The sequence below is a fragment of the Mustela lutreola genome, chromosome 11 (assembly GCF_030435805.1).
Source record: "Mustela lutreola isolate mMusLut2 chromosome 11, mMusLut2.pri, whole genome shotgun sequence".
Taxonomy (NCBI): domain Eukaryota; kingdom Metazoa; phylum Chordata; class Mammalia; order Carnivora; family Mustelidae; genus Mustela; species Mustela lutreola.
The window spans coordinates 60,842,957-60,982,295 of record NC_081300.1 but is presented as its reverse complement, the minus strand read 5'-3'; the positions used below and the strand labels follow the sequence as shown (position 1 = coordinate 60,982,295).

Sequence of the window (139,339 nt, the reverse complement as noted above, 5' to 3'; positions counted from 1 at the left end):
CTCTGATTTATTTTGCTTAGCATTATACTCTCTAGCCCCATTTTTATGACCTATTAATATTCCATTGTATATACATACCACATCTTCTTTATTCATTCATCCGTGAAGGGACACTTAGTCTGTTTCCATAATTTGGCTATTGTGATTCACACTGCAATAAACATTGGGCTGCATGCATTCCTTTGAATTAATATTTTTGGGTTCTTTGAGTAAATACCCAGTAGTATGATTGCTAGATCATAGGGTAGTTCTATTTTTAACTTCTTGAGGAACTCCCATACTGTTTTCCAGAGTGGTTGCACCTGTTTGCATTCCCACCAAGAATGCAAGAGGGTTCACCTTTCTCCATATCCTCACCAACACCTAATGTTTCTTGTATTATTGATGATTTTTTTAAAAAGCTATAACTTATTTGGGATCTTACCAAAGCTGTTTTGGAAGCTATACATTAAGTTGAATAAATATTAACATTTTTGTTAGAATCATTAATTGCATTTGGTACAAACTTAGACAGCAGATATAGTTTATGATGGTAAAATATGGAGTCATGGTGAGTGAATTCTCATCTACATCCCCTGAGCTTCATATCTATACATTGTTGTTGCTGGCAATTTGAGAAAATCAAAGTACATTGTGTGGCTTTGGAAGCTGTGTACAGCTTTCGGCTATGTTCCCTAGGTGACGTAAGCCTGTTAAATATCATGTTAGATATATTTCTAAATGTATTTCTAAATATATTTCTAAATATCCCAGCACCATTTATCTTTTTAAAAGAAACTGAGTACGGCTGACACATAATGTTACATTAGTTTCAAGTTTACAACATAGTGATTCAAGAACTCTATAAGTTAGGCTATGTTCGCCACAAGTGTAGCTACCACCCATCACCATACAATACTATTACAGTATCATTCACTGTATTTTCTGTGTTGCACATTTTACTCCTCTGACTTATTCATTCAGTAACTGAAAGCCTGTATCTCCCATCTCCTTTCACCTGTTTTGCCCATCCCTCGATCCTGCTCTGCTCTAGCAACCATCCGTTTGTTCTCTGTATATATAGATCGGATTCTGCTGTTTATTCATTTGTTTTTTAGATTATGCATATAAGTGAAATCAAATAGTATTTGTCTTTCTCTCTCTGGCATGCAGTTAGCATAAAACCTTCTAGGTTCATCCATGTTGTCACAAATGACAAGATCTCATTCTTTTTTATGGCTGAGTAATATTTTATTTACATATATATGTACATATATATAAAATATATATACACACACAGGTAGTAGAATATATATATAATAGAAATGCAATCTAACATTATCTTTTTTTTAAAGATTTAATTTGTTTATTTGACAGACAGAGATCACAAGTAGGCAGAGAGAGAGCAGGGTGAGCAGGCTCCCTGCCAAGCAGAGAGCCCAATCTGGGGCCCGATCCCAGCACCCTGGGATCATGAGCCGAACTGAAGGCAGAGGCTTTAACCCACTGAGCCACCCAAGTGCCCCTCTAACATTTTCTTTATCCCTTCATTTATAAATGGGCACTTGGGCTGCTTCCATAACTTGGCTATTATAAGTAATACTGCAGTAAACACAGAGGCACAAGTATCTTCTCAACAAAACAAGAAATGACAAGCATTGGTGACAATGTAGGAAAAAAAGAACCCTCATGTTGGTGGGTATGTAAGTAAATCAGTACAGCCACTGTGGAAAATAGGAAGTTTGTTCCTCAAAAATATAAAAATAGAAATACCATGTGCTCCAATAATTCCTCTATTCGGTATTTACCCAAAGAAAATCAAAGCACGATTTACTCTTATTTATTTAAATTTTTAAGTGTTTATTGAGGTTATCATGCATACAATAAAGTACAGAAATCTTAAATGTATAGCTCAACAAATTTTTGTACATAGATACAAAAATATGTATTATATGGAACCCAGATTGAGATATAGAATATTTCCCGAGTCCCAGAAGGTTCTCTCATGCTCCTTCACAGTGAACATCTCCATCCCACTCTGACTGCCCCATAGATAAGTACTACTCTGCTACTTATATGATCTTCATTTAAATGTCTGCTGTCTATATTAGAACTTCATATGAATGGAAACATACAATGTCTACTTTTCAGAACCACCACCATTTGAAGACACCTTCATTTCCTCATCGTACCAGTGTCAACCTCTGTGAAATACACACACACACAATTGTATATGTGTGAGCCTGTTTTTGGACTTTCTTTTAGTTCTGCTGGTTAGCTTGTCGACGTTTGCATTAATATCACACTGTCTTTATAATAGATCCTGATATCTGGAGGGATGAAGTCCTCCAGATCCATTCTTCTACTTGTCTACTCTTGGAACCATGAGTTTGTTTCCTGATTCTCTTCTGTTTCATTCTATTTGTCTATCTTCGCACTGTTTTAATTATTGTAGCTTTAGAATATGTAATAATATCTGACAGAGCAAAACGTCCAGTTTCCTCTTCCTCAAAATTATTTTGACTATTTTTGGCCCTTGCATTTTTATATAAATGTTAGATTTGGCTCGTCAGTTTCCAGTGTTAAAGTGTCTGGCCTCGGGGACGCCTGGGTGGTTCAGTTGGTTAAGTGTCTGCCTTAGGCTAGGGTTTTCATGCGGGGGTCCTGAGATTGAGCCTCATGTTGGTCTCCCCACTCAGCGGGGAGCCTACTTATCACTCTCACTCTGCTCTTGCTCTCTGTTCTCTCAAATAAATAAACAAATAAACTTTTAAAAAGGTAAAAATAAAGTGTCTGTTCTTGTCCCAAGATGGAGTTGCTCCTGCTAAGCCCCACAGAACTCACCTAACCTTCTACCCTTGTGTCTTCCAACCAAAAGGCAGGCCTAGGTCAAGCAGTCAGTACTTGCTCACTCAGCACAACTTGTCTGACCCAGATCTAAGACTTCCCTTGGCTCTATGCAATGAAATAACCCCACTTTAACCAATCAGCAAATGCCCAGTAGAACTTCCTTTTGCACCAGATTTAAAAAAAAAAAAAAAAACCTGAGTTTTACATTTTGCTCACTTTCATCTATACACATCTCTCATTCTTCAGAATGCCTTTCTATGTGCCAGAGTGGAGGCTACCCAAGCGATGAATTGCTGAATAAACGTCTAGTAGATCAGTAAATCATCTGTGGAAAGTTTTCTTTTCATACCACCAAATAAGCTCTGGCAGGATTTTGTTTGAGATTACATTGACTCCATACTCTGAGATTCTAACACTAAAGTTTTCAAGCCATGAGCATTACATACCCTTCCATTAATGTAGTTCTTCTTTCATTTCTCTTGGTAATAATTTGTGGTTTTCAGACTAGAGGTTTTGTTAGTCTTCTGTTAAATATTCTCCCCAAATAATTTATATCATAAATTTTTTAATTCTCTATTTGTTTGCTGTTAGATAAAATTATAGTTGATTTTTATAAATATTAACTTTGTATTCAATGACATTGTTAAATTCATTTATTAATCTAGTTGTAGATTACTTTGGATTTTCTGTCTGCATAATATGTAATATAATATCAACTTTGTTTTATCTTTTGCATTCATTATGCCATTTCTTCATTCTTATTAGCTGTTGCTATGGCTTTATAATGTTGGACATAAGTGAAAATGGTAGGCATTATTGTCCTGTGTCGAATCTCAGGGGAGTACAACCACTCAAATCTGTTCAGCATTACATGGTAAAGCTAAACACCCACATACACTATGATCCAGCACCCCACTCCTGATATGTGCCCAAGAGAAATGAGCATATACATTCACCAAAAGACAACTATAAGAATATTCAAAACAGTACCCTTCGTGGGACACCTGGGTGGCACAACTGGTTTAGTGTCCACCTCTTGGTTTTAGTTCAGGTCATGATCTCAGGGTCCTGAGTTGAGCCTCATGTTAGACTCCATGCTCAGCACTCAGCATGGAATCTGCTTGAAATTCTCTGCCCCCTCCTCTGCCCCTCCTGCTTGTGCTCTCTCTCTCTCTCTTAAAAAAAAAAAAAATCTTAAAAAACAAAACACACACAGACGCACGTATACAAATGATACTCTTCATGATAATCCCAAATTGAAAATCAAATTTAGATTAAATAAATAAATTGTGGAAGCATCAAACAATCAAATACTATTTAGCAATGAGAACAAATGAACTACTTCTACATGCCACAATAGAGATGAATCTCACAAACATGTCGAGCCAAAGAAATGAGGCACAAAAAAAAAAATTCACTATATAATTAAATAAAGTACAAAAAGAGCAAAACCAATCAGTGGTTTTAAAGAGCAGGGTGCTGGTTACCCAGGGGTGGTGTGGTATCTAGCACAGAGCTAGAGGGGGTTTCTGGAGATCAGTTAGAGTTCCTGTTCCTAACCTGAGTATTGGTATATGGCTGTGTTCACTTTGTAAAAATTCACTGACTTACATATTTATGATTTGTGTGTATTTCTGTATGTATATTTAGTTAAAAGTTGATTCAACTGAATAAATTTGAAGATCTAATTGGCTATATTCAGCAACTCATGGATCGGGCAGCATCCCACCTAGCAAGAAGAAAAACTTGTAAAGAATGGAAGAATTTTATAGGCCGAAGGAGGCAGAGGAAGGAAGTTATTAACAGAGTGGATTGTTTCGGACAAGGTCACCTTCCTGCTGGGAACAGGAGGGGTCTACCAGGTGGGTTTCTGCACTAGTGCTGACCACGAGATCCCAGATTTGTTGGTTAGAGGTTATATTCCTGGGTGAGGCTGAAACTGCAAGTAGTTTGGGTATGAGGTCTTGGTTTGCTGCTGTAGGGGCTAGCACATGTGACTGCATTTTAGACCTTTTTTTCTTAATTAAAAAAAAACCAATTTCAACAAAAGTTTTATTTCAAAAATATGTATGTACTTAATTGAAGTTCCATTCTCACTGGAAACTATGCAACAAAACAAAAGTTTGCCCAGCTCTGTAAATGTACATCCTCTATACAGACAGCAGGTTTTTGGGTTATAGCTTGATATGCTTGTCCCTTTGAAGTTCTAGTTAAGGGGCCTAAGGGGTTTTTCAGGGCAAAGGGGTACAAATTTCTGTTGTTAATTAGAGGAACTTCTCAGGAAACTGAAATTCAGAAGGTAGGCTTTATTCCAGTGAAAGGATGGATCTAAATTCTTGCTATGTCTCTCTCTCTCTTTTTTTTTTTTTTTGGTCTAGATGAGTGGTTCCTGTCTATGGCAGCAGAAGCTGAATGCGCCAAGACATTACTATGGATTCAAATATACAACCCATCAAAAATTATCTTTAAAATGAATAAATATCTCGGGGCGCCTGGGTGGCTCAGTGGGTTAAGCCGCTGCCTTCGGCTCGGGTCATGATCTCGGGGTCCTGGGATCGAGTCCCATGTCGGGATCTCTGCTAGGCGGGGAGCCTGCTTCTCTCTCTCTCTGCCTGCCTCTCTACTTGTGATCTCTCTGTCAAATAAATAAATAAATAAATCTTAAAAAAAAATAAAATAAAATAAAATAAAATGAATAAATATCTCATATATATATAAAAATGTATTTGAAAATACACATGGGTATTTTTTAAAATTAATATTTATTTTTAAAAGAATTTCTAAATTAAAAGATTTGTTCACTGTGTATTTTCTTAAATATATAAAAATACGTTCATTAAAGTATAGCTACTATCAAGGGGACTTCAACCACTTAGAGGCAAAAGGTGAACTTGATACTTTAAAATCTTGAAAACTTCCTATCTCAACTTCAGATTGGGCAAAGGTCTAGGTTAGGTGTCCTTCGAATTGGCTAGGTAGGACCTAGTTGGGCTATGTCAGAGAGAACAAGCTATATTCTAGATATTCTAGAAGAGTTAACTCTCTTCTAGATCAATAGTATTCAAGCTTCAACATGTGTAAGAATCCCCTGGAGAGCTTGTTAAAACTGATTCCTGGTCTCCATTGATTCAGTAGACTGGTCTGGGGACTGAAATTTGTGTTTCTAACAAGGTCACAGCTGATGTAAATAATGCTAGTGAGAATCACTGCCTTAGAAACTTAGCTGCACTCAGCAAACTGCGGCAGACAGTTAGAGGGGCAAGCACTACTCTCCCCCAAACAGGGAGGTTGACAAGTGGGTTCCAAAGGGATGGTAAATATCTGGTGACAGAATTGTTACTTTTAGATCAAGAGGCTCTTCCTTTTAGGGAAATACCCCGACTAAGGTCAACCTTGGAAAAAATCAGTTGATTTAAATGGGCTAATGGGTTGCCTTTCCTTATAGAACAGTATGTTTTCAGGCTGGAAAGTAATCTGATAAGCTGATTGATGCTGAAGAGGTTTAGAACAAGTCTCCCCAAAATGTGCCACTTTGGCATATGGACTATTCTCAGCTGATGGTACTCAAGACCCAGCAGACTCAAGAAAACCTTTTACCTCTCCCTTGAACTCCCTAAAATAAGTTAGATAGGGGGCCTGGCCCAGAAAGAAAGCTATTCCTGAGAGATAACTTTTTAAAAACTGTATAGCAGAACAAACATATAATTACCAAACTTCTGTTCTTTTTATTGTCTATGAATCACCTCTTCCCCTTGGAAGTCCAGACTCCTATCCAATTCCTTAGCAAGCCTCAATTGCTAGGCTCATCCTTGAGTCTCATATTCTTATGGGGTTCCCATAAATATATGTAATCAAATTTGTTTTCCTCCTGTCAACCTCTTTTATGTTAATTTATTAGACCAGCCAAAGAACCTATAAGGGTAAAATAAAATTATTTTCCTCCCCAATAATTGGCATAATTGGCAGGATACTTTGCTGGCTCGACACTGCTCACTACTGCAGCATAGATATCCTGGGGTCTCTGACAAGTGCCAAAGAAGGTAAAAATTCTTACCTCATTAGTTTCCTGGATCTTTACCTGTAGAGTCAGGTGGAAATGAGCCAGGCGGAATTTTTTTTTTTTAATTTTTCTAAGTTTACATAGCAAGAGGAAATATTTGTGGAACTATTTCCTTGGGTATAGGGACCCTGCTACAGATTTATAATGAGCACTCCTGGTTTTACTGATCCTTTCCTCCAGAGATGGTTGCTGTTTTCCTTTCCATTGTGTTGTTTGACTTAGGGAGGAAAAACTATAAGGTGGAATGCAGGTACAGGCTCTATAAACCTGTATTTATAGAAGGCAGCCTCATAGACTGGTGAGTTCATGGTTCTCACTAGACTGACATTTGTTTACTTTACTGTGGATCCCCTATGTAGAAAACAGATGGGGCTTTTCTTTTTTGTCTAGTTCAGTATCCAAAGAGCTTGGGTATTTGACCAGTGAGAATATTCTCTTCTGGTCTCTGTCAGCTGGAAGGTGCACTTAACCAGGGGGCCTTTTAGTGGCCAGGGGAATAGACTGGTTTCCCAGACATAAAGTCACAAGTGATGATCTCTTTGTTCAACTGTGCCAGTTCTCAGGGGGAAATGGTTGTAAGGGGTCCCAGTGTAGAAGGGGCCTTTGTTGTCTCAACCTTCGTTGCCTCATTAGTGCCATGCCAGAGGGACCTGCCTGTGTCACAAATTAGCAGCAGTGACTAGAGGTGTCTTGCGTTATTGTGGGAAACTGGAGACACTGTTTCCACAGTGCTGTCCTTGCTGCCTGTGCAATGAACTCCTTTGCCTTTCTCAGTCTAGGTCTGGGAGTATATTTTTTAGATCTCGTGAGGGCTGCATTTTTGCATTCTCTTGTGGTGCCTCTTTCATCCTTGGTTAAGCCATAAAAAATGCTTATTAGTTGGAGCTGCTTTTGAGATTAATGAGAGCCAACTCTTCATTGACCAGAAAATGGATCCTTTGAATTGGTTATATCTGAAAGAAAAAAAATTTTTTTTAGAGAGCTCTCATTCCAAACAACTATCTTACTTATGGAAGGACCAAATTAAATAGAGGACACACAAAAATATAAGGGCTAGCCTGAGGGAGTCCCTTAATAGGATGAAAGAACAGGAGTTAGACCTAGAACAAAAATTAAATCCAACATAAATGTCTCTTCTCAAAATCCAGCCCCATCTGCCTGTTTTAACTTCCCTTTTCCTACAGGATTTACAGACAGCACTCTGGGCCTGATCTCCAGGCCCTGGTATACAGGTTACTTGTGTACAAGCTGAAAGTCAGGAATTGGATTGAGCCAAAGCACCCGGGAGTGGCGGTTGCTCTTGCTTTGCTGGATTCCATAATTTGGTGCTCCCAACCTCAGGTCTTCCTATGTAATGTCCTTTCAGATAGATCCTAGACTCTCACTCAAAGAATTCATGTCCCCTGAGCAGCCCCAGATACTCTAAATTCTAAATTCTAAAACCCCCTGACCCCTACTTTCAGAGGATCCCACTGCATTTAAAAAGGATTAATGGCTACTTAAAAACCCCATGCATAAGTAACTTGTTTGGCTGCTAAGGGGTATTTCTTCCACCCATGATTATATTGTAGTCATCAGACCAGCCAGATGACCTGCTGGGATATTCCCTCCAGAGGAAACTGATGACCAGAATTTCTCCTAGGCCCTCCTACAAACGATTATCGGAAGGTCAATATTCAGGGGCTGATAGACTTTTCCCCTAAGGTGAATCAATCCAAGGTTGAATTGCACACTCAAAAGGAAAGCCTTTGTTAACACTTTATTACAAAGGCAGATTAAACTCTGAAATGTTTGCTGTTGGTCCTGGCTGAAAACTAACAAGATAGTTAAAAGAATTTTTTTTTTTTTTTAAATGTAGCTCTGTAGTCAAAAGTTGGCCAGATTGGAACCTGATATTCAGCCTGATAGAAATTTTTTAAAGGCCTTCTCCACTAAGCTAAAGTAAGATTATGTACACAGAAAGAAAGAAACAAATTGAGGATAATGTAGTTGGATGGGTAGATCAACCTATGATGTCATTTATGTTGCAACCCAATTCCTTGAGGGAGTAAACACAACTGTCCTTATTTTACAAATCCTTGTAAAACTGGAAACATGGTTCCCGGAACAATTCAAAGTCAATCTTTCCTTTTAACCACTCCCCAGACCTTCTCTCTTTATCTCAAAAGGCTTATAAGTATTGCCTTCAAGAAACCAACATTTATATTGGAGGAACTTGGATACTTTCTTTGTGCTTTTCTGATGAAGATTTTCTACCCCTTTTTTCTCTAGAACCTAAGAGCCTTTCTTTGAAATGCAAACTTTAGAGAGAAGTTTCTCAACAGAAAGAAAAAAAAAGAGAAGAGGGGAAGTATTGGAAATTGGGTATAGGAAAAATCTCTGCAAATATTAGTAACTATATGATCTCTGTGTCTGTCTGTATGTCTGTGTATTTCTATTTGTGTATGTTTAGATGTGTGTTATTTTTCTGCCCCTCAAAGGTATTGCTAAAAATAATTTGTAAAGGAGCTCTATTTAATTGACTTAAAATTAAGCACTTAAAAATTAAGCATTTCTAAATCTCAGAAATACAATAGAAATTAACCCAAATGTTTCTCGAGTTCTGGTGATCTAAGATAATTTTAAGTAAATAAAAGCTAGTTTGGGGCACCTGGGTTGCTCAGTTGGTTAGGCATCTGGCTTTGGCTCAGGTCATGATCTCAGGGTCCTGGGATCCAGTCCCTCATTGGACTCCCTGCTCGGCGGGGAGCCTGCTTCTCCTTCTCCCTCCGCCCCTCCCCACTGCTTGTGCTCTCTCTCTCTCAAATAAATAAATAAAATCTTTTTTTTAAAAGATTTTTATTTATTTATTTGACAGAGAGAAATCACAAGTAGATGGAGAGGCAGGCAGAGAGAGAGAGAGAGAGGGAAGCAGGCTCCCTGCTGAGCAGAGAGCCGGATGCGGGACTCGATCCCAGGACCCTGGGATCATGACCTGAGCCAAAGGCAGCGGCTTAACCCACTGAGCCACCCAGGCTCCCCAATAAATAAAATCTTAAAAATAAAATAAATGCAAGTTTAAGTTTGTTGGCTTAATTAATACAGACATGTCTTTAGTATTAAATATAATACTTTTATCCCTCCTAGGTTTACTAAAAGCTCATATTATCTTTTTTACAGAATTTGTTAGTAAGAAATGTAAGATGATGTTCACCTGTTTAATATCACATGAAATTCTCATGACTAATCTAAACATAGTTGTTAAGAAAATATGAATTAAATAGATGTAAGTAAAATAAAAATTTATAAATTATCAGTAATATTTATGTTTTAACATAGTTGTTAAGAAAATATGAATTAAATAGATGTAAGTAAAATAAAAATTTATAAATTATCAGTAATATTTATGTTTTAAGTTATGTCTACTTAAATACTTACCGCAAATCATTTTGGTAACTTTAAAACATTCTGCTAAGTTAAATTAGATGATGCATAATCATTAAATATCTAGATAATTTCCAATTAAGAGAAAATGTTGAACATTTATTACTGGCTCTTCTGCCAAAATCTTCCATTTGGTCCAACTCCATAGGTCTCCTTAACATTAGCTAGATAGGATTCTATTAGATTCATGAATTTTGCCAATTACATCTTCAAATTTACTCAGCTTAATTTTTGGGGTTTTTAAAAACACAATTACAGAGAAGATAAAGATATTTGGACTTGTTGGTAAACATGTGTCACATTGAAATATACTGTGAAGAAGCACATGCTTCTAGAAATTATGAAATGTATTAATAAATTTGCCAGTGTAAAGAGTGCTGGTATGATACAGTTCACAATTGCTTACTTTTTAGTTTTCACCAGGAATTAAGGTTTCTAATGGTTAAGAATTATAATTAATATACATGATTAATGCTACTGAAATAACAAGGGAAATATCTTTGCATGCAAGTTAAACGTGTGTTTTCTTGAGGAAAAAGAAAATTGTAAAAGATTTGTGGAAAAGGAATCTTTAGAAAGGAATTTTTAAATTTTTTGGTATGGTCAGGGCTGTTTGAGATTGAAATAAATTTAATTAAGTGAATGAGCTTGAGTATCAAAAGTAAGATGATGCAAAATTAAAATTTTGTTTCTTTCTCTGTTAAAAGCTGCTCTTGATAATAAGAGATTGTGAAAGGATTTTCTTTGCTCTTAAAGTAATCTACCTAGAAAACAAAAATTTTATGTTTTATTAAAATAATGTCTTGTGCCTCGGGGGTCTGGGTGACTAAGTCAGTTAAGCTTTGACTCTTGATTTCAGCTAAGGTCATGATCTTGGGTTGCAGGATTGAGCCCCTCATGAGGTTCCGTGATCAGCACGGACTCTGCTTGGGATTCTCTCTTTCCCTCTCCCTTTGCCCCTCCCCCCTCACACATTTTCTCTCTTTCATTCTTACTCTCCAATAAAGAAATAAATCAATATTTTTAAAAACGCACAATGGATTTTAAAATGAAGCCCTGTGCTTCATTTTATCTTTTTAAAAAAAATTTATTTAAGGAATCTCTGCCCAATGTGGGGCTCAAACTCCCAACCCTAAGATCAAGGGTGGCATCCTCCTCCTAAATGAAGAGCCAGGTACCCTTTATTTTGTCTTAATTAGATCTTTGATTACTTAAAAAAACTGAACCTTTTCCATATTAAAAGTGCTAAGTTTTCCTCAAAACTATGTAATCTTTTGTATTTGCTTTTAAAATGTTTTATTGTAACTGTGGTATTTTAAATACACAAAGTGTCATTTCATAATGACCTGTGATCCTATTTATTTATTTATTTATTTATTTTTAAAGATTTTATTTATTTATTTGACAGACAGAGATCACAAGCAGGCAGAGAGGCAGACAGAGAGATGGGGAAGCAGGCTCCCCACTGAGTGGAGAGCCCAATGTGGGGCTCAATCCCAGGACCCTGGAATCATGACCTGAGTGGAAGGCAGAGGCTTTAACCCACTGAGCCACCCAGGTGCCCCCTCTGATCCTATTTAATCAAAGGTTCAAACTCTTTGATATTTTTGACAAATCCCCATAATTCAAATTTTAATCAAAGGCTTTTTGACTTAGAACTAACTTTGAGGTAGGAGATATTCCAGAGGATTCCTGGAGTACCTGAAAAGATTTGTTATCTCTTCTTATAAAAGAGAGATATGAAATTAATTAAGCTTATTTGATATGTTAAATTATATGGGAAGCATTTTCAAATAAGTGACGATAAACCTCTTTAGGTTATACTGTATGGGTGAATATTATTCATATAAGCATTATAGAAATTATATAAAATTTCTAAAATTCGATTCTGTTCTTCTATAATAATTCTAATTATGACCTTAAAATGTTGTATGTCATAAAAACAACTCAATTTCCTTGTCAATTACATTATAATGAACTCTCATCAGATCTTTAACATAGGCATTTTGAAGTTTTTTTGTTATTTATAGACAATTATCGTTTTACCCTGATGCTTTTGCAAATGTGTTTCATCTTCAAGGAGATTGAAAGAACTTTGACTAATAGAGATTTCTGGTAACTTAAAGATTATAAAACTGAACTGGGTAAGAATTTCCAGCATTGGGGCACCTGGGTGGCTCAGGCGGTAGGTGTTTGCCTTGGGCTCAGGTCATGATCCCAGGGTCCTGGGATGAAGCCCTGCATGGAGCTCTCAGCTGGGCAGCAAAACAGCTTCTCCCTCTCCCACTCCCCCTGCTTGTGTTCCCTCTCTCGCTGTGTCTCTCTCTGCCAAATAAACAAATAAAAATCTAGAAAAAAAGGAGACAACAACAAAAAAAAAGAACTGTACTTGTTTAAAAAAAAAAAAAAGAATTTCCAGCATTAACAGAGAAAAAAAGAAAAACTGGACTCAAGCAAAACAAGAATTAATTACATGGGATTACATGAACTAAGTAGGATAATTACAATTATTTATGAGTTTGTATTTAAAATATTGTTGATTCTTGGGGCGCCTGCTTGGCTCAGTGGATAGAACATGTGACTCTTGATCTCAGGGTTGTGAGTCCCAGCCTCACACTGGGTGTAGCAATTACTTAAACAAACCAACAAACAAACTTTAAGAAAAAAGAAAATATTGCTGATTTCAAAGTTTGTACTTTCCAGATATAAGGGAATCTTTCAAGCTAACTATGACTTGCAGAAATTTGGTAAATATTTCATTTGGATGAAATATTTATGTTTTTCTCCCTACTGGATCCCTCCAGCATTCAGAAACTTAGTGAGTATTCTTGTTTTCATGGCAATATGGTTATTGATATAAGTTCAATAAGAATCCGTTCTCCTTGTAACAGGACACAATTGGCAACTTTTGTTATAATATTAAGCTTTAACTAAATGTTATATTTGAGAGAGATATAAACAAATTAAGATACAACCAGATAGCTTTAAGGAACTGAAGTTGACTCTATGGAGCCAATAAAGCCCATTGGAAAAATCGGCCTGGTACCTTGCTTATAGGGTTCCCAGCAACAGGTAAGAAAGGTTGCTTCCTGGCAGGCACAGGAACCTCAGGATATTTGGGGGATCTTGAGAAAAGAGGAATTCACCCAAATCTGTGGGTATTGCAGGCAAAGTCTGATGGTGAGTGTTTGGTGTGGCTTCTTAGCCTCAAGAGGCTTTTAAAAATTGAATCTTGGTTCCTTATGAAAAGTTCCAGCTAAGCAGCTTATATGGTCAATCATTACCTTGATGTACTTATATAAATAATCAAGCCAACTTTATTGAAATAAGATTTAGTTTGCAGATGAGTCTTGCTATGGTTATCTTTGATAAAAATGAGCAAAACTGTAGAGGAAAAATTATGTTTCAGCAATATACCTTTTTGGGTATAAAATTCTAGTGCTATTAATTCTCTTTGAGATTGTTTTCTCATAAACTAGACTAGATCCTGCATTCTTCTAATTTACTCTAAAATTCATCTGTAACTCCTCAAACTAACATTTCCAATGTTCTCCCACCCTTTTGACTTGGAATCATTGAGAACTTAAACTGCCCTTTTCCTGAAGCCATGCAAACTAATGCTGGACAACTTGAGAAAAACTTCAGAGAAATCACCATAACCATTCATGTATAGACAATTTTCATGCCTGCTGCTATGCAGGCCATTAAGAAACACCACCAGAGACATTCAAACTGCAAATCAAGAAACTGTATCGGATTGTTACTACCTGCCCTCACTCGATCCAAAGATGCTTCAAGCTGGACATCTAGAAATCTTGACCATCAGTCTTCAGAATTCAGAAACCGGGATTCTAATCTGCTCCAATTTTAATCTTTATACCCTCCCCCATAGAAATGCCTCTTATTATTTGATTATTTGCACCACAGGCTTAACTTTGGGAGCCCACCTGCATTGGGAGTCTCCTGAAATGAGATAGAACTGTTTAACTGAACTAGCCTACTCTCAGGCCTGAGACCCTGGTTCACTGAGCTGGAGCTTAACTTGTAGACTGTGAAACTTCTTGGGGAAGTTTCAAATGTGTGAGGAAAGGGGTTCAGAATAAATCCCCCAGATATGCTACTTTGACACGGGGACTATTTTCAGCTGAAGGCACTCAAGACTCAAGAAAAACTTTACCTCTCTTTAAACTACCTTAAAGAATTTAGATAGAAGGCTTGGCTCAGAAAGAGAGCTTTTACCAAGGATAACATTTTTCCTGTGTGGCACAATAAACATCTAATTACCAAATATCTGCTCTTCTTACTGTCCGGTGACCCACCCTCCTCCTCTTTGAAGCCCTGGACCCCTATCCTATTCCTTAGCTCAAGATGGCATATGAGCCTCAATCACCAGGTTCATCCTTGAGTATGTCTTATGGGGCCCCCATATGTATATAATTAACTTTGTTTTTCTCTTGTTAATGTTTTATGTTAATTTGATGATTAGAAACAGCCAAAGAATCCAGAAGGATTGAAGGAAAACTTTTTCCTTCCCAACCATCTCAGGAGATACCATGCCATTAGTACAAATAATCAGTTTCATTGACAGAACTTCAGAAACCAGGACCATTGTGGGGTATTTCTAGAGGAGGTTTCATGTGTTTGTAAATTACACTATGTAAAGAGAAAGGATGCTTTGTTGCTTAATTTTCTGTTACTACAGTTTCTTCTACCTCCCACAGCTTACTGTGTTTACTGGTAAAAATTTTCACTATGTATATAGTGAAATTTTCATCCATGTATTTTAATCCTTTCAGACAGCTCTGTCTCATAGAACTTTGATACGTTTGCTCTGTGATACATTAGCCACTAGCTACATGTGGCTATTGAGCCTTTGAAATGTGGCTAGTACAACTGAGGAACTGAACTGAGAAACTTACTTCATGACACTTGTTGAAAATGATGACTTAGGAAGACTTTATTCACAGTGAGGGGGATCTATTGTAACAGGACCAGGGGCCCCTGCAATGAGTTTTGCAGTGGTCGAGAGAGTGAGCTCAACTTTTTTTTTTCCTTCTTAATTTTTATTTAAATTCTAGTTAATACATAGTGTAATATTGGTTCCAGGAGAATTTAGTGATTCATTACTTACATATATATAGCACCCAGTGCTCATAACAAGGGCCATCCTTAATACCTATCACCCATTTAGCCTATGCCCCACCCATCTCTCTCCATCAACCCTGTTTGTTCTGTCGTTAAGAGTCTCTTATGGTTTCCCTCCCCTTTTCTTTTTCCTTCCCACGACATCATCTGTTTTGTTTCCTAAATTCCACATATGCATGAAATCATATTTGTCTTTCTCTGACTTACTTCACTTAGCATAACACACTCTAGCACTATCCATGTTGCTGCAAATGGCAAGATTTCATTCTTTTTGATGGCTGAGTAATATTCCACTGTATGTGTAACTATATATATATATATATATATATATATATATATATCTCACATCTTCTTTAACCATTCATCACTTAGATTGAGCTCAATTTTGAATATAGACAGGGCTAATGGGAATTTTTAGCCAGGGTGCAAGGTGAAGGGTCAGTGGATAGAATATGGCTAAGAGGTATTACAAAACAAAATTCAATTGAGTAAACTTCAAAGATAATATTGGCTTTATTCAGTGATTCATGATCTAGGCATTATCAAATCTAGCAGATATAAATGATCTGAGGAGCTGTACAAATTGAAAGACTTACAGACAAAAGGAGGCAGGAACAAGTTACTTATACTAGGCAAAAAGGAGATTGGTTATTGCAAGATTACTTTCCTTCAGAGGATAGCAGGGGTCTATCAACAGATTACTTAACTAGGGCTGATCAGGTGACTCCTAATTGACTCAAATATTTAAGATCCCATTTCTGGGAGAGTTGAAACAGTAATTAATTGCAGGTCTGGTAACAGGGGGTTTAGCAAGCAACTCCATTTTAGGAGTATTGTCTTGTTTTTAACACAAAAAACATCACGGGCATTCTGACTAAACTGATCTAATAGGATTCTTACTGTAGGCAGGCCAGGATGATCAGATAGCACCCGGGGGATAGTGGAAGATGAGGAACCTGATTAAGTATTGAGGGCGATCAGATATTGAGAATGGTGGATTCTGGATAAACTGACTTAGTAAGATTCTTGCTAAAACTTAGACAATGCAGAGAAATAGGGAAGTCCAAAAATCAATGCTTAATTGAAAAAGTGCTCAGAGGAACCTGAGTAGAATTTGTTCAAGGAGTGAATCTTTGTCATTTCTTTTAATTTCAATTAAAATTTAAACATCCAGGTACCTGGGTGGCTCAGTCAGCTAAGCCTCTGACTCTGGATTTCGGCTCAGGTCATGATCTCAGGGTCTTGGGATCAAGCTCCTAGTTGGACTCTGTGCTGAGCAGGGTTTTCTGGAAATCCCCCCCCCCCCCCAATAAATAGGGACCTTTGCCTTCAGCTCAGGTCATGATCCCACGCTCCTTGGATACAGCCCACATTTGGGCTTCCTGCTCAGCGGCGACTCTCTTTCTCCCTCTGCCGCTCCCCCTACTCACACTCTCTCTCAAATGAATAAATAAGGTCTTTGGAAAAAATAATAAATATCTAAAAAGAAAAAAATTAAATGTCAATATTGGGTAGCACCGCTAAAGTTTTTCTAACCCTTCTCATTGTTCTCTTTTTTTTTTAAATTTTATTTATTTATTTGACAGAGATTACAAGTAGGCAGAGAGGCAGTCAGAGAGAGGAGGAAGCGGACTCCGTGCTGAGCAGAGAGTCCATATGGGGCTCGATCCCAGGACCCGGGGATCATGACCTGAACCCAAGGTAGAGGCTTTAACCCATTGAGCCACCCAGGCACCTCACCCTTCTCATTTCTTAGGAAGATGACATAACAAGATAATATAAGCATATGGTTTACCAACAATGAGTTATCTTGGTCTGAAGAGGGATGATTTACATAGCCAGCATGTTTGTGCTGTAAAAGATTATTTGTTCTTTTAGGTAATATTAATTTTTAAGTTGTGTGACATTTACTTAACAGCATGTATTCTCCGTAACTCCGAGAGAGGCTGCCTCTCCTTTTGCTATAGTGGCTTATTTGGCACAAAACCTTCAGGCATACACGAGCTGTCATTAGGTCTGGTTTATACTCTCCGAGGGAGCTGAGAAATTTGTTTCAAAATTGGACACAGGTCTCCAAACTGACCTAGATGACGTGTAAAATAAAACGAAAATACTGCATTTAAAAAAACTAAGACTAAAGAGAAAAAGAGAAATGGGACAGCAAGAAGGAAAGTCTTCCCAAGGGACTTTCTTGGTCCGCTCCATTTCTGAGAAACTCACGGTACTGTACCTCCTCCCCAGGGCCAGTCCACTCAAGTGCAAGGAGCCGACCGCCCAGAGCCCCACTTCCCCCAACTGCAGCCTCTGGGTGGTCCCCTCGGCCCCGCCCTCTCTCCACCTGGGCGCCCTCTGGAGCACGCCTCCTCCAAACGTCCCGCCCCGCCGCCGTCCGACTTCAGGCGCCGCGAGTCGGCGCGCTGACGTCCGACGCTCCAGGTACTTTCCCCGCGGCCGGCCGGGCCCGGCGTGGGGGCGGGGCAGGGCGCGGAGCGCGCATGCGCCGCAGCGCCAGCGCTCTCCCCGGATCGTGCGGGGCCTGAGCCTCTCCGCCGGCGCAGGCTCCGCTTGCGCCAGCTCGCTCCCGCCGCCATGTCTGCCACCGTCGAGCGGGAGTTTGAGGAGTTGGATGCTCAGAATCGCTGGCAGCAGCTGTATTTGGTGAGTCGCGGGCTCGCGCAGTAGCCACAGTCCTCACCGAGGACCCGAGCTCGCGCCCGCCGGCTCCCTCCCGCCTCCCCCGCCTCCTGCTCGGGGCGGAAGTGGCGGCGCGAGGGCCGCGTCAGGGGCGCGCCTGCGCCGACCGGGTCTCTGGGCCCTTCTGAAAAGACTTTGGGCGGGCGGGAGTGCTCTTCAGGAGCGCAAGCGCAGAGTTAGTTCGGGAAGGCGGCTCGACAGCGGCGCCTGGTGGCGGGCGAGGACGTACTCCGCCACCCGGGGCGGGGGGGACCTGGGAGGTCGGGCGGAGGGTGGGTTCCCAGGAGACCCGCGGGCGGTCCGAGAGTCCGCGGGGGGCCGAGAGAAGGGAAGTGAGGCCTCGGGGGACGCGGGCGGGCGGCGGGGAGCCGGCTGCAGGCTTGTGGGAGTTCGCAAGCCCTGGTGGCTGACTCTGCCCGCGGATACCTTTTTCGCTGGCCAGGTGTTCTGTGGCTGAGCGGAGGCCGGCCGCGGCACCCATTTCCGACGGCGCAGCTGGCTCTGGCCTCGGTGTTCTGGGTGGCTGCGGGGCCTCTCGAAATGGCAGTGCCTAAACCGTGGGGACGGCGGAAGCTCCCGGCGAATCAGCAGTCTGAATGTTTTCAGAGAGCCCAGTGTCTCAGCGCGTGGGTCGTCCTCCACACACAGCTTCCAGGAACGAGAACATCTGGCTTTGGTTGTGTTAGTTAAAAGAAAGAAAACGGGTGTTCTCTTTTAAATCTTCTTTACCGAGGGATACTTTACAGTAAGAGACACAGATTTTGTGTGCGGAGTTAAGCGAGTTTTCTAAATGTGTGCACCTGTGTAAGGCACCAACCAGGTCAAAATAATGAACCTTTTCATTACCCCGAAGGTGCCGTCATGCCCCTTCTTCCATCCCATAGACCAGACCACCGCCGTTCTGGTTTCTTGCTGATGTACAATAATCTTGCCTTTTCTCGAACTCCGTATGAGTGGAATCATGAGTGTAGTTGGATTCTTTTGTGACTAGTTTCTTCACATCAGCTAGAGAACCTTTGAATTCATACAGAACTGTATCTCTTTGAAAATGAACTAGTTGTCTGTACTGTACTGCTTCATTATTAGCATGTTATTCCCAAGATTAAATTGAGTGGTTGGTGAGTTAAATGTTGCTTCGGCTGTTCGGTTCACTCTGCAGAAAAAGGAAAAAAAAAAAAAGATTTTCCTGTAAATCTGGATGATTCTGGGTTTCTCCCCATTTAAATTCATTTAGTTAAAGGACGGTAAAAATTGCTTCTTTGTCATTACGATCAGAATGTAACTTTTTTTCTTGAACACATTAGCAGGAAGTGTAATAAATACCCTGGTTCACTTGAGTACAGAGTATATTAGAACAGAGTACTAACTTTTGAGAACGCTGGTAATGGCTTTACTAATTATAGAAAATTTTTAATGCAAATTCTGGTAGGAATCTTTGTGTTAGAGCCTGCCAGCTGTGTGACTTCTCCTGTTACATTTGTTTAAATAGAAGCTACTGTCTCCAAGTTGCTACTGATAAATCAAAATCCAGATTTGAGAAGAAAAAGGTGAATGTTACAGCTTAATTCAGCTTAATATTTTGGTTAAGCAGTTTGATTTTGGGGTGGTAGGGATAGCATTAATATATTTGAAAACTTAATGAAAACTGTAATTCCCTCTCACCACAAAAATGGACTTTCTTATATCCACTGAAAATTTCACATTAAATTTCAAGGAATTCAGGAAACACTTCCATGAACTGGTGCCCAGGAATCCTTTAGTGGTTTAGTCAATGCTTTTATTATTTTTTTCATAACAGAAGAAGGAGAGCATTCGTTTGGTCAGTAGAAATCATGCAAAACATACTGGTGTTATGATAAAAGTGGGTCCCAAACCAAAAAAGTTAGTAATGGAAAGCAAGTGTTGAAAAAGGTTTTCCTTTGACTCTAGGATGTACATTCAGCTTTACTACAAATATGTACTGAGCACCAGTGGTGTACCAGTCCTGCTCTGGGCCATTGAGATTCTGCAGAGAATGAAGCAAAGTTTCTTCTCTTGGGGAGCTCACAATTCTAGGATTTGTTCTTTTGATGGCTTCACAATTCCCTATTTTCGTTCATCCACTCCTAACATATCTATTATGTATCAGTGTTAGACTGAGTCCCAGCTCTCAAGGATCTATCCCACTGGGAGTAGTAAATGGTAAGAAGATGAAAACATAAAAGTAAGAAATGCAAAAGCTAGTTTTAAGCATGGGGTGTTGTCTAATCACCCAAAGGGGTGCACTTGGAAATTCTGGTAGTGATTCTGCAGGAGGTGTGGTCTTAACTAAGTCTTGAAGGACAAGTTGGCTAGGTGAAGAGAATAAGGGAAGAAGAATTAGTGTTCCAGAGAAGGAAGGAATGTGTGCAGAGGTACAGAGCGTAGAACACCAAGAGGACTACCAAGAAATTAGCCTCGTGAGGAGTATGGAATGAAGTTGAAGTGCTGGAGGGATAAGGCTGGAGAGTAAGACAGAGGCTATTAGGTGCCTGTAGATCAGACTATGGAGTTGGAGCTAATTGATAGGACTCATTGAGGAATTTTAAGCCTAGAAGTACCATGCAAGATCATACTATATATTTTTAAAAATTTTTATTATTTTTTAAAGGTTTTAATTATTTTTTTTCAGCGTGCGAGTGAGCGAGAGCACAAGCAGGGGGAGCATCAGGCAGTGGGAGAAGCAGGCTTCCCTCTGGGCAAGGAGCCCGGTGTGGGACTCAGTCCCAGGACCCTGGGATCATGACCTGAGCCAAAGGCAGATGCTTAACCGACTGAGCCACCCAGGCATCCTTTTACTATATTTTCTTTTTAGTAAGATTGTTCTACTGGTGCGAATGATGGGGCTCTCTGTAGGCAGGTAGTACAGGGAAATATTCTGTTGGAATAAACCAGAAGAGAAGTGTTGACCTCCTGAACTAAGGCAGTGGCAGGAGGAATGAAGGGGAGATACTGATTTGAAGTGGTAAGGGGATAAGATGTTTGAAACTGTTTAATTCAGTTTGAGATGCCTGTAAGACATCAAAATGGAAATAGTTTAATATATAAATACAGACTTCAGGGAGGTCTGAGCTGTAAATAGGATTTTGGAAATCATGAGCACATAGGTGGTATTTGTGGATGAGGTCATCTAGGGAAAATATGGAGGGTTTGGAAATGCTGAAGGCCAACAACAATTAAGGGTGTAGGTAAAGAAAGAAGCTTGCAAAAAAGACTAGAGAGCAATAATCATGGAAGTGGGAGAATATTGATGGTAGGTGTGAAAGGAGTTGATGGTGAGGAGGGCCACATGCAGCAGATGGAAAATAGTCAAAACTGAAAGGGCCCATTGACTTAAGGAGTGGATGATCACACCTTTATTTTTTATTATTTGGTGTTGTTTTGTTTTGTGTGAGTGTGTTTTTGTTTTGCTTTGTTTTTAGAGGTGGGAGAAAGAGAGGGTGGGAGGGAGAGGGGGATAGAGAGAGAATCTTAAGCAGGCTCCATGCCTACCCTGTGTGAGCCCAATGTGTGAGGCTTGATCTCACAACCCTGAAATCTTGACCTGAACCGAAACCAAGAGTTGATGCCTAGCCCACCTGAGCTACCCAGGTGCCTTCAGATACCTTTAAAGATAATAATTTCAGTGGAGTACGAAAGTCAGATGCTGAGCATGGAGAAGAGAAGGTGGGAAGAAGTATAACCATGTAAATGGAGACCATTCTTTCAAGAAGCCTAACCTGACTGATGGAGTGGGGTAGGTAGCTAAAGTGACATACAGTTACGTCCCTTCTTACCGAAAACCTTCAGTGGTTTTTTTCACTGCTCATAATGTAAAATTCAGATCCTTTTGTGGCTCACAAGACCACATGGTTTTTCTTCCCATATGACTTAATTCCCTCTTCCGTTGGGCTCTATTCCTTGAAATGTATGTGTCTGTTCTCCCTGAGGGCCTTCATAATTGTAGCTCTCCTGCTTTAGCACAACTTCTCCCCCTATTTTCCCCATTAACTACCTCCTACTCATCCCTGAAGTCTCACTTCCTTAGTGAAGGGCCTTCCTGCCCCTCCCCTGCAGGATATGATCCCCTGTTACATACTCCATAGTGTTCCACGACTTCCCCTTTCATAGCATTGCGTTGGTTATAATGTGCAGCAGATTATTTAGAGAACACAAATTTGCATTAAGCAAACCACTGTTATTTGAGTAGGGAAAAAATGCTTAAGTGAGCTCTCTGCTTTGTCTGTCACAAGACTGGGTGATATTTGTGTGAATTTTTTTGGCCGCGCTAATTGGATTAGGAAAAGAAAGGCTTTGCTCTTGGGCAAAAACTAGATACAACTAGAAGTTGGACTTGCTTAGTGGTGTGAGAACTTTTGCTTTACTTTTCATTGAAAGTCTTGCAGGAAATGAAAAATGAATTGATTATTTACTCCGTTTTACCCAGTTTTGAACAGTTGCTTTTATAACATAGCTTTTGGTAATAGGAGGTTTCTTAGGAATGAGTTACAGGGTCAGAGCAGAACAGACTATGAATTTCTCTTCTGCATTGTCTCATTAGAACTTCATGCAGGCAGTGGCAGTGCCTTGCACAACATCAGGCACTTAGTAGGTGCATGATAAATCTTTGTTGAATAATGACTTCTTACCAGAGAAGCCTGACTTGATGTGTCTTGGGAGAGGGGGAGGATAAGTAAGCCTAAAGAGAGAGGTTAGAAGTTGAGAAATAGAAGGGATTACTGTTGGTGCCAGAAACCTTGAAAAGCAGGTGCTGATGGGAGCAAGAGCACATAGATGGAAGAACTGGCCTCGAAAGGACACAAATGGCAGAAGTGAGATTGCTGGAAAAGTCTAATTTGGTTTGACTGACAAACTAATGAAACATTAATGTAGTCTCAGGTTAACTGCTTTTTGAGAAATGGTCATGATTGCTTTCTTTTTTGTCTGTAGTCACTGTGATTGCTGTCTGAATCAGGCCGGGGCATGAGAAGGGCAGAGAAAGAATGAAGTTTTACGAGCTTTCAGGGAAGGGAGTGAAACTGTAGGGAAATGGCAAAAAAAAAAAAAAAAAAAGAAGAAGAAGAAAAGAAAAAATCATCTAAGCCATGGAGTAATGTTTCTAGTAAATGGTGGCTCAGAAAGAATTTGGTTGACTAATCAGAGTTTAGGAACTGTGAAACTCTTAACTGGTCATTATTCTTTATTAGAAATTAGTAGTTCAGATAACTGCCAGAGTTAAGAGTCATTTGTGAGTCAGCCAAGTTTTAGAAGTAGAGTATCAAGGGAAGTCTATTTTTCTAATATTTATAGTGGGTAGCCATAGGATAAACCAAAGCTTTCTTTTTTTTTTTTTTTTTTTTAATTTTTAAAATTTATTTGACAGAGATCACAAGCAGGCAGAGGCAGGTGGGGGGTGGGGGGAGAGCAGGCTCCCTGCCGAGGAGAGAGCCCATTCGGGGCTTGATTCCGGGACCCTGAGATCATGACCTGAGCCGAAGGCAGAGGCTTAACCAACTGTGTCACCCAGCGCCCCAAAGCAAAGCTCTCTTGTACTAAAACACTTCCTTTGCAGTGTGTATTACACGTTGTCTACAATTGTTTAATGTTAGGATTAGGAGTTTCACATGGTTGCATGTGCTCTTCTCTATAGACTCCTTAAATTTCCTTGAAAATAGCCTGCTTTCTCATATTTGGAGTCTTTACATATGTTGGGTATTTTCTATGCCTTATATATCTAGGAAACCTCTTTAAGACTAGCCTCTGGTCTCCTTAGGCAAAGTTATGTGATTCCTGAACCTCTATATTCTTTTATTGGAGTATGAATCACATAGTGTTAGAACTGTCTACTTGTGTGTCAGGCTCTTTGGAGGGGTGCTTTGTTTTGTTTCCCCACCATTTGCCTGTAGTTCTGAGACATTCACTAAACAAAAGAATCACACTCCCCTTTTAAAATGTTGGCCCCTTGCGGCTCCTGCCTGGCTCAGTTGGTGGAGCATGCACTTTTTCTTTTTTTCTTTTTTTAAAGATTTTATTTCTTTATTTATTTGACAGAGAGAGAGAGAGAGATCGATCACAAGTAGGCAGAGAGGCAGGTAGAGAAGGGGAAGCAGGCTCCCTGTTGAGCAGAGAGGCCAATGTGGAGCTCCATCCCAGGACCCTGAGGTCATGACCTGAGCCGAAGGCAGAGGGTTCACCCACTGAGCCACCCAGGCGCCCTGAGCATGTACCTCTTGATCTCAGGGTTGTGAGTTCAAGCCCTGCATTGGGTGTAGAGATTACTTAAAAATCTTAAAAATAGATAAATAACATGTTAGCACCTTGATGTATTCCAGCCCCCTCATTCATAGCTGAGGAGATGCCTGTCCAGCATGAGGTTGGGACTTCTATACAGTTGCCACCATACCCAACAGTGACACAGATCGGACCCAAATTTAGTCCTTAGGATTTTCATTTCTGTGTTATCCCAATTTGCCATTGTGACTACTTACATTGCTTTCTCCTTAAGATCTACTTGAGATTAATGCCACTGATTGTATCATTTAAATTTTTCGTAGCAAGAAGAGAACAGAATGTGTTTTAATAGGTCGGGTCATTTTGGGACTGGAGGCCTTTAAAATAGTATCTGGGATCTGTGGGTTAGACTGGACAGTGATTTCCAAGTCCCCTGAAACTGTCTGCTAAATTGTGTGTATGTGTGAGTGTGTTTCAGTATTTTGTTTCTAGGTGATTCAATAGCTTTTGTTCTGCTATGGATCTCTGTGACTCCTTCATAGGTAAGGGCCGCTGTTTAAGGGAAAGCAGCCTTGGGAACGGTGACCCTGTAGAGAATATATAACTAGAAATTATAACTGTTTTGGCTCTGATGTATGTTCTATAGTTACTGATACCTGTCTGTAATTGTGGAAATCCAGACAGTCACCTTTGTCCTAGGCTTTCTAGCTTGCCTTTTCCAATTTCTTGTTTTTGTTTGTTTGTTTGTTATTTGTAGGAGAGAGCATCTTAAGCAGGCTCTACAGGCAGTGTGGAGCCTGATGATGGGGCTCTGTCTTACAATCCTGAGATCATGAACTGGTCAAAATTCAGATGCTCAACCAACTGAGCCACACAGGCGCCCCTCAATTTCTTGATTTTAACTGGAATCTCCAAGAACTCAAAGCTACTCCCAGATCGCTACTATGCACATAATTCCTTGTTCCAGTTGGAAACCTGTGACAACTCTTGCAGTCTCCTGTTCTGTCGTTCTGTCTCCCTGCTTCATCACTTAGTGCTCTAAGTCACTGTTTCTTGAGGGCTGTTTGTTGGGGCTTGTTTATTTTTTTCATTTCAAAAAAATTGATTTATTTATGAGATGAAGAGCGCAATTGGAGAGGAGCAGAGGGAGAGGGAAAGAAGCAGACTCCGTGCTGAGCACAGAACCAAGTGTGGGGCCTTGATCCCACAAATCTGACATCATGACCTGAGCCGAAGTCAAGAGCTGGCCACTCAACAGCTGAGCCACCCAGGCACCCCATAGGGGCTTGGTTAAACTAACTGGCATATTAGAACTTTTGTAATACTCTACATTATTCTGGGGAGCATGCTTAGCTGTACTGTGTCAGTCTAGCATGTAAAATTTAAAAAACATAGCAGCTGATAACTGAGGAGGAAATAGGGTTCTGCAGGATAATTTTAAAGAATGTAAATTCTGACTTTGTTGTTCTGAGTTGAATACGCAGATGTTGTAATTAATGATGTTCTAGCTTGCCTGGCTACTATCTGAAATAGTTGTTGAAAATGAATGTGATGCTATTTTAAATGTATTTAATGTAGTGCTAATTTAATGTTCTGTTTATGGTATAGTAGTAGTAATGTTCAGGCAGTTGTTTTGGCTTAATGGTAAATCCTTGATTTTAGATTTTAAACATAGGGGTGCCTGGGTGGCTTGGTCAGTTAACATCTGCCTTAGGCTCAGGTCATGATCCTGGGGTCCTGGGATTGAGCCGTATGTGGGGCTCTCTGCTCAGCAGAGTCTACTTCTTGTGCTTCTGCCTTCCCATCCCCACGCCCCGTCTCCTGTCAAATAAATAAATAAATAAACCCTTAAAGATCTTAAAACATCTTTAAACACCTTTAAAATGAAACCTATGAATGAGACGAATGCCTACATACATAAAATCCTCTAAATTTTAGCATGCGATTTCAAACTGTTGGGGTTGATGACCTCTGGGAAAGAAGTCCTGGTCGAGAAACTGATTTCTGATTAGACACTTTATCTGTGAATTTCTGGTACTTTTTCAGTGCGGTATTTTCATGGTTTTTTGTTTTTTTTTTTTTAAGATTTTATTTATTTGACAGAGATCACAAGTGGGCAGAGAGGCAGAGAGAGAGAGAGAGGAGGAAGCAGGCTCCCTGCTGAGCAGAGAGCCTGATGCAGGGCTCCATCCCAGGACCCTGGGATCATGACCTGAGCTGAAGACAGAAGCTTAGCATATTGAGCCATCCAGGTGCCCCTTCATGTTTGTTTTAATGCACTCTTCTTACTCCTTTTGCAACTAGTATGTCTGATTTAATATGCTCTTCCTCTGTCAATTTAATTTGGTTTCTTTCTTTTTTTAAAGATTTTATTTATTTTTTTGACAGAGAAATCACAAGTAGATGGAGAGGCAGGCAGAGAGAGAGAGGGAAGCAGGCTTTCCGCTGAGCACAGAGCCTCGATCCCAGGACTCCGAGATCATGACCTGAGCCGAAGGCAGCGGCTTAACCCACTGAGCCACCCAGGCGCCCCTAATTTGGTTTATTTCACTGAGCATTTATAATTTTGTTTCAGACTGCTTTCATTCCTTTGAAGAAAATCTCATACCGAATTATTTTATTCTTTCACTGTATTTGAACAGTTTTATACTCTGAAAGCTGTCAGTTCCTCTTTGCAGTTTCTAGTTGACCCTGGAACAATACAGGGTTAGGGGTGTCCACATATAAGTTTTAACTCCCTAAAACTTAGTTATTATTAGCCCACTGTTGACTGGAAGCCTTACCAAAGACATAGTTAAGATATTTTTTATGTTGTGTGTATTTTATAGTGTATTTTTATAACAAAGTGAGCTAGGGAAAAGAAAATGTTATTAAAATCATAAGGAAGAGGAGGCATCTGGGTGGTTCAGTCGTTAAGCGTCTGCCTTTGGCTCAGGTCATGATCCCAAGGTCCTGGGATCGAGCCCCACATCGGACTCCCTGCTTCTTCAGAAGCCTGCTTCTTCCTCTCTCCCTGCTGTGTTCCCTCTCTCACTGTGTCTCTCTTTGTCAAATAAATAAAATCTGAAAAAAAAAATCATAAGGAAGAAAAAATACCATTTTGTTAGAGGGTCACCTATTTAATCGTACTTCCAGAAATTCTTTAGATGGGTTGGACTTAGGTTGTATGGCTTCCAGAGTGTGACCACTCTGTTCCTAGTCAAGGGCTGGTATGCTGGGGTCACCTGAGAAAACTGAAGTCCCGTCATGACAGTGAGACCTGCTTCTGCATGATTTATGTTTTAATCATTGCCTGCTTCCCTTTCTCCCTCCATCGCACTCCTACAAAACAAATACTAGCACAATGTTCTACACCTTGCTTTTTTTTTCACTTAATCTGTTATTGGAAATCCTTCCATTTAGCTGTGTTCATTTTAACATTTTAATAGTATTCACTATTTAACCATTGATCTATGGGCTTGTAGATTATTTCTAGTCGTCAGCTATTTAAAAACAATGTTGCAATGAATAACCTTACAAAGAAGTTTTATCAATGTACACTTCCATCATTGGTGTAAGAAAGTGCTTGTTTCCTTATACTCTTTGACCTCTACCCAGTTACATCATCTAACTTTCTGATCTTTATCTGAGAGGTGAAAAATAGTCTTACTGTAGTTATAATTTGCAGTTTTGTTGTAATGAGTGCCATTGAACAGCTTCTCTTTTGAAAAAGCCAATTTTATTTCCTTTCTCTTTTTAATACATAGGAGTTCTTTACACATTAATGAAGTTAAGTCTTTGTCGTATATTGCAAATATTTTTTCAATTTATTACTTTTTGGCCATGTTTGTGGTATTTTTTATGTAGAAAATTTAAATTTTTATGAAATCCGATTTATCAGCTTTTTCTAGATTTTTGCACCATGGCTTAGAAAGACCTTGTCTAGTCTATGATTACAAAAAATTTTCTTCTACAATTTTATGGTTTCTTTTTTTTTTTTTTTAATGTTTAAATGATTCTTCAACCAGGACTTTATTCTGATAAAAGGGATGAGGTAGACATCCAATTAATTTTTTTGTATAAAATATATATAACAAAATATTCCATTTTAGCCATTTGTAAGTATACAATTCAATGTCATTGATTCCATTTATAATGTTGTGCAACCATCACCACCGTTTCCAAAACCCTTTCAGCACCCCAAATAGAAACTCTGTACCCATTAAGCAATAACTCCTTATTTCCCCCTTCCCCTGGTGACTTCTGCTCTACTTTCTATCTGTGAATTTGTCTCTTCTAGATACCTCATACAAGTGGAATCATATGTTGGTCCCTTTGTATCTGGTTTATTTCACTTAGCATAAGGTTGTCAAGGTTGAGCAATGTTTTTGTAGCCTGTTACCAACTTCATTCCTTTTTATGGCTGACTAATTTTTTTTGTACGTATATACCACATTTTGTTTCTCCATTCATCTGTTAATGGACACTTAGGTTGTGTTCACTGTTGGACTGCTGTGAATAATTCTGCTATGAACATTGCTGTGCATATAGGTATTGGAATCCTTGTTTTTTAATTCTTTTGGATTTGGACCTGGAAGTGGAGTTGCTGGATAATATGGTAATTCTGTGTTTAGCTAAATGGTTTCTTTGGTGGCTGCAACGTTTTATGTTCCCACTAGCAGTGTTTGAGGATTCTAATTTCTTTATATTCTCACAAACACTTGTTATTTTCCATTTTTAAAATTATAGTCTTGCTAGTAGGTATGAAGTGGTTTATGTTTGCATTTCTGTAATGACTAAGGATGTCAAGTATCTTTTTCCTGTGTTTATTGACTAACTGTGTATCTTAGGAGAAATTTCTGTTCAGTTCCTTCGCCTGTTTTTTTCCTAAGACAACTTTTTTTTAAACCCTTTTTTTAAAAAAAAAATTATTTATTTATTTGAGAGAGATGGAGAGCACAGAGGGAGAGTAGGAGGAGAAGCAGACTCCCTGCTAAGCAGAGAGCCCAATATGGGACTTGATCTTGGGACCCTGAGATCATGACTTGAGCCAAAGGCAGATGCTTAACCAGCTTAACCCAGACACCCAAGACTTCTTTTTTTTTTTTTTTTTTTAGAGTAGTTTTAGGTTCACAGCAAAATTGAGGGGGAGCTGCAGAAATTTCTCATGTACCTCCTGCCCCCACATATGCGGCCTTCCACATTATCAAAATCCCCCACCAGAATGGTATGCTTGTTATAATTGATGAGCCTACATTGATATAAATATCCAAAATCCCTAGTTTACATTGGGGTTCTTTTTTGTTTGTTTGTAAAGATTTTATTTATTTGACAGAGAGAGATCACAAGTAAGGCAGAGAGGCAGGCAGAGAGAGGAAGGGACGCAGCCTCCCCGCTTCACAGAGTCCCATGTGGGGCTCAATCCCAGGACCCCAGGATCATGCCCTGAGCCGAAGGCAGAGGCTTTAACCCACTGAGCCACCCAGATGCCCCTTGGGGTTCATTTTTGGTGGCATACATTCTGAGGCTTTGGGCAAATGTATCCATGTGTCCATCATTATGGCATCATATATAAAAATCCGGTGTTCTCCCTATTCATCCCTACCCCCTTCCCCAACCCCAGTAACCATTATTGATCTTTTTACTGTCTTCATAGTTTCGCCTTTTCCAAAAACGTCATATAGTTGGAATCATATAGTAAGTAGCCTTTTCAAATTGGCTTCTTTCACTTAGTAATATGCATTTAAGGTTCCTACATGTCTTCATGGCATGATAATTCATTTCTTTTGAACACTGAGTAATACTCCATTGTCTGGATGTAACACTGTTTTTCCATTCATCTACTGAAGGACATCTTGATTGCTTCCAAGTTTAGACAGTTGTACGCAAAGCTGCTATGTCCGGTTTTTCTGTGAGCATAAGTTTTCATCTTCTTTAGGTAAATAGCAAGGAGTGCAATTACTGGATCATATGGTAAGAGTATGTTTTGTTTTGTGAGAAACCACCAAAGTGTTTTCCAAAGTGGCTGTACCATTTTGTATTCTCACCAACAATGAATGAGAGTTATTATGCTTTATATCCTTGTCAACTTTTGGTGTTCTCAGTGTTCCAGATTTTGGCCATTCTAATAGATGTCTGTGTATTTTTACATTGTTTTTCCTTTTGTTGTTGAATTGTAGGAATTCTTTGTATGTTGTGGTTATTAATCTCTTGTCAGATACATGATAGGCAAATATTTTTTCCGAAGCTGTGTGTTTCCTTTTAATTGTGTATTGTCATTTGATGAACAGAGATTTTAATTTTGTTGAAGCCCAGTGTATTTTATTTTATTTTTTTTCTCACCTGTGCTTTTGGTGTCATAATTTAAGAAACCATTACCAAATCTAAGATGATGACTTTCAGTGCCTATGCTCTCTTCCAAGAGTTTTATTGTTTTAGCTCTTACATTTGGTCTTTGATCCATTTTAGTTAATTTTTGTATGGTGAAAGTCAGCTTCATTTTTTTTGCATGTGGATATCCAGTTTTCCCTGCATCACTTGTTGAAAGACTTTCCACATTGAATTTGCTTGCTTGTTGAAAATCAAATGACTGTAGATCTGAGAGTTTATTTTTGAACTTTGTATTCTATTCCATTGATCTCTGTGACTGTTTTTATGCCATACCACACTGGTAACATTTAACTATAGCTTTGCAGTAAGTTTTGTAATCAGGAAGTGTGAGTCCTCCAACTTTGTTACTCTTTTTCAAGATTATTTCGACTATTCAGGGTCCTGTGAAATTCCATGTAAATATTGGGATGAGATTTTCCATATCTGCATATTTGTCACTGAAATTTTCATAGAGATGACACTGAATGAGTGTATCACTTTAGGTAGTTTTGTATTCTTAGTATTTAAATCTTCCAATTCATGAATACAGGATTTCTTTGTATTTATTTAGGTTATCCTTAATTTCATCTGTGTTTTGTAGTTTCCAGTGTACAAATCTTTCACTTTTTTGGTTAAGTTTATTCAGAACACTTCTTTTTGATTCTGTTGTAAATGGGATTGTTTTCTTAATTTCCTTCTTTGGCTTCATTGCTAGTGTATAGAAATACTGACTTTTGTATGTTGATTTTGTGTTCTGCTGCTTTGCTGAATTTATTAACAGGTTTGTTTTTTTTGTGTGTGTGGATGGGTGGGTTCTTTAGGATTTTCTACATATAAGGTCATGTCATTTGTGAATAAAGATAGTTTTACAACTTCCATTCCAATTTGAATGCCTATTTATTTATTATAGCACAGTTACTCTGGCTAAAATTTCAGTACTCTGTTGAATAGAAGTAGTGAAAGTGTGGGATACCTGACTGGCTCATTTGGTAGAGTGTGTGATTTTTGTTCTTGAGGTTGTGAGTTTCAAACTCAAACTCACCTAACCCCAGGTTAGGTGTGGAGATTACTTAAAAATAAAAATTTTAAAATAAATTAATAAAATCCTGGGGGAAAAAAAAAAGAAGTGGTGAAATTGGGAATCATTGTCTTGTTCCTGACCAGTTTTTTTTTTTTTCCTAAATAATTGCCTGCTTTTATCATACTGTTTCCTGAATATCCCATCCCTTTTTCCTTCCTCTTCCTGCCATTTAGAGTACCATCCTTATAATTTGCAGAATTCCTTTATGTATATTGGGTGAATGAAACATGAACAAATGACTGTATAATCTCATCTCTATGCTTGTTCATCCTCATTTCTTGCATTTTCCTCTCTTGTGCACCACAAGTTCTGTGGTGCTTATACTTCTTGCAAGACATCAGTTATTCATTCTTTCTTTTGTTTATTTTTTTTTCATTTGTTTATTTTTATGTACTTTTGCATCTTAATGACTTGGCACAAGCTGTTTTGTCTACTTAGACCTGTCATTCTCTACTTGTTTATGTGGCATACTCCTAGTTTTTGTTTTTGTTTTTGTTTTTTGGTAAGTCTTCATTTTAAGTTTCTGCGCCCAGTGTGGGACACGAACTTAACAACCCAGAGATCAAGAGTTGCATGCTTCACCAGCTAAGCCGGCTGGCACCCCTCCTGGTCATCTTTTGGGTCTATTCGTGCACTGTGCTCTTTACTCCCCGAGGTGAAAGTAAATCTACTTTCCATGTTTATTTTGTATGCATCTGTGTGTGTGTGTGTGTGTGTGTGTGTGTTTATTTGAGGTTTTATTTATTTATTTGACAGAGTGCCCAGGCAGGGGGAGGAGGGAGGGGGGAGGGGAAGAAGCAGGCTCCCTGCTGAGCAGGGAGTCCCATGCCATGGGGACTCCATTCCAGATCCCTGGGATCATGACTTGAGCTAAAGGTAGATGCTTAATAGCTGAGCCACACAGGCATCCCTCTGTGTTTATTTTAAATGTGAACATACTTTTCTTATGGCACTTACGATAGTCTTAAGGAAAATTCTGAGGTCTGAGTATAAAAAAAGAGAAGATTGTTAGATAGAGCAGTACAAATAGCCGTAAACATCGACAACAAGAACAGTGATAGATCGATCATGAGAAATGGATATAAATTTTCAGGTTCTTAATCCCATGCAATAGAGGCTTTTTTGTTGTTCTTACTTATTATCGAAATGACCAAAATGCAGTGATAAGAGGAAAAATCTACATTATTATTTGTCACCAGAGAAGGGTCTTATCCATATACTTGAGACTTAGAGGGTTTTTTTGTTTTGTTTTTTCAGTTTTCTTGGGAAATGACTGATATACATATATACATCACTGTTTACATTTAAGGCGTGTACAGCATGGTGGTTTGATTTATATGTATTGTAAAATGATTACCACATAGGTTCTGCTAACATCCATCTTCTCATATAAATAAAATAAAAGGAAAAGACAGGAAGGAAAACAGTTTTCTCCTTGTGAGGAGAACTTTTAGGATTTAATCTCAGTAACTTTCCTCTGCATCACATAGTAGTGTTAAGCTCTAGTCATCCTGTTGTACATTTCCTCTGCAATACTTATTTTACTTATAACTGGAAGTTTGTATCTTGACCAGTTTCCTCCAATTCCAAGAATTAGGGGATTTTGATATAAAACAGTGTGAGCATCTACAAAAGCTTGGGTGAAAGTTGATGCCTGCACTCTCTGTGAAGATGAGCAAACAAATGTTAAACATATGGAAAGTTCAACACCTCAAGAAAGTGAGACTAGTTGGATCATTTAGAGCATGTGGAATAGTATATGAAATAGGGGAAACTGGAATTCAGATTCCCAAAACTAGAGCAAGTTATAAAAATAAACCGAGAACAGGAGGAGTTCTTAAACTTATAAAACATAATTGTTGAAAAAAACTTAAGGTTCACTAGCAAAATAATGCAGAATACCAAGTTAGCATGAGAAAAATCTGAATTCAGGAAAGAGATATTTAAAGTGAAAATTATGAGAGAACACTTAAAACACATAAAAGTCTCAAATCTCTGTGTTAGGTGGTTCTGAAAGAGAACAGAGGACCCGGAGATGAAGCAGGGACCAAAGACATAAATGGAAGAGTGTTTCTGAGCTGAAGAAAGCCTTGAATTTCAAGATTAAAGGGGACCACAAAGTCTTCATCAAGAATATATTAAAAAAGCGGGCGCCTGGGTGGCTCAGTGGGTTAAGCCGCTGCCTTCGGCTCAGGTCATGATCTCAGGGTCCTGGGATCGAGTCCCGCATTGGGCTCTCTGCTCAGCAGGGAGCCTGCTTCCCTCTCTCTCTCTCTGCCTGCCTCTCTGCCTACTTGTGATCTCTGTCTGTCAAATAAACAAATAAAACCTTTAAAAAAAAAGAATATATTAAAAAAGCATAAAAACCTAGGTGTGTCTTAATGAATTTTCCAAGTAACAGGATAGAAGACAAAACCCTGTAACGTAGAAAAACAAGTTATGTGGAGAGAAGAACCTGTCAGTTTTGCATCAGACTTATGCACTCTGACAGTGTATGCCAGAAGATAATGGAGAAATGTCATCCAAGAGCTGAGAGAAATGAAATAGGTATAGTACGCAGATTTGGGCAGTGAAGCCAGGTAAACTCTAGAGTTAACGTTAAGTAATTGTAAATACTGTTGTAAACCTTACTGCAAGTGGTAAGAAATTAATTTTGAAATAATTGAAAGTGTAAAAAATATGGATCCGAAGTTCTAGATTATTTCAAGAAAATATGGGGGATTGGGCTGTAGGAAGAAGGAAGTGAAATATGATAATTGTACTGTAGATTTTTATCAGTAGGGATTTTTTTTTAAAGATTTTATTTATTTATTTGGGAGAGGGAGAAGCAGGCTCCCTGCTCTTGGGGCTTCATCCCAGGAACCTGAGATCATGATCCGAGCTGAATGCAGACACTTAACCGACTGAATCACCCAGGCACTCCTACCAGTAGGGATTTATTGATAGATGCTTTCACATTAGTAGAAAAATACAAGTTCAAACATGGCTTTTACAAAATTTTAAGACTGATTCCCAGTAGAATAGGAGTGGTACTTTTACTTCTAAATTACTAGAGGGAAAGAGGAACAAAGAAAACTTGATTAATACAGAAAACAACGGGAAATAGGAAATAAGGAAGCATAACATATAGAAAACAACAGCCGTTGCGAATCATTTTTGGGTAAAAGAAGAAATCAATATGCCATTAAAGACTCTAGAAAATAATGAGATGACACTCTTCTAAGCTTAATAGGATTTGAAAAGTCTCTAAAGCAAGAAGGAAAGAAGGATATTAGTGGGCTAAGCAAGCATTTCATTCAAGCTAAAAAAACAAAGTAAAATAAAGCTTTAGAGGGTCAGATTGAATACAAAGGAAAGATAAAAATAGATGAGTAAGCATCTTCCCTTCCCCTTCCAAATAGGCAGTTTAATTTTACTTATGATTATAATCCTAAAATTCTAATGATATTATGAGGTATTATCTAGAGATACAGTTAGAACACCATTCCCAAATTTATTTTGGGACTGTAAAGATGGTCAATATGAGGGAATGTAATACTATGAAATCCATCCTTACTGATTAAGGGAGAAAAAAAGTGTAGTCCTATTGAGATCAGTTAAAAATAATTTTTTTTTTAATGCTTAAGAATAAACTTAAGAAATGTGTTGGGTTTGGGGTACCTGGGTGGCTTAGTCAGTTAGTTATCTGACTCTTGATTTCTGCTCAGGTCGTGATCTCAGGGCCATGGGATTGAGCCCCATGAAGGCGGCTCCATGCTTAGTGTGGAGTCTGCTTGAGATTCTCTCTCTCCCACTCCCCCTTCTCACTTGTGTGTGCAAACACACATTCTCTCTCTCTCTCTCTAAAATAAATAAATTTTTAAAAATAAAGATTTGAAGCAGATAGTCAAAAGTGGCAATAAGTGTTTAATCTCACTGATGGTAAAATGGATGTGATAATATATATATTTCTACTTGAAATATTTCACAGTGAAAATAAATTTTTATTGCATAAATCCGTACTCTTCCCTAGATGTTCAGCCTCTCCCCCAAATTTACTAATTTCTCATCCTCTTAGAATTATTCACTGTATTCTAGGCATATTTATGTTTGAGTGGATTGTTCCCTCCCCACCATGAGTGCAGTATTGTTTTGTACTTTTTTCACTATGCAGTGAAATTGTTCATTTCATTGTTTCCTTGAAATTTTTTCATATCACTATATGTAGCACTTGTCCTTTTTCCTTGTTTCCTTTTCCGTTATAAATTATAAGGCATTGGTGCCTTATAATTTATCTCACCAGTTCACTCCTGAAGATCATTTAACATTTTTGCTAATTTTTCACTCTTATGTACAGTGAACATCCTTGTCCATAAATCTTTGCACACAGGTGGGTGGCTATGTGATATAAATTCCTTGAGGATAAAATTGGTGGGTCTGGGACGCCTGGGTGGCTCAGTTGGTTAAGCAGCTGCCTTCGGCTCAGGTCATGATCCCAGCGTCCTGGGATCGAGTCCCACATCGGGCTCCTTGCTCAGCGGGGAGTCTGCTTCTCCCTCTGCCTCTGCCTGCCATTCTGTCTGCCTGTGCTCGCTCTCTCCCCCCCTCTCTCTGATAAATAAATAAAATCTTAAAAAAAAAAAATTGGTGGGTCAAATGTATGATCTTATTAAATCATTCCCAAACATTGTATCTGTTTACATTCAGCAATAATGTATAAGAATACTATCATCTGCCTCATATTACCAGAATTTTTTATTCTTGCCAGTTTGTTTTCTCTACATTTGATACAGAAAAGCTATTAACAGACAACTGTTATAGTATGTTTTTATTTTGTAATTTTTAATTTTTTTAAAAAAATATTTTTATTTATTAAGAGAGCGCACGCACCAGCAAGAGAGAACACAAGTTGGGGGTAGGGGGTAGAGGGCGAAGCAGGCTCCCTGCTGAGCAGGGAACCTAATGTAGGGCTCAGTCCCAGTACTTTGTGATTGTGACCTGTGCCAAAGGCAGGCACTTAACCAACTGAGCCACTCAGGTGTCCCTGTTTTAGTATTATTTTAAATTAATATTTTTCTTTTATGTCAGTTACTAATTTGCAATATAAAATTACTTTGTAGGAGCGCTTGGGTGGCTCAGAAGGTTTGATGACTGCCTTTGGCTTAGGTCATGATCTCCAGATTTTGGGATCAAGCTCCATGTCAGGCTCCCAGCTCAGCAAGGAGTCTGATTCTCCCTCTCCCTCTATGCTCCCCTTGCTTTTGCTCTCTTCTCTGCCTCTGTATCTCTCTCAAATGAATAAATAAAATCTTTTTAAAAAATTACTTTGTAGTGTTTCAACTCTATAAAGTGTATGAAGTTATCAAATAAATATAAGCCTAGACCTGAATGTATTTAATTTTACATGTAAAATTTATTACTTAACATATAAAAGCTTAATATAATTAACGTGTTGGAATAGTTGACACTTTTACATCTTTTCAGCAAATTACATTTGTTATATGCTTTCTTGGAAAAGTTTTTGAAACCGAAAGGTAATATTTCTGTCCAAATTAATATATGAGGCTGTATAACTTTGATACTGGAACTGAATTAAGTCATATGAAAATAGAAAATTAGGGGTCAGTTTAACTTAAAAACATAGATGTGTACATCTTAAATAAAACAGTGGTGGTACTTCTAGACAATGGGATATTATTCAGCACTAAAAAGAAATGAGCTATCAAGCCATGAAAGGACATGGAGGAACTTTAAAGGCATATTACTAAGTGAAAATGTGTAAATTGTAATTCAACACCTACCTGAGTAAAGGAGAACAGCTATATGATCACTTCCATAAATGCAGGGAAAACACTGAATACAGTTCAACACCCACCCATGATAAAAAATGTTTAGCCAACTAGAAATTAAAGAGAAGTATCTTAACTTGAAAAGGGTATCTATTGATCAGAAACACAAAGCAAATATTATGCCTAATGGTTAAACCTTAGTAGCAGTTGTTTCAAAATCAGGGGGAAAAATATATCTATATGACATTGAATAATCAATTTTAGCCAATGGGATTAGATAAGAAAAAGAAATAAGAAATTTAAAAAAATACAGGGAAGAGACAGAATTACAACTGTTTGGTAATACTGAGAAATCCACAGCCACTACAGAATATTAGAGTGCTCAGTAAGATTGCTGGATGAGAGAGAAGCATTAAAAAATCAGTAGCAACAATTATAGCGTGTATGTGTATGTGTTTCTATTGTGTGTTTGTGGCAGATTGCATTTTCCAAAGTGGCAATACCAACATGGGTTGTGTTCCACATGTTCTTTGCACATGCAGTGTGACCCAGTGAGAGGAGGTCTGTGTTCCTTACTCTCTGCATCTTAGAAGGCCCAGTGGGTGAAAAGACAAACGAAAGTTACCTATTCTGGGGCTGGTGGCATACAAGAGGCCAGGAAATCCATTAGTAGGAGCATTTGTCAAGAAGTGACTTGAGCTCTTGTTTTTTGGGAGGTTTTTGATCACTGCTTCAATCTCGCTACTAGATACGGATGAGGAAGATGTGGTTCATATACACTATGGAGTATTATGCCTCCACCAGAAAGGATGAATACCCAACTTTTGTATCAACATGGACAGGACTGGAAGAGATTATGCTGAGTGAAATAAGTCAAGCAGAGAGAGTCAGTGATCATATGGCTTCACTTATTTGTGGAGCATAACAAATAGCATGGAGGACAAGGGGAGACGGAGAGGAGAAGGGAGTTGAGGGAAATTGGAAGGGGAGATGAACCATGAGAGACTATAGACTCTGAAAAACAATCTGAGGGTTTTCAAGGGGCGGGGCGTGGGAGGTTGGGGGGGCCAGGTGGTGAGTATTAAGGAGGGCACATATTGCATGGAGCACTGGGTGTGGTGCATAAACAATGAATTCTGTTACGCTGAAAAGAAATTTAAAAAAATAAAGAAGGATTAAAAAATTATAAAAAATACATAGGGTTTTCAATCAAAATTAATTATTTAGGAATACATTTATTAAACTAAACATCTATAAATAGAAAAAAAAGTGACTTGAGTAATTTATTGATGCTTACTTTATAAAATCATGTGGCCCCTCACTTTTAAAATGCTTTTTCTCACATGTGATAGTGTGAAAACAAATCAAATTAATTTTTGCTGTTGATGCACATTTTTGGGGGTGTTTCTGGTTTAGTCTGCATTCTCAGAATAATGTGTTCTCTTTGAGTTGGGGGGGGGGCTGTTCATGCTGGATACACCAGATAGCTGAGTGCTTAGTACAGCTGTACCCTCATAGAATTTCTTCCCTAGTGGAACACAGAGAACTGTAAGGGTCCTAAAATGAGCCTCTGACCTAGTGGTGGTTGCTAAGCATTTATGGCTCTAGAAATAAAATTTGAGGATATTTCTGGACTCAAAGTAACAGTAATATGGCATGAAGGTGAAGAAATAGATGAAAGTTTTAAGATAGAAACTCCAAAATAGAAGTAGATATTATTGAAAGCTTAGTAAGAAATCAGAGTATGATGTGATTAGCCTTAGATACCTCCATTGCATTAGTTTGTGTTGCATAAAGTGTCTAATGTTGCTTGTAGGGGTTGAATCATTACGTGGCAATATATGAATACATCCAGAGCAGAGACATTGTGCCTGAAGGACCGTGTTCAGTCCTGAGGTCTGGCACTTACTGGCGTTATGACATTTGGCAGATTGTTTCACCTCTCGAAGCCTGTCATCCCTCACATATAAAATAGAGATGATAGTTTTTCCTGTTGGTGTTGTAGGAACTGAATGAGATAATGTAGACAGTGAGCTTTGTGTTGTACTTGGCATTTCATCAGTGCTTGATAAATGTTACTTTATACTGGAAAGTATCTGTTTTGCTCAATTTAAGAGGAATATTAAAATGTATTTTTGTTATTTTAAGGAAATTCGCAATGAGTCCCATGACTATCCTCATAGAGTGGCCAAGTTTCCAGAAAACAGAAATCGAAACAGATACAGAGATGTAAGCCCATGTAAGTACGTTGGGTTTGTGTGCATGTATATATTTGTGGGTTTGTTTTAGGAGGTACAGTACAATGAAAAAGAAGGTTTGGGATTAGGGTTGATAAGTACAGTGGTTTTCTTCATATTAACATCATACATATTCTTTAAAGAAAAATTTCAAGACAAAAAATAGTAGAAGGAAGGAAGATTGCCTATAATTATTGTATCCTTTAAACACAGCCACTGTTATTTCAGTGTATTTCTTATTTTTTTCTTATGCATAATTCTTTTTTTTTAATTAATGGTAATCATATATATGTATATGTGTATTTGTATATGTAAATTTCTTATTATTCCATAACCTTTTAAATATTACTGAAAATATTTATCAGTGTAGTTTTCTTTTTCCCCCCACATTATAAAAGTAGTATATACTCTCTGTAGAAAACTTTTAAAACAGAAATGTGTAAAAGAGAAAAACCTCATGATTTAAAAACAAATTTAAAACTTCTGGGTTTATATTTTTTTTGTATTTTTTCTGAATAAACACATATATACATTCTTTTATTTATTCAAATATTTAATTTATTTGAGAGAGAGCACAAGTGCGCATGCAAAGGGGAGGAGCATAGGGAGAAGGAGAGAATCTCATGCAGGCTCCATGCTGAACACTGAGCCTGACTTGCAGCTCTGTCTCTCAGTCCTAAGATCATGACCTGTGCTGAAACCAGGAGTCACCCAACCAAGAGTCAGATGCTTAACTGACTGAGTCCCCAGACACCCCTATATACATTCTTTTAAATTTAAAATTAGAAGCCCTCGCATATTAATTGTAGCTCTTTTCCCACCTCACAATACACTGTAAGCATTCTCCTATCATAAGTCTTTCAGTGGCTTTGGTAGCATCTTTAATATGCCATTCTTTTATGTACCAGTTCCTTTGGGCCGAACATTTGGATTCTGATGTACATACTTGTGCATGTACACAATTCTGTGAATAGGTGTCACACCACAGCTTTAAAAATGTATTTAGCCTGAGGTGATTTTAACTTTTGTTCTGATTGATACCATTTGTTCAAATACTAAATTACTACTTATTATTCTATAATGTTATTCCATATTAGGTTTTAGTGGGCATGGTTCTTTTCTTTAGGGCTGCTTGTTAGTAGGGATATAAAAAAAAAAAATACTGAGTTCATCACATTTTGTTTCCTACTTGTTTGTGATTCTTTCCGCTAGTTGGCAAGGGTAGGGTGCTAGTGTGCTGAGACCTCCCGTGTAGGCTGAATAATCTCACTCTACTCAAGGCTACAGATTGTATATCCTTATATACGTTGTCTTCCTTGTTAGGACCGTATGGATATTCTACTGAATATGTACTGGGTCGGGCGGGGCGCCTGGGTGGCTCAGTGGGTTGAGCCCTGTCTTTGGCCCAGGTCATGATCTCAGGGTCCTTGGATGGAGCCCTGCATCGGGTACTCTGCTCAGCAGGGAGCCTGCTTTCCCCTCTCTCTGCCTGCCTCTCAGCCTACTTGTGATCTCTCTCTCTCTCTCTCTCTCTGTCAAATAAATAAATAAAATCTTTAAAAAAAAAAAAAAAAGGAAAAGAAAATGTACTGGGGTAAAGGTCCATACTTTCTTTCTTAAAGGAACAGAACATTCTTCTTTCCGTTGATCAAGTACATTTCCATGAAAAAGTGTATTGTCTAATTTTGGACAAATCAAATGAGAAGTAATCTCTTAAAAATATTTCATGTTTATTATAAATTACTTTCTAAATATTACGTTTCTCTTACATGTTTTCCTTATGAGTTAGTAGCGTTTGTAGAGATAAGTCGCCCCCAGAGAGTGGTTTTTTGTTCTTCTTTACTTGCAGTGCACTTGAAGATAGACAAACTTCTGAAACCTGGCTCACCATGGCAACAATTCTGGTGTTGGTGTGTGTGCAGGGAATGGGGGCGTGGGCAATGGTTCTAACATTTAGGTGCCCCTTCACCCTCTCCAAATTTCTTTTGAGTATCATTGAGCTAGAACACTAATCTTTAGTGTTTACCCTGAGTTTTGAAGACAGTGTGTCCCAGTTGTACACCTTGCTTTGTTGCCTCTAATTAAAAAAAAAAACAAACAACCGAAAAACAACAACCCAAGCTTCTTTTGACAACTGTAGATAGGGATGCAGTTGTGAGAAGTAGCACTCAGAGATCCTGCATACCCTTCCTCTGGTTCTCCCCAGTGCTAACATCTTGGCATAACTGCCACCAGGAAGTGGACATGGATGCTATCCATCCAGATCTCCCCAGTGTCACCTGCCCTCATTTGTGGCTGTGTTTGGTTCTGCTCAGCTCTGTTACATGGTAGAGTGTAGGGTCTCCACCACAGTCTGGGTACAAACCTGGGGAAGAGCGCCACCTCAAGATCCCTCTTGAGGGCCCCAGCCAGCCTGCTCCCTTCCTCCCCTATGCCAAGCCCCGATTTGTCTTTGAATTTTACATAAATCTGTTGTGATAGCAGTCTTTGGATGTGATAAAGTATGTTTGAATCCCCTCAGTAGTTTGATCAAATTGCTCTAAATGGAGGAATTGTTAAAAATTGGAACTGAGACACTTAAAAGTAAGACAATTTGTGGCTTAAATTCTTCTCAAATATACAAGTCAATGGAACTTGTGATTTGTCTCACACGTTAGACTCATGTACCCAGCTGCCTGTCGGACATGTCAGGTTGAAGGCTGCCAGAAGAGCTCGATTTGCTGTGTATTTACTAACCCCACCTCCATCCTCACTAGCTTGGGCTCGCTCTTCTGTATGTCTTCTCAGGAAGAAGGCCATTCACCTAGCATAGGTACCGTTTTAGGAGAAGTCGTTTCTTCCTCAGAGGAGATGTGGCCCTTGCCCCCTGCTGTCTCTTCCACTGCTGCTGTTTTTGGTGTGCCCCGGAGCTGCACTCGCCTGTGAGCCTGCCACTCAGCGAACCTTCTCCTTGCATTTTCTCCCCGCTGAAGCCTGGCTCTCCCCGAGTAAAGTACCTTTCTGTCTCTCCCAGGTAGAAGCTACTTGTCCTTGCTTCCCCTGTAACCTGAGTTTCCTAACTGAGCCCTAACTCTCCAGCCTGCAAGTTAAAGCGATCCGCTCTGAGGCTGTGCCATCCAGGTACTGATCACCGCCCTTGTACCTGTCCTCACCTGACTTCACAGTCCCTGCGCCGCAGTCTCCTCTCTCAGCTTAGAATGCTCAGGACCCATACCGTATCTTCCTCTTCGCCCTCTTCTCTCAGTACCTCTTTCTTTGTGCCTGGATGGGATTGTGGCTCTGGGAAGGAACCACGTGATGGCGGAGCCGCACAGTTCTGGACCTTTTCAGCTCTCAACCCCGAAATCTTAAATGCTGCTACCTTGAGGGCTACTTTCTGTCTTCCCAGCCCTTTGACTTCATCAGAATCTTCAGTTTGTTGACTTTTTTATTTATTATAGTACCTTACTTCCTTCCCCACCCTACTAAGTCATTATTATAAGTTATTATTACTTAATAACTTTCTTGCTATTCTGATATGTTAGAAGGATCATCTCTGTGGCTCTTTAATTTTTCCTACCCTGTGAACCTAACGTCAGATAGTCGTTCAGTTTCTGTAAACTCTGGGCTCATGTGTATGCCTTGGGTAGGCTCAGGCACTGACTGGGGCTGGGCTGCCCTGTTCTCTTCCTCCGTGCCCCCGGTCAGTCCCACTGCCCCTCAGCTCTGACTTGTCCCAAAGGAAACCAGCTCTCAACACACCCCCACACCCACCACTCGCAGAATATGATCTGCCTTCAGTTCTGTAGAGAAACAGTTTAAAAATCCAGAAATAACTCTTCAACTTCATATTCTACCACCTGGAAACTTATTTCTCTCTGCACTCCTCTTTTCCTGAAGTCCCAGGAAATAAAGCCTTCCCTCTCCTGTCCTAGGGTTGTATCCTGATGCCTCATTCCTCCTCTGGGACCTCATTTTACTCCTATTTTCAACCTCTTTCCCGTAGTTCCTTTCCCATATTATGTAAATGTGCTTCAGCCTCTTCTCATCTCAACCCTCCTACTACACCTCAGCTCCACTTACTCTGTCACCTATGCGGACATGAGTACATGCACACATTTGCATACAGAGTCTCAAAAAAAAAAAAAAAACCCACCATATTATTTGTCTCCATCCTTGTCACTTGTGCATGTACATTCTTTAGCCCATGATTCTACCCCAGCCTCCCCTCTGAAACTTCTATTCTAACGTACTGTTCTCAAGCTTTCTAGTTTTCACATGCAATGAGGGACTTTCCATTGGTTTCTTTTCTTACCCCTATGACTTTTGACATTGTTGATTCTGCCTTCCTTCCCTAACACCATATTTTTTCTATTTTGCTATTATTTCTCTGGCTAATCAGGCATTTTCAGAGCTTCTCTTCATCAGTCGACTGTCTTCCTCTCCTTCTCACTTGGACACTTCTATGAATGGTCTCATCTTCTGTAGGTTTGGTTACCATGTACTTATCACCCTAAATCTCATCTGTAGCCTAGGTCTTTCTTAGCTATAGACCCATTTTTGCAAGGCACTCATCTCTGTGTGGATGTCCTCTAGCTGCCTCAGACTCAGTATGTCTAGATACTGATGTAACATTCCTCCCCATTGGTCCCAACCCTGAGAGCTGCTTTTTCTGCTCTAGTCCCCATATCATAAATGGTACTATTATTGACACATATGCTGCAGCTAGAAACTCAAACCCTTCTCTGATTCAGCTCTCATATCTACTTGATAATTAAGTAATTACAATTCAATTTCCATAATGTGTTTCATTTTTTAAATTAAATTTAATTGTTGAGAGAGAGAGAGAGAGAGAACAGGAATGTGCACTGGGCTAGGGGGATGGGTGCAGGGAACAGAGGGAGAGGGAGAGAGAATCCCAGGCAGGCTCCATGCCCAGCACGGAGTCCAACACAGGGCCCTATTTCACACCCCTCAGATCATGACCTGAGCCAAAATCAAGAGTCAAGTGCTAAGCCACTGAGCCACCCAGGTCCCCCCACATTGTGTTTTAAATCTCTTCTTCGCTGTTTGTGCTGGCTTGGTTCAGGCCCTCACTCTTCCTCTTCTGAATTATTTTAATAACCTCTTAACTTGTCTCCTTGTCTCTGTTCTTTCCCCATTTCAGTCCATTCTCCATGTGGTATCCAGGGTAATCTTTGTAAAATGCACTTCTGTTTTCCACTCTCCAGTAGTGTTCCATGAGTTTTATGAGAAATTGCCTTTGTAGCATTATCTTACAAGAACTTTTGGAGACCAAACCTTCATATACCTCTAGATTTTTCTAGCCATTTTCTCACAAATAATAATAATTGTTATTGTTATTAAAGATTTTACTTATTTGTCAGAGAGAGAAAGTGGGCACAAGCTGGAGGAGTGGCAGGCAGAAAGAGTAGCAGGCTCCCTGATGAGCAAGGAGCCCAATGTTGGACTCATCCCAGGACCCTGGGATCATGGCCTGAGCCAAAGGCAGACACTTAACCAAATGAGTGACCCACACGCCCTACTTACAAATTACTGATTTTGGTCAAACTGAAACACTGAGAGTTCTCCCAATGTGACCAGCTTCTAAGATTTTTTTTAGGTTTTATTTTTAAGTAATCCCTACACCCAGTATGGGGCTTGATTGAACTCACAACCAGGAGATCAAGTATCACATGCTCCACCAACTGAGGCAGCTAGGCAACACCCAGTGTGACCATTACTGATAACTCTGTGTCTTTGAATATATCATTCCCTTTTTGGAACATCTTCCCCTTTCTGACCCACATTAGTCAAAAACCTCTTCCAAATATCTTCACCACCACTTCGCCTTGGGTGTTATTCTCACACAGTGGAGGAGGTCATAGAGGTGACGACTCATTAAATATAGATGGGCCCAGGAATGCGTGTTTTATTTAAATCACTCCCTGGTGGGTGCCTGGGTGGTTCAGTGGTTAAAGCCTCTGCCTTCGGCTCAGGTCATGATCTCGGGGTCCTGGGATCGAGGCCCGCATCGGGCTCTCTGCTCTGCGGAGAGCCTGCTTCCTCCTCTCTCTGCCTGCCTCTTTGCCTACTTGTGATCTCTGTCTGTCAAATAAATAAATAAAATCTTAAAAAAAATAAAACACTTCCTGGATTATGCAAATATATATTTCCTTACTGTCGGTCATTATAAAATTTAAAATGTATTTCCATACATAATACTCTACAGTTGGTTTGGTTCAGAAAACATGTATTGAAAACCTGACTGACTCTATGCTATGCATTGTGAATACCACAAATACCACAAATATATGTACCCTGCCCTTGATAATTCACAGTATAGTGAGGGAGCTGCAGACCTGTTGTGCTATATGTATCATGAGTTAGGACCGTGTATGTTGGTGGAGCTGTGCCTAAGGAGTTAGGAATAGCTTCTGAGAGGAAACCTGGAAACCAGTGAGGTAAATGGGAACGGAACATAAATTACTTCCTTATGAGTCCCAGATTTTTTCTAGATTTTGATTCAGTAGGTCTGGAAATCTGTGTTTTGTGTTTTTTTAAAGATTTTATTTATTTATTTGACAGAGAGAGAGATCACAAGTAGGCAGAGAGGCAGGCAGAGAGAGAGGAAGGGAAGCAGGTTCCCTGCTGAGCAGAGAGCCCGATGCGGGACTCGATCCCAGGACCCTGAGATCATGACCCGAGCCGAAGGCAGCGGCTTAACCCACTGAGCCACCCGGGCGCCCGGGAAATCTGTGTTTTTAAACAGTCCCCTTACATCATTCTCTCTCAAATAAATAAATGAATAAAATCTTTTTTAAAAAATAGAAAGTTACTAGGTGAGGGGAAAGTAAGGAAAACTTCCAAACCTCCTTTGCTTCCCCACCTCCTAAAACAAACAAACACCTCAGCAAATGGTATAGCTGCTCCAAGTGCAAATGCCAGTATTAGCCCTGAGATTTTGATAATAAATATATTTGTGTAACAATAAAATAACCTCAAGATATATTAAGCAAAAGTGAATAGAATTACAGGAAGAAATAGATAATTCCATGTTAATGGCCTTTTAATAAGACAGAATATTAGTAAAGAAATAAAAGGTTTAACCACACAGTTAAGCTTAATTTAATAAGAACAATATAGAGAGTCCAACAATTAGAGAATACATTTTCTTCTTGGACTTTGGACTATTTATAAAAAATGGAACACCGACTTGGCTGTAAAGTAAATCTTAATAGTTTAAGAATTGCTGTCTTACGGGCCATGTTCTTTGACCAGAAAGCAATTAAATTATAGATTATTAATAAAAAGATAAAAAGTCACATAAATTTGGAGATTTAAAGATTTCTAAGTAATTTATGGGTCAAGAAGAAATCATAAAGGAAATTTTAAAATGCTTAAAAGTGACAATATGTAAAATACTACTGATCAGAACTTTAATAAAGCAGGAAAAACAGTAATGCAAAGAAAATAAGTTGTCTTGGGGCACCTGGGTGGCTCAAGTCAGTTAATGTTTGACTCTTGATTCTGATCAGGTCATGATCTCAGGGTCCTGGGTTTGAGCCCCAGGTCAGGCTGTGTGCTCAGCGGGGAGTTTGTTTCAGGATTCTCTCTCCCTCTGCTCTCCCTCCACTCATTCGCACACTCCCTTTCTAAAATAAATAAATCTTAAAAGGAAATATGTTGTCTTAAATGTATTAAAACAGAATGATAAAAATTAATGTGCTAAGAATAGGTCCCGGTTCTTTCTGTGAGCTTTTGCAGGTTTGGCTTTCAAAGTTCTGTAAAGTTTAATAAGAATAAAAGTTACAGGCATATCTCTCTCATGAATATAGATGTAAAGATTAGCAGACTGAATACAGCAGTCTGTAAGTTTATTTTAGGAATATAAGGGTGGCTTAACATAAAATCTTTTTTTTTTTTTTTTAACATAAGAGAATCTTAAAAATGTTGGTTCACCACAGTAACGTGGTAAAGGAGAAGAAGTCATGAATATTTCAGTAGAGGCAGAAAGATTATTTAAAGTCAGTGCTTGTTCGTGATTAAAAACAAAACACAGGGGCGCCTGGTTGGCTCGGTGGGTTAAACCTCTGCCTTCAGCTCAGGTCATGATCTCAGGATCCTGGGATTGAGCCCCACATTGGGCTCTCTGCTCAGCAGGGAGCCTGCTTTCCCCACCCTTTCTCTTTGCCTGCCTTTCTGCCTACTTGTGATCTCTCTCTACTTGTGTCAAATAAATAAATAAAATCTTAAAAAAAAAAAAACACATAGCAAATTAGAAAGAGAGGGGAACTTCTGTAACCTAATATAAACTCTCTAAGAGACGCCTATAATAACACAAGTCTGAATGATAACATGGGAGAAACCTTTTCTTTTTCTGTCTTTTTCTTTTCTTTTTTATTTAACAAAAATGAAGAACAAGATAAGGGTGCCCACTGTTACCGCTTCTTCTTAATATGCTTTAGGTCCTAGCCACTTCAGGAAGAAGAGTAAGAAATAAAAAGCATACAGATTAGAATTAAAAAGAAACAAAGCTTGCTGTTTTATCTGATGCTGTGTACCAAACCTCCCCAAAACAGTGGCTTAAAACAACAGCAGTCATTTATCGTCTTTACAGATTCTGGGGGTTAGTTGGACTCAGGAGATTTTTGCTCAGGGTCTTCCTGCAGTTGTAGTTCAGATGGTAGCTAGGGCTCGAGTCACTTTGAGGCCTTCATCACTAATTTGTGGGCTGTCAGCTGGAACACCTACATGGACCATGACTGTGACCTAGACTTCCGTGCAGATAGAAGCTGGGTTTCAGGAGTGAGCGTTCTGAGAGAGCCAGCTGAAAACTGCATTGCCTTGTACCACCCAGACTTAGAAGTCTTCTCACTTCCATCATATTCTTTTCATTAGTGGCCGTCCAGGTTCTAGGGAAGAGGACTAATGCTCCACTGGTAGATGGAAGAATTACCAAGAATTGTGGACATGTTTTAAAACCATCATAATTATAGATGATACTGTTTATTTCATAATCCAGAAAATGTGCGGGCAAGTCAAAGAATTATGAAGAAACACTGTAGTAGTCTCAGAATTATAAGACCGCAGATCTTTGAATTATTAGAACAGACCTTTATACATGACAGGAATCTACTTGTCATCTTAGTGCAGATTTAGATAAACGTTATGTATAGTAGTAATCAGAGAAAATATAGATAGGACTTAAATTTTATGGTAACTCTTATGTAAATATTTGCTAACATTCTTCCTTATTCCATCTGAAGTTTAAAAATGAAGACCAAGTGCATTTCACATTCTCAAATCCATTCTAATATCAGTTTTTTTACTAAAAGTTTTTCTTGTTATTTGTTAAGACTTTGAAATTTGTGGTGGCTTTTTTTCTTCTGATGTATTTCTACTCAACTATTTATGTATATTAAAATAGATATTATCTTTTATAAACTACTTTCCATTTATTTTCTTACATGTTTCAGTTAGGGCATTATTGATATTTAAAAAAATTATATCTCGTTTCTGTTATCTCTAATAGTAAGATAGTAAAGGTGGTATTAAAGACATCATTAAGCCTCCCCTCTCTCCTCTGAATAATTCAGTCTAAGAGCGCTTGGGGTTGGGGACCAGCAGGTGGAAGACATGTAAATAAGGGGGAAAGCATGCTTGGTGGGGGTGGGGGGGGCGTGTTTGAAGAACGAAGGAAAGGTGGAGTGAACCCTGTGAGGTTAGATTAGAATTAGTGAATCAGCGTATGAACTCATGATTTTCAGTGAATATGGATATACAGATACCTAGAAATGTAGATGTGTGTGTGCATGCTTATATTTCCTAACCCTGGCCACTGGGAAATCTTGGGAACAATGATACCCTCTTGGCGTTGGGCTTGCCTAGCTTTTGGTATCTAAATTTCATTCTCCACTAAGAGGAAAAGGGCTCCTTGAAGAAATGTCTGACTCTAGGGCTAGGGCAGGGAAAGTATAAGAGTAGCCTGGAATGTTTCTTGTAGTCCCAGAAGGTAAGGATGTTCAAGAAATGATGAAGCTATGTCAAAAGGACACAGAAACCATCTTGAAGCCCATGGGCCAAATCTGGGGGTGATTTGAGCATTTGAAAGAAACAATAATTTTAACCTGCTGAATAAAATAGGAATCCATGGTGGGTTTACACTCTTACAAAGAAATATGAATTAATAAATGAGGAGAAGGGGGGGCGCCTGGGTGGCTCAGTGGGTTAAGCCTCTGCCTTCGGCTCAGATCATGATTTCAGGTCCTGGTATCGAGCCCCACATCGGACTCTGTCCTCAGAAGGGAACACGCTTCTCCCTCTCTCTCTGTCTGCCTCTCTGCCTATTTGTGATCTCTCTCTGTCAAATAAAGAGATAAAATCTTAAAAAAAAATAAATGGGGAGAAAGGAAGGATCTGCCTTAGTGTAGGATGGCAAGTAGTAAATGCTGAAATAGATGGTAAACCTGGTGGGTGAAACTTTAATGAGGAACAAACAATTTACATAATCTTAAAGCCTTCCTATAAAATACCGATTAATATAAGAGGGGAGTATTAACTGTGCAGAGAAGTTTGGCAGACACAACCTTGAACAAGTAATCATGACCAATAAGGGGACACATCACATTGAAATCCTGAACTGCCCTACAGAGTGCAGTGAGTACAGAACGCTCCCTCTGCCCCTCTCCCAGTGCCTACATGCTCGAGTTTTCATGTGCATGCTCTCTCTCAGTAAATCTCTAAAAAAAAGTGAAATGTGATCCTGTATTGGATCCTTTTTTAACAAAGGTTTTATATCACAGTTGGTGAAACTTGAATGGGGTTTGAGTTAGTAAAGTATCACTACTAATTTTATGATTTTTTAAAAGATTTTACTTACTTATCTGCCAGAGAGAGCACGCACACAAGCAGGGGGAGAAGCAGACTCACCACTGAGCAAGGAGCCCCATGCAGGACTTGATCCCAGGATCATAACCCGAAGGCAGATGCTTAACCAGCTGAGCCACCCAGGCATCTCTAATTTTATGATTTGGATGGCTCTACTGTGGTTAACTAGAAGTCCACAATTAGGAAATGGGCAAACGATTATGAACACAGATGGCAGATAAGTACATAAGCATATGAAAAACATCATTAACTGTTAGGGAAGTATCATTAACTGTTAGGGAAACATGATTAAACCATTAGGGAAATGAAAATTAAAACCATGTTGGCGAGGGATTGCTACATACCCACTTGAACAGCTGAAATAATGAGGCCACAATATTCCAAGAATACAGAAACTGGATCTCCTGTAAGGCTAGTGAGAAACTCTATGGCCACTTTGGAAAATTGTTTGTCAGTTTGTCAGTTTCTTATACCTTATATAACCCAGCCATTGCCCTCCTGGGCATTTATCCCAGAGAATTGCAACCTTCTGTCCATACAGAAATGCATTCATGAAATGTGCATAGCAGCTTTCCTTGTAATAGCTCCAAACTGGAAACAGCCCAAATGTCCATCAGTGAGTGAAGTGGTTAGCAGACGAGTGTGTTCATACCATGGCATCCTACTCCGCAGTAAGAACAAATGAGCTATTGATAACATGCAACAAGTCAGGTGGGTCTCAGAGGACTCATGCTGAGTCAAAAAATCCAGTCTCAAAGGTTATATACTGTATGATTCCATTTTTACAGGATTCTTGAAATGATAAGATTATAGAGATGGAAAACAGATTAATGGGTTAGGGACAGGGTTGGTGGAGAGTGTGACTCTACAGGGGTTGCACGGAGGATCTTTGTGATAATGGAACAGGACTATGTCTTGGTGGTGGTGGTGATTACACAACCTCCACATGTGATCGAATGGCCTAGAACTGTACACACCCACACAGATGGGTACCTGTAAAACAGGAAATTGGAGTATAGTCTGGGTTATCCCAGTGTCATTCCAGGTTTCTGAATTTGGTGCTTCTTGAATGGGGTGCTTGGTGAGGGTACTGTGACAGGCAGCGGGAGGACATGGTGAACATGACCTGGTCCCGGGCTATAGAGCGCGTCACTCTGACAGAAGGCTGCAGGTGGCTGCGAGTGTGGGCGTTGCTGCTGCTGCCCCATGGCCCAAGTGGGTCAATATCTTGCCATATCAGTAGCCTTCTAACAGAGGGTCCCCACTGTAGCCACAGCTGGTCACTTGGGCAGCTCTGCTGTAGACTGCTTAACCCAGGGGACTGGAGGACAGAGCAGAAGTGCGTAGGGAAGGCACTGGAGTAATGTCTTGGAGAAACATGGCACATCTTTCAGGACCATTGCTTATACTCAGAAGAAGGGGAAGGGAGGTGTGGTTGCTTATATGTTAAAAGTACAGATGCATGATGAAGTAGAATTTTTAAGTTCCTGTGCATTTTTAAGACGAAATAGGACTTTTCAAAGAGCTTTGTATTAGATGCTTTTAGGATATTAAGTGAGGGTCATTCATTAAAAATAATTAAGAAGGGTTGGTCTAGTCTAGCCAGCTCATCTTAAAAGAAAACTGGGACTAGTGACCTCTGGTTACCACAGCGTGTGGTGTCTCACTGGAAGCTAATTCTGTTTCTCAAGGAGCAGGTTACTCTTTTTTTTAATAAATCACAGCTGTGTCTGTGGTCACCCTGGTTGGTAGAGCCAGGACAGACACCGGAATCTACATTTTTAGGCCCCTTTAGCCTTCCCTCACTGGCTTTCTTTCCTCTGCCAGAGTTCCAGGTATCTACCGTGAAAAGCTCTGGAGGTGTCTGAGCTCTTTGTTTTTTGCTGAATTAGGTCACTTTTCTAGTCAGTTAACATAATCTTTTCTCCCGTGTTGGTTTCAGAATGGTTTAGTAGTGATTTGTCTTTCGGGACGCCTGGGTGGCTTGGCTGCTTAAGTGTCTGCCTTTGGCTCAGGGTCCTGGAATTGAGCCTGCGTGGGGCTCCCTGCTCACTGGGGAGTCTGCTTTTCCCTCTCCCTCCCCACTGCTCACCCTCTCTCTCTCTCAAATAAATAAAGCCTTAAAAAAAAAAAAGTGATTTGTTATTCTAACAAAATTCTACCATAGTTTAATTTGAATATGAAAATTTTCTGGAATTTATTGTGTCAACAGTGCTTGAACACTTGCCAACCTAAATTGTTTAGGACTCTCTTCTAGGTAAACACTAAAAAGATGGAAGTACAAACTCTTTTTCTCTGTGTTGAATTTATGAGGTGAGACTAATGAATCAATACAGATTTTCTTGATTCTCTGAACCTAAACTGCCGGCTGCTTCTCTTCCCTTTGTTTGCGTAGCTCAAGTTCCATTAGTTGTGTCCCTCAGACACACCGCCTTAAGGTATTTACTCTGTGCTTGGAACACTCTTAACCAAAATAGTCATATGATTGACCTCCTCCAAGTCTTTGCTTGAATGTCACTGTCTCAGTGAGGCCCACCCTGCCCACCCCATTTAGAATTGCAACCTGTCCCACTCCCAACATGACTGTTCCCCTTCACACTACTTCTTCCCCTCATTTGTTACTGTGTAAAATATGATTTACTTGGTAGTTTTGCTTATTGCTATCTCCCTCTCTGAGAAGGTGAGCTCCACAAGGGTATGGTGGGTCCTTAGTAGTACTTAGAACAGTCCTCGAATGGAAATATTTTAATAAATATTTGGTCTACTTTGTTTCTGTGGTATCCCATGGACTTCTGGTTGTAGGGAAAGTACTTTTCCCCCAACTCCCTCTACCTTCCATGTTTTAGGCTCTGTCTTTCCTTAAAGGATGATGAGGTGCTTACTGATAAATTGAAATTTGGTATGTCTCATTTTATACAAACTATTAAAGAGGAAAGATGTCCATGTTCCAAAGTACGTTAATGGATTAATTGATTTTACACATTTTTAAAGGGTACTTCCCAGGTGTGCTTTTCATTGCAGGGACTCTTAGGAATAGATTAAAGATCTATTTTCAGTTTGGAGATGTGTGAAAGCTGGATTTACTCAATTAACATTGTGTCCTAGCAAGTTTAGGAACTGAAAATCTTGATGGACTAAAAGATTGAAATCACAGATAGTCAACCTAGTGTTTGAAAAAGATTGAGCTTTCTGGATGTTTCTAGAACAATACCTGCTTGGTTCGCAAATTGGTGATGATGTGTACCTGGGACATGCTTCTTTGTAACTCTCTGCATTTCTTCCACTGTTTGGTTCTGTCCTCGTCTCTTGACTAAACTGTCAGTGCCTCAGTGTGTTAAGTTATCTTCCTTTTATTGCAGTCTATGTTCCCTAGTGCTGGTAGTTATTTTCTTGGAATCGAATGTGCTTGTTTCAGTCCTCTAGAGAGCTTCATTGAGGTAGCCTATGCCTGGAGCACAGCACACAAGGCTCTTCAGAGTCTGGCCTCAGCATGTTTTGGGACTTCTTCAGGCTTTTTCAGTTTTTGGTCCTTCATGATATACCAGTCCCTTTTACTCCTTTGTGTGTATGTGCTCCTTCTTCATCTTTGTAATGAAGCCTGCCCATCTCCCTCAGCCTCCTCAGGCATCAGTTGGTCACCTTTCTTTCCACAATACATAGTCCAATAAAGGTGGTACTAGGAATTACTACTTAGTAGAATTTTTTTCTTTTTTCTAACTTAAAAAAAATTTTTTTAAGCTCAGTGTGGGGCATGAACTCATGACCCTGAGATGAAGACCTGAGTGAACTGAGATCAGGAGTCGGTTACACAACCAACTGAGCCACCCAGGCACTCCTAGAATTTTTTCTTTTAAAAAGCTTTAAATAAATTGTGTGTTATTTTTATGTTATTGTTGCTGGCTTCTAAAATACATTTGATGATGCATACAATTAAAATTGTATATAAAGTTGTTGAAGGATTTAAATGTGAAGAAGGGATCTTTATGGTGGGGGTTCCCTCAGAGAGGCTGTTTAGAGCATAGTCTAGGTCTTCATGAAAGAGGTTTGTGTGACAGATGAAGATGGAAGTTGTTAGCCAACTTGGACATATCAGACAATGTAGTGTGGGAAATATGTAGTCTCTCTTTTTTTTTTTTTAAGAGAGATTTTATTTATTTATTTGACAGAGATCACAAGTAGGCAGAGAAAGAGGAAGGGAATCAGACTCCCCACTGAGCAGAGAGCCCAATGCGGTGCTCGGTCTCAGGACCCCGGGATCATGACCTGAGCCCACGGCAGAGGCTTTAACCCACTGAGCCACCCAGGCGCCCCAATATGTAGTCTCTTAAGTCATACAACCTAGTTTGAATTTTCTCTTGTGCTTCTCTAGTGTGTATATGGTAATGACTTGATGTTCCGAGTGTCAGTAAAATGAGCATGATAATGTCAACTTCATAGAGTTGTGAAGATTGTTGCAGAAATTTTGCAAGGTGTGTCATACAGTACCTGACACATTCTAGGCACTGCATTCTACAGTGGTTGTAGTTGGTTATGTCATTAATAAAGGAACTATTCACCAAATTGAGTTTTATTTTCAAAAGAAACAATTGAAATGTCAATACTCTGTGTTTACTAAGGTGTGTGTTTCTTCATTATTATGGTAGTGCATGTATGGTGACTTGGATTTTAGTTCTAGCTTTGCTTTTGGCTTGTTGCTTGATTCAAGAGAGAATATTAATATTTATGCCTCAAATATTTAACTTGCAGAGTCAAAGAGGGTCAACATATCTATGAAATGCTTTGCATTCTTACAGGGAGGTAACATATAAAATATAGATATTAGTCTTTGAAAACTTATGGTTTCCCTCTGGTTGAGAACAGAAGAATTAGAGGTGAAAGTCTTTCACTGCTGTACTAATGGAACTGGTCTTCTCCTTGCCCAGTTGATGATAATGATTGTGTATCTCTGCCTTGGTGTAACCTAGGAGGATGGTTATGAGTGTGAATCCTTTTTCCTGTTTGACCTGGAAAACTTTTCAAAAAGGAGATCTTCTTACAATAATGATAAAAGGTGAACCAGTGAAGGAGGTAAGGGGTGATTTAAAAAAAAAAAAAAAAAAAAAAGCTTATTGTGACATTATTGAAAGAGGAAGCTAATCTGTATTGTCAGCTCAGGCCACAACTAGCACGTCATTTCTTGACAGATGAAACCATTTCTCAGAAAACATACTGTTTGAGGGTGGGAGGTGAAGGGAATATTCATCAGAAGTTTGCTCAATGTTTATCCAATTTACAAGCTACAATTCTATTGGATATTGCGTTTCTTCATTCATTTGGTGACAAGAATTAAGAACAGATGTGTCCCCATTTAAAATATATATATATATGTACATATATACATTCTTGATAGTTCAGCTTTTGGTATTACTAGATGTTGAGAAATAAGATTTCCTGTGATTATTTTTGGGTATCTCATGTAGCATAGTTTGAACTGTCTTCATTTTTCTCCCTTTTCTGAATTTTTTTAAAAATAGGAAAGAGGGGGGTGCCTGGGTGGCTCAGTGGGTTAAGCCTCTGCCTTCAGCTCAGGTCATGATCTCAGGGTCCAGGGACAGAGCTCGGTAGGGAGCCTGCTTCCCTTCCTCTCTCTCTGCCTGCCTCTCTGCCTACTAGTGATCTCTGTCTGTCAAATAAATAAATAAAATCTTCCAAAAAAAAAAAAATTAGGAAAGAGGGAGATAACCATATCCTTACTTAGAATGATGGTAAAGTACTGGGGGCTTTGGGACTTAATACTCAGAGCCCAGGGGTTATGGGACTCTTTAATAATCTCATTTCAGAGGTTTCTGGGCAGAATAAACTCTGGCAGAGGAGAAAGCATTTAACTTTCCAGTGTTTGTATGTTTTATTTTTTTATACTAATTCAGAAGTCAGAACTCTGTTTTGAAATGAACACTTCACAGGTTTTGGGCTGACTGATAGTAATAGGGCAGAGAGAAAGGGGACGTTTGACTCCCAGGTTGTGAGGGGACGTGTGTCTGCTCTCACAGATATTTTAAGCCATACATGAAGTGATGATTCCTAATTGGAGACAAGCCATTGTCTGTAATCTTTGCTAGAGAATATAAATCATAAAGTCACAATTTCTCATAAAAAGGCTTTGATAGTTTCACTTCCTGAAATGTACTGTATAGTTACTAAGTTACTATCTTTGTAGATAGTTTTAACATGTTATATTTTAGTTAACACTAGAAACTCTCTTTTTTCCCCTGTGGAATCAGAATGTTAAATATGGTTTAAAGTTTTTATTAATCTTCTTAATAAAGCAGAAGAATTAAAATAAATTTCTGATAATGTGGATGAATTTCAGAGTTTTGTTTCTAATTAGTCGTGAGATGAAAATATAGGTTCAACCAACATCTGTAGCCAGTTCTAAGTAGCTAGAGAGTTTTCCCAAGGAGTACCTTCATTTTTCGGTCTTAATCTGCTGGCAAAATTTAAAAATTTTTTCCTGAGAAAATTCTCAGTGTTCCTTTGCTTTTGTTGACTGTATAAATAAATGTGAAAGGGAAGCAAGCCCACCATTTTGGGGCCAGACTCTGTAGGACCCTGGGTGTCTTTTAAGTAACACTCGGCTCCCTTTGGTCAGTCACTGGGGCTCCAGGAAATGTGTTTGTGCTTTTACCACTGTGTGATTCGGTGTTTTCAATGTATTGGAGTGACTGCTGGTGTAGATTTTAAAGCTAGCGGGAAAATAACTGAATTCTAGTTCAAGGTCCTGAGGGCAAGGGTATAAACTGCCAAAGGTTTTTCTCTGGGGTTCTTTTCTGCAGAACATCGGAGGCCACCTGTAAGATAACTCCATTCCCAGCGCCCTGGAGAGGAACTTTCCTGGTTTTTATGGATTCTTGCTTCTGTTGGGCAAATTGCTTTTCTCACTTGTGCAATAGATAGGATTAACCTTTGGGGTTTGGGTTCTTTCTGTGATTACAACATGAGGAAATACATTCCTTTGGTATTCTATTCTAGTGGAACACGAATTTTAGGGATGGTGTGGCATTCTACAAGGGGACATTCTCCTGCTTTATCAGTGTTATCTAGGAGATATATGGCCTTTGTTTTGCTAATTAGGTAGCTGACCTTTTTACCAGCTCTCGTAATTTAACTGTTAAAGGGTGATTAAGCTGTTAAAAAAAAAGTGTTTAAAAAAAAAAGTGCTTGCTGACATCATCTTTCCGAGAACACTAGTATAAGTGATTTACTATAACAAGATCTTAGTTTTTCCTGTTGGCAAATGACATGTAATATTTACAGAGGTCTTGGGTTCAGTCCAGCAGAAACATCTCAGATAAATTGATGTGTGAAACTGTAGCCATTTACCCTTTTCTTTCAAATGGAGATAATGTAAACAGGTTTTGTTTTAAGTTTAAAAAGTGGGGGGAAAAAGGATATTTAGTATAAATTTCCTTCAGGAAAGCAGTTTAAATTGAAGGTATTCTCCAGAGTTAAAAATCCAATGTGTTCAGTTTATAATTCGGTTACATTCTTCTGCCAGTTGTGTATTTAGGATACTAAGCCAGTGTTAACTGTGTTATTACACATGTACTTTCTCTCCCTGAGAAAACGTCTCCTTTTTCATCAAAATAACAAGGTAAAGTTTTGTAGTCTACATATTTAAATTAGCATAAGTTCTAAATCTGTGAGATTTTTACTTTTTTTAACCATAAAGCATGATTTTTAATGGCTTCATTAAAGTAATACATCTTTCATGTATACTGTAATTGTTGTACATTTTGGAAATTTGTGTTATTTCCCCTTTTGTGTGTTACTGTTAATCCCTGTGTCTGTCTCTGGCTATATGCGTTGGTTTCATTCGCAGAAATGGGAACCTTGGATTTTGAAGGATTTATACCTGTTACTCTAAACGAGGCATCTGAAAGTTATAGTTTCATCTAGTGCTTACTAAGGGGCTAGATATGGACTTGACAGCACTGGGAATTATCATTAAAAAAAAAAAAAAAACTTTGCCAAAAATCTTGAAGTTAAAAAAAAGTTATCTTTTCATTTTAATTTGCATTTCTTTAATAGATTAAATAAATGTTTTTCAAATTTATTAGTCTTTTGTGTATTGTCCTTGTTCACTTTTTAAAAACAGAGGTCTCTCATTTCTTACTGATAGGTAGTCTTCATAACTTAATGCTTTGGTTGTATTTTGGGGTTTTTTTTTATGAGCATTCATGACATTTTCTTAATTTTGAGGCAGGTTTTTAAAAAATTGATGTGTAGTGGACATACAATATTATATTATTTTCAGGTGTACAATATAATGATGCAATGTTTATATGCATTCTGAAATGCTTACTACAATAAGTGTAATTACCATCTGTTGCCATAGAAAAGTTATTAGAATATGATTGACTATATTCCCTATGCTGTACTTTTCATGCAGGGAATTTACTTTTAACCAGAAGTTTGTAACTCTTAATCCCCTTCTCCTGTTTTGCTCATCTTCCCACCCTCCTACTCTCTGACAGCCACTGGTTTTGTTCTCTGGGTTTATGCATCTGTTTTTGTTTTATTTTTTTAGATTCCACATATAAGTGAAGTCATATGGTCTTTTTTTTTTTTTTTTCTGCCTGACTTATTTCAATTGGTGTAATACCCTGTAGGATCATCCATGTTGTTGAAGATGGTGACATTTTTACTCTTAAACGCTAGAAATATATCTAAGCTAGATCTGTTTATCTGTTTGTCCTGTAAAGAATTAGAATATTCCAGGTCGCGTGGCTGGCCCAGTCAGCAGAGCATGCAACTCCTATTAATCTTGGGTTTGTGAATTCCAGCCCCATATTGGGCATGGGGCCTACTTAAAAAAAAGAAGAAGAAAGAAAGAAAAAGAATTAGAATATTCCGTCTGTATTTTAAAATCTTTAACACTTAATTTACACATAATTAAGTACTGAAAATTATTTAAATATAGTTTAATGCAGATCAGTTGAATGAAGAAAATGAACTGTAGCTACCATGGAAATCCAATCTTTTTTTTTGGAGATCCAGTCTTACCTATCTGAGGCCATTTTGGATTTTTTTGTAGGTAGACCTATCAGTTCTTAGGCACCAAGACTCTAAGTGAATCTTTTACTTTTAGGACGGTAGGTGCTTTATTTCTGTTACTATATTTTACTCTTTGGTCAATTTTTCTGTTACAGTAGCTAACCTACTACAAACAAAAGCATTTCCAGTACCACAGTAACAAACAACAAGTTTCATTTTTATACTTCCTTCATAAAAAAGAGAATAATTTAGGACTTGACTCAACTCTCCTCTGATGCTAGTTTATTTTTCTTTGTTTCTTCTATCATTTAAAAAGTACCCAGAACATTACTATTAAAGTAAAAAAGAAGTGAGAAGTTTGAACTGACAATTGCTTATCATTCTCTGTTTCAGATGATCACAGTCGTGTTAAGCTGCAAAATGCTGAAAATGATTATATAAATGCCAGTTTAGTTGATATAGAAGAGGCGCAAAGGAGTTACATCTTAACACAGGCAAGTGATGGGATGTCAAGCAAATGCCTTGCGGTGCAGTTACTGTGGTTGGTCTGCTTCGAAACATAGCTAAAAGGATGTCTTTACTTCTTTTGGAAATGAAATGCCATTTCAGTTTTTTCTGTCATTTTGTAGTAAAATGTAGATATCTCAGTATTTTGCAGGTATGTATGTGAACATGAAATTAAAGTTATTTTTAAAAAGGAAATTTCTTTAATGAATGGCTTACACTAGTTCTTTTAAGGCAAATTATCTTCCTTGCTTTATACTGATACAAAATGTTTGTTAATGTTTTGTTAAGTTCTCTTCACCTAATCTCTATCATAACCAAAAGCCCTTCTCAACCCCTTTCTCTGGCATGCGTTTTCAGAGAATATGAACATGCCTTTGATGATGTCTGGCCTTTGCTCAGAGTGAGGGTAGTAAGACCAGGTGCCCAGAATATTGGCTGGAAGGCCAGAAAGCGTGAGGGTTCCTTGTGGCATTATGCCCAGTTGCTTCTTGGCACATTGGCCACACCCATATTCCAGCACTAGTACTCTTTCATTGTTTGAAAATAGAAATTATTTTGGTTTATCTGCACCAGCTACTCTTTATCAAATGACAAGAGACTTAATGAGTAGTGTTGTTATATCCCCCAGTTAATGATTTTTAAATTCAAAAGATAAGCTATATGTTCATAATATTTGAGTTGAGTCAGAATAACCTGTTATTGAAAGAGACAACAGTTTCATATAGTAAAAAGATATTCTACTGGACGGTTTCTGATTGACAGGAAATGAAAAATAATTACTTCATTTTACTTAAAGTAGGTGCTATATGTTAAAAAAGAGAAAGAGAAACTATTTTAAAAAATGGCAAGAACATAAAATCACAGTTCAAGGAAGAATATAAGGGTAAACAATATACCTGTGAAAAGATACGTAATTTTTCTAGTCATTAAGGAATATCATTTTAAATCAGTGGCCACCTCTCATTTTTTACCAGTGAAAATGGCAGAGATTTAAAAGTTTATAATACTCAGTAGTTAAATATGTACAGACATAAAGATAAATGTGAAGGTGTTTATTGAACTTAGTTTTAATAGCACAGGACCAGAAATAATAGGACAAATAATCTGTGAGGGATTGGCTAAATAAATTACACATACAGCATTAATATTGGTTATTTCTAAGAATTAGGAATAATCAAACTTTATTGTTTTCTGCCTTTTTGTAATATTCGGAGTTTTTCTTGTGAGGATTTATGACATTTTTAATAAACTCGTTTTTTAGAATTTCAGTTTCCCTTCTGTTTGAAAAAAACCTATCCTGTTCAAATATAGGAAAGAATAATTACCCTAGATCCCTCCCCACTTCTTTCTCTCTCTCTCTCTCTCTCTCCCTTTTCCCCCAGTCTTGTATATTTGTTCTTTTTTTCTCATAATCCTAAATTTTTTAGGTCCTTCTCAGGTTTCTGATTTAGGAGTTTATTCCCCCCCTTTCAGTCTACATCTGAGACTTCGACTCACGGAAACTGTGTGTTCAATGTTTGTATCTTAAGAGAATATAGACACTGGATTCACAGCATCTGTACCCAAATCCTGTCCAACTACTTCATTAGGCATTCATTCATCTGACAAAGATTTATTGAGTATCTACTGTGTGGTAGGCATTATTTAAATAAAACGGGCAGTGGGGCACCTGAGTAGCTCAGTCAGTTAAGCATCTGACTCTTGATTTCAGCTCAGGTCCTGATCTCAGGATCCTGAGATCCAGCTCCATGTTGGGGTCCGTGCTGAGCATGGCATCTGCTTGAGATTCTCTTTTTTCCCTCTCCAACTGCCCCACCCCCCCCTCTTAAAATCTTTTAAAAAAATTAAATAGACGTTAAATAAAACCTTGTTAGGAACTTTATTTTACATCATAGTAGGAAATAAAATTAGTAACAGCTAGCAATTTTGTAACCTTATTGTATACTTTGTGTGTTTTGTATAATTTAAGGTTCAAAATAACTCTCTCTGGTAAACACTGGTATTATGCACGAGGAATTATCTAAAGAGACCAGGAACATTAAACAACTTTACCAAGCCCATGCAACAAGTGAGTGAAGCCAGATTTGAAGTCCCTTTGGCTCCATGGGTCATATTCTTAATCATTCAGCTCTCCTACTATAAGATTACTGTGTGACTTTGGACAAGCTACCTAACTCCCCAAGCCTAAGTCTACCTATATTATCTCTGAAACAGTGCTAAGAGAAATTTTTATAGTTCCTGATACTGTGGTAAGCCCTCCATGGATTATTTGTTGTGGCATGTGTTACTGCTTTTTATTAGTAGTAGTAATAGTAGTAGTAATAGTCCTCTTATAAAATATTGTAAATCCCATCGTAATAAAGAAAAATGCTTACAAATTGTGTTTAAGTGCCCTGTATCTATTGGACTGTGCTGTGTGTCCTGATAGAGTTCCCGCATTTAGAGCTGGAGGACTCGGAAGGCTGTCTTTAGCTTTTTTATTCTTTCCTGAATTTTCCCCCTATATATTCCAGGTCTTCACTGGATATTTTTATCCAGATGACTCATTTACATCACAAATTCTGTATTTTCTACATCTAACTCTTCTTTTTCTTTTTCTTTCTTTTTTTCTTTTTTTAAACCAAGCCAGCTCCCTTCCTGTTTTTCACACATAGGTGAAAGCTATGCTCACCTTCTACCAAATCCTAATGCAATTGCTTTTTAATTTATTTCCTTGCTACCAGTCCCTCCCTTCCTAACCTGTCTTTTTAGCAGTGCCTCCAGAGTTATTTTTGTAACATACAAATCTGATCATATCACTTTACTTCTTAAAAAGTTTGGTGACTGTTTCCTGCATTCGACCCTCCACACTCTACAGGTGCGGTTTCCTACTGCATACTTACCTATACTTTGCCCTCATTGATTCCTTTTCTCTCCCAAATGTACCCTATACTTGCACGTGCCTTGTCTTATTCTTGGAATGGACCCTGGCTTGCTCCCTGTCCTTCTATGATGCCTCCCAGTATTAGTTCTTCCTCATTTTTAAGGCTCTATTGTACCGTCCTCCCTACTTGGGAAGATCTGATGGTTTACCCCTCGCTCTGGTGGTGCTTGATATGTTTCAGTTAGTAGAACAAGGACTTCTCCTTGCCTCTTAGAAAGCTCTTTGAAGGCTGGGGATATTTTATAGGACACAAAACTAGAGATGCTAAATGTTTGTTAAAACCTTAGCTATTCTAATTGTCGTTTGTTGCTTCTTTTTGTCACCTTTTTCCTCTGAAAAAAAAAATTTTTTTTAAAGATTTTATTTATTTGACAGAGAGAGACACAGTGAGAGAGCTAACACAGGCAGGGGGAGTGGGAGAGGGAGAAGCCGGCTTCCCATCTGCTTCAGGGAGCCTGCTGCGGGGCTCGATCCCAGGACCCTGGAACCATGACCTAAGCTAAGGACAGATGCTTAATTGATCGAGCCACCCAGGCACTGGTCCTCTGAATTTTTAAAATAAAAAAAAATTTATATATACACACACACACACACATATATAATCATTCCTTGCTGTAAATCTCCACTTCACAACAAACAATAAAAACTGTTAGTATTGCTTGTAGGTGGAAGAGCTGAGAAATAACCCACACTACGACCTTAGAACCACTGACAGAATGTGTTTTGTGTTTCCATATGTATACACACTAATGAGTGATTTCTCTGCTGAATGGATAGATCCATTTTTCTAAATGAAAGAAAAGGCATTCATTTTAACTGGTGATTTTCTCACTTCATTTTGTTTTAGAAGTAGATCAAGTAATAGATAATATCCATTGAGTGAGGAGAACAGGATCTTCAAATATTTGGTTGTCGTTACTCAGGATTCTGAGTGGATTTCTGGCCTTTTTATAATTTAGAAGCTTGGAGTTTATAATTTAAATAATATTAATAAGGAATCTGCTATAAACCAGGGAATACAACTGCGTAAAAGATACTTTCAGCCTCAAACCACGTGAATCACCTTGTTTGTCATGGGAAGCTGAAGTTCCAGGAGACCTGGCCTCCAGCCCCTGAAGCTGCCCCTCCCCTGCCCTGTGAGGAGAGTGCTTGCTGACTTGGCCGTTAGTTGCGGAGAACCTCATTCATTTTCACCTGTAAAATAACTTATAATTTGACTCTGGCCTTTTCATCTCTTATTTGCCCTTTCTTCTGCCCTGTGCTCTCATTAAGTAAAATGTGAGGATAATTGGATTTGACCCTCCCCCCCATAATATGAACCATTGCCTCTTTTAAGTCTTCTATTGAGGTCGCACATGCTGTGGTTTTGTAGATTAACAGCTACAGGCACTTTGAAATTTCCGCTTTTTCTGGAAATCTTTTTCTGGTTCACTTGGGGTGGTTGGTTGGCCAGTGATGGCACAGATTTCCTGTTTTGTAGGACTGCCATGATCCATGGCAGGCAAGGCCTCTCTTCCTGCTGTGAAAGCTGAAAGGGACAGAAATTTTCTTTGCAGCTAGAACATGACCAGTCAGATATTCCTGCCCATATTTTGACTCTGGTTTGTTGAAAGGTTATGCATGACTGCTATAGCCATCTTCGTATGGCGATGCCAGCAAAGGGAAGTGGTGGTAGTGCCAGGGTCAGGAGCATTGTCCCAGGCAGACTCCTTTGAGCAGAATCTTGCCTTGACATTGGTTCCCACGGAAGCCTGGCTTTCCAGCCCTCAACTCTGAAAGTCAGCTGATAACCTAAAAAATTCATTTTTGGCCTAAGTCAATAAAAGTCAGTTTTGATCATTTATAAGCAACTAGTATGGACTGACTTTTTAACTCGAGTGGATTTAAAGTCATGATTTACTTACTATGATTCAGTACATTGTTCTTAAACCAGAAGCATACTTGGAAGGAATTTTCCTTGAACCTTGTTCCATCTCCTTTCTCTTACCTCCTTTTTCTTCTCTGTTCTTACAGGGTCCACTTCCTAATACAGGTTGCCATTTCTGGCTCATGGTTTGGCAGCAAAAAACCAAAGCAGTTGTCATGCTAAACCGAGTTGTGGAGAAGGAATCGGTGAGTAATACTTAATATTTACAAATTAGTGTACTGCCTGTATCATTAGCTCATAAATGTTTTCATATTTCCTTTGGGATATTCATTAATTTATTGGTTTTGGCCTTGAATTGCTAAAGGCTCTGGTCAGGGTATCCCTGACCAGAAGTAGTGTATCCTTTTCCTTTCTTGCCTTAAGTATTTAAATAATAGTTGTACAACACTACTCTCCAAGATGTGAATATAGTGAAACAGACATTGATCAGTGGGGACATAGGTCTTTGGAATCCCTAGGCTTTATTAGAATTTCTATAATTTATTATCATCAAAATCTTGAAAATTTTGTAAAAGATTTGAGTGACAGGTTTTTGTTAACGTATATGAATGTTTATTGACTCTTAGGTCATGAGACCATAAGTTTGGGAATGTATAAATTTATTGAAACTTGAGGTACTGTCTAAACACAGAGCTAATTAGTTAAATCTTTTAACTTTTGCACTTTTAGGTTCTTTTGTCAAAGAAACAAATTGGAAAGTATTGTCAGTAAGGGCTCTTCAAGCCTAAGATCTTCAGATTCCTGATTCTTACTTTTATCTAAATTAATATTTGGTGGCTTTCGATGGTGGTACAAATTATTCTACTCTCTTTCTAATCCTGAGTGGCATTCACATACCAGAATGTCTAGCAGTGTTAGCATAGTTGTTTACAGTGGCTTTTTCATGGCTTCCAGTGTGACTTAAAAATTAAGTGATGATGACATTGTTTGAACAATATGAGCAGCATTGCAAAGTAGATGATTTGTAAGTTTCATCTCTCCTTTTGGTGTATAATTACTATATTCATAAGACTGCCACTAGAAATTAGAGATGATATTTATGGTGGTTGGGACTAGATGCTTCATAAGATTCAAGTTTAATAATTCTGGGTAAGATTATTTCATGGGTGATACTGCTTTGTTTATGAAGAGGCCCCTAATGTCTGATTATCTTTCTTTTTATGCTGTTAGCAGACATTGCTGGTCAGTGCTTAGTTCCTTATTTAGTTAAGGGTCACAAAATAGTGATATTCCAATTTTATCATTCCCTCTTAAATTTTTGTTGGAATACTTCTATAGAAAGAAACTTTCGAAGTGCCTAGGGGCAGAGTCAGTTAAGCGCCTGACTCTTGCTTTAGGCTTATGTTGTGATCTCAGGGTTTGGGGATCAAGCCCCATGCTGGGCTCTGTGCTCAGCACAGAGTCCGCTTAAGTTTCTCTCTCCCTCTTCCTCTCCCTCCCCTGCCCCCCTTCTCTAATTTAAAAAAAAAAAGAAGAAGAAAGAAAGAAACTTTCCTTCTAGTTAGTTGACCACTTTTATATAGGAAAGCAGTTTTCAAAATAGTTGATTCCCTAGTGTCTCAACAGGTGACCAGTTAGATTTTTTTGGTGTGGGGACAGGGGCAGGAAGGATCAGTTATTACGAACTCCTAGATTTAATCATATATGATGTACTTTACTCCATTGCAGTTATTATGTGTCTTAGTAGTTGAATTATTTCTCTGTTAGCTAGCAGGAATCTCTGCAAGTTGGGCTCTGAGTCAGAAATCTAAGAGATAAAACCAAAGAGTCTTTAATAATTTTCTTACTGTCTGGAATGACTCCTTAACCTCTTCTTCATAGAATCAACCATTTCTCTAAGGTTTCTTTTATTGGACAATGGTATTTCAAGATGACAATAAAAATAGGAATGTTTACTGATGCTGGGTTGATCATTGTTTTTAGAGCTTTTTAGTGAACAGAGCTAAAGAAAATATGTGTTTGTGTGTTAGATAACATGCTTCAAGGGTTCATACTGATACTTCAATTCAAATTTAGAGTGGTAGTGGGATGGCTTAACACTTTTGATCTTGTATCTGTTGCCTCCTTTTTCCATACCATGAATCCAGCTTCTCAAAGACACAACGGATAAAGAATATTTTATAATGACTCATTTACTTTTTCCCATGTTAAATACCAAAAATACTCATAATAAGAGTATCAACTCCGTCACCAAAATAATTACTGAATAAGTTCTGAATTTTTTGTGTTTTTTGTGTTCTGTTTTTAAGTTGTACTTTACCTACATTGTCAAAGTATATAACATCCTACCTATACTGTGGTCTCTGTCTTATATCCCTTGTAAAATCTTTTTTCTACATATAAATATATATTTAATTTACACTGTTGGTCTTACTGATGATTCTCCAGTCGTTCTGTAGGTAGCTCACTCTGTAGTGCATACTAAAGAGGGGACTCATGAGCATTATAGTTCCTGATTTCTTACCTGTCGATGAGAGTTTACTGTGTTGTCCTAATGCTTAAAAGTCACTTTGGCAGGATATAAAATCTTGGCTCACATTTGCTTTTCTTTGAGCAACTTAAATACATTACTCCCATTTCCTTTTGGCATTACAGATTACTGACAAAGTCAATTGGATATCTGATTTTATTTCCTTTGTAAGTCATGTGTTCTTTTTTATCTAGGTTACCCCAAAAGCTTTTTTTTTTTTCTCCTTCAAATCCCGTTAATTTTACCAAAATATGTCTTAAGTGTTGGTTATTCTGGGTCAGTTTTTCCAGATGCATAGTATGTTCTTTAAATTGTATTCATTTTACTTGTTAGTATTTACTCTTTGCTTGCTTTAGTGTTCTTCTTTGGGTCCTCCTGTGATACACTAGATTTTCTTTGCTTATTTTTATATTTGTCACTTTCTCTTAACTCCTGTCTTTCACTCCATTTCTTTTTTATTTAAGAAATGTCTTCCTTTTCCTTTTCTTTTTTTCCTAGGACATTATCTGATGTGCTTATTCATGCCTCTGTTCCTTTTAGTTTAGTCTTTCTGAAATGATGTGTTCTTTGATTCCTGATTTTTTTTCTGTTTCCTATCACTGCATTCCTGAGTTGTTCTCACTTATGCTCTTTCACTTCTTGGATCATATTTAAAATGTCTTTTAGCACCCTTGGAAGTATCAGCTTATAGTAATTATTTGTTTGGAGGTGGTGTTACTGTTTGGAATTTAGAAAAGAAGAAATTACCATATTTTATAAGGATATTTTTGTGGGTTTTTTTTCCCCCTAATAAAGGCTCTTTATCTCACCTTGCCACATAATTTGGCTTTTGGGAAGATGCTTTTATCGTTACAAATAGGAATTCCATATTAGTAGCTTTGCCAAAGTATACTAACTCTAGATAAAGAGGGCTTATCTTCTTATTCTTTTTTTAAAGATCCTATTTATTAGAGAGAGGGAGAGAGCATAATCAAGAGGAAGGGAATAGGGAGAGAGATAAGCATGCTCCCTGCTGAGTGGGAGCCCTGAGACGGGGCTCTTTTCCAGGACCCTGAGATCATGACCCGAGCCAAAGTCCAATACTTAACTGACTGAGCCACCCAGGCACCCCTAAGGAGACTTACATTCTGATTCATTCCCCTGACTTAATTTTGTTATTTCTAGGTAAGTAGTATTTGGTAGCAGATTCATAGGTATTTGTAGAAAATACTTATAAAATAAAACCTTTTCAATACTGTTTGAAGAAAAGATTCTTTCAATAGGTTGATAATTTTAGAAATGTAAAGTGAATGCCAGTATGATGTTAAAATATAGGTTATCATGCTTTAGAACTGACAGATTCACTTTTATGAATGTATCTGTTGATGGCTTTTTTTTACTATAAGTTATAGTAACTTATAGTACAGATCTGCTTTTATAAAATGCCAATCTTATTAAAATACATTGATCATCAAATATAGTACAGTTGTTCATAGATTTGGGTACTTGAAAAAAATGTAACATGTATGTGGGTGGTTTGTCTTCCATTCCCAGCTTTTTAAGAGTTACATAATGTCTATGAACTAATATCTACATATCCTTAAATTTAGGTTAAATGTGCACAATACTGGCCGACAAAAGATGATCGAGAGATGCTGTTTAAAGAAACAGGATTCAGTGTGAAGTTCTTGTCAGAAGATGTGAAGTCATATTATACAGTACATCTACTGCAGTTAGAAAATATCAATGTAAGACTCTTCATGCCCAAAAGATTGGACCTTATATTGCTGGTTTTCAGAATTATTTTTTTGTGATTAGATTTGAAGTTTGGGGCTATACATACACTTTGATAGTATCTAAAATAGTATATAGTCATAACCGTAGGGTTTACATTGTGTTTCCTGCATGTGGTAGCTCTCTGAGGACCCTTGAGAGAAAACCTTAGAAACAAAGGATTTTGAAGTTCAGGTTGATATATGAGGATTGAAGATAGGATGAAGAGAGAGAGCTTTACAATCAAGCTAACCTGGATTCAGATCCTGGATTTGAATTTTGAATTGGATTCAAAACCTGGATTCAAATCTTTTGTTTAGTAGAAATGTCCCTGGACCCTGTTGCTCAACATCCCTCACCCTTTCCTTATCTGTAAAGCTGACACTGTAATAGTGCCCTCTCAGGGCTGTCCCGGAGATCAAAGGAAGATGTGTACGCAAGCCACCTAATGTAGAATAGGTGCCCAGGAAACATGGCAGCACTTGGTGCTTCTGAGAGTGGCAGGCAAGTCAAGAAAATCACTTAGTGGAATGTTGTTAATTCAGATGATTGACCACAGAGAAATTTGTCCTTCCTGAATTTTGGAAAATGGTGAAATAAATTTAGCATATGGTCCCAAGAACATTTATTGGGATCTTTTCCAGAAATATGAGAATTGTTCCTGCTTACTTGGTTGAGCTACACGTACATGGTGGATTATGAACCAGCTGTTGTCAAGTTATGGATTAAGGCATTTCTCCCCCTTTTACCACCTACATGTCTTCTTTGTGTTGTAATCAGGATAACTGGAAAATATAATATGCTCTTAGGAGGTAGGAAAACTAGAAAATAGGAAAATGTTTGTTTGCCAAAAAATGATTTCAGGAATGTATCTAATCTGTATAGTGAGATACTGTTTTAATTAACCATTAACTGAATGAAATGATTAACATGGGATCATTGACCAAAAAAAGTTTTATAGGAGGGGCTATATAAAGTGCATACACACACACACACTTTTAGAGATGAAGAAAAACATTTTATGGTTGATCTCTTGGAATGCCTCTGTTTTTGCGGCATACTATAAGGACAGGTGCACAGTGTTGAGGGCTGAGGCCCAGTTTCCCATGACATCCATAACTAAGCTTTTTATGCGATCTCTTAGGTTATCTAAGGAGTCTTAAGGTTGGGAATTACAAGACTTAAATTTATTTATAAATTTCTCTTATTGTAGTTTTTTGTACCAACTGTTCCATTTACATATGTCTTAAGCTGCCCTGACCTACATCAGCAACTGTTTGACACTAGCCTGTGCAGTACTCATTCCCAGAAACGGAATGCTTTTCTATAAACTTCCCATGGTTCTTCGAATCATCTTCTCTTGGTATTTATCCCAGGTACCTCCTCTGCTTCTGGCATGAAAACTTACTTGAATGGAGAAGGTCATAGATGTTTTTCCCTGTTTCTGACACCTATCCTAATTAAGAGTTGATAATAGCTTCATAATAAAATGAGTTTTGTCTCTTGTTTATCATTTTGCCAAGCACTTTTACATATATATGATTTGACCCCCAGTCTTCCTATAATGTCATAGAGTAAATATTTTTAATATTTCCATATTTTCAGTATTTTTAAAAAACCTATAATCCGTTCAGATTATAAGATTTTTCCTGTAAATAGATTACTCAGCTAATAAGTGACAGGCCAGAACTCAAATCCAGATCTCTTGACTTGGAATGACATGGAGCTAAGTCTTTTGAAAACATGCTAATTGTCCTAGTAAAGGAAGACTCTTGGTTCTAAAGCATCTTTCTGTGAACTGGCCAACCACTATTTCAGTTGTTAGTGTCTGAGTGATTTCTTATTGGCCTGGGTTCAGAATCCACCATAATTAATAGCAACAGTATGCTTACATTCTACCTTACAATCTTTATTAAGAACTAGGGATGTTAGAAGAACAAAGTAGCATTTCAGCATGAGAAGCAGAATTGCATTTGGTTAAGTATTTCCACTCTGGATCCAGAATGCCTGAGTTGAAATCCCCAGTGTATGCCTCCTGGCTGTGTGGCTGGTCCCACTATTTACCCTCGTGCATCAATTTCTCATCTACAGAATGAGGATAAGGACCATGTGCCTCAGAGGGTTGCTATAAGGATCAAGGGAATTAATGCTATAACAGGCCTAAGACTCCATGCAGAATTAACGATTAGTAGCTTTAGTTGTGTGCATCTGTTTCCTTTGTCCTATCAGTGAATTGGGAAGGACTACAGGAGCAAGGGCAGTCGAGAAGAATAAGTTGAGGGAGAAAGAAATACCAAACAAGTGAGAATGGTGATGCTGCAGCTGGGGAGAGGTCACCAACCTCACCCTGAGCTGCAGAGAACCAGTCTGCTGCTAAAGGAGTGTGACTTGTATGTATTAACGGGTCTGGGGCCAAAGCAGTGGGTCTGTGTGGTCCCTGCTCTTTGAATGAAGAGACTCCATCTCTGCTTTTGAAGTGGCCCTGTGGCTTCAGCTACGGGGAAGGTTTTGCAGGGCTTTTAAAAATGTAAGGTCATCTTGAGTGCTTATTTGTCTTTCAGGATTTTCTTTTTAGTTGCCCTTCACTATTTTCCATAATATTGTTGGCTGGCTTTATGTTTATCAAGTTCCAGGAATACTATTGTAATGCTGGCCGCCTTCTGTTTCTCTGTCCCTGTAGATTTGCCCAGAACAGGATGAGTGCCTAATTATTATCATGCTCGTCTGGGATTTGATTCAAAATAGTCTGAACAGTTTATCCCACCTGGAATGTCATCCTCTCTTCTCTGCCTATTTATATCCTGCATGCCCTTCGGGACCACCTTGTGGCCCATTTCTTGGTTAGGGCTTTCTTCGTTTATCTGTGACGCATTCCTTCCTAATAGCTGTAATCTTTAACACTTCTCTCCATAATTTAAATCTTACCATTTTACTGGCTTATTTGGTACTTTGTACTTTGACTCCATAACAAGGTGTTCAGCTCCCTGTGGATCGAGTCCTTACCTGTTACCTTCGTGCTTCCCTCTGCCATTGCACCGATTGAAAACACATTCTAAAACACAGGCGTGATCCTTCCACTTTGCTCTAAAAAACCCTTTCTGTGGCCAATGCAGAAGTCCAGGACTGGGCCCAGACTGGTCCTTCCTCCTTGTCTAGATACTCAGTGTTTGTTCTTGCTAACGGCCCTACACTTCTCAAAAAGGCTGAGCCCTGGGGGCTCACACCTCCATGTATTGCTTTTCTCCCTCAGAATGCAAGCCCCATGCCTACCTGTTTCTGTCACTCTCCTCTCCTCCTGATCTGATGAGTTCATCTTTCAGAATGAATTACAGTAACTAAATATTTAATACAGACTGTATAATGATCCTGGCAAAAACTGATGAGGGATTGAACTAAGGCACTTATGGTGAGCTACAGATCTCATATAAATTTGTATTTAGGAGATAGAGTTCACAAACTTTGCTACTCCTTGGTGTAGAGGAAATAATAAGTTAAATAGTTGAAAATGTGGAGAGGTTTACGATTGGAGCTTATTAGGGGCTACAATAGAGACAATTCGTGTAATTGCTTCAGAAAAGGTATCTGTTAAGTATTTACCATATGCAGGCATAGGTTGGGCACTTCACATTCACGGTTTCATTTATTCCTCATTAATGCCTCAATAATGTTTGAGAAATACTCCTTTCGTTTATGCCTTGTAAGGTAAGTACTGTTTTTACAGATGACAAAATTGGGCTTATGATGAAAGTCTTGGAAACATAATCTTGGTATTTCTGTAAATGCCCAAAGTGTGAAAATAATTGGGCCTAGGACCAAAGAGCCTTGTAGATTTCTTTGTAATAATTAGAAAATTTATAATCTTATCTGTCTGTATAAAATAGTAGTTAACTTGAATTTGAATGGCTTTAGGTAGCATACACTTAAATTGCCATAAGCCTGGCTGTCACCCCTAGTCTTACACCTACTCAGTTCCTAGCTTATTTTCCTGGCCTCCATATATAATGAATTAGATATCCTTATTCAAGAATAGAATTCTCCTTCAAAATATCTAAGTAACATTTTGCCTTAAAAAGAAGAGTGAACCACTGACATTTTATGCATAGAGTGGTGTGCATAAGGCAGTGTTTACAGAGAAGATTTGGCAGGCATGTGCAGATGGGGACTGCCATGTAATTGCAGATGCAACCAGGTGTCCATGGGGTGTGAGGTCAGCATTGAGAGGGGATGGAGAGGCCAGTTGGGTGTCACAGGAGGACTGATGGGACTTGATGACCTGGGAGAAGGAAAGTGGGCTTCCACCAGTTTTGAAATAGGGAGTTTGTCAAAAATTGCAAAGGCTACATGTAGAGAGCTTGTTTGGAATAAAGATGAATTTTGTTTTAGCTCTCTAGCCTTTGGCAGTCCTTTCCCCCCACCCCCTCTCTCTTTTTTTTTTTTTTTCCAGCACGAAAAAGAGAAGAGGTCCAGTCAAGTATATAAACATTTCTTTTCTATCACAGTAGTAAACATATGGATCTTACTGCTTCATGAAGTGGTCCGTTGGGAATTGTATGGTTTTTGTGAGCTGTGACTTTGAATCTTGTTTCAGTAGGGACACATTAGTAAAAATTAACTTCTTAAGAAGTTCTTTAGTCTGGTCCTGTTAGGGGAAGAAAAAAGACTGATTCTCAAAAATCTATTAGTGGGGAAGACTGCATTATACAAACAGTCGTGAACATTTCTGGGAACTGGCTTTGAGTATCCCAGACAGCATGACCTGAATTTGAAAAAAAATCAACAGACTGCTAGTCTTGAGCCAAAATCATACAAGTGGGAAAAAAAAGCAAGCAGTTGCTCAGGATTGTGGGTTGACTCTGGGTTTTAAGCCAGAGGTGATGCAGTAAGTAGCATAAGTGAGTATACAGCTGTGTCAGAAACTGGGCCGTACCTTGCAGAGCACAGCTCACAGGTGAGCCGGGTTCTGGCACCACCGCTCAGACCAGGTAGCTCCAGCAGGTCCACACTGGACCTGGTTTAGGCTCACATGGCAGAATCTGGCCCTGCTTTGTAAGGTCAGCATAGTGGATGACCACAGCCTGGCAGTGTGTGTTGGGGCCCGGAGGGTGGGGGTGGGGGTGGGGGTGGTGTCTGGAAATTAGGGGTAAACACACCCACTGGAATCTTAGACCCCATTTAAAGGAAGATGTGGCTTTGAGTTCTCCATGCCCCTGGGCTATGGCAGGAACAGCCACTTTAGCCCATTTCTGTGCTGGTAATGTGTTGTTAGGTGTCCATTTATGGCTTTGTAAGAAGAAACTGAAGATTAGCCTTCTTAATTTGGAATATTTTCAATACCTTTTTTTAATACAGTAAATTTAACCTCCCCACTTTTTTACAGACAATAAGCTATAATTTTAAAAGGAAATGTTTTGAAATTTAGGAATCCCAATGATCATTTTAATTAGTAATAGATTTCTGTCTTCTGATACTGTCAGTGTACTGAGAGCCTATGGATCAGAGTGTATTTGGAATTATGAAAGCTGAATTTTAAGAAAATTAGTCACTGGAAGTATGTAATTTGAAATTTTTTAAAGAATTTCTACACTGTATTTAATCAGTATTATACCTTGTATAACCATTCTGGGACTTAGGAATCTTCATTTCTACTGAAAAAGGGGGAAATTTTATTTTTTATAACATGAATATTAATTCTGAAAACTTGTCCCAAAAGCAAGATACTATAATAATCATCTTTAGCTGTTAACCATGAAAATTATCATGTGGTGGTGGTTGTTTTTTCCCCTAATGTTGCTTGTGTGGCTTCTCTCTCCATAAACATCCTACAATGAAACTGAGAAATTGTTCAGAGATATGTTAGAGAGTTACTGCTTTGGTTTACAAAAATGAAGACTGGAAGGCACTAAAGTGCTTCATGGGGCAAAAGGCAGCTGGCAAAAGCTTAGGAACATTTTCATAATGAGTTAGTCAGAATAAAGCTCATCAGGAAGATCCAGGAAGTGATAGTGAATGCCAGGCAGGCTTTAAGAGTCAGGAAGCATAGAGCTATTTGGTAAACCATTTTAGCACATCAGCTAAGTCCTATAAACAGTTTTAGGATTGGAAATTATTACCATGGGGAAGAGCAGCAGTTAGAAGAACGATTTCAATTAAAAATGTAAAGATTGTTTCTTTAAATTAATTCTTGAGTTGCTCCTCGGAGCCTGTGTAGCACAATCTACAGGATAACTCACATAATGAGAAAAATTAGATCTAAAAATGTTGGGCATTCTTAAAATGGAAACCATTAAAGAATGTAAAATTATACTGGTAGGTTTTTTTTTTTTTAATAGAAAAGAAAAAGGAATACTCCTCATGATATATGAATTAAAATATTGGCATCACGTATGGTGTAGAGGTTGGTGGTTAAGAGCCCAGACTGCAGTTTCAAATTCAGGCTCTTCCATTTCTTAACGTGTCATCTTGGGTAAATTACTTAACCTTTTGCCTCTGTTATCTCGTCTGGAAAAGGAGTTTTATTAGGACCGTTGTAGAGGTTGACTTACTACATAAAAAGCTTAGGACATGCCTGCAAAATAATGTTTTAGAGGTACTATCGTTAATAAATTCCATATTCTCCTGAAGAACTCCCAACTTGTGTGAGTGATTATCAAAAACCAAACAAAAACATCACGGTATTAAACACATTAACACAAAACACATAGTAGTTTTTTTTCATCAAAAAGAAATTAGAACTAACTTTTCCCTTGATTTTCACTTTTTTAGAGTGGTGAAACCAGAACAATATCTCACTTTCATTATACTACCTGGCCAGATTTTGGAGTCCCTGAATCACCAGCTTCATTTCTCAATTTCTTATTTAAAGTGAGAGAGTCTGGTTCCTTGAATCCTGAACACGGGCCTGCAGTGATCCACTGTAGCGCGGGCATTGGGCGGTCAGGCACCTTTTCTCTAGTAGATACCTGTCTTGTTCTGGTAAGTGCTGCTGATGATCTGATTTTAGTCTTGTTTAATTTTTTATTGTTTTCCTTGGCAGAAGTAAGCTCAAATGTCAATATCCCAGAACTGTGATTTTCAAAACTTAAACTTCTGCCTTTTTCAGAAAAACCTAAAAAAATTTCACTTATACCCTTTTAAAAACTGCCTCTTGTTTGTGAGTGGTGGGGCTCTATCCAAGATGATTCTAGAGATCTCCAAGAAGACTTTTATTTCCCCCCTGATAGCTTTATATTACAGAAATAATAGGTCTTTCCCCTTCCTTGTTTTTCAAATACAAATTGACATAAAATATTGAATTCCTTCCAGCTCAAGCAACATGTCTCTTGCCTTGAGTTTCCTTATTTACAAACTAAGGATAATGATAAAATTTTCCTCACGGGTCTGTGGCGAGAATTAAATGATTTAATACATTTGGAACACTTAGGGTCCCTGGTATTTTCTAAGCTTTCAGTAAATGTTGGTATTATTATTCCCCTGAGATTCCAATCTCTGTCCCCCAAGGGCTGTACTCTTTTTCCACCAACCCATTCCCAGCCCAGTCTGGATCCAGGCACATGCCTTTTCTTTTTAGAATATCCATTTTTTCCTTATTTGGGGCATAGGGCATCTCTGGAGCGCAGGAAGGGTTGAATGTTTGTACACGTACTGTATTGCTTCACTACTCTGCCTGTAAGTAATACACACTTCATTCAAAAACTGGATTGTTACAGGATGCCTGGATGGCTTCGTCAGTAGAGCATGCAGCTCTTGATCTAGGAATCATGAGTTGAAGCACCATGTCAGGCACAGAGCACACTTAATTTAAAATTAAAATTTAAAAAGTTTAAAAGAAAACTGGGTTGGGGCACCTGGATGTCTCAGTCAGTCAGGCGTCTGACTTGGTTTCGGCTCAGGTCATGATCTCGTTGGTGCACTCGGTGCAGAGTCTGCTTGAGATTCTCTCTGTCTCCCTCTGCCCCCCCTGCCCCACGCTCACACTCTTGCACTCTCGCACTCTCAGATAAAATAAAATCTTAAACTGATTGTTACATTAAAGTGAACTTTAACACATTTAACAAAATATTCTACTGTCTATACACTTACTGGTGAATGACTATTAAAAACTGGGTTGTGTGTTTGTGCCTATTCCCTGACAGATATAACTCCCACTTTATTCTTTTTCAGCGGGGCCGAGGGTTATGCTGGTTGAAATATGGGATGGATAGTCCGAAGCTGGTGCAGGGACTTAACAGTGTCCTTGTGGACTTAGGCTTTTCCTGTCTTCCTTCTCCACCATCTTTAGAGAGCTGATGGACACAGACATGAAGGCAGAAGGGCACTGGGCAAAAAGAAGATTTACTTCTGTCAAGACCTTTAAAAAACAAACAAAACAAAACACTAATCTCATTGGATTTATCTTTACATTAAGCTGGAACTGTGCCTAAGTTCTTCCTTAGACAAACACTGGCCAGAGTAAATAACATTACTGTGATTGGTTTGGAATCAGTTGTGTATCAATTAAAGGCCTCCATCTACTGCTTGAACAGTTGGGGTGTGGGAAAGGTGGTTGGTTGGGGTAGCTGTTCTGTGCAGAAAGAGTTACAGCTGCAGTGCTACCTTCTTGTTCTTGGGGAGACCCACTGCACACTGCAGAATGCTTAGCAGCTAGCTGTCCTGTATTGCTTCTCTTTCCTGGACTCCTAACAACAAAAGGCTTGAATAATTTTTACCTTTCTTGCAGATGGAAAAAGGAGATGATATTAACATTAAACAACTGTTACTGAATATGAGGAAATATCGAATGGGACTTATTCAGACACCAGATCAACTCAGATTTTCATATATGACTATAATAGAAGGAGGAAAATTTATAAAGGGAGATTCAAATATACAGGTAAACTTTTTTAGGGAAATAAATAATACCTTTGTATTATATATGATGAGCATCAAATAATGGCTGTACTCCACTGAAGTACTTGTTCCTTCCAAAAAGCATATTTCCATTCATGTGGAAAACCCAGCTGGCCATCTTAAAATTGTAAAATTTAAGCTCATGTCCTCCTATATACCTCAGTCTCATGTTAAATCTTTCCTGTTACTCAAAAGCCCTAGTGGGAACAAGATTTTATTAAAGTGGAATTTTCGTATAAGGAAATTAGTTTAAGCATTAAAGTAAACCAGAGAATTTTGGTCATTTTAGCACATTAGAAGCTTGATCTGCAATTACAGAACACTTAGTTTATATAATAGATGCTTAATTTTGTTAACAGTGAGCAGCTTGAATACTTATGACAGACGTAATGAAGTTTCAATAGAAAGTTATGTTTCTCTGCTTGCTGGCTATGCTCTCATGAAAATATTTTTATTCCACATTTGCAAAAACTAGGTTCAAAGACTGGTTATCTGAAATATGTTATGTACTAACATAAAATATAAAATAGAAACAGAAGTAACATTTATTGTCCTATCTGGTCACATAGTATTGGACATAAGTAGACAAAAACTCTTTCTCTTATGAACATATATACTGGCTCTTTAATTTCTGTGAGGCAAGACAAATATTCTGAATAAGGCTTTTTTAAATAACTCAGACCATCCGTGGTAGTGGAATTAAATATAAGTTAAGTGTTGTATAGATTTCAGAGGCATTAAAATATTCTTAAGCAATTTTCTCAGCTAACTTTTGTTCTGATCATTAGTATTATTTTAACTATTCAAGACAAACTATTCTCAGTAAAATTTTGGAGGCTCATAATCTTGCCATTTGCAACAAGATGGATGGAACTAGAGAGTATAATGCTAAGCAAAGTAAGTCAGAGAAAGACAGATACAATATGACTTCATTCGTATGTGGAATTTAAGAAACAAATAAGTAAAGGAGAAAAAAAAATAGAGAGGCAAACCAAGGAACAGGAGTAAATCTTTAATGAAGAGAAACATTGCACCCGTCCATAAAATACTCAACGTGTAGATTAGGCCCACAAAACATGACACCCTTCTTCAGAAGTCAGACTTTGGGAACACTTGGTTTGCTTGGCAGTGAACAGTGAGTCAGAAGTAAAAGATATCTCAGATGTTTAAGATTAGGAAAATGTGTGTGTATGTGTGTCTCTCATTCTCTCTCTCTTTTTTATAATCTCTGTGAACTTTTCTCCAGTTTGGAGTTGATTGGAAAAATGTTAAGTAGTTAAACCAAACTTTTTTCAGGCACTTATAGCTTCCCTAGTTGTTCATTGCTTATTTCCTGGTCATTCTTACAGACTAATTGTGGGGCAAATGTGCTGTCCTTTGGATAGTCTCCCTCCCTCCACTTTAAAACTTTTTCATGTTTCCTTAGTTTCAGAATATATACTCACTTACTTTGAGGATCTTTTTCACTACAGAGGTGAATTTTATGAACATAATTTATTATGGTTATTATTATTATTATAACGGTGTAGTTTGTGGTTTGGGAGAATTTTTTGTTTGTTTGCTTCAGTTTATGTGGTACATTATAGTCATCAGATTCTCCATGTAGCTTCAGCTAGTATTCCGTGCTAACCCAAGGCATTCTCTGCCCCTTCTTCATGTAGGATGTTGGCAACATCTCTGTATTTTTCAGGTACTCAGGATCAGAAAAGCCTATTACCCATTTGAAGGGGTCAGTTTCCACAGAAATGGTCTAAGGGTACCTGCAGTTTATGTGGTGCTATAATTTTTTTTATTATAAGAATAATTAATGAGTAAACGAATATGGATTTGTTTTACCTGGATAATTTTCTCTGCCTGGAACTTTGCTATCCAATACTGAAGCCATTAACCAGACATGCTACTGAGTACTTGAAATTTGGCTAGTCTGATTCGAGATCTGCTTAAAGTATAAAACACATACTGGGGGCACCTGAGTGGCTCAGTGGGTTAAAGTCTCTGCCGTTGGCTGGGGTCATGGTTCCAGGGTCCTGGGATCGAGTCCCGCATCGGGCTCTCTGGCAGGGAGCCTGCTTCCGCCTCTCTCTCTGCCTACCTCTCTGCCTACTTGTGATCTCTGTCTGTCAAATGAATAGATAAAATCTTTAAATTAAAAAAAAAAAAAAATAGGGGCGCCTGGGTGGCTCAGTGGGTTAAGCCACTGCCTTTGGCTCGGGTCATGATCTCAGGGTCCTGGGATCGAGTCCCGCATCGGGCTCTCTGCTCAGCAGGGAGCCTGCTTCCTCCTCTCTCTCTCTCTGCCTGCCTCTCTGCCTACTTGTGATCTCTCTCTGTCAAATAAATAAATAAAAAATCTTTTAAAAAAAAAATATATCAGATTTTGAAGATGAAATACAGGGAGATAAAGTATAAAATATTTCAGTAATTTTTAAAATATTAATTATATATTCAAATGAAAATATTTATATTGAGTTAAATAAAACATATTATTAAAATTCATCTTCTTTTAAACACAACTACTAGACATTTGAAAATTGCATATGCCACTCCCGTTACATTTCACTGGACAATACTGTTCTAGAATCTTAGCTTAAAATAAAAATCTAAGAGAAGTTCAGTTCTCTGAAATCCTAAATCATAAGATCCAAAGTTAATGTCCGTGTCTCAAACTTCATGAATATAACTGACTCATAAAAGTATCTCTTTTGGGGGGTGCCTGGGTGGCTCAGTGGGTTAAAGCCTCTGCCTTCGGCTCAGGTCATGATTCTGGGGACCTGGGATCTAACCCCGCATTGGGCTCTCTGCTCAGCAAGGAGCCTGCTTCCTCCTCTCTGCCTGCCTCTCTGCCTACTTGTGACCTCTGTCTGTCAGATGAAAAAAAAAAAAAAAAGTATCTCTTTTGGCATACAAGGGTAGGATAGCCAATTTATAAAAAGACTCTTCTTTCTTTCCATATGTCTACCTTCTCTTCTTTACCTCTGAATTTTGGGGAAAGAAATATTTGTAAGATGAAAGAAGGAAGCTTCTTTCTGGTGTGAGCACTGTGGCTGGGCTTGTGGGTGCTGATGCTTCCTGAACCTGCGTGTCTTCAGAGAACTGTGTGTTCTGCAGCCCCAGAGCCTTGTTTCTTTGTTTCTGGTACTTTTTCCTAAAGGAGACAACTGTCTTCACCTTCAGTCTTCATTTGGATTTATATTACGTGAGTGGTATTTTCCTTATTGGATACAGTTTTATGTTAATTTTTCCATGACGATTTCTGACCTATGGAGATACAAAGTGATTTAGAACCTGTCGGTACAGGAGTGCTGTTAATATTCACCTCTAAAGCTGTTGTTTCTGAAATCAGTTAGTACACGTATGCATTTATAATCACACAGCATGTATTTATTTTTGGAAATTTCCAATGATCTTGACTTACCTGGATAAATACAGATGACTTCTGGTTGTCTCTGAGACTATATCCTTTACCTCACGTCTTTCTTGGCACAAGGTTGGGCATAAAAAGACATCATAGTTCTTGGTAGTATCACTGATTAGCACATACCCAGTATCCATGATTCCAGAAAACCTCGCAGAGTAACATATCTCAATTGGCAATTCAGAATTGGTGTTTTAAGATCTGCCACTGGTAATTTGATGCTGCTGTTGAAGTACTTACAGTGGGTTTCAAGTTTAATGACATCACTTCCAGTGCTCCTTCGAGGGACTTCCTTCAGTGAGAAGTGTGTGGGGTTGCAGGTGGCGCTTGGGGTGTTGCTCATAGCAGCTCGTGACAGGCCGGAGCATGGTGCAGCGGGAGTGTAGATTTGGGACGATAAGAAACTCTCAGTCCAGATGCCTGTACTCCAGGCCTCAGGAGGACAGCGTGAATGAATTTGCAGCCGAGTGCAGTACTGATTCTTTGGCTTCCCCAGGCAGCAGTGACAAGCCAAGGCAGGCGACTTCAAAGTACTTGCTTGCTTGTGGGTTACAGGGAAGGCAAAGTTGAGTGAGTTTGCTGCCCAGAGACAAGGCAAAATGATGCTACCTTTTGTTTGTTTGTTTAAATTGACTAGCATTAAATATCTCCTTCTCTCCACCCCACCCCCTGTCCCTTTTGTTGAGTCCTTTTCTTGTTGACAGATTCCAGATTTGTTGCAGATTCTGGAAAGTGGTCCAGTTAAGGTTTGAGTTTTGTCATTGTCTTTTGTTTATTGACATTGTTGAGTTTTGTCCAAATATTAAGGTCAGGTTGTTATGACTAGGTCCCCAGGGAAGAATCAAATTAAAAAAAAAAAAAAAAAAAAAAACAGCCTAAATTCTGGAGACAGTTGAGCAATTTTTATTGGGTACTTTCTTAAACTATCTTGTATTGGAAATTGATAAGCTTTTCAGAGATACAAATAACCATGAGGGATTATAGCATTAAAATTTGGGCCCTTCTGTTCATTAGCTGCCTAGCCTGGGCAAGTCACTTCTGTTCTCTCACCCCAGCTCCTCCATAGAAGGGGGGTGATGATAGTAACAGTAGTAGACCCTACCTCCTGAGGTTCTTCTGAGGATTAAAAGCCAGTGCAGCTGCAGCATTAGGTCAGTGTGGCTGTAGTCCGTGCTTGACCAGTTGCCCCACGTGCATCCAGTATTCAAAATGCTGTCTGGACTGAGTAACAGAAATGGTAAACGGCAAGAAAGAAAACTGACATAGTCCTCTAAAGTGAAAGCCTCTTACTCTTAGGTTCCGTTATAGCACTTTCTCAAGTATTGGCAAGACACTCTTTCTGGGTATGGTTTGCGGCCTCTTAGGTCCTTGCTCAGGAGTGGTGGGTTCCATCCCAGTGATTCTTAAAATCAGTTCGGAGACGTCTTTCCTTGAGGTCCACTTCCTTTCTGGCCTCAGCTCTCAGAGTCAGGCTCTACATATTCTTCATCTTCTAGTCACATTGACCAAACTTTCCTACTCACTGCCCTCCAGATGTAGCAAATTACAGAATTTTGCATTCTTGAAATTTTTGTCAATCAACTACTATAAAAAAGATACATTAAGTATGCATCTTAATTAAATAGCTACATATGGGGAAGGTGGAGTGTGGTAAAAATGCCTTTTTCTTTAATTCCTCTATTGTAGGAAGATGAAATAAGGAGAAACTAATTTATCAGTGTACCCATGAGTTTTCCAAAGATTTTTTTTTAATGATCTCCGTACACAAGCGTTGTTTTTAACAATGCCATTTTGTACCAGAGCAGCTCCAGGGAAAGAGTGTTCCATTAAGTTCCAGACAAGTGTGAGTTGCATTGTTACATCTGTGTTCAAAATCCTTAAAGTCCTCAGGCAAGAAGTTGTAGAGTCTTATTTATTAGGTTCCAGGCTCCTTGCTTCTGTGGTAAGATCTTCAAAGAGAGATCACCCCTGTCCCCAAGAGGTCATTTTGACCTGTGTCAGAGTCCTAGATAATCAAAACTGTTGGCTCTTACTGCCACCACTCCTACTCTTGTCCCTGGCTTGGAGATGCATGGTTGTGTTTGCAGCCCTTGAAGGACTTGAGGAGCTAGAGGTCCCTCGTGCCGAAGGTGTACTTGCCTTCTCACTCCCTGGCTAGCACTTTGTGACTGCCTTCAGCTTTCAGGGGCCCAGATATACTTTGCACCTCTTCCTCTCTCCCTAGGGATGGTGCAGTGAGGGCAAAAGAATCTGACATTTGCCAGACATGTTGCTAGATACGTTATATCATTAGTCACAATAAGCTGTCAAAGTAGGTGATGACAGCCTGTTTCATAGAAGAAGGAAATGGAATTTCTCTTGATCTTGTATGGAATTTCTCTTGATCTTGTTCTAAATCCTGCCTCCTCAAGTCTAGGCATGCTCTCATAGTTTTGTCTAACCTGATGGTGGACTGACTTACCTGGAGCTACTAGCATAGCTGGAAGAAAACAAATTAAGGTCCTCTGGTGTCAGAGAACTGCCTGGAGATCTCACTGTTGTTCCTCTGTTAGACCAGATGGGCAAGGAACAAGGAGATGCTAAATCACATTCAAGTGCGTCTTAGTCACTGTTTCCAGTGTTAACATACCTGTGGGTTACGAGTCCGGCAGAATCTGGCTCTGGCTAAAATCTCACTAACTATGACTAATATTTTTGTGAGGTCCTACTATAGTTTGTCTCAATAGGTTAAAGTCTGCTTTAATTTCATTAAGATTATTATATTCAACTGCCTAGTGTTATACATAAATATTAAATGCTTTATTATTTTTACATTTCAAATTTAAAATAGGCACATCTAGAAGAGCTTTTGGTAAGATACCTTTTTCATTCTTCTGTTAGCATCACAGGGTTCTCTTAAAGTTGAATATATAATTTCAATTTGTATATCCTTTTTATTTAAAGAAAAGTAAACTTTTAGTGTTTCCATTTGTTTTTCACTTCTTTTCCCTACCTAGAAACGGTGGAAAGAACTTTCTAAGGAAGACTTATGTCCTGCTTTTGATCATTCACCAACCAAAATAATGACTGAAAAATACAATGGTAATAGGATAGTCCTAGAAGAAGAAAAACTGACAGGTGACAGATACACAGGACTATCCTCTAAAATGCAGGATACTGCGGAGGAGAACAGTGAGAGGTAAGCTTATGGCAATAACATGCTTGAAAAGATGATACTGTCTTATTTTATTAAGTTCAGTGGATATGAACCAATATAGGCCCTTTGTTTATTGAATTAATGTAGCTGTTCATTTATTTATTACCTAAGGATATTTAAGTAGTATACAATGACATCATTGATCTCAAAGAGCTTTCAACCATATTAAGAAGCCAGTGCTTATAGGCAGAAACCAGTTGGAAAATAGTTTAACTCAATACTAATTTGAGTGCTCAAGTTAACATAATTAGATGCTAAAATATATAGTATGAAACAGAAAATAAGTGGTATGAATACCTGCCATTTATACAAGTATTAGTGTTCATGCTGTAGTTGCCGTGTAATGGGTAATGGGCCTTTAATGAAATTATCAAATATCTAAATGAGTGTTTAAACTTCATTACATTATTGGGAGGGGAGAAGTCTTTTTCAAAAAAAAATTGCCTTTTTATATTTTTTGAGTTTTGAATCCATATAAACGTGTAAACATTTTAAGTTTTTAAATTGAAACCTTTAGGGGCACCTGGGTGGCTCAATGGGTTAAAGCCTCTGCCTTCGGCTCAGGTCATGATCCTGGGATCCTGGGATCTTGGGATCGAGCCCTGCGTCGGGCTCTCTGCTCCCCGGGGAGCCTGCTTCCACCTCTCTCTCTCTGTGTCTGCCTCTCTGCCTACTTGGGATCTCTGCCTGTCAAATAAATAAATAAAACCTTTAAAAAAATAAAAATAAAATAAATCGAAACCTTTACATTTCTAAGGCTCTGGTTATCTCCCACCCGGCAGGAAGCTGGTATCCTGAGGTGTGAGTGAATGCGATGTTCACGGCCCCTCTTGATACTTTCTTGATATTTTTTCTCTGTCAAAAATGCTTTTTATTTAAGTGGTACATTTTGTGTGTTTTAGTTCTGTTGGTTACACTGGGATATTGGGGCACCGTGAGAATCATTGAGGTCTCCTCTATATTATAGTAGCTTCACTTCTATGTTTCCTCAATATAAAAATTGCCTTGAGAGGAGTCAAGATGGCGGAGAAGTAGCAGGCTGAGACTACTTCAGCTAGCCGGAGATCAGCTAGATAGCTTATCTAAAGATTGCAAACACCTGAAAATCCATCGGCAGATCAAAGAGAAGAAGCACAGCAATTCTGGAAACAGAAAAACAACCACTTTCTGAAAGGTAGGACCGGCGGAGAAGTGAATACAAAGCGACAGGAAGATAGACCCCGGGGGGAGGGGCCGGCTCCCGGCAAGCGGCGGAGCAAACGCGCACAAAATCAGGACTTTTAAAAGTCTGTTCCGCTGAGGGACATCGCTCCAGAGGCTACCCGGGGCAAAGCCCACATGGGGTCAGCGTGGCCTCAGGTCCCGCAGGGTCACAGAAGGATCGGGGGTGTCTGAGTGTCGCAGAGCTTGCGGGTATTGGAACGGGAAAGCCGGCTACAGAGACAGAGCCAACAGTAAGCTCGCAGCTCGGGGTGACCTTGAACCGGTCGCAGGCTCGGTGAGCTCGGAGCGCGGCCGGAGGTCAGGCAGGCGGGAGTAACTGGGCGCAGTTCCCTGAGCACGCACTGAGGAGTGCGGCCCTGGGCTCTCGGCTCCTCCGGGCCAGAGACCAGGAGGCCGCCATTTGTATTCCCGTCCTCCGGAACTCTACGGAAAGCGCTCAGGGAACAAAAGCTCCTGAAAGCAAACCCAAGAGGATTACTCACCCCGGCCCCCAGGTAAGGGTGGTGTAATTCCGCCTGGGGCAAAGACACTTGAGAATCACTACAACAGGCCCCTCCCCCAGAAGATCAACAAGAAATCCAGCCGAGACCAAGTTCACCTACCAAAGAGTGCGGTTTCAATACCAAGGAGAGCAGCAGAATTCTAGAGGAGGAGAAAGCAAAGCACGGAACTCATGGCTTTTTCCTTGTGATTTTTTTTAGTCTTGCAGTTAATTTAATTTTTTTTCTTTTTCATTTTTTGTTTTTTTTTCTCGCCTTCGGGTAAAATTTTTTTTTTAACTGTTACCTTTTTCTTTTTTAACGATTTTTTACTAGTTTATCTAATACATATATTTTTTCTTTTTTATATTTTTCTTAGGTGTTTTCTTTTTTTTAAATTCTTTTCTTTTTTTTTTTCTTTTTTCTTTTTTTTTTTCTTTCTTCCTTTTTGAACCTCTTTTTATCCCCTTTCTCCCCCCTCACGATTTTGGATCTCTTGTAATTTGGTTAAAGCATATTTTCCTGAGGTTGTTGCCACCCTTTTAGTATTTTACTTGCCCCTTCATATACTCTTATCTGGACAAAATGACAAGACGGAAAAATTCAACACAAAAAAAAGAACAAGAGGCAGTACCGAAGGCTAGGGACCTAATCAATACAGACATCGGTAATATGTCAGATCTAGAGTTCAGAATGACAATTCTCAATGTTCTAACCGGGCTCGAAAAAGGCATGGAAGATATTAGAGAAACCCTCTCGAGAGATATAAAAGCCCTTTCTGGAGAAATAAAAGAAATAAAATCTAACCAAGTTGAAATCAAAAAAGCTATTAATGAGGTGCAATCAAAAATGGAGGCTCTCACTGCTAGGATAAATGAGGCAGAAGAAAGAATTAGTGATATAGAAGACCAAATGACAGAGAATAAAGAAGCTGAGCAAAAGAGGGACAAACAGCTACTGGACCACGAGGGGAGAATTCGAGAGATAAGTGACACCATAAGACGAAACAACATTAGAATAATTGGGATTCCAGAAGAAGAAGAAAGAGAGAAGGGAGCAGAAGGTATACTAGAGAGAATTATTGGGGAGAATTTCCCCAATATGGCAAAGGGAACGAGCATCAAAATTCAGGAGGTTCAGAGAACGCCCCTCAAAATCAATAAGAATAGGCCCACACCCCGTCACCTAATAGTAAAATTTACAAGTCTCAGTGACAAAGAGAAAATCCTGAAAGCAGCCCAGGAAAAGAAGTCTGTAACATACAATGGTAAAAATATTAGATTGGCAACTGACTTGTCCACAGAGACCTGGCAGGCCAGAAAGAGCTGGCATGATATTTTCAGAGCACTAAATGAGAAAAACATGCAGCCCAGAATACTATATCCAGCTAGGCTATCATTGAAAATAGAAGGAGAGATTAAAAGCTTCCAGGACAAACAACAACTGAAAGAATTTGCAAACACCAAACCAGCTCTACAGGAAATCTTGAAAGGGGTCCTCTAAGCAAAGAGAGAGCCTACAAGTGGTAGATCAGAAAGGAACAGAGACCATATACAGTAACAGTCACCTTACAGGCAATACAATGGCACTAAATTCATATCTCTCAATAGTTACCCTGAATGTTAATGGGCTAAATGCCCCTGTCAAAAGACACAGGGTATCAGAATGGATAAAAAAACAAAACCCATCTATATGTTGCCTCCAAGAAACTCATTTTAAGCCCGAAGACACCTCCAGATTTAAAGTGAGGGGGTGGAAAAGAATTTACCATGCTAATGGACATCAGAAGAAAGCAGGAGTGGCAATCCTTATATCAGATAAATTAGATTTTAAGCCAAAGACTATAATAAGAGATGAGGAAGGACGCTATATCATACTCAAAGGGTGTGTCCAACAAGAAGATTTAACAATTTTAAATATCTATGCCCCCAACGTGGGAGCAGCCAACTATATAAACCAATTAATAACAAAATCAAAGAAACACATCAACAATAATACAATAATAGTAGGGGACTTTAACACTCCCCTCACTGAAATGGACAGATCATCCAAGCAAAAGATCAGCAAGGAAATAAAGGCCTTAAACGACACACTGGACCAGATGGACATCACAGATATATTCAGAACATTTCATCCCAAAGCAACAGAATACACATTCTTCTCTAGTGCACATGGAACATTTTCCAGAATAGATCACATCCTCGGTCCTAAATCAGGACTCAACCGGTATCAAAAGATTGGGATCATTCCCTGCATATTTTCAGACCACAATGCTCTAAAGCTAGAACTCAAGCACAAAAGGAAGTTTGAAAAGAACCAAAATACATGGAGACTAAACAGCATCCTTCTAAAGAATGAATGGGTCAACCGGGAAATTAAAGAAGAATTGAAAAAAATCATGGAAACAAATGATAATGAAAATACAACAGTTCAAAATCTGTGGGACACAACAAAGGCAGTCCTGAGAGGAAAATATATAGCGGTACAAGCCTTTCTCAAGAAACAAGAAAGGTCTCAGGTACACAATCTAACCCTACAACTAAAGGAGCTGGAGAAAAAACAAGAAAGAAACCCTAAGCCCAGCAGGAGAAGAGAAATCATAAAGATCAGAGCAGAAATCAATGAAATAGAAACCAAAAAAACAATAGAACAAATCAACAAAAGTAAGAGCTGGTTCTTTGCAAGAATTAATAAAATTGATAAACCCCTGGCCCGACTTATCAAAAAGAAAAGAGAAAGGACCCAAATAAATAAAATCATGAATGAAAGAGGAGAGATCACAACTAACACCAAAGAAATACAAACTATTATAAGAACATACTATGAGCAACTCTACAGCAATAAATTTGACAATCTGGAAGAAATGGATGCATTCCTAGAAACATATAAACTACCACAACTGAACCAGGAAGAAATAGAAAGCCTGAACAGACCCATAACCAGTAAGGAGATTGAAACAGTCATTAAAAATCTCCAAACAAACAAAAGCCCAGGGCCAGACAGCTTCCCGGCGGAATTCTACCAAACATTTAAAGAAGAACTAATTCCTATTCTCCTAAAACTGTTCCAAAAAATAGAAATGGAAGGAAAACTTCCAAACTCATTTTATGAGGCCAGCATCACCTTGATCCCAAAACCAGACAAGGATCCCACCAAAAAAGAGAGCTATAGACCAATATCCTTGATGAACACAGATGCGAAAATACTCAACAAAATACTAGCCAATAGGATTCAACAGTACATTAAAAAGATTATTCACCACGACCAAGTAGGATTTATTCCAGGGCTGCAAGGTTGGTTCAACATCCGCAAATCAGTCAATGTGATACAACACATCAATAAAAGAAAGAACAAGAACCATATGATACTCTCAATAGATGCTGAAAAAGCATTTGACAAAGTACAGCATCCCTTCCTGATCAAAACTCTTCAAAGTGTAGGGATAGAGGACACATACCTCAATATCATCAAAGCCATCTGTGAAAAACCCACCGCAAATATCATTCTCAATGGAGAAAAACTGAAAGCTTTTCCACTAAGGTCAGGAACACGGCAGGGATGTCCATTATCACCACTGCTATTCAACATAGTACTAGAGGTCCTAGCTTCAGCAATCAGACAACAAAAGGAAATTAAAGGCATCCAAATCGGCAAAGAAGAAGTCAAATTATCACTCTTCGCAGATGATATGATACTATATGTGGAAAACCCAAAAGACTCCACTCCAAAACTGCTAGAACTTATACAGGAATTCAGTAAAATGTCAGGATATAAAATCAATGCACAGAAATCAGTTGCATTTCTCTACACCAACAGCAAGACAGAAGAAAGGGAAATTAAGGAGTCAATCCCATTTACAATTGCACCCAAAACCATAAGATACCTAGGAATAAACCTAACCAAAGAGACACAGAATCTATACTCAGAAAACTATAAAGTACTCATGAAAGAAATTGAGGAAGACACAAAGAAATGGAAAAATGTTCCATGCTCCTGGATTGGAAGAATAAATATTGTGAAAATGTCTATGCTACCTAAAGCAATCTACACATTTAATGCAATTCCTATCAAAGTACCATCCATCTTTTTCAAAGAAATGGAACAAATAATTCTAAAATTTATATGGAACCAGAAAAGACCTTGAATAGCCAAAGGGATATTGAAAAAGAAAGCCAACGTTGGTGGCATCGCAATTCCGGACTTCAAGCTCTATTACAAAGCTGTCATCATCAAGACAGCATGGTACTGGCACAAAAACAGACCCATAGATCAATGGAACAGAATAGAGAGCCCAGAAATAGACCCTCAACTCTATGGTCAACTAATCTTCGACAAAGCAGGAAAGAATGTCCAATGGAAAAAAGACAGCCTCTTCAATAAGTGGTGCTGGGAAAATTGGACAGCCACATGCAGAAAAATGAAATTGGACCATTTCCTTACACCACACACGAAAATAGACTCAAAATGGATGAAGGACCTCAATGTGCAAAAGGAATCCATCAAAATCCTTGAGGAGAACACAGGCAGCAACCTCTTCGACCTCAGCCGCAGCAACATCTTCCTAGGAACAACGCCAAAGGCAAGGGAAGTAAGGGCAAAAATGAACTATTGGGATTTCATCAAGATCAAAAGCTTTTGCACAGCAAAGGAAACAGTTAACAAAATCAAAAGACAACTGACAGAATGGGAGAAGATATTTGCAAACAACATATCAGATAAAGGACTAGTGTCCAGAATCTATAAAGAACTTATCAAACTCAACACCCAAAGAACAAATAATCCAATCAAGAAATGGGCAGAGGACATGAACAGACATTTCTGCAAAGAAGACATCCAGATGGCCAACAGACACATGAAAAAGTGCTCCATATCACTTGGCATCAGGGAAATACAAATCAAAACCACCATGAGATATCACCTCACACCAGTCAGAATGGCTAAAATCAACAAGTCAGGAAATGACAGATGCTGGTGAGGATGCGGAGAAAGGGGAACCCTCCTACACTGTTGGTGGGAATGCAAGCTGGTGCAACCTCTCTGGAAAACAGCATGGAGGTTCCTCAAAATGTTGAAAATAGAACTGCCCTATGACCCAGCAATTGCACTATTGGGTATTTACCCTAAAGATACAAACGTAGTGATCCAAAGGGGCACGTGTACTCGAATGTTTATAGCAGCAATGTCCACAATAGCCAAACTATGGAAAGAACCTAGATGTCCATCAACAGATGAATGGATCAAGAAGATGTGGTATATATACATAATGGAATACTATGCAGCCATCAAAAGAAATGAAATCTTGCCGTTTGCGACAACATGGATGGAACTAGAGCGTATCATGCTTAGCGAAATAAGTCAAGCGGAGAAAGACAACTATCATATGATCTCCCTGATATGAGGAAGTGGTGATGCAACATGGGGGCTTAAGTGGGTACGAGAAGAATAAATGAAAGAAGATGGGATTGGGAGGGAGACAAACCATAAGTGACTCTTAATCTCACAAAACAAACTGAGGGTTGCCGGGGGGAGGGGGTTTGGGAGAAGGGGGTGGGATTATGGACATTGGGGAGGGTATGTGCTTTGGTGAGTGCTGTGAAGTGTGTAAACCTGGTGATTCACAGACCTGTACCCCTGGGGATAAAAATATATGTTTATAAAAAATAAAAAATTATTAAAAAAAAAATTGCCTCGGTGGCTCAGTCCATTAGGCTGAGAACATGATGGACACCCCTGCATCACGCTCCCTCTGCCTGCTGCTCCCCCTGCTTGTGTGCTCTTCCCCCACCCTCTCTCTCACTTTCTCTCTCTGACAAATAAATAAATAAAATCTTTTTTAAAAAATTACTTGAAATCTTATGAAAGGTAACATTACAATAAATACATAGTGTATATGTTATTCTGTATTACACTGAAGAGTTTATTATGACTTAGCAGTGTTACTCCTTATTTATGGCTCTAGTGGTTTTAGACTACAAGTTAAACCATTAACTGCTTATTCCTTCTTTCACCTTAAGTATAATGCTTTGAAATCAAGAAATCATGTTTTAAATTACCATATCTTTTTCAGCAATAAGATTCTCAGGTGCCTAATGTTGTTGTTGTTTTGTTTTGGTAATGGGCAGAATTAAATGGAAAGTAGGCTTGATGATTGAATTGGTGTTCTTAGTATTTCAGAGGTTTTGAGTTTTAATCTTTAAGGACACAGATGCAACAAGGTAAACCACGGATTGTCCAATTTCACAGTTTTGAGGAGATCAAGAAAACCACTCAGGTGTTAAATAGTGATTGCAGAGGGGTATCCTGAGGGTGAGAAGGTGGTATGTGTGTGTATTGTTTGCTGTCTGCCCCCAGGAGAGAAGAGACTGATCATGCTTGAAAGCAGAAACAGTCCCTGTAGGAAACTAGGGATTGTAAGCAGAGAGAACTAATTGAGGGAGTAGGTCGTAGAAAGAGCATAAAGATTGCTGTGAAATACTGTATTGTTCAGTCCTAATAAATTTTAATACTGATGTATAGCTTTGCATTAGGGAAGCTAATAAATTGAAATCTTACTGAAAGAATTTCAGTTTCAAGGGAGTAGGACACAATATTTTATTTTCTTTCATTATTAAATATCCTTCAAGTCAGTTTTTTCATATTGAAGGTCACATTCCCATGGTCACAAAATCAGTTTAGTGAGTTACGAAAAAAGCATTTTTAAAATAACAGAATACACTAAAATAGAAATTAGCATTTAAATTAGAGAATAAAACAGATCAAAGTATCACCAATAGTAACTATTTTAATGTTTTATATATGTAGACATAATATGTGAATTCTACGTATTGACATATATATTGTGTATATGTATAAATGTGTCTGTGTGTGCGGTTACTTTGTTGTGATGGTAAGATATTTCTAGCTGTTAAGGTTTACCATCAAAGTTTAAAAGCCAGTGTTCTCAATTACAGTGCAATCCATAAACCCAGATCACTGAGTGGAGAACAGTTTGGATAAATGAGAACTCAGGTTATTTGGATCCTTCTGTGTGCTTGCAGAGTGTGAAGCATGTCTGTTGAAACATGGGTCAGCCTCAGCCTGCTGTGAGGAATTCCACGTGGTCTTCCATAGGCAGGAGTCCCCAGAAGCCCTCCCCTGCCAATTTGTGGGTTTAGAATTCTATGACTGTAGGAAAACCTGGGCAGGTTATTACATAGAGGTAATTTCCTTGGACCCAACTAGCTAAATAACGATTTTATTGTATCACAAATTGAGACCAGTTTTTACTTCTTTGGAATTGCTTTCTTAAACTGAGTGATGGCATCTTTTGGTACTTGTTTTCTTTCCATCCGAAAACCTATGTACAGTCCAGTTTTGGAAAGCAGGAGCCTCTATTCCATTAATGATTTCAAATGGGAAAAACTGTGTTCTCAGTCCAAACAAAACCATAACCCATTTCTCTAAATATAAAAATCCTCAAAAAATCAACTGCTGTATAACATGTAAAGCACTAATTATGTAAAATCATATAACACTCAGTGAACTCACTGGGTTTACATGGTAAAATATCAACACGGAATAAAAATTGTAATTATCTTCTATATTGCAATGAAAATTTTAAATGAAATAATCTGTTAAAGATTCCATGTAAATTGGAACATGGTGGTTTGGTGGCCTCAGGCTCCTGACAGAAAGAAGCACATATAAGGAAATACAAGCAAATCCCCTTGGATGGGAGCTCTGTATTCTTTTACATATTTTATATACGCTTTGCCTGCACTTGAATACAGTTTAAATTTTTTTCACTGATGGGTACACATGTATTTGCTAGTAGTGAATTTTAATTTCAAAGAGTGAATTCTGAGTAATAATTTTTTAGCAAATATTCAAGAGAGTTCAGACAGCCAAAGACACCTGGTATATGATAGGTAAAGTGAAGAAGATGTTGGAAATCACAGTCCCTGAGTTGCAGATATATTTAGAGGGTAAAATAAGAACCCAGATTAGCAACATAAATTATTTACTGTAAATTAAATGCTGTAAGATAAGAATAGAGGGGCTCCACGGGTTGAGTAGAGGGAGAAATTGAAGAACAGAAGTGAAGTGAGAGGACCAGAGAGATTTCTAGTTGAGGGGATCAGATTTGGAGAAAAGCAAAAAATTATTTGGGCAAGAACGAAGTTGTACACAGCAGGAGAACTCTGGATTGTTTTTGTGTGAACTTGTGTTTTCAGTTCTCTTGAGTATGTACCTATGAGCGCAGTTCCTGGGAGTTAAGGGAACCCTACATTTCACATTTTGAGGACCTGCCAGTTTTACATAGCGGCTGCATCATTGTACATTTCCACCAGCAGTGTCTGAAGGTTCCAGTAAAAGAACTTGAACATTGATAAAATTACCTAAGATATAGTCTGTATTCAAATTTCTTTGGTTGTGTAAGAAATCTACCTTATAGCTTTTTAAAAAAATGACTTTAGAGGTGCCTAGGTGGCTCAGTGGGTTAAAGTCTCTGCCTTCAGCTCAGGTCATGATCTCAGGGTCTTGGAATCCAGTCCCGCATGGGGCTCTCTGCTCAGCGGGGAGCCTACTTCCTCCTCTCTCTCTGCCTGCCTCTCTGCCTACTTGTGATCTCTGTCTGTCAAGTAAATAAATTTTAAAAACTTTATAAAAAAATGACTTTACTCGAGATATAATTTATGTACTATAAAGTTCACTCATTTAAAGCATACGCGTCAGTGGACTTACTATATTTACAGAGTTACGAACCTATCACCATAATCTAATTTCAGAATATTTTCATGATCCCAATGTCTTTAGCTACTTAAAGAAATAATCCAAGATCTAGTCAAGGATAATGCATTGTATTTGGTTGATGTGATTCTTTAGTCTCCATTAATCTGAAATAGTTCACAACGTTCTTATTTTTCCTTACTTTGACCTTGACATTTTTGCAGCTGCTGTACCAGTTGCCTTTTAGGACACGCCACAATCTGGATTCCTCTGATTGCTTCTCATTACTAGATTCAGGTGAAACATTCTGGCTGGAAGGAAAGTTGGCTCTTAATGTGGTATCCTGAAAAGGCATTCAAGATTTTTAATCAAGCTACAAAACCAGAGAGCTGTACTTGAGAAAAATTGCTCTGGTGATAATGTTTAAATCAGAGGCAGAAGTTAGGTTTTTGCTATACTGTAGGCAGTAGGTGGGGTTTTGTGAAATTTTTTTAAAGGGAGGAAATAGTAATATACATGTTGTCATTGGTCATTCTTCTTTACCGTGCCCTAGGACCCTGTGTCTTGGGAGTCGGTGAGCTTCCATTAGAACAAACATTCTGTATTGAATAGGAAAATGGAAGCCAGAAATAAGTGTGGACAAACAGAGCAATAGGCGTTCCACAGTAGAATCTTGACAGAAGTATTAAGTAGATAGCTTTTACCAGTGGCCTTTGTGACAAATCATGTGTAAACACAAAAGAGGCTTGGCTCTCAGGGATTCCTGATCCTCACCTCTTCCAGCCGGTTAGCAAGGAAGCAAGCTGACAACCACCAGCTCCCATCTCAACAAAGAATCCACCATGCTTGTTTTCAAGTCCTGCTGAATGTATTTATTAATAGAATGTTGTACCAGAAGTTGTTGCTGGATGATCAGAGTACATCTCTGGACCACTTAGAATATTGAAAATCTCCCCTCTTTTTTTATTCCAGTATTTAAATGCATTTAAAAATGTGGGGCTTGGGGAGGAGGTGGGTGTTTGGGCTTCGTTCCTCTGTATTAGAATAATAAGTCCTGCCATGCACTTTTATTTGTTTTAATTTTTTCCTAGTGTTCTACGGAAACGAATTCGAGAAGACAGAAAAGCTAACACGGCCCAGAAGGTGCAGCAGATGAAACAGAGGCTAAATGAGACTGAACGAAAAAGGAAAAGGTGGTTATATTGGCAACCTATTCTCACTAAGATGGGGTTTGTGTCATTCATTTTGGTGGGTGCTTTTGTTGGCTGGACACTGTTGTTTCAGCAGAATGTCCTATAAACAAGCTGTTCTGCCTAGCGAGCTGCTGCGCTAGTAGCTGACAGTGTTGCGTTAGTCACAAGGGTCTGTCTGTTAGCAAGCTCCTCGCACCCCAGAAACAGTGCGGTAAGAATAGACACCAACCAGACAAGAGATCTTTTCAGTCCCCAGCCCAACATCTCAGGGCATTGTCCCCAAACTGTAAACGGCTATCTGAAATAAAGACTTGAATGCTTGTTAAAAACTGGTACATTTTGCAACTGTATTCATACACGTTAAGCGTACTATTTCACCTGACCAGACCGAGAAATCCTTTACCACAAGGATTTGTTTTTGGAGGCTCTCTGGATTTTAACCTGCACTTGATACAAGCAATAAATATTGTGGTTTTATCTACATTATTACTGGAAAGAAGATGACCTTGAAATAATGCGTGTAATGTATAATGTACTGTTGACATGGGCATCGACATTTTATATTCTTAACCATTTCAGGGTAAATATATTTTATAAGTATTTAATCTTACTTTTGTAGTTAAATGTACTTTTTAAAAACTCAATTTGAAAAATCTGTTACCATGAAAAAATAAATTGTGTGTTGATTCAATTGTACTGAATACATTTTCCTAAAGAGAAGTTTGATACGAGCAGTTAGAACTAACTCTGAATAAGCAATTTTTACTATATATTTGCATTTCTTTGATGTTTTACAGTTTCCCCAATTTTAAAAAGAGAAACAAACAAACAAACATTTTTCCTAAAAATATCTTTGAAGGAAAATTCTCCTAATGGCATAGTCAGGTAACATTTGGTCAAAACTTTGTAAAGAAATTGGTTTCTGTAAAGCCCATGATGAATACTGTTTAATTTTCATGAAAATTTCAATGTAATTACCCTAATTTATAATTGGGGCAAATCTTGACTTAGGAAATAAAAATAAGGAGCAGCATTTTATTATCCGTGATTTCAGTTTACTAGACTGAAGTTTTGAAGTAAAATTTTTCAAGTTCTTTCTACTTCAATAAATAGTATGTTGATGTACAAACCTGACCTTATCCCTTTAACTTCTTAATGGGTATTTTAATTTAAAACATATTGTTTGATGAACTTAACTGCTCATTTGAGTGCTAGCCTTCTTCAGATCCCAACATTCCATTCAGTGTTTGACTTATTTAACTTAAACTTTAAATAGTTGTTATAAATTTAATTGCTGATATAATAAAATCACATTATTTCAGTGGTTTTCAAGCTATGCTCATTGGATTTCTGAGAGGTCTCTGAGAGGTGGTTGGAAGGACTCCAAGCTACCAGCCTTTCCTTTCAACCAGCCCGTCTCTGCTTGATCTATTTTATATACTACGTATGATCTCTGTGTGAGGTATAATCATTTTAAGGGTACAGTTACAATTTTTAAAACAGTTTGAAAACCATTTGTATAGATAGGTTTTTTGAATTGATTTGAGTAGCCTTCTTGAATGTGTTAAATTATGCTGAAAGCCTGAAAGCAGGATGTAGGTGGTACTACATATTAAATCAGATTTGCATAACTTGTGCCTGTGTCCTAATTCAGTATTACTCTGTCCTGTAACCTTTAAATGGAGAGGAGGTAAGAGGGACTTTTTTTTCCCCCCCAGTGTCTGTCTGCATTAAACCTGTGTTCAGGTACCAGGACCCGTCATTATTGGTTTCAAACCTTTCTAATTTGCCTTGGTTTATATTTGCTAAAGTACAGTATATTAGTCTGCAAGTCAAATATGGGTAAATCATACTAAATTTCCAATTGAGGATAGCCTTATCTTAAATAAAAAGGTAAAGACTTCTTACAGGAAACAAATGCTGGTTAGTGATGCACATTGTCCCTTTGCAAGGTAAATGTGCTTCACTGGATTTAGGATTTTAGCTTTGCTTTTTGTCTGCTTTCTGTCCTTCAAGTGGTGTTTGTTGTAATATATTCGAACAGTCATATTCAATGAAGTAAACATTTGTTGATAAACTTCTGCAAGTGTTACACCTCTTTCAACCTTTCAAACAGATCTTGAAGGATAATGTTAAGTTTTTAACACTAATAATATTTTTGGTGGGTTCCATATACTAATTATTAAAAATATATGGCAATGTGGTGTGGTGTCATCATCCTGACCCTTTATTAAACGAGGAAGGCCACAGACAAGGGCTCCTGCCTTCTCAGGTAACAGCCAGAGGACAAAGTGAGCAATCCACGATAGATTCTACATTTTACATAATTTGTGTATGCTTAGGTCTTCCTTATGTTTTCTAAATATAATAGATTTTAAAAGTCAGTTGTGTAGTTTGATTTTAATGAGGCAGTATTATTTTTTGAATAGGTTAAGGAAGAACAGATTTTTTTAAAAAGCCAGAGGCTTTATTATTTTTAAGAAAGGGTATTTATATTAATAAATAGTGTATTCGTGTTCACATCCGTCTCCTGATAAACCGACAGCAATCTTTGATTTAATGCCATCTTCTCTGGCTATACCAGCTAGTTGTACACTTGTCTCTGAGGTTAGCTAAGTATCTTATGCTGGTCTGTTAGCAGTTTTTGTCTGTGCTTGCATATATACAACATGTATGAATACAATGCTCCATTGTTCAGCTTATCCATATATAAAATAAAAATAATACCTTTTCTTGAATTCTTACGTGGCTAAAAAAAAGTAATGTGAAAAAAATGTATAGAAAACTTTAGAATAATATAAAGATCATTCCTCATGTTTAGGCGTATTTTATATCTGTGCTTTGTCCTTTTCCTATTCTATCTTCAAATGAATACTGACTGTATTAATATTTCTACCAAGAAATGAACAAGAGAAAGGAAATAAAGTGATTTTTTAATTTCCTAAATAGCTCTGCTTTACAGGTACGTTGTAAGAAGGAACTGTAACTCTTAATTTTATGTATACTTCTGCTTGTCCCCTTATTTTAAATAAACTAGAATTATGGTATGAATCAAAAAAACATGTATTGGTTTGAAAAGTAGTTTATGATATGGAGCAGTCCTCTACTTCTTATATCAAGTCCTTTGCTTTCAGTGTCAATTCACAGTGGTTGTTAACCATTTATTGATCATTTACTATGCGCCAGGCCCTGTGTTAATGAGCACTTTCATAGATTATCCTGTTTAAACCGTACCACAAGCTTTTGAGGTAGGTGTTGTTATTCTTAAGCCATAAGGAGCCTGAGGCTGGACATTTCTATACTGTTTTATGCTTCTGTCATTGAAAAGTCTCCTATATGTGGTCTATTGTAGAATTAGATTATTCTCAAAGAAAGACTTACACTCTGCAAGCCATTTCCCTCTTAGAAAAATACCTCTGACTAGATTCTATGTAAATAGCCACAGGCCAGAACCTGATTAAATTAGAAATTGTCATTAACCTTTGTGTACTCTATTTCAACAAGTACCTACATCTCTGAACTGCCTGCCTGGTTATTGCGCAGATTTTAAAATCTAGTCTGCCTTAATTTTTTCCTTTAGACACAAAACTTAACAGAGGTTTTAATATAGTCTGACATAAGCCGAATGCCATGTGTATCATCCGCTTCTTCCTGAGTTCAGGCAGAAGTCTAGGAAGCACACCTGCTATAAACACGGATTTATTTTTTGTCCAGCAGTCCATGTGGGTTTGTTAGCAGGGTGGGTATTAAGGAGCAAGGGTGTGACTCTTGGAATCTGCTGCTGCCCAGGGTCGGGGAAGCTGAGGTTCGACTTGGTGCAGTGATCCTGGTCTGAAACTAAATGCGTTTGTTCTGACAGTTCCTATTTCTACGTCAGGAGCTAATTAAGTCTCTCTTACTTTAAGAAACCTTTAATTTGGCCTTGACTTATTTAGAGGCTCGGGGCACAGAATCTTACAAATAAAATTATGAAGGTAATATTCTTCCACATGACAGTACTAAGTTCTCCTGACTTCATATGCAGGTCTTGCTCATTCCCTGGCTGATTTATTCTGGAGTTGACCTGTCCCTTTCATCTTTTTCCCTAGTTCATTTGTTTGGATTTTGATTCCATTTCTTCTTACACTCATTTTCAAACCAGTATTTATAGGACAGTATCACCACTAGCCTCTACAAGAGCAAATGACTATTTTAGAACTTCCAGCTCTCTCTCCATTCCATGGGATATGTTACGTATAAGTGACAACACACCTTCATGGGAAGAAACTCAGGTTGTGTAAGCTGCGTAACACCTGCTCTACCCGGGAATCCCCAGTCCAGATTGTGCACACTTTAAGCTATATTCCACTTACTCGCCATAATATAGCCATTTCGTGGTTCACCCAGATTTGACTGTTTAAGCTTTGAATTTAGGAATTTTTAAGCTACTCACTTTCTTGGTAGTGTTGGAAAGAACAGACTTCTGGGAAGATGGTATGAGTTTGGACATCTCATTTTTCCCTTACCAGCAGGAATTTTCTCGATATTTACCCCATTCAGATTCCTCCAAGAACAGCCAGTTCTGCACAGGTGCTTTTCCTCAACACTCTTCAGAGAAGTAGTTATCTCCTTTGGCTACTAAATTCTGGAAACTTCTTTGGGGAGAATTCTTTTCCTCACTGTCATTTATTCCATTACAGAGCATTGCTGAATGGAAGTGGTGCATCAGACAAGAAGCTTTTACTTGGGTTGAAAGGCTTTGTCTTTATCAGTGACAACCTGACAAGAGTTCTTCAAGAGCTCTGATGATCTCTGTGAAGTCCACTGGGAGAATGAAAAGTTCAGTCTTTGGAATTCTTTCTGTTTTGGTTTTATAATGTACAGTGGACTATGGAAATTATAGGATATAGTGGCGACCTTGCTTATGAGTCCAGTACTGTATGGTATTTCATTACATAGTGTATTTTGGGGAGCTGTAAGGAGAATTGCATGGGAATTTATATGGAGACCATTTCTTAAATAAAAGCCTCAGTTCTTTATTGTTGTTCTAATTAACAGATTTTGTAGACATGGTGGTGTTAGTATTTCAAATACTACCATAAAAAAACAAGTTACTGTGAGTTTGGTAGATTCAGGAGAGGGAAGCTAGATGTTTGTTTTGTCTATAAGGCAGTGCCTTGCTCATTTTACAGAAGGTTTTATGATTCTTTTCAGTAAAAAAAAAAAAACAACAATGTGAGTATCGGTGGCAAGGACTACTCTGGGTGCAGTTTGACTTTCTATTATTTCAGGTGTAGAGCTGACTTGGGAAGATCGTTCTGTCTGTAAAGCTAGCCCTGTTCCAGAATAAGGGCAGTGGGCAGTATGTGCAGGATGCTTCTCCAGAGAGCGGCAATCATGGCTCTTTATTCCACTTAATTTCTTTGAATCCATTTTATTTTGACGTGTTGAACAAATGATTCAAGTGAACATACTTCTTCCAAGTGTAAATCCCATTTGTCTTTAGTCTTGCAAATAAATACATTCTTTAAAAACAGTTAACACCCCCCATGATTTTATTGTATTTTCTTATCCCCCCCCCCAAATAATATTCTCAAACTAAAAAAAAGTGAATTTTTTAAAACGCTGTCAGTTTCTTTTAGCTGTTGTGATGCACAGTAGTTTATCCTGAGTAAGTGAATCTCTAGCACTGTGCCGGGGAAAACAACAGTGTATGTTGGAAACATGTATTTCTGACAGCTTAAATACATAATCTGAATGTAATCTTCTTAACACCTCTTCTAGATACATTACCCTATTTTAAGGTAAGAAGGCCGAGTCAGAGAATAAGTAACTTGCCCCTGATTGCACAGCTAGTACATGGAGAGCTGAAATTCAGACTCCTGTCTGTAGAATTCCAGTAACTCCAAACCTCATGCTGCTTCCATTATGACACATACTCTGTTTTTTATGGAATATTCAAATACTTAAATGGAAAAAATGAGACAACCAGTTTTACCTGTTAAAATCCAAAGTAACGCTTTTTTTATTTTTTAAGTGAAACAAATCTAAGTTTTTACTTCCAAAAAAATTTGTGAAAACTGTTTGACCTGCCACTGAATCAGAGAAATACTGGACATCAGGATATTCTGTAAACCAAACCATTATTTCGTTTCACCTAGCACGATTGGATTGAGCTACTTTGTTCTGATGAGCAGATTTCCTGAATGTGTGGGAAATCATGATATATTTTGCAGCAGTCAGTAAGAAGCACCTTTCCTTACTTCCAACCACTAAGGTACAGGGTTCAGTAGGACCCTGCAGTAAGCACCGGTAGAAGGTTTTGTGACTTCCAGACATCCAATGAGAATGTTTTCTTGATGACTTGACATTTCTGTGTCCCTGCTGGACGATAAAATAATAGGGCTATTCAGAACACCGGGAGCTTGGTGTTCTTCAGTAGGAGGAGTCCGTAGTCAGGGAGAAGCCCAATTGACAATATTTTGAGGATTTTTGACTAAATGTTTTGGGGAAATGTGTGGACGTGGTTTATATTCCTATTTATATATGTGGAGACAGTAATGACAAGTATTTAGATTTGGGTTTTTTTGATCATAGTGAAGTCGGGAAGGAAATACCATCTCAAAAATTCAGTTATTGCAAATATTATGAAACACATTCAAAAACTGACCTTAAAATAGCTCTTTCATCTGTCTGTTGCTTAAGTTCTTGTTAATCTTTACTTTTTGACATTCAGATACAATAAATCTGTCAGTTATTTTATGTCTGTGTTTTTCTTTATATTGATAACTTAAATCATGTCACTTTGGTTCTGTATTGCTATAATCATTAGTATTATCCTTCAGGACACAAAATGCATGCTGCTAACAGTCCATGACTTTTAAAGACTTAAGCCAACTTTCTGTTCAAACGTTACATTCCTAATATTTTTAGCAGTATGATACAGTGGAGGTCCAAATTGGATTAGACTTTTGCATTGAATTCCAAAGTATTGGTAAGTCTAGCACATACCATATAATCTTGCAAAACTGTTGTGGGTACATTTTTTTAAAACCTCTCTGTCTGTCGGTATCTCCCATGGAGGTCATTTCTTAAGTGATACAGGATGACCTGAGAAGCTCATAGTTAGTAATTATTGAAAAAAGCCATATGAGTTATGGTGCTTTAATATGAGTCTGCCTCGCACCACCGATTCTGTTTGAAAATTGAGCACAGAAGCAGATTTTACCAAGATCACAGTGAAGCACTTAGTGTGGTTGAATGTGACATGTTGGAATGTTTTTTTAGTTGCCTTTTTAGTTCATTGTTAGTCCTTTTATGTTTGTGTGTATCTGTGTACGTCTGTGTGTTTGGTAAATATGAATTGAATAGATGACTTCTTATTTTATGTTTTAGGCCAAGATTGACAGACACCTAAATGTTCATGACTTGAGAATATTCTGCAGCTATAAATTTTGAACCATTGATGTGCAAAGCAAGACCTGAAGTCCACTCCGGAGACTAAAGTGAGGCTTGATAAACCTGTAGATTGCCTCACATTTGTCTGTTTACAAAGTAAACTTTACATCCAGGGAACGAAGAGCAGCACCAGCAGAAGACTTTGCAGAACCCTCTAATTTGATGTATTGTTAAGTTTTTTAATATGTGTATGAAATGTAGAAAGATGTAAAAGAAATAAATTAGGAAGACTACTTTGTATTGTACTGCCATTCCTACTGTATTTTTATACTTTTTGGCAGCATTAAATATTTTTATTAAATAGACTATGTTGGTTTGTGTGCATTATCTTAGGACAGCTCTGCTTCAGATAATGTCTCCTTAAAGGGTTTTACTCTCTTAAAGGTTTTTAACTCGCAATTGACATTTACATTGAAATTGGTTCAAAATGCCGGTCCCTTGCTTCTCAAGATCTTTTTGAGGTACCTCTCAAATAGTCTTCCTATCAAAATAGGTTAGGTAAAAGCACAAAAGAAAAGTTATAATATTAATTTTTGTTCCTTACAGAAGTATGAATAGGGATAATGGTATTAAATTGTTTTCAAATAAGTACAGCAATTCCATGCAGTGTGAAAATCACAGTGCTGTTCTTGTGGTGGACTTTCTGCTTTTCTCAGACATTTCCTGTTAGAAGAGACCAGAAGTTCCCTCCTGGGTGAGGCTTTTGGCTTCTTGACTGTCGCATTTCCCAAACAAGTGGTGAGTTCGGGCTAAATATCCAGTCAGCTGTCAGGTTACTGGTGCTATTGTCTGGAGAAGACAACGAAGCCTTTGTGTCATGTGAGCATCCCCTTCAGAGTCTAACGAACTCATAATTGTTTTTGTTTGGCCAGCTGTGAACATTTGATAACACTGTCCATTGAATACCTCTCTTTCCTCTTACAAAAATGTAATGAATCACCTTACGTTCCCTTTGCCTTGTCTTCCAGCATTTTTTGGTTTATTTTAGGCATAAACAAACTCTTAATCCCTGCTAAGTCTTTCATGGAGAATGGATGGAAAGTTCATTATACCACCAAGTAGCACAGCAAGGTAATCCTCTTTGTGTGTCAGCAAAGCCCTTGAAGCACTGTGCCTTTTTGCAAATTGTTGCAAATCTCCAAAAACTATGTCTAATATTATTGGGAAAAAATCTGCAAATAAATGGACCCACACAGTTCAAACCTGTGTTGTTCAAGGGTCACCTGTTTATACTACTCAACTAACTACTTCTGTTTTCCATTTCCCATCTACCCTTTACGCCACTAGTGTCTGACTCCCTTGTGTCACTCCAGAAATGACCCAGGACAGTCATCTGAGCTTGTACTGAAGCCAGGTAGAGTGTACTCTTCAGTTTTTACCTTATATGACTTGACAGCAACATGAACTCCTTTGAAGCTTTCTCCTTAAACTCAGTAACACCTTTCTCTGCTCTCGTTGCCTCGGTTTTTCTGTCTGACTGTTGATGTATTGTGGTAAGAATCCTTAACATGAGATCTGCCCTCTTAACCAATTTTTAAGTGTATAATACGTTATTGTTGACTATAGTTACAGTGTTGTATAGCAGATCTCTCGAACTTTTATCATCTTGCTTAACTGAAATTTTATGCTTGTTGAATAAATTCCCATTTCCTCCGGCCCCTACCCCCAGCCATTGGCAATCACCATTCCCCTCTGAGTCTATGAATTGGACTATTTTAGACACATCATCCAGTATTTGGCTTTTTGTGACTAGTTTGATTTACCTAGCCTAATGCTCTCAAGGTTTATCCATGTTTCTGTGTATTACAGAATTTCCTTTTTAAAGGCTGAATAGTATTCCATTGTATGTATACAGTTGACTCTTGAAGAACATGGGGGTTCGGAACACTGACTCCCACACAGTCAAAAGTTTGTGTGTAACTTTTGACTTCTCCAAAACCTAACTAGTAAAAGCGTCCTGTTAACTGGAAGGCTTACCAATAACAAACAGTTGACACCTATTTTGTATGTTACCTATATTCTATACTGCATTCCTAAAGTTGGCTAAAGAAAATGTTATTCAGAAAATCATAAGGAAGAGAAAATACAGTCGATACCATAAGTTTATGTTCTCTGTTTATAAGGTGAATTATCTGTGGGGACCTGTATCAGTATTGTCTTACATAATACAAAATACTGTAGATGTGATACATATTACTAACACTAGACATCAAAAATGAAAATGTAATGTGAAAAGAAATTCAAATTTCTTTATAGGAATAATTCATGCATTGATAACAGAAGCAGCAATACGATTGCTGTATGGTAGCCTAGTATAATCAATATAGTTGCCTCACAGTGGCCTTGTGTAATTAATACAATAGCTTCCAGGTAGCCTAGCATTACATTAATGAATGAGTCGTTATAAAATTTTTGTGGCATACAGTACAGTCATATTCATAATACAGTAATGGAAACATTAACATGATACAGCAAGGCACCATGGTTCATCTGTGCCTTTTTGCAAATTGTTGCAAATCTCCAAAAACTATGTCTAATATTATTGGGAAAAAATCTGCAAATAAATGGACCCACACAGTTCAAACCTGTGTTGTTCAAGGGTCACCTGTTTATACCACCTTTTCTTTACCCATTCATCCGTCAGTGGATTAGGTTGCTTCCACATCTTGACTACCGTGAATAGTGGTGTAGTGAACATGAGAGAGCTAATAGCTCTCAAAAGAGCTCTTCAAAATCCTGACTTTTAATTCTTTGGGATAAATACGTGGGAGTGGGGTTGCTGGATCATGTATTTTTAATTTTTGAAGGAACCTCCATACTCCATAGTGGCTGCATCATTTTGCATTTTCACCAACAGAGCACAAGAGTTCTTGTTTCTCCACCTCTTCAGCGTTTGTTTTTTGATAATACCACCATGACAGGTCTAAGGGGACATCTTTGTGTCTGTGTACATGTGTGCATTTCCCTGATGAGAGCATTTTTGGATACACCTGTTGGTCACTTGTATGTCTTTGGATAACTCTCTATTCTTTGCCTTTTAACTGGTTTATGAGTTTTTCTGCCATTGAGTTGTAGGAGTTCCTCATATATATTTTAGAGACTGACCTTTTATCAGGCACATGGTTTATAAATATTTTCTCTTAATTAGTAAGTTGTCTTTTCACTCTGATGGTTTCTCTTCTCTCCGACTCTTGAATATTGGAGCTCCCAAGGACTCTATCTTTGGACCTTTGATTTTAACATACTTACCTTGAATGATCTCATCTTTACCCAGGTCTTTATCTGATTCCTCTGTGCTGATTATACGCAGGATATTCTGTATCCTCCATTCCTGCACCCAGTGGTAGCTCTGAGCTATAAACCATATATCCAGTTTCATGAATGGTAATGGCATAAATTTCTTAAGCCCCAAAGTTGACTGCTATCTCCCTCATCCCGAACTCCCCTTCCTCCTCTTTTCTAATTAATTCGGTGGCCGTCAGAAACCTGATAATTGTTTAAAATCCCTCTGCTTAGTCACCGCATCCAGTTGGTCACAAAGTTCTGTTAATCTTACTTCCAAGTTTCTTTACAGATGGGGAACACAGCAGGAAACTCTCCTGCGTCCTGTGGACACCTGTTTGTACCAATCCACTCTGCACAGCCTCCCAAGTGATTTAAATAAAGATCTGAGGCGTTAACCTCCTTCAAATTAGCTAATGGCACGTTATAAAAACTTGCTGTCTTTTTAAATCCCAAATCCCCAGCCTGCTCTATGCATTTCATCTTTTGGCTGTTACCTGACTGTCCCTCCCGCTTTATTTGCTTTTTTTCCCCTGGTTTTACAGAAAAGTAATTGACATAGTCACTGTATCAGTTTAAGGTGTGCAGCATTGATGGTGTGATGTGCATATATTGTGAAGTGATTACCATAGTAGGTTTAGTTAATAACCATCTTCTTACGCAGGTACAATAAACCAAAAAGAATTCTTGTGATGAGAACTCTTAGGATCTACTCTCTTAACTTTTCATGTGTCACATGACAGTGTTAACTATAGTCATCACGTTGTACATTACATCCTTAGTACTTAAAACTGGAAGCTTGTACCTTTTTTCAGTTCTCCCTCCCCACCCCCCTCCGGTAACCAAGAATCTGATCTCTTTTTCAGTGAGTTTACTGTTTTGTTTACACACACATATGAGTGGATTACACATACTAAGGGAGATTATACAGTATTTGTGTTTCTCTTCTTTCACATAGCATACCTAATGCCTTCAAAGTCCATCCATGCCACAAATGGTGGGATTTTTTTTTTCATTATTGAGTAATATTCCACACATACCACATCTTCCTTAGCCATTCATCCACTGATGAGCAGTTAAGTTGTTTCCATGTTTTGCGTATTGTAAATAATGTTGTTATGAATACAGGAGTGCAGATACCTTTTTGAGTTAGGGTTTTTACTTTTCAATATATTCCCAAAAATGGAGTTGCTGGGTGACAAGTGGTTCTATTCTTAATTTTCTGAGGAGCCCCTATACTGTTTTCCTTAGTCACTGTACTAATGTACATTCCCACAAACAGTGCGCAAGGGTTACCTCTGTCCACATCCATCCTCTTGTCTTTTTGATCGTGGCCATTCTAACAAGCATGAGGTGATCTCATGGTGGTTTTAATTTGTATTTCCTTAATGATGTACCTGTGATTTGTATTTCCTTTTCATGTACCTGTTAGCCATTTGTATATATCCTCTTTGGAAAAAATATCTGCTTAGGTACTTTGCCCATTTTTTAATTGAATTACTTGGATTATTTTGCTGTTGAGTTGTATGAGTTCTTGATCTATTTTGGATATTAGCTTTTTATCAGATATATGGTTTGTAAACATTTTTTTCCCACTCTGTAGATTATCTTTTCACTTTGTTGGTTTCTTTGGCTGTGCAGAAACTTTTTAGTTTGATGTAGTCTCACTTGTTTATTTTTGATTTTGTTGCTTATGCTATAGGTGTGACTGCCTGTCCTTAATGGGCACTCTGAGGGGCAGCTATGTCAAACCATTTGGAATTAATGGAATATTCCTTGCTCATTAATTTGTTGAATATTATTGAACACTTATGTGGTGAGCACTATAGCAGGCCTTGCATGTTCAATGACTGGGAGGGAAACATGGTTGTGGTATACTGTGATCTTGTCGGAGAGCTAACCAGTCACCATGTAAACAAGCAAATATGCAGTTAAAACTAGCGATAAAGTGCTATGATAAACAGAAGTACCTACGTAGATTTGGAGAAATGGGCTTTCCAGATTTGGGAAATTAGAAGCAGAGTTACTGTTCAGGGATACTGGGGCACTCTGCTGTTCTCCTTGGATAAAGATAGGGCCTTACAAGGAGCTTGGCTCAAGACAAGGAGAGGCCAGTGTTTGAAGGCATTAGGCAAAAGGGAAGTGCATAGGTTGCTGTGGTCTGTTCTTTCGGAAGCCTCCAGTTTGGAAAGGGCAGTGGCAAGGCCAGAATCCAAGCTTTCAGACCCGGTGAGACCTTCACCTTACAGGCACATAACTCCTGAGGTTTCTGAGGTGTAAGGGAAGCTCCTCTAAAGTAAGCTGTATCTACCACCGCCCTGTGTGATCACCTTACCTTTGATAAAAGTTTATCTTAATTGAATCAGGGATTAATGTAATCTGGTGGGTCTTTGGATGGATCTTCCCCGCAGTTCTTACCCCACCTGAAATGCTGCAGCTACTGTCAAAATGGAATTGATGCGAAAGCCACACCACCTCGATTGTACTTTGGACGGAGTACTGAGAAACCCACAGAATGAGTTGGCTCTTCCCAGGTGGAGACCAGATGGCAGGTGGCGTGACATCTGGGTGGTTGAGGGACCCTAAGAGCAAACCAAATAGCAAAACCCGCCTGCTGTTCCCGTGGTTCAGATTGCCTGGTGCAGTGAGCAGTTTGAGGAAGTCATTAACAGCAAGGTAGCCCAATGCACAATTCCTAGCTTCTCCTATCAAGGCTCCCGCTGAAAGTTGACCAGTAGGATAAGAGAGGTCCCAGGGACCACCTCTCTGGCTCCCAGCAGTGGCATTCCAAGCAGAAGTTAGATAACTACCATTTTAGGGAGCGTATGGGTGGCTCAGTTGGTTAAGCAGCTGCCTTCAGCTCAGGTCATGCATTGGGCTCCTTGCTCAGCAGGAAGCCTGTTTCTCCCTCTTCCTCTGCCTCTCCCCCACGCTTGGCCCACTCCCGAGTTCGTTCTCTCTCTCTGTCAAATAAATAATCTTTGAAAAGCAACAACAAACTACCACGTTAGGTGTGGAGGGCAGAATGGAACTGAGAAATGTTGTAACTTTTCATTTCTTTTGGGGTAGAATGTGCCAAGGGGTACAGAAGCAAATTGCAAGGAGGGGGAAAGAAAGCAGAATTACCTCTAAGTAGTAATTACATTGGCCTGTGTGCATTAGCCTTGCTGTTTTGACAGGAAGATGGGGAAGATATATGCTAGAGCTTTGTAAATTGTGCACAGCAAATGAGCGAGGCAAAAAAAACAAAAACCAAAAAAAAGATTTAATAGAAGAAATTGATATTAAAGCAAGGAATAAAAACTAATATGCTTGGAAAATAATGGTATGTAATTAGAAAACTAAAAATTCTTAATTCAAATGACTGTAAGATGATTCAATTTAAGTGTTGAATCTGATTTCAGTTCAGTTCTGTGTAGAACTTAGGACAGGAAACTTTACTCCTTCCAAATATTCTGTTTACTCTTCTGTTTTTCCCATTTCCCGGCCGCACCCCAGCAGCTGCATGGGACATGGGACGAGTTCTGACAGTTGGACGTGAAAAGCAGTGAGGTGGGGAAAACCCACGCACAATTCTCCCGGCACTTCCCTGCCCAGGCAACTGAGGCCAAGGGTTCTGATGGTTTAGTTAAAAGGTGGCAGAGTCTGGTGGCCTAAGTCCCTAAGAGTGGTAAGATCGAATGGGGTTTCTTGCCAGCCTTCAGGGGACGTGTAATGAGAGTGAGAAATGGAATGGTAGTGTTAAGCCACTGGTGTTTTGGGATTGCTTATCCATAACATAGGCAGCTGAGCTACAGAAGAATGGTAACACCCTAGAAGTGTTGGGGGGTGGAAGGAGAGATGCATAGTTTTCATTTTTATGGAAACTTTGCTTGAGTCCAGGGCTTTTAATCTGAGGAAGAGAGGCTACCTCACTCATAAGATTATTGCAATGCGGTCAGGAAGTTCTACTACTTTCTACCGAAAATCTGTTGATCTATTCAAATTAAGTGAACTCTACAGTTAAACTGTCCCTTAGCTTTACAATGCAGGGATGGGCTTCCTTCTACAGGGAGATAGAAATTTTTAAAGATATATTAAGAGTGGACACACACTAGAAGACTATTACAGCTATGGAAGGGTGTTATGGACATTGTGGAATAAAGATGAAATCAATTATCCTGGAGAAGAAAAAGTTACTGGTGTTTGTTAGAAAGAATGTGTAAAGTTAGTGTAATCAAGAAAAATGAGTACCTTTTGGAGAGACCAAACCGAAGCACCAGAAGAAGCAGAAATAGAGGGCCCAGCCACCTCTTAGAGCTTGGGAGAGAGGAGCAGGTGTAAGGAAAGGCCTCGTGACCGGGGAGGCTCCATGAGCCTTGGGAGACCATCATCCTGGAGCTCCCAGCCAAGCCAGGCTGCCATTTCTCTCCATGGAAGCAGCTTACAGTGTCTGGGCACGACTCAGTGGGCTGAAAGAGTCATGACAGCAGGAAGTAAAATGAGGTGTGGGGGGAAGTCACACTCCCCCGCGGCCAAGTGAAGAGAAAGGGAGTCAGTTTTAGATGTGCTGCTGCTCAGAATAATGAGCCTCCAGATGGAGATGTCAGCTGCTCCCTGAAAGGAGCCCAAGTTCTCAGAACCTTCTCATCCCAGGAAATCAGCGGCCCTTTGTGGAGGTGACCGTAGAATGGGTTTGGACTATCCCATTGTATAAAACAGCCCCAGTACACTTCGTTCACCTGGAACAGGAAAATACCTCAGGGTCACAAAGTCTATCAGTTCAGAAATATTGTGGCTACGACTAACAGATTGGAAAAAAGTATGGCCTACAGAGGATAGAATTCAGATATAGAATAGAATAAGTATGGCCTACAGAGGATAGAATTCAGATATACGTAGTTCACAATGGGTTGGGCAGCTCTGGGATCCATGTACTATCTACCTTTTTACTCTATCATACCTGGGTCCTATTCTCAATATTACCTAAAGGTCTAAGGTAGCTGCTGGAGCTCCAGCTACCCCAGCCACATTCCAGGAGAGCAGTCACCCTTCTGGACCAGTCTGCTCACACTAAGCAGGTTTCCCTGAAGTTGGCATGCCCCGTCCACTCTCATCTCATTTGCCAGAATTTGGCCACATGTATGCCCTTAGTTGCCAGCCACCTAAGTATTTCAGCTGGGTCTATGTGCTTCTCTGTGTAAACAGAGTTTAGCCACCTAGTACAGGTATTAAAAACCAAATCCACAGCCAGAGCGCCTGGGTGGCCGCATTGGTTAAGCGTCAGAGTCTCGGTTTCTTTCGGCTCAGGGTGTGACCTCATGATCACATTCCCGCCCCTCCAGCGTGTGCATGCTCTAAGATAAATAAACCCATTACTCTAGAAAAGGGCTGACACCCAAGTGGGAAGCTGAATGCCTGGTAAATGTGTTTAGTTTGGGGGAAAATCACTCCATGCATTTCCACGTCCGTGTAGAAAGCGTCCTTGTATTTCACTTTTTCGGTGCTCAAGCAGTAATTCCAGAATGCAGCACTGGAAGAACGAACATAACACCATTTCCTTTGGTAAAGATTCAGATTTTTGCATCGAGTTTTCTACGACCTGTACTTTCTGCAATTATAACCTAAAGGCTATCACTACGCTAGCCAGGATTTTGGTGGAGGGTCATAAACAGATGTATGGTAAACGTAATAATGCAGCTGACGCCCATTATTATCTAGATGTACCAGTGTCTTTTATGAACTGATTCTTGTAGACATCATCGTTTGTAAGTTACATGAATCAAGAAATTACGCCCACTGATTTTTTTTTTTTTTTAATGTTACAAAAGTACCAAATCATTCTTAATTTGCTTGTTTGGGATATTCACATCCACACTCAAAACCCTGTGGCTATTCCTCTCCTTGGCAACCTAGAAAACAGGAGCAACACTGGGAAGAAGATTCTAGGAAATGTTCTTGGCGTGTTTCGTTAGAACCTGCCCATATGGCACTACTCCAGTTGTCTGCATCCCATTCCTCTCTAGTCAGGCCCTGGTGTTGACACAACAGACCCTGGGAGGTGATTCAAGCTGCTTTGTCATTCAGCCCCACTCGGGTTTGACTGGGGTGTGCTTTTCAGAAATCTCAGCCCTCACTGTGTATACAGGAGATTGGGGGGGTTTGTTTTGGGCACCCATTGAAGTTTTCAGATTCCTCATGTGGACCTCGAGCTGGGGAATTTACAACCTTGAGATGGTCATTCTCTTTCTTCCAAGTTCTCCAGGATCCTTAGAAACAAGCAACCAGCTCCATTAGACTTTTTTTTTACCAAAGTGGTCTGTGGCCCCAAGTACTTGGTCATCGAGAGCCTGGCCTTCCCTAGGTATCTGGTTGCAGGTTTTCTACAGAGGATAGTCACAGTAAACTGTTTTGCCAGAGTCTGCCACAGACCGCAATGTCCCTGTTACCGCTGGAAATAGAGCCATTCATATCTTTACTCAGAACAGACAACCAATCTCAGAAAGCCCAGAATCAACTGAGAGAATTCAGCTTCAAGATTCAAATTTCCTAGAACCACTCCACTTCCTATACCAAATCCTGCTATCAGTCAGGGGTCAGAGCAGCAGAACCACTTGGAGGTATAGGTATAGGCAGGTATAAATGAAACTATTCGTTAAGGGATTTGGCCTCATGCAATGGTGGGAGCCGGTTAGGAGGCTCCATACGGCTATTGTCTTAGCATCTGCAACTAGAACCTGAAATGGTCGGGTTATAACGGGATATAAAATGGGAAAGCAAGGACAAGTTGGGACCCACAACTTGGGGGAGAGCAGGCATGACCATGGGTCCATGAGCTGGACCCATGAGGCTGGATTGAAATCTGACAGCTCTGACAGCCTCTAAAGGTACAGTATCCTGCAGGAGAACCTGGCGCCATCTGTCACAAAGCTGACATCCGTACATGACCCAGGGCTTGGCTCAGGGAAGGTGGAACAGGGCAGCCCACTGCTTTTCTACACCTGCAGGTGAGCCCACTGGTAGGTGACAATGTGCACAAGCCATAGAATGCCTACCATTTCATGCCCGCCCTCCAGATCTCCCGTACGTGGTGGGTCTCTTGTGGCCACATGAACAGGAAATGTACAAGGGTGTGAGTTCTGGGAAATGTAGTTGAGCCTAGCAGATCTGGCCCTATTCCAAAGCCACCGCATTGCTAATATTTGTACACTAGGATTAGATATCGCAGAGGATTTCCGGAAGCAGATCAACGAAACTGCTGAAATAGACCACTCTCTGTAGAGAATGGAAAGAACTTACTTTGAATCCTCCCTTGCAACGGTACTTACGGTAAGCAATTGTATCTGTAACTGGTCAAGCTCTTCCCCAAACCACGAGCACTGGTGTTACAAATCTGCAAGTCATGCTGTCTTCAATTAACACTAATCTGATTCTGGGGAGGAAGGAACAGTATTCTGCCGGGCAGAGCACTTTGTCTTAGTGACTCTCTGGTTAAATAGTCCTGCTCCTAATGCTCGTCCAATCTGCAGGGAAAGAAGTGCTTCGGCTTTTAATGGTTTGTTAACCAACCCCTATTGGTTAACTAACCCACTATCCTGGGCCTCCCAGAACCCAGATCTAAATGATTTGTAAACTAGGGAAACTGAAGATAGGTAGGTGGGGGTATGTATAGGTGTACACACGCACACACACGCATGTGAGCAAGTGCGTGTACACCACATCCACACAAGTGTTTTTGTCGTTAGCACACATTTCACAGATCACAGCTTGGGTATAGAAAACTCAATATTTTGCTGTAGTTGAACTTAATTTTTGCCTTGAGGAATCAATCTGCTTAATAAGCAGAAAATCAAGGTACTCTTCCCCAGGTGAACGTGGTCAGTCGAGGCAGGTAAAGATGGAAAACCAATGCTCTACCCTCTTTCCGTCCGCAGGGGCACCTGAGTCCTCACTCGCCGCTTCACACAGAGGGTAGGGCAGGCTGGGGCCGTGGTCCAGGAGCATCTTCTGCAGGACTCAGTGGTCCTGCCCAAGCTCTGGTTTGTGCAGACTGGGGTGCACGGGCTGCAGCCCCAGCGCGGAGGCCCTACACCCTCTCAGCCTCTCAGGAAGCCTGGGCATGGGCTAGGAGGCTCAGAGGGCTGTCGCGTCCCCTCGCCTGCTCCCTCTGCGCGGCCGCCATGACCGGTGGTACCAGAACCTCTGGGAGGCTGGCAGGCTCCCCAGGCCGCACCCCGAAAAGAGGGCCCAGGCCTCTTCGGCTCTCAAACTCCCCAGCATCTCTCTGGGGTTTCTGTTGTTCCTTGCCCACAGTATTACAAAACACCAGATAATGTGGCTCGAAGAACAGACATTTTCTCGCCATTCTGGGGGCACCAGAATCAAGTGCGCCCGTGAATTCGCTTTCTGGCTAGAGCTCTCCTCCCGGCTTGCAGATGTCCGCCGTCTTCTCTCTGTGCCCTCACATGGCCTTGCTTTGGTGACTGCAGAGAAAGGGCAAGCTTTGAAGTCTCTCCCTCCTCTTTTTTTTTTTTAAATTAAAAGTTTTTATATTTATTTTTTATTAACGTATAAAGTATTTTGTTTCAGGGGTACAGGTCTGTGATTCGTCAGTCTTCCACAACTCACAGCCCTCACCATAGCCCATAGCCTCCCCAATGTCCATCCCCCGGCCACCCCTGCCTCACTCTCTCCCTCTTCTTGTAAAGGCACCAGTCCTGTTGGATTAGGGCCCCATTCTAATGACCTCATCTAACCTTAACTACCTCCTTAAAGGCCCTGTCTTCAAAACAGTGGAGGTTAGGGCTTCGACATGTGAATTTGGGCCCGGGGGGGGGGGGGGGGGGAGACACACAAGTCCATCCATAACACCCCATTCTTGGCTTTAATGGGAAGCAGGGTACAGGTTGTCTTCTGAGAGACAAATATTTTTCTCCTAGAACATGTCATCTCTTTTTGAAGACTTTTTTTTTTTCCTTTTTAAAAAATTTAAATTCAGCTAATTAACATATAAGGTATTACTAGTTTCAGAGGTACAATTCAGTCATTCAGCAGTCTCCTATAACACCGTGCAGTGCTCATTACATCTCATGCCCTCCTTAATGCCCATCACCCGGTTACCCTGTCCCGTCACCCCTCTCCCCTCCAGTAACCTTCAGTTTGTTTCCTATGATTAAGAATCTCTTATGGTTCATCTCCCACTCTGATTTCATTTTTGAGGACATTTCAATGTATAAACTCTATGTTTTAATCTTTTGGGGTTCTTAGCCTTTGGGTACTCAAAACCTCTATTTCTTTCTCAAAAGCCCAACTCCTTTCTGGAAGTCTGGGAATGTTTCTTAACTATGGAGGGGGTTATATGGGAGTTAATTTAAAAATTAACCAAGCTGTAAATTTAAGATTTATGTGCCTCGCTATCTGTATGCTACTACTCAATTTTTTTTAAAAGAAGCCCAACCATTATTAGCAAAAACTTTGCTTTCATGACAACGTGATGGGTTTCAGAAACCTAAATTTGAGTTAGATTTATTCCACCACAAAGCATGGGCTCTCTCTTGTTGCATTCCTCTCAGGACAATCCTTCCTGAAACTGAAGCATTGGATATGTCTGGCTGAAGGTGGGGATATGGTCACCGTGTAACTTGCAGAGGGCCTGGGGGTTACTTAAGGACCTTGGTTGGATCCACCAAGAAGAAAAACTCAGATAGGGTGGCTGCTTCTGGGCAGGGGAGCTAGCAGCCTGGGAATGTAGGGGTAACATACAGCTTTTTATACGTTTACATTTTTTTTTTTTAAACGGGGAGCATGGATTACATAAAAAGTAGCATCTGCACCATTAAATGATACTTCAAAATGTCTGCTAAAAATGACATGGAAGGGCACCTGGGTGGCTCAGTCGGTTGAGCCTCTGCCTTGGGCTCAGGTCATGATCTCAGGGTCCTGGGGTCGAGCCCCACATCTGGCTCACTCCGCAGGGAGCCTGCTTCCCCTTCCCTCTCTGCCTGCCTCTCTGCCTACCTGTGACCTCTGTCTGTCAAATAAATAAATAAATTTTTTTTTTTAATGGCATGGAAGATGTCCATGACATATTGTGAATTCAAAAGAGAAAAATAACAGTGGATGTAGTAAGAGCATCTCATGGCTCACTCACACACAGCTGGAAAGAATCACTCCAAAATGTTAGCCCGGGGACTGACGTAGAACCGGGGCTTTCTTCCTTTTGTTTCTACACATCTTTTCTGTTTGGAATTTATGCAACTACCATGTGTTAACTTTTACAATTAAAAATGCTTCCTAACAAAAATATTTTGCCAGTGGGAGTAAATCTGGGTTTGACCTTTTCCTATTAAATTTGGAAGATTTCATTAAGAATTTTAAGCTACAGTTTTGTGGCTGATTCAGACCCTTTACCTTCAGAGAAATTTCAGCTGTGAAGTAATGCATGGGAAGTAATACCAAAAAAGCCTAAACAGTCACCAACAGAGAACATGCCTTGTGTTCCCAGAGGTCTCGAGTGGAACAAAACTGTGAACTTCAATTCACATTTCCTTAAGAAAGCTTGTGGGGTCCTTTCCTCCCTGCCCCAGTTTTAAGAAATTTGCAGTTTAAAAAAATTTTTTTTAAATTCTGTTTTAAAGAATTGCTTTGGTTTTTAAAAATTCTGGAGAATTTTTTACAGCAGATTATTTAATGAGATTGGTTAGGGTTTAAAGACAATGAGGCAAAGGGAGAATGGGTAACTCGGAGAAAGTTAGAATATCATTTCACAGAAAAACTATCAGTTCAGAGAAAAATTTTTATACCACATTTAGACCGTGGGGACACACAGGCATTTCAAAGGAAAACTTTTGCAATCTTCATAGGCTATAAAGCAGATTTTTAAAAGAAAATATATTATCTATTCTGATGCCTTGGCTCAGAATTATTGACGCTGAGGCTATCACTTATATTTTTTTCATTATTCTTTCTCATTGCTATCAATCTATAGTTGTGCATTGGAGACCATGTCTTAATATACTGCACTAACAGGTTTCTGTCATCTCTTATTGTTTCGGTGATGTGACATTGGGCTAGAGGTTTACGGGCTGCAGCCAAGGTGACATTTCTTCCCATCCTCAAAGACAGCATAGAAGACAAAGAAGGACAGCCACAAGCTCTAACCAGCTGTCTGCACAGGGATGGTGCTGAGGGACACAAAAGGACATGTACAATTCGTTTTACCAACACATATTCTTTTTTTTTTCTTTTCAGTGTTCCAAGATTCATTGTTTATGCACCCCACCCAGTGCTCCATGCAATATGTGCCCTCCTTAATACCCACGACCAGGCTCACCCAAACCCCCACCCCGCCCTCCAAAACCCTCAGTTTGTTTCTCAGAGTCCACAGTCTCTCATGGTTCCTCTCCCCCAACTCACTTTTCCTTTCCTTTTCCTAATGTCCTCCATATTATTCCTTATGCTCCACAAGTAAGTGAAACCATATGATAATTGACTCTCTCTGCTTATTTCACTCAGCATAATCTCCTTTAGACCCATCCATTTTGATACAAACATGGATCCTTTCTGACGGAGGCATAATACTCCATAGTGTATATGGACCATATCTTCTTTATCTATTCGTCTGTTGAAGGACATCTTGGTTCTTTTCACAGTTTGGCGATTGTGGAAATTGATACTATGAACATTGGGGTACATATGGCCCTTCTTTTCACTACATCTGTAACTTTGGGATAAATACCCAGTAGTGCAATTGCAGGGTCATAGGGTAGCTCTATATTTAATGTCTTAAGGAATCTCCACACTGTTTTCCAAAGTGGCTGCACCAACTTGCATTCCCACCAACAGTGTAAGGGGGTTCCCTTTTCTCCACATCCTCTCCAACACCTTTTGTTTCTTGTCTTACCAACACACATTCTTGAGTGCAGTGCTCACAGAAAGAAGAATGAACAGCTGATTTGGTATCTTTTGTTCTTTTGTCATGTAATACAATTTTGTAGCTTGTTATAAAGGCCATTACTAACTAACATCTCTAGCCCCATCTAAATTTAAGGAGGAAATGAGCATACCAAAAAAGAAAGGAGAATCATAAACTATCTTTCAGCTTAGATAAAGTTGAGAGACAGTTTTGCAAAACTTCAAAGCAAGGAAGAAAAGGTTTTCCTTGAAGCAAAGAAGACAATCCAAAACCTTCTATGAATATAATGGTATATCAGTTCTCCAGACTTCAAATATCATTGTCAAATTACGAGCACATAATTGTTTGTCTGATGTTTTTGTGTAAGAGCTTTATAGTTCCAGGTCTAAGTTTAGGTCTTTGATCCACTTTGAATTAATTTTTATTTATGGTGTTAGGTAAGGGTCCAAGTTCATTTCTTCACAGGTAGATATTCCAACTTCAGTTCTTGTTGAAAGGACTGTCCTTTCCCCATTGCTTGGTCTTGGCCCCCTTGTCAAAGGTCATATGTCCATTCACGCAAACTTTTACTTCAGGGATCTCTATTCTATTTCACTGGTTTATCATCACCCCAGTGCCAGTATCACACTGTTTTAATTACTATAGCTTTGTAGTAAGTTGGGAAACCATGAAGTGTAAGACCTTCAGCTTTGTTCTTCTTTTTCAATATATTTTTTTAAGGTTTTATTTATTTATTTCACAGAGAGCTAGAGAGCACAATGGCAGAGGAAGAGGGAGAAACAGGCTCTCTGTTAAGTAGGGAACCCGATGCAGGGCTCGATCCCAGGACCCTGGAATCATGACCTGAGCTGAAGGCAACCACTTAGTCCAGTGAGCCACTCAGGCTCCCTTTCTTTTTCAAGATATTTTTTTGGGAGCTATTTAAGGTCCCTTGTGATTCCACATGAATTTTAAGGTAAGTTTTTGTATATTTGCAAAAATCATCCTGGGAATTTTGGTAGGGATTGAACTGACTCTATAGATTGTTTTGGATAGTATTGACTTTCTAATAATATCGAGTCTTCCAACCCATGAACATGGATGTCTTTCCATTTATTTATCTCTTCTTTAATTTTTCAGCAATGTTTTATAGTGTTCAGTGTGCAAGTTTTTCACCTTCCTGATTAAGTTTATACCAAGTATTTTATTCTATTTGATGCTAATGTAAGGGAATTGTCTTCTTTGTTTGTTTTAAGATTTTATATACTTATTTGAGAGAGAGAGATCACGAGCAGGGGAAGGAAGTAGAGAGAGAAGCAAACTCCCCATTGAGATGGGAGCCCGATGTGGAACTCAATCCCAAGACACTGGTATCATGACCTAAGTCGAACTTAGATGCTTAACCAACTGGACTTAGCCAACTGAGATGTTTGACCAACCAACTTAATTTCCTTTCAGAATTGTTCTTTATCAGTGCATAGAAGTACAACTGACTTTTTTGTGTTGACTTTGAACCCTGCTACTTTGCTGAATTTGCTTATTAGTTCTAATCATTTTTGTGCAGTCTTTAGGGTTTTTGTACACATAAAATATCATCTGCCAACAGACATAATTTTATTTCTTCCTTTTTAATTTGGGTGCCTTTCATTTCTTTTTCTTGCCTAATCACTCTGGCTAGAACTTCCACTAATGTGTTGAATAGAAGTGCTGAAAGCTGGTGTTCTTCTTGCCTTATTCATGGTCTTAGAGAAAAAGTTTTCTGTCTTTTACTATAGAGTATGATGGCTGTGGGTTTTTCATATATGGCTTTTATTATACTGAGGTAGTTTCCTTCTATTCCTAGTTTGTTGAATATTTTTATCAGAAAGGATGTTGAATTTTGTCAGATGCTTTTACTGCATCAATTGAGATGATTGTGTGGCTATTGTTTTTTATTCTGTTAATATGGTATATTACACTGACTGAGCTGCTCATGTCAAACCATCCTTACATTCCAGGAAAACAAAATCCCATTCAATCATTGTGTATGATTCTATAAATATGCTGCTGAATTCTATTTGCTATTTTGCATTTTGTTGAGGGTTTTTGTATCAATGTTCATAAGGGATATTGGTCTGCAGCTTTCTTGTAATGTTTTTTCTGGCTTTGGTACAGAATAATGCCGCCTTCAGAGAATGAATTATGAAGTTTTTCCCTCCTTCTTTAGCTTTTGGGAAAAATGAGAGAAAAAATGAAGTTAGTTCTTCTTTAATGTTTGGTAGAATTCATCCGTGAAGCCATTGTGTCCAGGGATTTTTCTCCATTGAGAGACTGATTCTATCTCCTTACTACTTATAGGTTGTTTTATTCAGATTTTCTATCTCTTCAGATTTAGTCTGATAGGTTTTGTGTTTCTAGGAATTTTTCCATTTCACCTGGGATATACAATTTGATGGCATATAGTCGTTCATAGTACTCTCTTAAAATTCCTTTTATTTCCTGAGAATTGGTATTAATGTCTCCACTTTCATTTCTGATTTTAGTGGTTTAAGTCTCCTTTTCTTATTCCACCTAGCTAAACGTTTGTCAATTTTGTTGATCTTTTTGAAGAATCAAATTTGAATTTCACTGATTTTCTCCATTGTTTTGTTATTCTCAACTTTGTTTGTCTCTGCTGTAATCTTTACTATTTCCTCTTTCTTCTGGTAGCTTTGGGTTTTGTTCTTCTTTTTCTGTTACCTGGATACATTTGCTCATTTGAAATCCTTCTTATTTTTTTTTAAGATTTTATTTATTTATTTGGCAGACAGAGATCACAAGTAGGCAGAGAGGCAGGCAGAGGGGGGTGCGGGGGCAGCACCCTGGGATGTGGAGCTTGATCCCAGGACCCTGAGATCATGACCTGAGGTGAAGGCAGAGGCTTAACCCACTGAGCCACTCAGGCGCCCCTGTTTTTCTTTCTTTCTTTCTTTTTTAAATATTTTATTTATTTATTTGAGAGACAGCATGAGCTGCAGAAAAAGGGAGAGGCAGGCTTCCTGCTGAACTATGATCCCAGGACCCTGAGATCATGACTTGAGCTGAAGGCAGAAGCTTTAACCCACTGAGCCACCCAGGTACCCCTCTTGTTTTTTAAAATAAGCACTCAGAGCTATGAATCTCCACCTTAACACTTCTTTCACTGTGTCACATTAGTTGTGGTATCTTTTGTTTTCATTTATTTCTATTTATTTTCTAAATTCTTTTGTGATTTATTCTTTGATGTATTGGTTGTTGAAAATGTGTTATTTAATTTCCACAACTGTGAACTTTCCAGTTTCTTTCTGTAATTGATTTCTAACTTTCTCCCATTGTGATCAGACAAGATATCATCTGTATTTTTTAAATCTATTGAGACTTAGTTTGTGACAGAACAAATGGAGTATCCTAGAAAATGTCCCCTGTGCTCTTGAGAAGAATGTGTTCTTGTTGGGTGGGGTGTTCTGCATCTGTCTGTTGGATTTGGTTGGTTTATTCTGTTAAGTTCTCTATTTTATTGTTTACTCATTTCATGTCTGGTTGTTCTATCCCTTGAGAATGGAATATTGAGTCTATACCAATTATTTTAGAATTGTGTGTTTTTCCCTTCAAATGTTAATTTTTGTTTCACATATTTTGATGACCTGTCATTAGGTATGCAATTGTTTATAACTGTTCTATCTTCTTGCTGTATTGAAACTTATCAATATATAATGTACTTCTTTGTTTCTTATAAGCTTCTAAAATTTAAAGCCTATGTTGTCTGATACTAGCACAGTAACTCCCACTGTCTTTTGATTATTATTTTTTTGGCATATCCTTTTCCAGTCTTTCACTTTCAACCAATTTGTATTTTTGGATCTTAAGTGCCTCTCAGAGACAGCATATGCTTGGATCATGTTTGTTTATCCATTCTGCCAGTCTGTGTCTTTTGATTGAAGTATTTAACCCATTTATATTTAAAATAATTCTTATTAAGAAGGTACTTCTATCACTGTGTCATTTGTTTCCTATATGTCATATAGGTTTTTGTTCTTCATTTTCTGCATTACTGTCTATTTTCATGTTTATTGATTTTTTTGGTAGTAAAGTGTTTTAATTTCCTTCTCTCTCTCTCTCTCTCTCTCTCTCATGTGTGTGTATGCATGTGTGTGTGTTTATTCTGTAGTCTTTTTCTTTGTGGGTAGCATTTCTTGCAAGGAAGATCTAGTGGTGATGAACTTCCTTGCCTTTGGTTTATCTGGGAATGTCTTAAATTCTCCCTCACTTATGAAGGACAGTTTCGCCAGCTATAGGATTCTTTGCTCTCAGGTACCCCCCCACACACACACAACTTTAAGAACCTTATATATTTCAGTTCACTGCCTTCTGGTATCCAGCATTTCTCATTAAAAAAAATTGCTGAAAATCTTGTTAAGGACCCCTTGTACATGACAATTCTCTTGCCACATTCAAATTTATTTTTTGTCTCTCAACAGTTTAATTATAATATATCTTATGTGTCTCTTTAAGTTCATCTTATTTGTTTGTTGAGCTTCATGAATGTTTATATTCATGTCTTTCATCAAATTGGGGAAAATTTTGACAATAATTTCTTCAAATATTCTCTGCCCTTCTTTTTTCTTCTTCCAAGACTCACATAATGTGTAAGTTGGTCCACTTGATGGCATCCCACAGGTCCTTCAGCTCTATTTACTTTTTCTTCAATCTTTTTCTCTTTCCATTATTAAGACCCAATAATTTTTTTTGAAGATTTTATTTATTTATTTGACAGTCAGAGATCACAAGTAGGCCGAGAGGCAGGCAGAGAGAGAAGGGAAAGCAGGCTCCCCACTGAGCAGAGAGCCTTATGCAGGGCTCAATCCCAGGACCCTGGGATCATGACCTGAGCCGAAGGCAGAGGCTTAACCCACTGAGCCACCCAGGCATCCCTTAAGACCCAATAATTTTAATTGTCCTACTTTCAAGGTCACTGATTTTTTTTCTTTGCCTGTGAATCCCTCAAGTGCATTCTTCATTTTGATGATTGTACTTTTCAGCTCCAGAATTTGTTTTATTTATATCTATTTTAGGCTTTCTATTTCTTCATTGATTATTTCCGTTTTGTCCATATGTCATTTTCTCGACTCTCTTCACAACTTCCTTTAGTTCCTTAGCTCTTTAAGGTAATTGTTTTAAAGTCTTTATGTAGTAGATCTGCCATCAGGTCTTTCTTAAGGACAGTTCTATTGGTTTGTTTATTTGAATTGTCCATACTTTATGTTTTTCTGTGTGCCTTATTTTTCTGTTGAACACTAGACATCTCAATCTAATAATGATAATTCTGGATATTAGAGTCTTCCTCTTTTTCCAGGATTTTCATTTTCTTTTTTTTTTCTTTATTTTCTTTTCCTTTCCTCTTCCTCCTCTTTCTTTGTCTGTCTTTCTTCTTCCTCTGCTCCCTCCTTCTCTTTCTCCTCTTTCTCTCCTCCTCCTCCATCTCCATCTCCATCTCTTTCTCCTCCTCCTTCTTCTTCTATTACTGTCAGCTGTTTCTGTACCAAAGAGCAGCCTGAAATGTTAGTTAGCGTCTTTTCAGTTCTTTTCTGAGCCTGCACCTTTCTCCTGGCATTCACAGTGATTTTCCAGGTCCCCTCATATATGCAGTTGCTTCTGATTGTCCTGGTCTTTAATTCCTGGCTCCCAAAAGGGAGGAAAGAATAAAATTAAAGGGGGAAAATCCACTGGCCTATTAAATCATGTGGATGTCATTTGCAACAATAGTTTGGCCCACTTCTTCGAGTGTATCTCTGGGATCAGAAAATCCAATCATAAATCATAGCACAAATCACTGATATTTGGAGGAGATGGATTTTGTTTTGTTCTTGTCTTGTTTTATTACCCTGGCTCCCACAGACTGTGTGCAAGCTCCTCCTGGAACATGTGTGTAGCTGTCTGCTACATGCTGGGACATGAGTAGCTATTATTATGTTTTAAGATTTTATTTATTTATTTATTTGAGAGAGAGAGTGTGTGTGTGAGCACACGAGCAGAGGGAGAGGAAGAGGGAGAAGCAGACTCCCTGCTGAGCAGGGATCTGGATGCAGAACTCTATCCTAGGCCCCTGGGGTCATGACCTTAGCCAAAGGCAGACACTTACCTGACTGAGCCACCCAGGCACCACTGAGTTAGCTGCTGTGCTAAGAGCTGAAATTGACAGAAATTAAACACAACTTACCATTCTAGTCTTACAGTGGTTATGTACAGTTTAGAGCTCCAGGGGCACCTGGGTGGCTCAGTCTCTTAAACGTCTGCCTAGCTCAGGTCATGATCCTTGGCTCCTGGGTGAAGCATGCATCAGGCTGTCTATTCAGCTGGGAGTCTGCTTTTCCCTCTGCCCCTCCCCCTGCTTGTGTTTTCGCTCTCTCTTTCTCTCTCAAATAAATAAATAAAATCTTTAAAACAGAGTGTAGTCTAAAGTCCCAAAATAGTTAAACCAGACAGCTTTTACTGATGTAACTGTTGTCTACATAGTGAGACAGATTCCTGGTGCTTCCTCCTTCACCATATTCCCAGAATCCTTTTCTGCTTCACTTTTGAAGGATAACTTAATAGGTTACAGAATTCTAATTGGTAGATTTTTTTTCTCTCTCAACACTTTAAATGTTTCATTTCACCCTCTTCTTGCTTGTGTGTTTCCTAAGGAGACATCACATGTAAATTTTGTATTTGCGTCTTTATAAATGAGGTGTTTCCTCCTCTGGGTTCTTTAAGGATTTTCTCTTTATCTTTGATTTTCTGTGGCTTAAAAATGGTATACCTAGGTGTAGTAGAGAGGTTTTTTTATTTTGTTTGTTTGTTTGTTTGTTTTGGCAATTAACCTACTTCGTGTTTTCTGAGATTCCTGGATCTACAGTTTGGTATCTAACATTAATTTGAGCAGAAATTCTTATTTATAATTGCTTAAATCTTTTTTCTGTTTCCTTCAGTATTTTTTTTCCTTCTGGTATTTCCATTATGCCTATGTTGCACCTTTTGTAGTTATCCCACAGTTATTAGATATTCTGTTCTGTTTGTTGGTTTGTTTGCTTGTGGGTTTTTTTTTTTTTTAGTCATTTTTTTCTTCTATTGACGTATCCTCGACTTCAGAGATTCTTCCCTCAGCTGTTTCTAGTCTACTAATGAGCCTGTTAAAAGCATCCTTCATTTCTCTTATGGTGTTGCTGATCTTTACAATTTTTGTTTCCTTCTTAGAATTTCCAACTCTCTACTTGCATTGCCCATCTGTTCTTGCATGCAGTCTACTTTTCCATTAGGGACCTTATCATATTAACTCTAGTTGTTTTAAATTCCTAGTCTGATAAATCATGTTACCATGAGTCTGCTTCTAACGCTTGCTTTGTCTCTTCAAATTGTTCTTTGCCTTTGGTAGGTCTTCTCATTTTTTCTTTATAGCCGTGTATGGTGTACTGAGTAAAGGAACTGCTACCAATAGGTCTTTAATAATGTAGTGGTAAGGTGTGGGAGGAGGGAAAGCATTCCCTATTGTGCCTCAGTCCTTTAGTGAACTTTCCAAGTACTTCTCATTCCCCACACCCACCTCCACCTCCTTTCCTAGAACAGGGTGGCTAGAGTGGGCTGGAATTGGATATTTCCCCTCTCCCAGGTGGTTTAGTTTCTGATGAAATCCCAGAAGATTTGGCTCTGGCAAATAGTTTCTCCTGAGAACAGAACTTGTTAACCCCAGCAGATTTGGCTCTGGCAAATAGTTTCTTCTGAGAATAGACCTTGTTAAGAAGAACGGAATGCTCTAGTAATTTTAAAATGATTACTTTTCCCCTTCCTCTGTCAGAAACAGGAGGATATTTTTCTCCAGTATTCACTGTGAGCAACTGGTAGAACTCCTGGAGGTAAAACTCACACAAAAGTGTGACTCCCCCTCCCTACGTGTGGGGTCTCCTGAAGTGTTTAACTTTCAGACTTGTCTGCCATGAGCCTCCAGCAGTTTTTCAGTTATAATTTATGTTTTCTTACCCTGGCACTGGTTTCCCCAAGGGTATCTATACATGGGACTCTGCTCTGGTAACTTGTGATTCTCTTTAACTCCTAATTTTGAAAGCAACAGTTTGCCCCATGACCCCCACTTCTCTGATGGATCTAGGAAGGGTTATTAATTTTTCAGTTCAGCTTTTCACTTCCTGAGACACAGTGACAACCTTAAAGCTCCTTACACACTGGACCTGAAATCATAAGTCCCCTTTTCTTTATTCCTCTTTAATATTTTGTTAGCTTTAGTGAAGAAAAAAAAAACTACTAAAAGTTTTAAATGTTCCTTTAGGTAAGTCCTTGATTGCTACATTCCGATCTTATTTTTCCAGATTCCTTTAAAGAGCGTGGATTAAAGCTACTACTCATGAAAGGGTATTGTCAGCTGAGAATTCTCTGCTCAAATAAGGCTTTTCAAAATTGGAGTTAACTTAAAATATTCATCAAGAGGCCTGGGTTAAATAAACTGTTATATATGCATGGTGGTTTACTATATACTGACATGGAACATTGTTCATGATATATTGCTTGGTGGAGAAAAATACCAAGTTGTCCCCAAATATATATGATGTAATTATAAACAACTATACACATTCACTCATACACAGAAACATGTAAGTCATTTTTATATGTCCCTGTTAAATGTCTTAAAGGAGAGACTACAAAATATTCGCAGTGGTTTCCTCTATTGAGAGGAACTCCTTGGGGAGGATGCGATGGGAAGAGGTAGGAACGTTCGCTCATAGCTACACACACCGCGGACAGTGTGTTCATGTCATCCTTCAGCTTTGACTTAACACAGAACCAGAGATAATCCTTGGCATTAAATAAAATTCCAGGACTGTATAAATCTGAAATAAAATAAATCACCGAGAAAGTCAGTGACAAATGCCAAATCCAGGGAAAGAATTTTCTAATTATCATGGCCTAAGAATAGACTCACGCAATCTTATTTCACAGAGGACATTTGTGTACTTGAGGACAAACCATTTCCTATTCAGTTTCACAATAGGACACATTTTTCCTGATCCTAAAACCAAATATTTGTGTGATGTGTAATCTGCTCTGCCTTACCTGGTTCCAGGGATGACATGATATTAATTCCTTTCCAAGCAGCTAAGCAAATACATTCTAAAACCAAAATACTTCATTTTTCAAAGGTATAGAAATCTCTAAACTTCCTTGTTTTAAAACACGGTCTGGGGTGCCTGGGTGGCTCAGTTGGTTAAGGAACTGCCTTAGGCTCAGGTCATGATCCTGGAGTCCCGGGATCAAGTCCTGCATCCAGCTCCCTGCTCGGCGGGGAGTCTGCTTCTCCCTCTGACCCACCCCGCTCTCATTCTCTCCCTCTCTCTCAAATATTAAAAAAAAATAAAAAATAAAACACCGTCTGATATGAAGAGGTAAAGAAGCATACTCAGAGATTATCCTCATGGTACCCCTGACACAAACCTAGAAGTTGCCTCTCTGGTCCTGCATTAAGCCATCAGTTTACATCTAGTTTCAATGTTTCTGGGGATAGATTTGCCCTTCAGGAATTCTAAATATAACCAGGAATGACCTGCTGGAACAACCTGACCAAATAGGTCCAGGAAACTATGAGGTAAGATGTAAGATGTAAGATACAAGAACCCATGAGGTAAGATGTACTAGGTTGAGTAATGTCCACTAAAAATCATATTCTTTAAAAAAAAAAAAAATCAGGGATGCCTGGGTGGCTCAGTTGGTTAAGCAGCTGCCTTCGGCTCAGGTCATGATCCCAGCGTCCTGGGATCGAGTCCCACATCGGGCTCCTTGCTCAGCAGGGAGCCTGCTTCTCCCTCTGCCTCTGACTGCCATTCTGTCTGCCTGTGCTCGCTCTCTCCCCCTCTCTCTCTCTCTGATAAATAAATAAAATCTATTAAAAAAATCATTTTCTTGCCAGAAACTTAATTAGAAGTAGAGTCTCTGCCAATGTTATTGGTGAAGTGAAGGTGAAGTCATACATTCACACTGGTGACTGGACCCCTAGTCCCGTATGACTGGTGTCCTTACAAAAAGAAAAGACACAGACACACAGGGTGAAGTGAGGCCCACCCATGGTGAGGGGCCATGTGATGACAGAGACAGACTGGAGTGATGAGGTTGTACACTGAGGAACACCAAGGACTGAAAGCCACCACCATAAGCTAGAAGAGCAGGGGAAGATCCTCCTCCAGAACCTTCTGAGAGAACATGACCCCACTCACACCTTTTGGACTTCCACCCCCAGAGCTGTGAGAGGATACATTTGTGTTGTTTAAAGCCATCCAGTTTGTGGCAATTTGATTCAGCCGCTTTAGAAAACGTATAATGTCTGTTTTTCAATTGTAAAAGTATTACTAAGTCTATAGAAGATATCTTATAATTTCATATAGAAATGATATGGTAGCATTTTATAAGAAAATTATTTCTGAAAAAAATTGTGTGTATTTTTTTAAGTTATAGAAATGTCGAGTATAGAGAAATGTATAAATATATACCCATCAGCTAGATTTAAGAATTATTTTTCCCCTGGGGCACCTGGGCTTAGCCAGAAGAGCATATGACTCTTGATCTTGGCTTCAACCCCGTATTTGGTGAAGAGAATACTAAAAAAATAGATAAACTTAGAAAAGGAGAATTTCCCCCCATATTTTCCATGTCTGTTTGTAAAGCATTGTGGAATAAATTACATCTATCATGCATATACTCCTAAATGCTTCATTATATAATTCTGAAAAAATGCAGAAATGTCCTACATAGTCACGACACCATTATAATATCAAACAAGATTAAAAATTCCTTAATGAGGGGCGCCTGGGTGGCTCAGTGGATTGGGCCACTGCCTTCGGCTCAGGTCATGATCTCAGGGTCCTGAGATCGAGTCCCACATCGGGCTCTCTGCTCAGCGGGGAGCCTGCTTCCCTCTCTCTCTCTTTGCCTGCCTCTCTGCCTACTTGTGATCTCTCTCTGTCAAATAAATAAATAAAATCTTGAAAAAAAAATTCCTTAATGACATCTAACACCCAATCCATACTAAAATTTCAATTTTGTCCCCAAAATATCTTTTATAACTAGTTTGTTTAAACTACGATCTGATCAAGGACCACATTGCATTTGGCTATTATGTCTCTCGGTACCCCTCACCATTTTTGTTTGTTAACGTTGTTGACTTGTTGGAGAGACTGAACAATGAATGTTTAGTGGACTGAATTGTGCCTCCCCAAAACTCATGTGTTGATGCCCTAATCCCTAGTTATATCTGGAGGCAGAGCCTTTAGGGGGTTATTAAGGTTAAATGAGTTCATAAGGGTGGGGCCCTGATTTGATAGGACTGGTGTTCTTATAAGAGGAAGAGACATGAAACCCCTCCCCTTCCCCCAATCCGTCCAGGAAAGGCCATGTGAGGACACAGCAAGAAGGTGACTATCTTTGAATTAGGAGGAGAGGCCTCACCAGAAATCTACCCTGCTGGCACTTTGACCTTGGACCTCCAGCCTCCAAAACTGGGAGAAAATAAATGTCTGCTGTTAGAGCCCTCCAGGCTATACTATCTTACGTCATCTGAGTTGACTAATACAACTTTCTCCTATAAAATGTTCTGCCTTTTGGCGTCATCTGTTTCCTCATGGTGGTGTTTAACTTATTTCTCTATCCCCTATGTTTCCCATAGATCAGGATTTAGATCTAAAGGGTTACTTAAATTCAGGTGAAATACTCTGACAAGTTCTCGTGAGTGATGCTGTATACTTCGTATGTGTCCTAGTTACTGCACACCATACCTGGTAGTTCCACACTTGATGCTAAGTCACTCATTTAAGGAGGTGTGAGCTGATCCCCCCACTGCAAAAATATGTACATGCATTTAGCTTTTGATCGAATTATTTCAGATATCCACAAGTTGTTTTCAGAGTCCAGGATTGCTCTAAATGTTTCCATCAGTGAGCTAAGGGAAAGCAGGAGAATTTGCAAAGTATCCCGGAATAGCCTGCAAGGTAGGAGACATGGCTCAATATGTAGGTTCAGAAAACTTTGGATAAAACAAAGATATAACTTTTAAAAAATTAATGTGCCTTTGTCTTTTACCTTTTGATTATAGATCTATGAACTAGGATGTTTTTGATTGTGAGCAACAAACTTAACACGAACTTTCTTAAATAATAAGAGAACTATATTATCTTACCGAAGTGTTGTAGGGCAGGATCCGAGTTAATTATAGCTTTGTCTTAACACATGGGGCTCTAGATTGGTTCTGTGTGCCTATCCACAGCCTTGACTCACCCCGAGGTCAAGGCCTCTGAGGTTACCTGGTGGCCAGTGCTGTGTGTGTCCTCATCCAGGAGAGGAGGAAATCCCAGGAAGAGCTCCTCTTAGTGGCACTTAGAGCTATATTATATGGTGACCCCACTATCTTTGCCACTTTAGCAGCTTACCACTTCTTTCTGGTATGACTTTTTTTTTTTTTTTTTTAAGATTTTAGTGTTTTAACGTAATCCCTACACCCAATGTGGGGTTCAAACTCACAACCCCAAGATCAAGAGTTGCATACTCTACTGACTGAGCCAGCCAGTGATCCCTGGAATGACTCTTCATCCTCCATGCAGGCATTTTGGTGGGGTTGCTTGCTACCACTTCCCATGACTCAAGCGCACTACCTGGCCAATCCCAGACATGGACATTGGTGCAGGATATGGCCTCAATTCGGGGCCAGAGGTTGAGTAGGCCCCTTGGAGAAGGGAAGTATGTACACTGGACATGAGTCTTGGATGTAAGCCTGGAGTTGCTAGGATGCCCCCCAAAGAGGATCTGATCAAGAGCAAGTCCAACATAGCAGAAAAAAGGGTTAAGAAATGGACAGGGGGGGCGCCTGGGTGGCTCAGTGGGTTAAAGCCGCTGCCTTCGGCTCCGGTCATGATCTCGGGGTCCTGGGATCGAGCCCCGCATCGGGTTCACTGCTCGGCGGGGAGCCTGCTTCTTCCTCTCTCTGCCTGCCTGCCTCTCTGCCTACCTGTGATCTCTGTCAAATAAAATAAAATAATTTAAAAAAAAAAAAAAGAAAGAAATGGACAGGGAACAAGCCCAGGTGACAGCATTAGTATGCCTGAAGCAAAACTGCTCTCTACTATTTTTGAATCAAAAAATTGTTGCTTTTATTCTGTTTAAGCCATTTTGAGGCTCTGTCATTCACAAGAGTCATATTTATACTATACTATACTATATTATTATATTATACTATACTATATTATTAATATACTATACTATATTATACTATATCATACTACACTACAGACACACACACACACACATTCCAAAGTTAAAATACAGGACGCTACATGCAATGTCATTCTTGAATTAGGAGTCCATCATTCTTAACAAATCTCCTTGTTGTATGTGTTCACTCCCAAGTTAAGGAATCCCTCCGTGTGGATTTGGCATGTGGTCTCTATTTTCCTGTGGTTCTGGAGCACAAGGTGGGTGGGCAAAACTGGGCAAGCTGTTCCTCTTGCAGAGTTCCATCTTGGGCTTGTTTTAGCCTGGGAATACCACATGTCCCTAGCAGTGGGCCAAACACATTTTTTTAGTGAGTGCAAGGGCAGAATTATGGGGCTTCACTTTTTTGAAGTGTAAAGTTACATGGTTGGCTAATCGTTTTTTGAATATCTATCTTAATCGGCAATTGATGATCAATTCCATTAGACACTTTTGTTCTCCCAACACCATACATGAGTATGGATTCTCATTCTCTGTTCCATCAAACTCCACTGTGACTGGAAACTCCCCACTGCGAGGAAGCATTTGAAAGAGTTCAGGAAGTGAGAACCATCTCTTGTGGCTGGAGGTCCAAAGCCAGTGCTCCCAGAGCAAAGGGGAAGAAAGACCTAAAGCCTGACCAGGGAAGCACTCATGCCATTAGCATGAGGACTTTCCCTGAAGGCCCAAGTTCAAGGCTTCGTGTTTTGTCCCAAAGTCCTGTCTCCAAATTCTCCTGCAAAAAGCAACAACTCTATGTAAAAGCATGGCTAATATCCTGGGTTTTCCTGAGACCTAGAAGAAGAAGAAGATAGGAGTTTCCAGGAAAAAAAGGAGGCTGACAGATCAGACATGGAGATAGAAGCCACCAAAGACAGCTCTGTCTCTTCATGATTTCACTGTGCATGGCCTTGTTTGTAGGTTATCCAAAGGCTCAAAGATTCCATACATCATTTGCAAAAGTCCCAAGTTTGCCTGTACTTAGAATATTGAGAAGACCACTGCATTTCCCTGTAGTATACTCTTTGTCTGAGAGGCTTCCAAATGATATTTTTAACCTTTTTTAAAAAGCTCATTAATTGGTTCTTTAATTATTTTTGGTTTGTGTGTTCAGGTTCAGAGCAGTTTCAAGAGGTTGCTGTCACTAAAACCTGTGGCTGTGGCTAAGTTTCCCTCATCAAAACCCTAGATTCCCGCAGAGCAGGCTACCGAATTTGCCAAGACACCTAGACACCTAATGCCTTTTGTGGTCTCTCCTCTCCATCCTTTGCGTGCATAGTCACTGAAAAGCAGTTCCTGGAAGAAATGTCCTCAAAGATGTTGACATTTACTGCCTCTTGAGAAAGAGCTTCTCAAGAAGGAGTTGTAACAGCATTCAGAGTTTCTTGTTACGGCCCTGGGGATGGTTGCGCAAGATAAACTGAATTAGGTGAGACTTGTCGGACAGCCACGACAGGGACTTGACAGAATGAGATTCTAATTGCTTAACAACCAAGGAGGCCATACATTAGTTACAATTTTAGAAGCAAGCAACCAAAAAATCCTTTACAGATGCTTCCAGAGAGTAATCATAGAAATTGTAAGCGGCTTGAAAATGCTACGTTTTATGTCAAATCAGTTTTATAAACAATTGTGCAAAGATTGAAAACTGGTGTTTGGAAGATAGAATGACAAAATCGGCACTCATCTTTCCTTGTTTACATCCTCCAAGAGCAGGGAAAGAGTTCTGGTCCATCAACTCTGAAGTTGTATACAAATGTCTCTATTTAGTAGTGTACCCTTCATTCATTCAACAACAGGATTTTTTCTAAGGACTTATCATGTACATAGAAAGCAGTGGAGATGAATCCTGAGGATGATGTCTGCCTCCCCACCCCGGGGCGTCAATAATCTGTACAGGGAGATAATCCCTACACATGGTTCAGTAATCATTAAGTAGCAATTCAAGGAGGGACTTGATTAAGGCTCTGAATGTCAGGGACAGAGAACAAATATCAGGAAGTTCGGAGATCAGTAGGCTCAGGGTGTGTGCTGCAGAGGTCCCAAAGACTTTAGGGAATGGACCACCATTTTTTTATAGGCCACATCCAGACACATTACAAGAGTCAAGAGACCATCTAAGTAATGGCTTGGAGCTGGGAGGGTGGTGGAAAAGAGGGAGAGCCCAAGCCTGAGTTTTTGTAGTTGCCCAGGTACCAAATAAGGTAGGAGGGTAGACTGGGAGCAGACAGAAAGGCTTGGGTGACACACTGGGGGAAGATTAGACATTTCTGAGCAAGATAGTCACATTAAAAAAAAAAAAATCATCTGGCAGTGGTGACTATCTCCCAGATTAATCTATTTTTTCATAGCACTTATCACCTTTCAGCATGTTAGGTAGAGTACATTTTTTCTATGCTTCTTACTTATTGCCGATCTAGGATGTCAGTTTCCCAAGAAGGCAAGGGTCTGCCGTGTCTAGAACAGTGTCTGGCACATAGCGGGTGCTCCGTAAATATTTACTGAGTAATTCCTATTTTCAAATTTGTCTCAAGACCAAAAATGTTCAAAATGTCAAGTACTGAAAAGTGAGATATTGAAACGTTAAGAGTGAATTTCTCTCTATGAAACTCATCTGCCTGACTTGTTTTTTAAAAAGGCCACGACAGAGAAAACAGTGGTTTGGTTGGGAAAACGCTGGTCACAGCAATGTTGGGAGGAATCATTTTACACTGGAAGGGAAGTGGGAAACCATGCTGTGGGTGGAAAGAAGTAGGAGTTGGAAGAGATCACTGTTTTGGCTTCAGTCTAGGAACCACTAATTAACTTCCCCCAAATAAATATTCAATGAAGAACTGTCACTCAGAGGATAGAATTTAGTTGGGAACACGGGTCATTCAGCACTGTATAAAATACCTTAAAACATGTTTAAATGCTAAGTTCCTAGAAACATGTAACCTATCAAAACAGAAACAGGGAGAAATAGAAAATTTGAGCAGACCGATTGCCAGCAATGAAATTGAGTCAGTAATCAAAAAACTGCCAACAAACAAAAGTCTGGGATTAGAAGGCTTCACAGGAAAATTCTTTCAAACATTTAAAAGCCAGTTAATACCCATTCTTCTCAAACTATTCCAAAAAATAGAAGAGGAAGGAAAAGTTTCAAATTCATTCTATGAGACTAGCCTTATTCTGGTAACAAAACCAGATAAGGACACCACCAAAAACGAGAACTACAGGCCAATATCTCTGAAGAACATAGATGCAAAAGTCCCCAACAAAATGCCAGTAAACGATGATAATGAATCCAAAGATAGATTAAAAAATCATTTACCACTATCAAGTGGTATTTATTCCTGCGATGCAAGTGTGGTTCTAGATTCACAAATCAATCAGCATGATGCATCACATCAACAAGAAAAAGGATAAAAACCATAGGATCATTTTAATAGATACAGAAAAAGTATCTGACAAAGTACAACACCAGTCATGATAAAAATCTTCAACAAAGTAGGTTTAGAGGGAACATACCTTAACATAGTGAAGGCCTTATAGGAAAAACCCATAGCAAACATCACATCAATACAGAAAAACTGAGAGCTCCTCCCCTGAGGTCAGAAACAAGACAAGGATGTCCACTCCCACTACTTTTATTTGACATAGTACTGGAAGTCCTAGCCACAGCAATCAGACAACAGAAAGAAAATAGGCATCCAAATTGGTAAAGAAGCAAAACTTCCACTATTTGCAGATGACAAGACACTATGTAGAGAAAACCCTAAAGATTCCACCAAAAAACCCTGCTAGAACTGATAAACAAATTCAGTAAAGTGGCAAGATACTAAATCAACATAAAGAAATCTCTTGCATTTCTATACATTAATAATGAACCATCAGAAAGAAATTAAGAAAAAAAATCTCATTTACATTTATACCAAAGATAATAAAACACCTAAAAATAAACCTAACCAAAGAGGTAAAAGACCTGTATTCTGAAAACAATAAAACACTGATGAAAAAAAAACAACACAAAGAAATGGAAAAACACTCCATGCTCATGGACTAGAAGAACAAATATTGTTAAAATGCCTACACTACCCAAAGCCATCTACAGATTTAATGCAACCCTATCAAAATCCCAACAGCATTTTTCACAGAACTGGAACAAAACTCCTAAAATTTGTATGGAACCACAAAAGACCCCCAAATAACCAAGGCAATCTTGAAAAGAAAAACTGGAATTATCACGATTTCAGACTTCAAGTTGTACTAGAAACTATAGTAATCAAAATAGTGTGGTATTGGCATAAAAATAGACACAGAAATCAATGGAACAGAATACAAAACCTGAAAAAAAACCCACGACTATATGGTCAATTAATCTTTGACAAAAGAGGAAAGAACATATACAACGGAAAAAGACAGTCTCTTTGACAAATAGTGTCAGGAAAATTGGTCAGCTATATGCAAAAGCATGAAACTGGTCCACTTGTTTTCACCATACACAAAAATAAATTCAATAACATAAATTAATAAAAAAAATCAGCCCAAGTGTCCATCTGTAGATGAATGGATAAAGAAGATGTGGTATATATATACTATGTATAGTATATAGTAAACATTCCATATGGAATGTATATATAGAATGTTACTCAGCCATGACAAAGAATAAAATCTTGTTATTTGCAATGACATGGATGGAGCTAGAAAGTATTATGCTATATTGCTATTATGCTAAGTGAAATAAATCAGTCAGTCAGTCAGAGAATGACAAATACCAGATGATTTTCACTCATATGTAGAATTTCAGAAAGAAAACAAATGAGCAAAGGGAAAGAAAAGAGAAAGAGACAACTCAAGAAACGTACTCTTAATTATAGAGAACAAACTGATGGTCACTGGAGGGGAGGTAGTGGGGGGAATGGGTGAAAATAGGTGATGGGAGCTGAGGAGGGCACTTGTCATGATGAGCACAGGGTATTGTATGGAAGTGCTGAATCACTAAACTGTACACCTGAAACTAATATAATTCTGTATGTTAACTGGAATTAAAATTAAAAACTTAATTTGAAAAAGAAAAATAATGCCTAAATACTAACAGTTAAGTGTAACATCTTACATTTTAACTCTAAGAGAGCATATGCACACACATGCTCACACGAAAGCACACTTGTTTTTTTTTTAAGATTTTATTTATTTTTATTCATTTGACAGAGAGAGATCACAAGTAGGCAGAGAGGCAGGCAGAGAGAGGGGGGGAAGGAGGCTCCCCACGGAGAGGAGAGCTTGATGTGGGGCTCGATCCCAGGACCCTGAGGTCCTGACCTGAGCCAAAGGCAGAGGCTTAACCCACTGAGCCACCCAGGCGCCCCCACACATCACTTATTTTAAATAAAAATATTCTGCCCACAGACAGATGCTGCCTGCTCATTGCCACCAATGGGACATGCACTTATTTTTCTAGCTCTGGCAATGGATGTCATGAATGTCAACTATGATTCCTTCCTTGGCAGGTCCCTGTACCACCCCAGTATGAATTTGTAAAAGAGCTGACTCCATCAATTCCCTTGTCATCACTGGGTACCGAGCCCACTTTTCTCTACCAACTTCTTCCCTTCTCCCCAGTGCCACAGTACATTTAAATACCTCATATGTGTCCAGTAATGTTACTATATACTCAGCATCATTTTAAGTGGGAAATGATGTTGTATCCCTCAAATGAATAGTACTATTTACGTTTTATAAATAACTAATGCAATAAGAATCTGTTGGGGTGCAGAATATGTCATTCCGAAATATTGGCATATGGAATATGTCACTTTGGCATATTGATTATTTTGATTTAAACATACTTGAGAAACAGCTGGAGCAGAAGGGACACTCTGATCGAACCTGTCTCTGATGATAAGTATGCTTTCTACCCTCTTGTTATAGAAAGATTATCTTTCACATGGAAGATTTATCTTCTGCTTTCAGTGAGACAAAGGTTTTGCCTTAGCCCAAACCCCTTTATCTTGTCAGTTCTTCACAAATTTATTGTATTTTTTTTTCTAAAAGGTATGTGAGGTGGTGCCCTTGTATGCACATATGTTCATATGCAATTTAACTTGTTTATTTTTGTCTTGTTAATCTTTTGCTATTGGGAGGAGTGTTCCTCAGCCAGGAACCTAGAAGGGAGGAGGGAAAATTGTTTTTCCTCTCCTACAATACTTTGTAAGTTGAAAGTCCCACTCAATGGGTCAAGTTACCCAAGTATATGAAGTGACCAGCCCCACTGTGCCTGTTAGAGCCTGCAGGCCCACTGTCCACCATTCTCTGCCCTGTCTCCCTCCCAGGGGGCCACTCAGCCTGGAGTTTAGCCTTTGGGGATCCCCAGCAAGAGAATGGAGGACAGACAAGTGAGTTGGGACAGAGATAATTCTTCGGATAAAAGTTGATGGTGACTTACAGCAGGGGATGGTGAAGGTGGTGAGCCATGGTCAATTCTAGATATGGTGAAAGGGGAGCCTCTGGGGATTCATGACGGGAAGTACATTTGTGAAAGGCTAGAGACAGGAAGGGTGCCCAGGTTTTTGGCCTGAGCAACTGGAGGAAGCCAGTGATGTTAGCAGAGGTAGGGAATAATGGTAAGGAACAGGCTTGACCAGGATGGTAGCAATTTGGTTTTGGATATAGTGAAGCCAAGGTATCTCCTACATGTCATGAATCTGGCATGCCGAGTAGGCAGTCAGATGTTTACATTTAGAGTTCAGGGGAGAAAATGAGTTGGAAATATAAATTTGAGAACCAACAACATGTAGATGGAATTTTAAGCCTTGAGACTGAAGATACTAAATATTGAATTTTTTTAAAATCTCTACCATTTCAATTACATATTGATAAATATCAACTGTTCTAAACCCTATTTGCAATGCAAATGATGCAAAAATGATTTATTCATAAGTAGAAACACACAAAGCATGTTCTATTTGCTGTGCTTCCAGGCTTGTACTCTCTTCTTGGAGACATTTTACCAAAGGTTAATTAATTTATGATTACATTACAACCTGCTTCCTGGGCAACCTCATTAACTTCAAAATTTCCCCCTAAATTATTATCCCT

The 139,339-nt window shown here is 39.0% G+C and overlaps 1 protein-coding gene across 5 annotated transcripts; it reads left to right on the top strand.

The window, feature by feature from the left end:
* Positions 1-17,923: 17,923 nt before the first annotated feature.
* PTPN2 (protein tyrosine phosphatase non-receptor type 2) lies at positions 17,924-104,138 on the top strand. 5 transcript variants are annotated; one of them, XM_059138759.1, is made up of 10 exons: positions 17,928-18,115; positions 39,725-39,815; positions 60,109-60,209; positions 65,159-65,257; positions 69,132-69,269; positions 76,057-76,266; positions 78,011-78,163; positions 84,592-84,773; positions 96,295-96,396; positions 103,771-104,138. In XM_059138759.1, exons 1-10 carry the CDS (start codon positions 18,047-18,049, stop codon positions 103,790-103,792), a joined length of 1,167 nt encoding a protein of 388 aa, XP_058994742.1. In that variant the 5' UTR covers positions 17,928-18,046; the 3' UTR covers positions 103,793-104,138. The 5 variants fall into 5 exon arrangements, with proteins under 5 accessions (XP_058994743.1, XP_058994744.1, XP_058994741.1 ...); XM_059138758.1 differs by lacking the exon at positions 103,771-104,138 and having other exon boundaries at positions 17,925-18,115; positions 96,295-96,725; XM_059138760.1 differs by lacking the exons at positions 69,132-69,269; positions 103,771-104,138 and having other exon boundaries at positions 17,924-18,115; positions 96,295-96,725.
* The last annotated feature ends 35,201 nt before the right edge of the window (positions 104,139-139,339 follow it).

Coding starts and splice junctions, on each gene's coding strand:
- PTPN2 (XM_059138758.1), top strand. CDS start 18,047: ATGTCTGCCACCGTCGAGCGGGAGTTTGAGGAGTTGGATGCTCAGAAT. Junction 65,258..69,131: donor GAGTTGTGGAGAAGGAATCG/GTGAGTAATACT, acceptor CCTTAAATTTAG/GTTAAATGTGCACAATACTG. Junction 69,270..76,056: donor TGCAGTTAGAAAATATCAAT/GTAAGACTCTTC, acceptor TCACTTTTTTAG/AGTGGTGAAACCAGAACAAT.